Source organism: Somniosus microcephalus, unplaced genomic scaffold (genome assembly GCF_052327205.1).
Source record: "Somniosus microcephalus isolate GS21.2 unplaced genomic scaffold, FLI_Smic_1.0 unresolved_chr3, whole genome shotgun sequence".
NCBI classification, from domain to species: Eukaryota; Metazoa; Chordata; class Chondrichthyes; order Squaliformes; family Somniosidae; genus Somniosus; species Somniosus microcephalus.
The window spans coordinates 17,422,674-17,566,852 of record NW_028225181.1 but is presented as its reverse complement, the minus strand read 5'-3'; the positions used below and the strand labels follow the sequence as shown (position 1 = coordinate 17,566,852).

The following is a 144,179-nucleotide window of genomic DNA, read 5'->3' as shown; positions in this document are numbered from 1 at the left end:
GATGTGCTCCACTCAATACGGTCACTATTGTGTACCGCCACTAATGCCACACCTCATGAGCTAATGTTTGTGTTTCCCCGGAAATTCACCTCAGGCGTATCCATACCATCATGGCTCTCCACCCCAGGTCCGGAACTTTTGTGGAAGCATGTGAGGGGCCACAAGACGGACCCCCTCGTGGAGTCAGTGCACCTGCTCCACGCCAACCCACAATATGCGTATGTCCGGCATGCCGACGGACGGGAGGACACTGTGTCCATAAAAGACCTCGCCCCAGCCGGTAACAACAGCAACAACGACAACAACCACAATAACTATTACCCACCCACTCCACCCACTATCCTTTCATCACCCCCGGAAGAACACCAGCCAACGGTACCCCCACCACCTCCTCCTTCAACAACCCCGGTGGCGCCCCCGGCAGAGACCGAGGAGGTCACCTGGGACACCCAGCCGGCACCCGCAGCACCGCAACCGCTACATCGGTCACAGAGGACTATCACACCCCCGGACAGACTAAATCTGTAGAAGGGGTGAATGTGATGAAATATGTCATTCATCAGACTCTGTATTTAACGACATATATTGTATTGCCTGCTCCTGTGTTTGTATTGCCTGCTCCTGTGTTTTACCTTGTATTGTATATAGTGCACCGCCCCCTTTCTCCCCATTGGGTGTGTCGGCTCCGCCCATACCTGGCCCTACTTAAGACAAGCCCAGGCTTGTCTTGCAGCAGAACAGCAGAATGCTAGGTGAACACACAGGCATCTTTCTTTGCTAATAAAAGCCTTGTTTTATCCAGTTAACTTTGAGCCTTGAAGTTATTGAGGCGCATCAGGCCTCAACTCCACTTCCCTGCCCATTCTCCATAACCATTGACTCCCTTACCTTTCAAACATCTGTCTGACTCCAACTTAAATATATTCAATGACCCAGCCTCCACAGATCTCTGGGGAAGAGAACTCCAAAGATTCACGTCCCTCTGAGGGAACAAATTCCTCCCCATTTCCGATTTAAACATTTGCCCCCATATTCTGAAATTTTGCCCCCTATTTTCAGATTCCCCTACTAGGGGACACATCCTCTCTGTATCTACCTTGTCAAGACACTTCAGAATCTTATAAGTTTCAATAAGATCCTCTCTCATTCTTCTAAACTCCAATGAGCATAGCCCCAACCTGTTTCAACTGTCTTCAAAAGACAATCCCTTCATCTCCCGTATCAACCTCGTGAAACTTCTTTGAACTGCCTCCAATGCAAGTATATCCTTCCTTAAATAAATAGACCAAAATTGAACGCAGTACACCAGGTGTGGTCTCTCCAACGCCCTGTACATTTGTAAAATGACTTCCCTGCTTTTATACTCCAGCCCCCTTGCAATAAAGGCCAACATTCCATTTTCCTTCTGACATGAATCAGTCATTCATGAAAGAAAGCCTTATGAAATAATACTGAGCGGCCTGCGGGTGATGCTGTCCTGGGAGGGTATAAATACTTGGGCACGGGCCCAGCTTGCGCAGGACAATCTTAACAGGATGGATTGAAGGGCAGAACTAGACCTCCATGCTGTAAAACAGTTGAATGAAGCTTTGTTTAACGCTTAGACCTAGTGCCTAGTAGTTTTGTTACTTCACCTTCCTAATTATTTGCTATACCTGCATGATAACTGTTTTTGATTCAAGTACAAGGACCCCCCAGATCAGCCTGTAGCTCAGCATTTTGTAATGTATCCACATTTAAAAAATAAATTGCTTTTTTATTTTTCCTACCAATGTGGATAACCTCGCAGTACCCCACCTGCCAGATTTTTGCCCACTTACTTATCCTATCTATATACATTTGGAGAAATGTTGTGTCCTCCACGCAAATTCCTTTCCCACCTATGATTGTTTCTTTGGCAAATTTAGCCACATTACATTCAGCCCCTTCATCCAAGTCATTACTATAGATTGTAAATAGTTGATGCCCCAGCATTAATTCCTGTGGCACTACACTAGTTAACGTTTGCCAACATGAAAATGTCCAATTTACATCTACTCATTGTTATATGTTTGTTAGCCAATCCTCTATCCATGCTGATATGTTACTCCCAACCCCATGAGCTCTTATCTTGTGTAAACATAGAACCATGTTCTAATGTTTCTTTATTTCATAGAAGATAGGAGTAGGAGTAGGCCATCGGCCACTCGAGCCTGCTGTGCCATTCAGGTAGATCATGACTGATCATTCAGCTTCAGTACCCTGTCCCTGCCTTCTCCCAATATCCCTTGATCCCTTTAACCTTAAGAAATATATCTAACTCCTTCTTGAACATATTTAATGAATTGGCCTCCATTGACTTCTGTGATAGTGAATGCCACAGGTTCACCACTCTCTGAGTGAAGAAATTCCTCCTCATCTCTGTCCTAAATGGCTTACCCCTTATCCTTAGACTGTGTCCCCTGGTTCTGGACTTCCCAGCAATCAGGAGCATCCTTCCTGCATCTAGTCTGTCTAGTCCTGTGTAGTAATATTATATGTGACACCTTATTAAATGCCTTCTGGAAATCCATATGCACGATCTCTACTGGTTCCCCTTTATCCATCGTGCTCGTTACTTCCTCAAAGAACTCCAGAAAACTGGCAAACATGATTTCCATTTCATAAAACCATGCTGACTCTGCTTGGCTATATTCTAAATTTTCTAACTCTCCTGCTACCATTCCCTTAATGATGCACTCTAGCATTTTCCCAATGACAGAAGCTAGGATAACTGGTCGAAAATTCCCTGCACCCTGTCTACTTCCTTTCTTAAATAGGTGCGTTATATTTGTGGATTTCCAGTCGGCTGGGACCTCTCCAGAATACTGGGAACTTTTGTAGTTTACACACAATGCATCCACTATCTCCGCAGCCACATCTTTTAAGACACTAGGATGCAGACCATCGGGTCCAGGGAACGTGTCGACCTTTAGTCCCATTTGTTTGCCCAGTAATTTCTGTCCAGTGACAGTGATTGTTTCAAGTATCTACCCCGCACTCCAATAGCCCCTTGATTGTTCATTATTGGCATGCTTGAAAGGCCTTCTACCATGAAGACCGATACAAAATATTTGGTCAAAATGTCCGCCATATCCCTGTTTCCTGTTATTAGTTCCCCAGACTCATCCTCTAGGGGACCAACGTTTACTGTAGCTAATCTCTTTATTATTATGTACGTGTAGAAACTCTTACTCTCTGTTTTTATATTTCTGGCTAACTTAATCTCATAAGCTATCTTCTCTCCCTTTACCATTTATGTAGATGTCATTTGCTGCTTTTTAAAAAAAATTCCAATCTTCTGGCCTTTCACTATTTTTTGCAACTTTTGATAAGCTTTCTTTTCCAAATTGATACCATGCTTTACTTCCTTATTTAGCCACGGATTGCTCATCCTTCTCTTACAGTCTTTCGTTCAGACTGGAAAATATCTTTACTGAGAGTTCTGAAATGTTGCCGTAAATGATTACCACTGCTTTTCTACAGTATTACCCACTAAAATTGTTTTTTCCAATCCACTGTAACCAGATTTGCCTTCATACCTTTTTAATTACCTGTGTTAAAGTTCAGGCACTAGATTGAGAGCTAGCTTTCGCACCCTCAATCTGAATTTGAAATGCTACCATGCTTTGATCACTCTTCCCAGAGTATCATTCACTTCGAGTTCATTAATTAATCCAGCCTCGTTACACATTACCAGATCTAAAAGACTCTTCTCCCTGGCCGGGTCCATAACATATTGTTCCAAGAAACCATCCCGTTTAATCTTTAACAACACTTCGTCAAGTCTACCTTTGCCATTTTGCTTTCTCCAATCAATATGAAGGTTAAAATGTCCCATGATGATTACCGTACTTTAATTACAAACTTCTATTATTTCTTGTTGTATACTCTGCCCTACCGTGTGGCTGCTGTTTGGGGGGCTGGAGACCATTCCCACCGGTGACTTCTTACCCTTATTATTTCTTATCTCCGCCACAACTGATTCCACATCTTGATCTTGCAGGCCAATTTAATTTCTCGATACCGCACTGAAGTCATCCCTTTTTAACAGAGCTCGTTTTAATTTCTGTCTATCCTTACAAAATGGCAAAACCCCCTGAATATTCAGTTCCTAGACTTAGTCACCTTGCAAACACGTCTGTCTAATGGCTATCAGACCAAACTCATTTAGTTCTATTGGTGCTGCCAACTCATCTATCTTGTTACGAATGCTGCATGCGTTCAGATATAGAGCAATTAATTATGTCTTTTTACAATTTTTATCTACTCAGACCCCTCCTTCTAATGCACTCTTATGTGTATACGCTCTGTACTTCCCTGTCACATTCTGGCGATCATTACCCCTATCGCTACCATGCACTGATGCCTTCACTGATATGTTTATAAACATAGTGAGCTGGCACACCAGGGAAGAGCTTACAGTGTTGGGCACGGAGTGAATTATACTGAAGTGTTTATAAACAGAGTGAGCTGACACACTAGGGGAGAGCTCACAGTGCCGGACACCGAGTGAATTATACTGAAGTGTTTATAAATACAGTGAGCTGACACAGCAGGGGAGAGCTCACAGTGTTGGACACGGAGTGAATTATACTGAAGTGTTTATAAACACAGTGAGCTGACACACCAGGGGAGAGCTCACAGTGTTGGACACGGAGTGAATTACACTGAAGTGTTTATAAACACAGTGAGCTGACACAGCAGGGGAGAGCTCACAGTGCTGTGCACAGAGTGAGTTACACTGAAATGTTTATAAACACAGTGAGCTGACACACCAGGGGAGAGCTCACAGTTTTGGACTCGCACTGAGTTGCACGGAAGTGTTTATAATACACAGTGAGCTGACACACAAGGGTAGAGCTCACAGTGTTGGACACGGTGTGAATTACACTGAAGTGTTTAAAAACAGAGGGAGCTGAAACACCAGGGGAGAGCTCACAGTGTCAGACACGGAGTGAGTTACACTGAAGTGTTTATAAACACAGTGAGCTGACACACCAGGCGAGAGCTCACAGTGTTGGACACGGAGTGAGTTACACTGAAATGTTTATAAACACAATGAGCTGACACACCAGCGGAGAGCTCACAGTGTCGGACACGGAGTGAATTACACTGAAATTTTTATAAACACAGTGAGCTTACACACCAGGGGAGATCTCAGAGTGTCGGACACGGAGTGAATTACACTGAAGTGTTTATAAACACAGGGAGTTGACGCAGCAGGGGACAGCTCAGAGTGTTGGACATGGTGTGAGATACACTGAAGTGTTTATAAACAAAGTGATCTGATACACCAGGATAGAGCACACAGTGTTGGACACGGAGTGAATTACACAGAAGTGTTTATAAACACAGAGAGCTGACACACCAAGAGAGAGCTCACAATATTAGGCATGGAGTGAATTATACAGAAGTTTTTACAAACACAGTCATCTGAAACACCAGGGGATTGCTCACAATGTTCGGCATGGAATGAAATATAAAACATCATAAGAACATAAGATGCAGGAGCAGTAATGGGTCATTTGGCCACTCTATCCTGCTCCGCCATTTATTACGATCATTTCTGATCTGCTCTTGGCCTCAACTCCACTTCCCTGCACGTTCTCCATAACCTTTGACTCTCTTACCTTTCAAACATCTGTCTATCTCCAACTTATTTATATTCGATGAACCAGCCTCCAAACATCTTTGGGGAAGAGAACTCTAAAGATTCAGGTCCCTCTGAGGGAACAAATTCCTCCCCATTAACGATTTTAAAGTGTGCCCCCATATTCTGAAATTATTACCCCTAGTTTTAGATTCCCAAACGAGGGGAAGCACCCTCTCTGCATCTACCCTGTCAAGACCCTTCAGAATCGTATAAGTTTGAATAACTTCCTCTCTCATTCTTCTAAACACCAATGAGTTATGGATGCAGAGCACACAGCAGCCGCTGGAGTTGGTGACTCTCTCTCTCTCTCTCTGCAGCTTTTCCAAGTAGCTCCCCATCAGCACGAGGCAAGCAGCTCTCCCCAGACCTCTGCCTTGCAGATCTGGGTTCAGACGACGATCCCCCTGTACTGGTGACTTGCAGCCAGCCAGTTCAGGATGCAGTGCTACTAATACAAAGGGCGGCGGCCGAGTTTGGAAGCCCGGGACGGGATGCGGCAGCCATTTGCCTCCTGAGCCCTCTTTTCAGAGCTCCTGCCCTCTCCTCTTCCAGTCGCTCTCTGCAGCATTTCCCGCTCGAAAAACCCGACTCCACCCCTTCCTCCTGGGGTTTCTGCCTGGAGACTGAGCAGCCTCACTGCCTGCAACAGTTGATACTGGTGCAGAATTATGGAAAGTCTGCTCTTCGTCACATTGTGTCCTTAAAGGTTCTTGCCGTACCTTCACATGGCAACTTTAACCCAGGGATTTATAACAATGATAATACAGTGTCTAAGTTAAAGATTGATAACCATACTTAGCGTACATAACATTTCCAGTGGGAAATTACACACCCCCCTATCAAATATAGGCATGTCCCCAAGACTAATGAACTTTACACATAAGTGGTTGCATGCTTCCCAACCATGTATAAATGGAGGTAACATATCGAACCGTAGGGGCTATCATTACACTTGGCACTCCTAGTCAATTTGCATGTGAAACAGAGGAGCAACTCTTTTAGGTAAAGTCTTTCTCTGGACACAAAGTGCACAGGACTTGCAGAACTCCACAACCGCAGACTTCATATGCGGCCAATAGAATCTGTCCTTGACCATCCAATATGTCTTATCTACTCCCAGATGACCTGCGTCATCATGCAAAGACTTCATCACTATTTCCCTGTACTTTTCAGGCAGGACCAACTGTGAATGACATGGTTTAGTGGGTGGGTGAGTGATTCTACACAACACTCCCTCTTTAATTTACAAGCGGTCCCATTCTCTTAGGAGCAGACGACAGTCAGGATGTTTTGATTTGTCGATCTATGTAATATCACCCAGACGGAGAGCTGAAAACACCTCATGAATACAGCGATCCTCCTGTTGTACTTTGGATATTTCAGATGAACACAACATGGGTACGTTTGGTACGTCCAAACTGGAAAGTTTGCAAAATGCCTGGGGAACAGCATGCATTGACCCTCCCAAGTGGTCAATATCTCGGGCATGAAATGAATTCTTTGGTCCAGATACCACGGACATCTGACACATTACTTTCACATCTGCTGAAGCAACATCTTTCCACTCTGGTTTCTGGTAGTGTGGGCGACGAGACAGAGCATCTGCGTCAATGTTCTGTTGGTCATGACGTGGTGGCCCTCGGAGGCGAGGGTTGTAGCGACGGCAACGAATTCGGTCCGCGGCATATCGGCTTCCTTGAACTGGAACTCCACCTGGACCAGTGACGTTTGCTGCCTCTGCACCCTTTTCACCTTCCACTACGACAAACTCCACAGTTTCACCGTCACCAACACTGCGTAGTTACTTCCGTGGGTTATTCTTCTTTATGGCAGTCTGATGTACAAATACATCTTCCTTTGCATCATTCCTGTTGATGAATCCATAGCCATTTCGTACGTTGAATCCACTTTACTGTTCCAAGAACCTTTGTTGCGATGACTTTCTTCTCCCCTCGTCTATTATTGCACTTAACGGAACGTGTCTTAACTACAGGGACAGCAGGCCATTCCGTTACTGCGCCCCTTTTGTAGTTTCCCGACTTCTTGGTAAGTTTTATGAGACAGTCATTTACTTTTTTTAGATCTTCCTCACCTCTACATTCTCGCTTGAAATGTCCATCCTTTCCACAGTTATAACAAAAGACTCCAGGTCTATCTCCTTCATGGGGATATCCTTCAGAGGAATCATTCATTTTGCTGTTAGACTTCGCAGGGTGTTCAACCTTTCCACAGTTATAACAAAAGACTCCAGGTCTATCTCCTTCATGGGGATATCCTTGAGAGGAATCATTCATTTTGCTGTTAGACTTCGCAGGGTGTTCAACGTTTTGCACCCGTGCGTCATCCCTTTCTGTGTTGGGCTTAGACCGAAAATATGCCATCTCAGCTCTCATGACATTTATTTCCTTCTTCAGCTGTTCCATCTCAGGGTTGACATCACCCTTAGGAGTAGGAACTGTAACAGGAGTCACAAGCTTGGACATCACAGCACTCTTTGCTACATTCCGGGCCTGAAGCATATCCTCCTCCTCTCTGACTTCCCTTAGCAGCTCAGTGAAGGTAGGTGGATCTCGCAACTTATGGGTCATGCGTATGCGAAGAGCAGTCACGTCTTTGAGCAATGCACCTCGTACAACCTGTTCAATGTGGAACCGATTCATTTCAGGCAACTCAATCCCTCTTTTCCGTAACATACAATGCAGCAGTTTGTCTATTCTCAGCAGATAACTGGACAGCTTCTCTCCCTCACACTGGAATGTGCTTCTGAATCTGACCATCAAATCTGAAATGGTTTCAGTTGTTCCAAAGGCAGTTTCTAGAGCCTGAATGTAGTCAAAGGAAGTAGCAGAGGTGTTCTGCGCCTTTAAGAATCTTACAATGTCATCAGCAGGACCCTTAAGGCTTTCTACTATTCTCTGCCTCTTCACATTGTCACTGCACTGCCATTCCTCTAGCAGAGACAGGGTCTGCTCAACCCAGGCGTCGTACTCCTCTTCCCCACTGGGAGTTGGTCTCACTCCTGAGAACATACGGAGCTTACGGTATCCCTGAGCCTCGAAGGGCAGATTGGTGCATTAATCCACCAGAGAACTAATGGTACTGACCAACTGAGTGTTCATATCCAGGGCCGAAGGACCTATCAGAACTTTGACATCAGCAACAGTCTTTCCTTCTTGTCTCAATAATGACAACAACTTGGTCTGAAACCCTTCTTCTTCCTTAATAGTAATAGGGACAAACTGAACTGGCCAGGGACCAGCCTCTTCAGAAAGCTCAACTGCCTCAGGTAAACCACGACCTCTCAGGTTCTCTGTTGTCTGGATCAACACAAACTGCTTCTTGGTAGCTGTATCCAAGCAGCGCTCAACTATCCTAACCTTTCCAAAGGCTTTGACACAATTCAGAGCCCTTAGCAGGACATCATTAGTGTCATCGTTAGCAACACCATTCAGCACAATGGCATGGGTAGTAGCTATCTGCTTCCGTTTGCACCAAGCTTCAATCTCAATAACATCCATCTTTTATGCTCAAACAGCCCAGTAGAAACCACAAACCACTCTCTTAGCAATGAGCATTCAATACTGTTAGTTTACTGACATAAATAGACCACTATCCCGGACGAGCCCCCAAAATGTAACCCCTTCACGGTTCTTTAGATATATGTGAGATGTGGCCTCTGTTGTAGAGAGTATTCTATAGTCCAGTAAGGAGATCACTACTACAATGGCTTAATTCTAACTATCTTACTTTATAGTATTAACATCAGACAGTATAAGAAGATTACAGGTCAATGAACTAAATTAGACATTTGCATACATTAGAATGACTCTAGACATAATAAACATACATTCTCCATTTACATGGATTCAAAGGACTGTCCCTGTGTCCAAATTCGAGTGCACTCTTTCGTTGGCGCGCTTAAGTTGGAGCTCATGTTATGTATAATGTCTGCAAGACTTACGACTCCGAACCCTTTCGTTGAATCCTCTTCATGATCACTGAATCGCACTTTGAGTTCTGGATGCAGAGCACACAGCAGCCGCTGGAGTTGGTGACTCTCTCTCTCTCTCTCTGCAGCTTTTCCAAGTAGCTCCCCATCAGCACGAGGCAAGCAGCTCTCCCCAGACCTCTGCCTTGCAGATCTGGGTTCAGACGACGATCCCCCTGTACTGGTGACTTGCAGCCAGCCAGTTCAGGATGCAGTGCTACTAATACAAAGGGCGGCGGCCGAGTTTGGAAGCCCGGGACGGGATGCGGCAGCCATTTGCTTCCTGAGCCCTCTTTTCAGAGCTCCTGCCCTCTCCTCTTCCAGTCGCTCTCTGCAGCTTTTCCCGCTCGAAAAACCCGACTCCACTCCTTCCTCCTGGGGTTTCTGCCTGGAGACTGCGCAGCCTCACTGCCTGCAACAGTTGACACTGGTGCAGAATTATGGAAATTCTGCTCTTAGTCACATTGTGTCCTTAAAAGTTCTTGCCGTACCTTCGCATGGCAAATTTAACCCAGGGATTTATAACAATGATAATACAGTGTCTAAGTTAAAGATTGATAACCATACTTAGCGTACATAACATTTCCAGTGGGTATTACACAAGTATATCCTTCCTTAAATAAGAAGACTAAAACTGTACACAGTACTCCAGGTGTGGTCTCACCAACGCCCTGTACATTTGTAAAAGGACTTCCCTGCTTTTATATTCCAGCCCCCTTGCAATAAAGGCCAACATTCCATTTGCCTTTTGACATGAATCTGTCATTCATGAAAGAAAGTCTTATGAAATAATACTGAGCGGCCTGCGGATGGCGCTGTCCTGGGAGCGTATAAACCCTCGGGCATGGTCCCAGCTTGCGCAGGACATTCTTAACAGGATCTGGTGAAGAACACATCTAGACCTCCATGTTGTAAAACTGTTCACTGAAGCTTTGTTTAATGTTTAGACCAAGTGCCTGGTAGTGTTCTTACGCCACCTTTCTAATTATTTGTTGTACCTGCATGATAACTGTTTGTGATTACTTTTCAAGGACCCCCAGATCACTCTGTACCTCTGCATTTTGTAATCGCTCCCCATTTTTTTGCCCACTTATTAGCCTAATTATATACCTTTGGAGATACTTTGTGTCCTCCACAAAATCTGCATTCCCACCTATCTTTGTATATTCAGCAAATTTGGCCACATTACATTCAGTCCCTTCAACCAAGTCATTAATATAGATTGTAAATATTTGAGGCCCCAGCACTGATCCCTGAGGCACCACACTAGTTAAAGTTTGCCAACCTGAATATTACCGATTTTTCTCTACTCCTTTTTATCTGTTAGTTAGCCAATCCTCTATCCATACTTCTATATTACTCAGAACCCCGTGAGCTCTTATGTTGTGTAAACATAGAAACATAGAAGATAGGAGCAGAAGTAGGCCATTCGGCACCTCAAGCCTTCTCCGCCATTCAATGAGATCATGGCTGATCATACAAATTCAGTACCCTGTCACTGCCTTCTCCCCATATCCCTTGATCCCTTTAGCCTTAAGAAATATATCTAACTCCTTCTTGAATATATTTAATGAATTGGCCTCCACTGCCTTCTGTGGTAGAGAATTCCACACGTTCACCACTCTCTGAGTGAAGAAGTTCCTCCTCATCTCTGTCCTAAATGGCTTACCCCTTATCTTTAGACTGTGACCCCTGGCTCTGGACTCCCCGGACATCAGGAACATCCTTCCTGCATGTAGTCCATCTAGTCCTGTGTAGTAACATTCTGTGTGGCACCTTATCGAATGCATTCTGGAAATCCAAATTCACGATCTCTATTGTTCCTCTTTATCCACCCTGCTCGTTATATCCTCAAAGATCTCCAGCAAAATTGTCAAACATGATTTCCCTTTCAAAAACCATGGTGCCTCTGCTTATCTATATTATGATTTTCAAACTGTCCTGCTATCACTTCCTTAATGATGCACTCCAGCATTTTCCCAATGACAGAAGCTAGGCTAACTGGTAGAAAATTGCCTGCATTCTGTCGACTTACTTTCTTAAATATGGGCGTTACATTTGTGGATTTCCAGTCCGCTGGGACCTCTCCAGAATCCCGGGAACTTTTGCAGTTTACACTCAAAACATCAACTATCTCTGCAGCCGCATCCTTTAAGACACTAGGATGCAGGCCATCGGGTCCAGGGAACTTTTCCACCTTTAGTCCCATAAGTTTGCCCAGTAGTTTCTGTCCAGTGACAGTGATTGTTTCAAGTTTCCACCCCACAACTCCAATAGCTCCCTGATTATCCATTATTGGCATGCTTCAAATGTCTTCTACCATGAAGACCGATACAAAATATTTGGTCAGAATGTCCGCCATATCCCTGTTTCCTATTATTCGTTCCCCAGATGCATCCTCTAGCGGACCAACTTTTACTTTAGCTATTCTTTTCCTTTTTATATACGTGTATAAACTCTTACACTCTGTTTTTATATTTCTTGCTAACTTAATCTCATAAGCTATCTTCTCTCCCATTACCATTTTTTTAGTCGTCCTTTGCTGGTTTTGAAAAAAATTCCAATCCTCTGGCCTTTCACTGTGTTTTGCAACTTTTGATATGCTTTATTTTCAGATTGAAAACATCCTTTACTTCCATAGTTAGCCACAGATTGTTCTTCCTTCTCTTAGAGTCTTTCCTTCACACTGGAGTATATCTTTGCTGAGAGTTATGAAATGTCTCCTTATTGATTGCCAAAGCTTTTCTACAGCTTTACACTGTAACAGGTTCCTTCCAGTCTATTTAGCCAGATTTGCCTTCATACCTTTCTAATTTCCTTTGCTTAATTTCAGGCACTGGATTGAGAGCTAGCTTTCTCTCCCTCAAAGTGAATTTGAAGTACTACCATGCTATGGTCACTCTACCCAAGAGGGTTCTTCACCTCGAGATCATTAATTAATGCAGCCTCTTTACACATTACCAGATCTAAAATACTCTTCTTCCTCGTTGGATCCACAACATATTGTTCAAAGGAACCATCCCGTTTAGTCATCAAGTCTACCTACTTTCTCATAACCGCAATGAAGTCATCCCTTATTAGCGGAGCTACAAAACTTCCTTTTCCTTTCTGCCTTTCCTTACGAAATGGTAAACCCCCCTGTATATTCAGTTCCCTGCCTTGGTCACTTTCCAACCACATCTGTCTACTGGTTATCAGATCATACTCATTTATTTCTATTGGTGCTGTCAACTCATCTATCTTGTTACGAATGCTGCCTTCGTTCAGATATAGAGCTTTTAATTAAGTATTTTTACAATTTTTCCCTACACGGACCCCTCTTTCTGTAACAATCTTATGTGCATACGTTCTGTTCCTCCCTGTCACATTCTGGCTATCATTACTCCTATCGATACCATGCACTGTTACCTTCACTGAGAAGTTTATATATATAGAGAGCTGACACACCAAGGGAGAGCTGACAGTGTTGGACACGGAGTGAATTACACTGAAGTGTTTATAAACACAGTGAGCTGACACACCAGGGGAGAGCTCAAAGTGTCGGACATGGAGTGATTTACAACGAAGTGTTTATAAACACAGTGAGCTGACACACCAGGGGTGAGCTCACAGTGTTGGACACGGAGTGAATTACACTGAAGTGTTTAGAAACACTGGACCTGACACACCAGGGTAGAGCTCACAGTGTTGGACATGGAGTGAATTACAATGAAGTGTTTATAAACACAGTGAGCTGACACACCAGGGGAGAGCTCACAGTGTTGGACCCGGAGTGAATTACTCTGAAGTGTTTATAAACACAGTGAGCTGATACAGCAGTGGAGAGCTCACAGTGTTGGACACGGAGTGAATTACACTGAAGTGTTTATAAACACAGTGAGCTGACACACCAGTGGAGGGCTCACAGTGTCGGACACGGAGTGACTTACACTGAAGTGTTTATAAACAGAGAGAGCTGACACACCAGGGGAGCTCTCAAAGTGCTGGACACGGAGTGATTTACACTGAAGTGTTTATAAACAGAGTGAGCTGACACACCAGGGGAGAGCTCACAGTGTCGGACACAGAGTGAATTATACTGAAGTGTTTATAAACACAGTGAGCTGACACACCGTTGGAGACCTCACCATGTGTTATATGGAGTAACTAAGAATATTTAAGACTATATGTTCAAATCCGATCTCAGATTAATTGAATAAATCTGGCTTATTCAAAACTAGTACCATTAATGATAACCATGGAACATATTGTTGTAAAAATCCATCTCTTTCACTGATGTCCTTTAGGGGCGGTAATCTGCCGGTCTTACGCGGTCTGGCCTTTCTGTGACTCCAGACACAGAGCCATGTTTTTGACAAATAGCTTCCCTCTGAAATGGCCCATGAAGGAACTCAGTTGTATAACGCAGCTCACCACCAATTCTCAGGGGCAATGAGTGTTCGGCAATAAATCCTGGCCTTGGCAGGGATGCCCATATCCTGTTTAAATATGACCCGTGCTGGCCTTCGATTTATCAGCTCCAGTCCCTCCCTCACCCTCTGGCTCGCTGCCTCTACCCCTCTCGGAGATACTGATCGCCGTCCCAGATTCCCAGTCTTTGACAAAAGACTGCTCTTGGAAAGAGCAACGGTAAAGAAAGACAAACTCAGCGTTTCGTCATTGCTGGTGAAGCAAAATAACCGTTTTGTCTCCTCCCGCCGTCCACCTCCCTGCGGGTTAAAATTTTCAGCACTTCACTATTTTCTATGAAGTGACCCGGAACTGAAACAAGTTGAATATAAAGTTGGAGAAACACACTGGATCAGGCGGATGTTGGGGGCAGAATATTGCAAACAAACAAGCCGATCAGAGGAGTGGGTTTCCACCGTCACTGGGCCATCGTTTTTTCCTTCACTTTTCACATTACCGCCCTGTTTTGCCCCACACTGTCATCCCTTTTGTTATTTAATCACTCCAGCCTTGCACACTATCACAAACCATCCATTATCCCTTTCCTGTGAACGTTTCCCTGGTTCCACACTTGTTTAACAGCTGCGTATCACCAACATCTTCCAGTTCTAACGAAAGCTTATTGACCTGAGACGTTAACTGTAACTCTCACCACAGATGCTGCCTAACCTATTGAGTATTCCCAGCATTTCTGTTTTTTGTTTCAGAATAGCTGCTGTCCTCTGCGATCTGTGATCTTAATTGAAGTTACCATAATTTTGCCTGAACCACCAGTGCACAACAGTTCTGGAATTTCCACAGTATTTCCGCCAGGATAAAGGTTTAGAATAGGCGAAATTAAATCATAATTCAAAGTAGCACGGAATTTTATTCGTAAGGGCGTTGCACCGTTAAATACATTGAGCCTAATTATCAGCAAGCAACAGACGTTTTGTCAGACAGATCCCCACCCACAAAACGGGTTATGCCCCCATGGTCGGAAAGGCAACTTTCCACCCAATTCGCTCATTTAGGGGCATCTCAACTTGCGGTCAGATATCATAGGAGCAGGCACCAGTAGTTAATCTAATGTTAATCAGCTGACATGCAGTGACCAGCAGTCAACTGAAGCCCCGGCCGGATCTGCTGCTGCAGAATCAGCAAATGGTTTCAAAGATTGAAAAATGGTTCATTTCCTCATAACTACGCTCATCACCATGTTTGTGAGCACAGTGTGAATTGTGATTCCAGGCCGCTACACTTCAGTTTTCCCCTTTAAGAAGCTCTTGGAAACCCACATCTTTGAACAAGCTTTCTGTCATCTGCCCTATTATCTCCTTATGTATCTCGGTGTCAAAATGTGCTTGTTAATGTATATGTGCAGCGCCTTCCGAAGCTTTACTACGTTAACGGTGCTATACAAATGCAAGTTGTTGATGTATTTCGGTTACAACAGATTTGAGACTGTTAGAAATGATGGGGTGTCAAACAGTTCCGGCCCAAGTAGGACACGATATAACACCATGTGTAACACAATTGCGTAAACTCATACCAGCAATCTTCTGATAACATCAAGATGAACACCGAAGTCAAACATATTATCGATTCTGACAAATGATCTTTAACCAGAGCAGAGGCGATGGAAAACTCAGCCTGTATCTTTCTCTAGCTTACACTTTCTGCATGTTGTTCATTAATTTTTTCTCTCTCTGCTTTTAGCAACCTTGCCTTTTAGAAAACTGAAGAGTGACACACTGCTGGGTCTCTGAGCAATCTACAGTCAAAAGAAACAAGGTTGAAATCATTGATCAAAATGTTTAGCTGTCAAACCCAACCTCTTTCACACTGTGTCTGTAATATATGAGGAGACGCAATGCAATAAAAGACAAATTGGTGAATTATGATTCAACACAGAGAAACACAGAGTGGAGAGAGTGAACAGAATTCACTACCTCAGCCCGCCAGCCCGAGTGGCCTCTGCCTTTCCTATAACATTCCAACATTTTAATATTCTGCTGGCTGAGCTTCAAATTTTTCACAAGCTTTCTTGCTATCAACTCACTAAAAGCGGAGACGCATGTTAATCGGCCATAAACACAAACTCAAAGCATTGAGATAATTTGTACAGTAATAGAATACAAAGCAGAGAAGTTCTGTCAAACGTGCATCGAACAATGCTCAGACCAGACTTGGAGCAATGTGTGGAGTTATGGTCCCCATATTATAAAAGGAAATGGAGGCAATGGAGAAAATGCAAGACAGATTTACAAGGATGACACGAGAAAAGGTTTTCAGAGGAGCGGTGGGGCCGATTAGGGACCAATATGGAAATCTATTGGTGGAAGCATATGACAAGGCTGGGAAATAAAAGAATACTATGTTTCGGTGCTTAACAAGGAAGAGGACTTTGCAAAATCTACGTTAAAAGAGGAGGTTGGTGTGATACTGGATGAGATAAAAATAGATAAAGAGGAGAAATTGGAAAGGCTACCATTACTTAAAGTGCAGAAGTCACGATCTGCGGACGGGATGCAACCTATGTTGCTGAAGGAAGAAAGGGTTGAAATTATGGGTGTTCTGTTTCCCATCCCCTTTAGATACAGGGCTGGTGCCAGAGCACTGGAAGATTTCAAATGTCACACCCTTGCACAAAGAAGGGGAGAAGGTTAAACCTGGTAATTAAAGCCAGTCAGTTTACCATCGGTGGTGGAGAAGGTTTTAGAATCAATAATACGGAAGTAGTTAATAGCCACTTGGACAAGATTGGACGAATAAAGGAGAGCCAGCACGGATTTGTTAAGGGCAAATCCTGCTTCACCTATTTGGTTCAGTTTTTTGATGAGTTAGCAGAGAGGGTGGATGAGGACAGTACAGTTGTTATTGTGTGAAGGGATTTCAAAAGGCATTTGATAACTTACCACGTACTAGGCTTGTTCGCTAAATTGAAGCCCACGGGATAAAACTGGCAGCAGCAGCATGGATGCACAATCGGCTAAGAGATACAACACAGAGCGTTGTGATGTATGGCTGTTTTTCGTAATGGAGGGAAGATTGCAGTGGTTTTTTTCCAGAGTTCAGAATTAGAACCACTGCTGTTTTTGATATGCATTAATGATTTGGACTTGGGGGCAGAGGACACTATTACGAAATTTGCAGATGAGACGAAACCTCGAAATGTAGCGAACAGTGAGGAACATAGTAATAGACTTCAAGTGGATATAGATACGCATTTGGAATGACTGGGCACACGGAAGATCAAATTTAATGCAGCAAAGTGTGAATTGAGATATTATGTTTGGCGGAATGAGGAGAGACAATAGCTGTTAAATAGTACAGTGTTAAAGGGGGTGCAAGAAGAGAGACCTTGGGGTGTTTGTGTGCAATTCTTTGAAGATGGCAGGACAGATTATCACAGCAGCCAATACAGCATATGATATCCTGGGCTTTATAAATAGAGGCACAGAGAACAATGTTACACTGACCACAAATAACACAATAGCTGAAGGTTCAATAATGTGTGGGCACAGATTTAAAATGGTTGGCAAAAGAACTAGAGGCAACATGAGGGAAACCTGCTTTCCACTCCGAGCGGTTAGGATTTGGAACACACGGCCTGATATCTGGTGAAAACAGATTCAATAGTAGTTATCATATGGAAATGGCGTAAATACTTGAGGAGGGAAAATTGTCCAGATATGTGGAAAGAGCGGGGGATGGACTAATTGATTTCCTCTTCGAAAGAGCCGGCACAGACATGAGAGACCGAATAGCCTAATTCTGTGCGGTACTATTCTATGATTCTACAAATGAGGAGATATACATTCTCACCATGCTCTGGGTAAACAAATGTCCTCTTGTAGAAGGGATCAAATGTAGGGTCCATCTGTATAAGGGATTCACCAATTAATCCAATAGTTATTTCAGGGGAACATTATTTCACCCGAGATTGGTAAAAATATGGAACTCGCTACTAAAAAGATTGATGTGGAGAATAGTAGCGATGCTTTTAAGGGGAAGCTTCATAAACACATGTGGGAGAAAGGAATAGAATGTTATGCTGATAGTGTTAGATGAAGAGTGGTGGGGGGTGGAGGCTTGTGTGCACAATAAACAGCAGCATTGACCAGTTGAGCCCAATGGTCCGTTACTGTGCTGTTGATTCTATGTAATTTTATTGACACAACAAATGCTTGTTAATGTGCGTTTAATCTCAGTGGTGCATATTTCCGGACCTTAGCAATATTCATCTTGCAGTAAATTAATTAATTGGATTTTCTTTAACCAACAATGAGAGGGTAGTGTTTTGGAGGTAGCCGTTTGACTTCTGCTGGAAATTGGTGGGAAATAGGAAACAGAAAGCGGGTGAAGAGGATGTTCTCTGATTGGTGTGACGTAAAAAGTGGTGTTCTGCAGGAACATCTAAACTTTTCACAATACATATTAATGACTTCTATGATGGAATATATGTTGTGTCTCCAAGTTTAGAGATGAGGCTAAGTTAGCAGGGACAGTGAGTAGTACAGATGGGAGATGCAAAAAAGGTGTTTCCTCTGGTGCTGCGCTCAAGAACAGTGATCGGAAATTTCCTATTAGAGTGAGGCTATAGAGGAGCGAAATCAGCAAGCACTCATCCTGAAGAAGTGTACTCGAAATGATGGCGTTCTGTCCCCACAAATTTGGATTATGGGCCAAATGGAGCTTTCAGACTGAGATCGACAGATATTTGTTAGGTGAGGATGTCACGGGATATGGAGCAACGGTGGGATCATGGAGTTGAATAGCAGATTAACCATGATTTAATTGAATGACGGAGCAGGCGCAAGGGGCAGAATGACCTGCTTGTGTTCCTAATGATCCTCTATTCCTCAGTCTAATCTTCTATACTATTACATAACGATCAAAATGAAAAGGCGCAGAATAGATAGTAATGGATAGTAATAGAAAATAATAAACTGAGCAGAAACTTCTATCCCCACCGCAGCAAAGTGAATTTGTCTACCCCTTGCATTCTAGTCCTCCAGATATAAAGGCCAGACATCCATTATACTTTTTGATTAATCTCTATATATGCCCATGTTATTTGAATGATTATGTGCAAGGGACCCAAATACCTTTGGAGCTCCACGCTTTCTAGCTTCTCACCAGTTAGTAAGTACTCTGATCTATCCTCTTTAGTTCCAAATGAATGATCTCACAGTTACTTATATTGAAACCATTTGCCACGGTTTTGCTCATTCACTTAATCTATTATAAACTCTATGTAATTTTACAGCTCTCTCTACAATGTTGCCATTTTTTGTGACATCAGCAAATTTGATATGTGTCTCGCTATACATTATTCCAGTTGTAAATAAATACTCTGAGTAGATGAGTCCCCAACACAGATCCTGTGGGACACCACTAGTCGCATCCTGCCTGTTAGATTACATGCCCATTACACCGCACTCTGTCTCCTGCCACTTAGCCAGTTTTCTAATCAGGTCAATAATTTGCCTAAAATAGTGTGAGCTTCAGCTTTAACTAACATTCTCTTATGAGGAATTTTCTCGAACGCCTTCAGGAAGTGCATATAGATTAAATCTATAGACACTCCTGTTAACTATTTTGTATTATCAAGTAGCTCCTGAAAGCAATTAAAGTTGTGCTTCATGAGCAAGTATGGTTATGGTCTATGGCCACAACATTCCATTATTATCAGTTTGCAGTCAATTTGCATATTACAACGTGAATATTCGAGGCATTGTATGGTCAGTGATCCCTGAGACTGAAGGGATGGAGAGATCTATAATATAAACATTAAAGCATAGTAGTAATGATATAATAAGATGTATCTGACAATATTGGTGGTTAGATTACGTGAGTGAGGTAAATTGATTGCTAATCTCGCACCAACATATAACACTTCAAATGAGAAAGAAATGCATTTGACTGTAATCGTTTTATAATAAGATACATTTTAATGAAGTGTCACAACTATTTAAACTGTGGCTTGGTTTAATAATGCTGGGAATATCAGTCATAAATCATTGAAACACAACTCGACTTGGTGAATCAGTTAACACTTAATCAAAAAGGCCAATGGAATGTTGGCCTTTATTGCAAGGGGGTTGGAGTATTGTGGTGATTATTCCTTGTTTAGTAAAAGTATTGTGATTGGTTGTTTGTTAACTGCCTTGGGATATATGTTGTAATCTCATTGGTAGTTGATGTCACATGATGTGTGGGGGCCACCTTAAATTCAGTTCTTTTCCAGCTTTGGTTGGGACTGGATGTGGAAAGATGTGCTGCAGATTTTAAAGTTAATAAAGCCTAGCTTTGGAAGGCAAATCTATTCTTTATCTCAATTTATTAACTTTATGTTAGAATGGAGCGATATCTTCAACCAGAACGATTCAAGGCTGATCCCAATTCTGCTGGAGTGGATGATAAATGAAAGCATTGGTATTGTACATTTAAAAACTTTTTGGGCGTGTTGGATCAAGAGTCTCTAAATAAGCTGAATATGCTGATCAACTACATTGCTCCGGATGTATATAAATATATTTTGGACTGTAAAACTTATGAAGTGGCTATTTCTACATTGGAAAAGATTTTTGTTAAACCAAAGAATGAGGTATTTGCACGTCACCTTCCATCTGCCCGTAGGCAGCAGGTGGGAGAATCTTTGGATACTTATTTACAAGCACTTCGGTGCCTTAGTGTTAATTGTAATTATAAGGCCGTGATGGCTGAAGAACATAAGGAAGAATTGGTACGGGATGCTTTTATTAATGGATTACTGTCTAGATCAATTCGTCAGCGGTTGTTAGAAAATAAGACTTTGGATCTTAAAAGTGCTTTTGAGCAAGCTTCTACATTGGATGTGGCTCAGAGAAGTTCGGATTCTTATGCTCTTTTTAATCGGCCTGCGACTATGGTTTCGGCAGTTTCGGATGAAAAGGAATTATGTGGACTTAATGGGAGTGGTTTACTAGATTCTGAAACAGTTTCTACTTCGGCGGCTGTTGCCTCTAGGGTTCAGAAGTGTTATTTTTGTGGGAATATCCGGCACCCTCGTCTGAAGTGTCCTGCTTGGGAAGCCGTGTGTAGTAAATGCGGCAAGAGAGGTCATTATGCACGCGTGTGCAAATTATCAGGTTCAATTACCTCCTCCTCTCCTGGTGTGGGAGGGCCCTCCTCTACTACCTCCTCCTCTGTGACTATTCAGCCTTTAGATAGGGCGTTTATTGCATCAATTTCTGCTGCATTTGCTCATGGCCTAAACAAAGCTATAGTTACGGCTCAAGTTAATGGGTTGGAAGTGAAGGCCCTTATCGATACGGGCAGTACTGAGAGTTTTATAAGTCTTCAGTTTGCGAAGGAGAAGCATTTGAAAATTTCGCCTGTTACGTATCAGGTGTGTATGGCTCAGACGACCCTTACTTCAGAAATAGCTGGTTGTTGCTTTGTGAAAATGATTCTTCTAGGTAATACATATACTGATATACACGTATCTGTTTTGCCTAATCTCTGTGCGGATATTTTGATTGGACATGATGTGCTTCAGTTACACGAGTCTCTTAGTATTTCATTTGGAGGGACTAAGCCACCTTTATCTATTTGTGGATTAACCTCTTTATCCATTTCTCCATTATCACTTTTTTCCAATTTGATGCCGGATTGTAAGCCAATTGCTACCAAGTCAAGAAGATATAGTAGTCAGGATAGAGAATTTATTAATTCTGAAGTTCAACGTCTCTTATTGGAAGGAATCATTGAACCTAATTGTTCGCCTTGGCGAGCACAGGTAGTTGTCACGACTAACGAGAGACACAAGAAACGAATGGTGATAGACTATTCCCAAACTATTAATAGGTATACTCAGTTAGATGCATACCCTTTGCCTAAGATTGATGAGCTTATCAATAGAGTATCTCAGTATAAGGTTTTTAGCACTATTGACTTAAAGAGTGCTTATCATCAGATTCCTATTGTTAAGAAGGATCAACCATATACGGCCTTTGAGGCTGGTGGAAAGCTGTATCAGTTTTGCCGAATACCATTTGGTGTTACTAATGGTGTTGCTTGTTTTCAACGGGCAATGGATGCTTTTATAAGTGATAACTCCCTCTCTGACACCTTTTCATACTTAGATGACATCACAGTGTGTGGCAAATCAAGGGTGGAGCATGATTCTAATTTTAAAAGATTCCTTCAAGCTGCGGAAAATGTTGGTTTAACTTTTAATAAAGAGAAATGTATCTTTTCGACTACTGAGGTAAATCTATTGGGGTATATTATCTCGGGAAACAAGATTAAACCAGATCCAGAACGTCTGCGACCATTGATTGATTTACCTTGTCCCACTAATTCTAAGGCTTTGCAACGAGTTGTTGGACTGTTTTCTTATTATTCTAATTGGATTGCAAATTTTTCACGGAAGATCCGGCCTCTTATTCGGGTTATGACATATCCTCTATCATGGGAGGCCAGGACATGTTTTGAGAATTTTAAAAAGGATATTTTAGGAGCAGTTGTGCATTCTATTGACGAGCAGGTTCCTTTTGTGATCGAGACGGATGCTTCTGATTTTGCAATTGGGGCTACTCTGAACCAAAATGGAAGACCTGTGGCCTTTTTCTCACGTACTTTGAACAATAGTGAAAAAAGACATTCTTCAATAGAGAAAGAGGCATACGCTATAGTAGAAGCATTGCGCAAATGGAGACATTATTTATCGGGGCGACATTTCACGTTGGTAACTGATCAAAAATATGTGTCCTTTATGTTTGATGTTAAACATTTTGGAAAGATCAAAAATGATAAAATAATGAGATGGAGGATTGAGTTGGCATGTTCCCATTTTGACATAGTTTATCATCTGGGATAATGTTGCTGCTGATGCACTGTCGAGGGCTTATTGTTCTGTGATTCACGGAGATACGCTTATTAATCTTCACAATGCCTTATGTCATCCTGGGGTTATGAGGATGATACACTTCGTACGCAGTAAGAATTTGCCCTTTTCAGTTGAAGACGTCAAGCGGATGACTTCATCATGTTCTATCTGTGCTCAGTGTAAACCGAATTTCTTTAAGCCTCAATGAGCTCATCTTATAAAGGCTACTTCTCCTTTTGAACGTTTGAGCGTCGATTTTAAGGGGCCTCTTCCTTCAACTACTCAAAACCGATATATTTTTACTGTTGTGGATGAGTTTTCAAGGTTCCCTTTTGCTTTTCCTTGTGCAGATGTATCAGCTGCTACAGTTATCAAATGTCTGACTCAACTTTTTGTCATCTTTGGGATGCCTGCGTATATCCATTCGGATCAGGGAAGTTCTTTTATGTCTTCCCAGTTGAAGGAATACCTTCAGAGTCGGGGAATTTCTACTCGTAGAACTACCCCGTATAATCCCCAGGGTAATGGACAGTGCGAACGATACAATGGGGTGATCTGGAAGGCAGTTATGTTGGCTTTGACATCCCGGAACCTTAAGAATACACAGTGGGAAATGGTACTGCCTGATGCCCTGCATTCCATTAGATCATTGCTTTCAACGGCTACTAATGTGACCCCACATGAAAGGCTCTTTAACTATCCGCGGAGATCTACTACGGGATATTCGGTACCTTCATGGCTTACTATGCAGGGACCTGTGCTGCTTCGACGCCATGTTAGATTGTCAAAATATGATCCTTTAGTGGAGGAGGTGGAGCTGTTGGAGGCAAATTCCCAATATGCTCATATTCGATTCCAAGATGGGAAAGAAAGTACCGTTTCAATTAAAGACTTGGCTCCTTGTGGTGGCCAGCCCTCTTTTGAGGATATTAACAATAGTCATGATTTAGATAATGTGGATGCTGTTACAGGTACTACGAATGTCTCCAATCCGATTGCAGATAATTATACTTCTATTAGTCAGCCCTTGATGGATGTTTATGACCGTCTCAGTTTACCTTCTGATGGGATTTCTAATCCGGAAACCGTTGAAAATCGGGATATGGATAGCCTTCCTGCTGAAGATACTTCTGTGCCTTCTGGTGTGGGAGGGCAAGGAATTTCACCAAGGTTAAGAAGGTCGACACGAACAAGATATTCGGTCGACCGATTGAAAATGGACTTTTAAATTGATAGTAATGTTTTAAAATTGTTGAAATATTATATTATATTGTTTTCACGTTGAGAGATACTTAATACTTATGTGCAATGTTATTATTTGTTGTTGTTCACTTAGTATTGTGTCATGTAAACAGTTTTACTCTTGTTGTGCATAGTTTTAGTTGTAAATAATTAATTATAAATTGTAAAGGTTATTTAGGTTGGAGTATATTTTAAAAGGAGGGGTGAATGTGGTGATTATTCCTTGTTTAGTAAAAGTATTGTGATTGGTTGTTTGTTAACTGCCTTGGGATATATGTTGTAATCTCATTGGTAGTTGATGTCACATGATGTGTGGTGGCCACCTTAAATTCAGTTCTTTTCCAGCTTTGGTTGGGACTGGATGTGGAAAGATGTGCTGCAGATTTTTAAGTTAATAAAGCCTAGCTTTGGAAGGCAAATCTATTCTTTATCTCAAGTATAAAGCTAGGGAAGTCCTGCTACATCTGTCCAGGGTATTGGTGAGACCACGCATTACCTACTGCGTAATGTTTTGGTCTCCTTATTTAAGGAAGGACATACTTGCATTGGAGGCAGTTCAGAGACGATTATCTAGGTTAATTCCAGAGATAAGGGCGTTGACTTGAGAGGAAAGGTTAAGCAGGTTGGGCTTATAACCATTGGAATTTAGAAGAATGAGAGGTGATCTTATTGAAACATTTAAGATACTGAGGGAGCTCAACAAGGTAGATGCAGAGAGGATTTTTTCCCCTCGTGGGAAAGTCTAGAACTCGGGGGCATAGTTTCAGAATAAAGGGTCGCTCTTTTAAAACTGAGATGCAGAGGAAGTTCTTCTGTCAGAGGGTCGTCATTCTGTGGAATTCTCTGCCCCAGAGAGCCGTGGAGGTTGTGTCATTAAATTCATTTAAGCTGTAGATAGACAGAGTTTTGCAAGTTGCGGGAGTGACGGCTTATGGGGAGCCGGCAGGTAAGTGGCTTTGAGCCCAAGATCAGGCATGACCTTATTGAATGGCAGAGCAGGCTCGAGGGCCCAGGCAGCCTATTCCTGCTCCTACTTCTTATGTTCTTATGTTCTAATTACTGGCTTGATGAATATTGACAGTGGTAACTTGATTTTAGCATTTTTATAATGTTGACTAATTTAGCTAATTTAATTACTGACAGATTGTGGTAATTGCAAAATACTGGCAACATTTGGGAATAGTATCTGTTTACATTTGCGTTCATCACCGCAGACACAAAATAGTGGATGTCACTATCTAGCAGCACCATCCATCTGCCCAACCGCCCGCCTGCTCGTACGCCCGCCGGCCGGCCGCCCATCAGTCGTCTGTGCATCCGCCCACCCACTTGTGCAACTCCCGCCTGTCCATCCACCTGTCCATCTGTCCGCCCGTCTGGCCCTCCGCCCACCGGAATTTCCTGCGTTATCCTAGATGACTGAATCAAGGTCACGATTGTGACCTTGCTCTATGGTTTACTTTGGAAGTACATTTCTTCATAGGATCATAGAACAAGTACAATTGATTACTGCCGCGCACAGCTCACCATCTCCCCCTTTCACACACCCATGAACTGCAGCCTGCCCAGCCAGCGGAAAGAAAGGAATATTTTCCTTATTAAAACAGACACGGAGTCACCATTCAATAGTGACATCAGAACAATGACCCGTTTATACCTATTATATGTTCTCTGTCCATTAACCAATCATCAATGCATGCTAGTATATTAATTGCAATACCCTAAGCCCTACTTTGTTTAATAACCTCATGCATGGCACCTTATCGAATGCCTTCTGAAAATCCAAATACACCACACACACTGGTTCCCCCTTATCTATTCAACTAGTTACAACCTCAAACACGATTTCCCTTTCACAAATCCGTGCTGACTCTGCCCAGTACTATTACTATTTTCTAAGTGCTGTCTTACCACATACTTAATAATAGATTCTAGCATTTTCCCTACTACTGATGTCAGGCTAACTGGTCTGTCGTTCCCCATTTTCACTCACCCTCCTTTCTTAAATAGTGGGGTTACATTTGCTACCTTCCAATCTGCGGGAAACGTTGTAGAATCTATGAAATTTAAAAACGACAACCAAATGCATCCACTATCTCTACAGCTATCTCGTTCAAAACCCTAGGATGCAGGCCACGAGGTCCAGGGGATCTATCAGTTTCAGTCCCATTAATTTCTCCAGTACTACCTTTTTTACTAATACTAATATCTTTCAGATCCTCATTCTCGCTAGACCCTTGGTTGTCCACTCTTTCTGGGAATTTTTTACCTCTTCTTCCGTGAAGACAGACACAAAGTATTTGTTTAATTTCTCTGCCATTTCCTTATTCCCCATTATAATTTCTCCTGTCTCAGCCTGTAAGGAACCCACATTTACTTTCGCTAATGTTGTTCCTTTTATATACCGGTGAATATGTTAAAGTATGTTTTCTTGCCTCTTGCTAGTTTACTCTCATATTTTTTTTTCCCTTTCTTTATCAATTTGTTGGACCACCTTAGCTGATTTTTAATATCCTCCTTATCCTCAGTCTTACTACTCGTTTTGGCAGCATTATAAGCCTCTTCCTTTGATCAAATACTATCTTTAACTTCTCTTGTTAGCCGCGGTTGGACCACTTCTCCTGTGGGATTTTTGTGACTTAAAGGAATGTATATTTGTTGTAATTTATAAATTAATTCTTTAAATGATAACCATTGCTCATCCACTGTCATTCCTTTTAATGTAGATTCCCAATCTACCTTAGCCAACTCGCCCCACATATCTACATAGTTTGCTTTGTTTATATTTAAGACCCTAGTTTCGGATTTAACTAAGTCACTTTCAAATTCAATATAAAATTCCATCATATTATTATCACTCTTCCCTAAAGGCCCCTTTACTACAAGGTAATTAATTAACCCTTTCTCGTTGCACAATACTAGATCTAAAATAGACTGGTTCCTCAACATACTGATCTAAAATAAACATCTTGCTAACATTCCATGAAATCGTCCTCCACACTATTACCGCAAATTTGGTTTGCTCAGTTTATATGTATATTAAAGTCCCCCATGATTACTCAATTGCCCTTGTTACCTGCTCCTCTAATTTCCTGGTATATATTCTGCCTTACAATCCAACTACTTTCTCGGGTCTATAAACAACTTCCACAAATTTTTTCTGCCTTATGCTTTTTAATAGCTCCACCCAATCTGATTCTACGTCTTGATTTTCAGAGCTAAGATCCTTTATCTCTACTGTCTTTATCACATCGTTTATTATCAGGGTGTAATGAAATCTGTCTGTCTTGATCCTGTATTCGTTTTGCACTCATGTATATTACCCTCCCCCACTGTGTATAGTTTCACTTCCTCTTTCCCGACTAACCTGGGAGGTTCCAGGTCTTGGCTCTTGGCTCCGCCCCTGACTTCTCTTACATAAAGATCCCAGGATCTGTATGACTCATTCCTGTGAACCAGTCGGCGTGTTGAGATGTTAGCTCTGATCTTAGTGATTAAAAGCCAACTTGTTTAAGTCTATAACTTCTAGTTTTGTGGTTATTGAAGGCCCATCAATTGTAATCACTAAAGAATACTAGGATGGATCGACTCCTAAAACCAGAGCGTCTGGACTTGGATCCACATTCTGCTGAAGCATCAAATCAATTTGGACACTGGCTCAAATGCTTCGAACTCTTCGCAGGGGCCTCATCCACTAGCGAGGTAGATAAACTGAGTCTACTGATTACTTGTGTAAGTCATCGGATTTATTCGTTCATCCGGGATGCCACCTCTTACATGGAGGCCAACACTATCCTGAAGACCCAATACCAGAGGCCGGTAAACGAAGTGTACACCAGACATCTGCTGGCTACACGCAGGCAGCGACCAGAGGAATCAATGGACGATTTCTTACAGGGCCTAAAGGACCTGGTCCGGAACTGTAACTGCAAGGCTGTGACGGCCAATGCATACTCTGACGAATTGGTCCTCGATTCCTTCATCACGGGCCTCAAATCGAATTATATCCATCAGAGACTGCTGGAGAAGGAGGTCCTGGACTTAAAAAAGGCAGTGGCCACTGCGCAATCGCTGGACGCGGCCCAGAAAAACTCTGACTCTTATTCTTCCGGCCATGCGGCCCTCACCACCTCGTGCGCGCCGAGGGGGCCGCCATCTTGGAATCAGCCATCTTCCCCATCCAGGTCTCAGACCAGCTCTACGCCGCCGGAGTCCCCACACAGAAGTTCACCCAGGAGTCCTACTACAGCGGCAATGTCTCGAGGCCCAAAATGCTACTTCTGCGGCCAGGCCAGGCACCCCAGTCAACGATGCCCAGCGAAGGACGCTACATGCTTCAAATGTAAGAAATCGGGGCATTTTAGCAAAGTCTGCAGGGGGAATCCGATTTCCAACTCCGTCACCGCCTCGTGCGTGCCATGTGGGCCGCCATCTTGGGATCCGCCATCTTTTCCTGACTCAACGGCCGACCAGGGCCCAACAGTGGCTTCCATCACGGTGGATCAATCCAGGCCGCACCGGTTGACAAAATCCATGATGGACATACAGGTAAACGGGAATTTAACGAAATGTTTAATTGACTGTGGGAGTACCGAGACATTTATCTACCCTAGCCTGGTACGGTGGCACTCATTAACGGTAACCCCTACACAGAGCAGAATTGCTATGGCTGCTAAGCCCCACACTTTGGACATTTTGGGCTACTGTGTGGTAACACTGACTGTAAAAGGCACGGACTACAAGGATTTTAAACTCTGCGTGATGCCAGAACTCTGTGTTAATGTAATCTTGGGCCTGGACTTCCAGTGCCACCACGAAAGTGTCACGCTAGCATATGGCGGGTCCCAGCCACCACTCACAGTCTGTGGCCCATCAAACTTAAAAGTCAGCCCGCCCTCTTTATTCGCTAATCTCGCTCCGAACTGTAGGCCCATAGTGACCAAAAGTAGATGGTACAGTCTGGAAGACAGACACTTTATCAAGGCGGAAGTGGACAGACTCCTGCGGGAAGGCATTATTGAATGCAGTACCAGTCCGTGGCGTGCCCAAGTAGTCATAGTTAAAAATAGCGAAAAGAAACGGATGGTAATTGTCTACAGCCAGACTGTTAATATTTATACCCAGCTCGATGCCTAACCTTTACCCCGCATATCAGAAATGGTCAACCAGATCGCGCAATACCGAGTCTTCTCGACTATCGACCTCAAATTCGCATATCACCAGCTCCCCATTAGAATGGAGGACCGCCCATACACCGCCTTTGAGGCGAACGGACGCCTCTACCATTTTCTCAGAGTGCCCTTCGGGGTAACAAATGCGGTCTCGGTCTTCCAACGCGAGATGGACCGCATGGTTGACGAGAATAAACTACAAGCTACCTACCCCTATCTGGACAATGTCACTATCTGCGGGCACAACCAGCAAGACCACGATCTAAATCTTGCGAGATTTTTAAAAACTGCCCTAAAGCTGAATCTAACCTACAACGAAGACAAATGCGTCTTCAACACAACCCGTCTCTGTATCCTCGGCTGTGTGGTGGAAGATGGGGTAATTGCACCGGACCCTGACCGATTACGCCCCTCAAAGGAACTGCCCCTGCCACACAATCCCAAAGCTTTAAAAATGTGCCTGGGATTTTTTTCGTATTATGCCCAATGGGTGCCCAATTACTCCGATAAGGCCCGACCCCTCATTAAATCGACGTCCTTCCCACTATCAGCTGAAGCTCAGGAGGCTTTCACCAGTATCAAACAGGACACTGAAAGGGCTGCACTGTGTGCAGTGGACGAAAGCATTCCCTTTCAAGTCAAAAGCGATGCGTCAGACTTTGCTTTAGCTGCGACCCTCAATCAGGCTGGGAGACCTGTGGCCTTCTTCTCCCGAACCCTTCAGGGACCTGAAATCAGGCACTCTTCTGTCGAGAAGGAGGCACAGGCTATAGTGGAGGTAGTGCGGCACTGGAGACACTACCTAGCCGGCAAACGTTTCACCCTGCTCACCGACCAGCGGTCGGTGGCTTTCATGTTTAATAACAAACAAAGGGGCAAAATCAAGAATGACAAAATACTCAGGTGGAGGATCGAACTATCCACGTTCGACTATGATGATATGTACAGGCCGGGAGCCCTTAATGAACCCCCAGACGCCCTATCGCGGGGAATGTGTGCCAGCATTCATACGGACAAATTACAGGGTCTCCACAACGACCTCTGTCACCCAGGGGTCACCCGACTATACCATTTTATAAAGTCCCGCAATCTGCCCCACTCCATCGAGGAGGTCAGGGCAATGACCAGAGCCTGCCGCATCTGTGCGGAATGCAAGCCTCGTTTCTACAGGCCTGACCGTGCACACCTTATCAAAGCCACACGGCCATTCGAGCGCCTAAGTCTGGACTTCAAGGGACCCCTTCCCTCTGCCAACCGTAACGTATACTTCCTCAATATCATCGATGAATATTCCCGCTTCCCCTTCGCCATTCCCTACCCAGACATGACCAGTGCCACGGTCATCAAGTGTCTCGGTAATCTATTCTGCATTTTTGGCATGCCGAACTACATACACAGCGATAGGGGGACGTCATTTATGAGTGACGAACTGCGCCAGTTCTTGCTCTCAAAGGGGATAGCCACTAGCAGAACCATTAGCTACAACCCCCGGGGTAATGGGCAAGTGGAAAGGGAGAATGCTACTGTTTGGAAGGCTGTCACGTTAGCCTTAGTCAAAAGGCCTTCCGACCTCCCGCTGGCAGGAAGTCCTCCCAGACGTGCTCCACTCCATAATGTCTCGGTTATGTACAGCCACTAACGCTACCCCTCACGCAAAGATGTTAGTTTTCCCCCGGAATCTACCTCGGGCATATCTCTACCCACGTGGCTGATGTCTCCGGGGACAGTAATATTGTGGAAGCACGAGAGAGAGGCCATAAAACAGACCCCCTTGTGGAAAAGGTACAGCTCCTCCATGCAAACCCTCAGTACGCCTATATCGAATACTCTGACGGGAGAGAGGACACTGTTTCCATAAAAGACCTCGCTCCCTCGGGGAGCGGAGAGAACGATGAGAGACTACCCGAGGAAGACCTACACCAAAAAGAGACAGGACGCCCAGAGGTATCAATATCCAACTTTAACATGGAGGATACTGCGGAGGCCCGGACAGCGGAGGAACCAGAATCCACTCCCCTAGAGGCACGCCAACCGGCTTTGCGCCGATCACCGAGAACCGCAAAACCTCGTGACAGACTCACTTATACCAACTTTTAAGAAACATCACCCCGATGGACTAAATCTAAAGAAGGGGTGAATGTAATGAAATGTGTTTGGCTTGCCTGTATTCGTTTTGCACTCATGTATATTACCCTCCCCCACACGGTGTATCGTTCCACTTCCTCTTTCCTGACTAACCTGGAATGTTCCAGGTCTTGGCTCTTGGCTCCGCCCCGGACTTCTCTTACATAAAGATCCCAGGATCTGTATGACTCATTCCTGCGAGCCAGTCAGTGTGTTGAGATGTTAGCTCTGATCTTAGTGATTAAAAGCCAACTTGTTAAAGTCTAAAACTTCTAGTTTTGTGGTTATTGAAGGCACATCAACTTCCCCTTCATAAAACCATGCTGACTCTGTCCTATTAAATTATGTTTATCCAAATGCTCTGTTACAGTTTCCTTAATAATGGACTCCAACATTTTGCCAACCACAGATGTTAGGCTAACTGGTCTATAGTTTCCAGCTTTTTGGTCTACTTCCCTTCTTAAATAAGGGTGTTACATTAGCAGTTTTCCAATCTGCCAGGACCTTTCCTGAGTCCAGGGAGTTCTGGAAAATAATCACCAATGCATCCACAATCCCTACCGCCACTTCTCTCAAAACCCTAGGATGTAGGCCATCAGGTCCGGGGGATTTATCCGCCTTAAGTCCCATTATTTTACTGAGTATCATCTCCTTAGTGATTTTAATCGTGTTTAGCTCCTCTCTCCCCCCTCATGGCCCCCTGTTTGTCCAGTGTTGGGATATTTTTAGTGTCCTCCACCATAAAGACTGATACAAAATATTTGTTCAGCATCTTTGCCATCTCCATGTTCCCCACCAGTAGTGTCCCGGTCCCATCCTCTAAGGGACCAACGTTCACTTTAGCCACCCTTTTCCTTTTTAAAAAAAAAAAATATATAGCCGTAGAATCTCTTGCTATCTGTTTTTATATTTGTTGCTAGTTTACTTTCATAATCTATCTTCCCTTTTGTAATTAATCTTTTAGTTATTGTTTGCTGGCTTTTAAATGCTTCCCAATCTTCTATCCTCCCACTAGATTTGGCTACTTGATATGCCCTTGTTTTCAGTTGGATACTATCCTTTATTACTTTACTAAGCCACAGATGGCTGTCTTTTCTTTTACTCCCTTTTTCCTCAGTGGAATATATTTAGCTTGAAAGATGTGAAATATCTCCTTGAATGTAGACCACTGCTCTTGTACCGTCTTACACTTGAATCTGTTTTCCCAGTCCACTTTAGTCAATTCTACTCTCATACCTTCACAGTCTCCTTTATTTAAGCTCAGTATGCTGGTTTGAGATCCAACTCACCCTCAAACAGAATTTGGAATTCAACCATATTATGGTCACTCATTCCAAGGGAATCCTTTACGACGACATTTTTATTAATCCGGTCTCATTACACAACACCAGATCTAAGATTGCCTACCCCCTGGTTGGTTCAGTTACATACAGCTCAAGGAACCCATTGCAAATACTCTCGATGAACTCTTCCTCAAGGCTGCCATGCCCAATTTGATTAGTCCAGCCCATATGAAAGTTAAAATCCCCCATGATTATAGCTGTTCCCTTATTACAAGCCCCAACTATTTCCTGATTTATAATCCGACCCAGAGAGTTACAACTGTTAGGAGGCCTATAGACTACGCCCACTAGTGACTTTCCCCCCCCCTTCTTATTCCTCATCTCCACCCAAACTATTTCACTACCCTGATCCTTTGACCCAATATCATTTCTGACTATTGCAGTGATTCCATCCTTGATTAACATAGCAACCCCACCTCCCTTTCCTTCCTGTCTGTCCTTCCTAATTGTCAAATACCCTTGTATGTTTAGTTCCCAGTCATGATTATCTTGCAGCTATGTTTCCGTAATGGCCACCAGATCATACCCATGTGTAGTTATTTGTACCGTCAACTCAGCTCAATTTTGTTACGAATGCTGCGTGCATTCAGATAAAGAACTTTAATATCTTTTGGCAATTTATTCCTGCTTTTACTACTTTACCTTTATTATACATTCTGTCCCTTCCTGACACGCTCTGGTTTTTAATTCCCCCACTGCTACCTTGCTCTATTGCCTTCTCTGTCATTTTTCGCTCTTCAATCCTCCCCACCCCCCCTAATTAGTTTAAAGCCCGCTCTACAGCCCTAGTTATTCGATTCGCCAGCACTCTCGTCCCAGCACTGGCCAAGTGAAGTGCATCCCAACAGAACAGCTCTCTCCTGTCCCAGTACTGATGCCAGTGTCCAAGGAAGCAAAACCCATTTCTCCCACACCAGGCTTTGGAGCCACGTATTTAACTAATTTTATTTACCCTAGCCAAATTTGCATGTGGCTCAGGTAGTAATCCAGAGATTATTACCCTTGTGGTTCTGCTTTTTAATTTGACCCCTAGCTGCTCAAACTCACTCAGCAGAACCTCTCATCTGAAAAGGGCATTTGTCACCTGCTGGATGCAGCAATGTACCGCGAACTGGGAGATATTGGCAATGTCCCCAATAGCAGATTGGAAGGAGCCAGTGACATAGAAGTTGAGCCACCATCACCTTCACTGCCACCGACAGACATCCTGCTCCTCATCTGTGGCTGCAGATCTCTGCGAAGCAGGTGGCAGATCTCAGTGACCACCTCCCTTCTGCATCACAGCCTCCGAACACACTACTCCTCAGACATGTCCAGATATGAGAACTGCTGGCGGTATAGCCTGGGTAGGCAAGGCCTCCTGTGCCAACACCTGTTGGCCCTTCTGTCTGGCCACGATTGGCACTCACGGCATCGGAGTCGTTTGAATGCAATGCAGAAAGCCAACGTTTCCACCCATTGCAGCCCCTATTAGATGTGGCGACTCTAGGCTGTGGCACTGAAAGTTAAATCCAAGTACAAAGCTCTGGCCTGAAGCCAGAAGTACCTGTGCGAGCACTGAGTCAAAGCAGAAAGCTCTCCCCCAGAAGGATTGGCACAAAATGGCTGCCACTTATAATACAGGAAGAGTACCCCTTAAATAGCACCCCCCGCAGCAACTGGGAACCGTTCCCCCTACCAGTCGCTGGGGTCGCCAGGCGCACAGAGGGGGTGCCACTGAAGTTCCAGATCAGGGTGCCCCAAGGGCGTTGCACCATGAAATGACTTCAGGATCTGTGCGCGCTTCTGAGTGGGCACTGCAGTTTTGTGCTGCCGCTAAATCTTGACTGAAGTTCGAGAGGTGCAGATCGCGCCATGCCTGGGTGCTAGCTGCTTCGCGCCCCACTTCTCCGGCACTAACAACTGAATTTCTAGCCCAATGTTTCCACTGCCGCTTTAGTGAGGCCCAACCCAACCATTTATTGTAGTTTACCTGTAGAGAATGCCAGTCACATGTACCCACATCACCCCTGACCAGTGAAACAATGGGAGCCTGGAGACCTGTATCTCTGCCAGGCTCCAGTCACAGATCCAGTAATCTCCAAGCATCTGGAGTTCAAATCTAAGTGTGATGGAATACTCTCCACTTGCCTGGATGAGTACAGATCCAACACCACTTGAAGCGCTACTCCATCCAGGACAAAGCAGCCCGCTTGATTGGCACCCCATCCACCATCTTACACATTCACTGCCCCACCGGTGCACTGTGGACCATCTACAAGATGCACTGCAGCAACTCGCCAAGGCTGCTCCAGCAGCACCTCCCAAACCGGTGACCTCTTCCACCTAGAATGACAAGGGCAGCAAGTGCATGGGAACACCACCACCTACAAATCACACAACATCCTGACTTGGTAATATCGCCATTCCTTCATCACTGGGTCAAAATCCTGAAACTCCCTCCCTAACAGCACTGGGAGTGTATCTTCACCACAGACTGCAGCAGTTCAAGAAGGCACCTCACCACCACCACAAGGGCAATAAACTCTGCCGTGGCAGTGACACTCACATCCCAGGAACGAATAGAAAACTGCTCTGGAACTCAAATTTGGCTGATTTTTTTTGGGCAGGCACAATTGTTAAGGCAGCTGAGAGAAGCGGCCCAATAGATTCTCAAAACAGGCTACCAATTAACACAAGGACAGTAAAATCCAGCCAGAATTTGGAATATAACGAGATCAGGTTTCATGTATAACAGGGGTTTATTACCCAACAGACACATCTACAGTTCCATGGAGCTGCACTCGGAGCCCACCCTGCGGCGATGGTTCATTTTCCACATGGCAACAGTCCCAACCAACAGGGCCACGGAGAGCAGAGCTACCCCAACCGCGACTCCAGGAACAACACGGGAGGGGGAATCAGCAGCAGCATCTGTGGGGAGAAGGGAGGGTTAGATGGGCACCAGTTACTCCATCACTAGACAGCGGCAGGGGCCTCCTTTACCTTTCTCTTCCTGGTGGATCCCAGCAGCCAATCGCTCCTCATCTTCCAGGAAAATGATGGCTCCATCAGCAGTCACCAGGGACCCAGCCCGAACATCGGCGCTTCTTAGCCTCTCTGGGGGAGACAAGAGACAGAGACAAGAGTTCAAGGTGGGCGATTCAATGTGCAGCTGTCTGAAGCCCCAAATCAGGTGGTCAATCCGATGGCCCAATACAAAAACCCTCGGGCAGTGAGCACCGGAGTGAGATTGGACTAGTTAAATACGGTTCCCTCACTGTCAGACTAAGATTCACTCCCTATTCTCAGAAAGACCCGCTTCAACCCAGCAAAGTTTGCAGTCGTTGACGGGTCCAATGGCCAGTCTGGTCTCCTGGGGGCGGGGGAGGGAAAGAGACCCGTTTTGAAGCACTAGTTTGACTAGCGGCTACACTGGACATACACACATTGCCCAGGTCTCCCCCAGATATCGGTTCGATGCCACCCTGGAACTCCCGGTGACAGCAGGATGCTAGATCAATGTTCAAGGCCAGAGGTGGGTTCCATTCAGAACTAGTGCAAGATGTGCTCAGAGCCGCTGAGCCAGATTGCTATTCTGCAATAGACTAACTGGGATAGAGTTGAGCGGGCAGATTGAGGACACTGCTCCTGTGCCCAGTGTTGGGCCCTTGCTGAGTGAGGCCAGTGTCCAGATGCCCCACACCCACCCCTCCCCATCAGGGTTCAGTTTCTAGTCAGATCCCAGCTACTTACTGGGGCTGCAGGGAGCCGTGCAGTTCTCTCGGGTGGAAGGGAAGCAAACCTCAGCACTGCAGTGGAAGTGAACCTGAAAAGAGACAGTGCGGTCTGGTCAGTGCCACAGATCCCAGTCAGGAGATTCATGCTTCTACAGTCAAAGGGTCAACAGGGGCCTCCTCACTGTGAGCAAGACCCAGGGAACAAGTTCAACCAAGAGAAAGACTGAAGGAAACTCACCTCCCCGCTCAGAGCCCGGCCCGAAACTCGGTCCCAGAAAGCGAAAGTGCTGACTACAAACCGATTATGGTGAGTTGGGAATGGCAAATGGGAAGCGGCGTCTACCGGGAGGAGGCGGGTTTTGTAATTGTCTCCAGTAAAGGGGCACCTGGAACAGAGAAAGAGCGGGTTATATGGAGAGGGCACCTGGAACTCCCAACTACAGAGTTACAGCGGCACATCAAAGCAAAGTCCCGAGATTAGACTAGATAAAGAAACCAGTCCATTCAAGTCACCAATCGTCAACCTGGAGCTCAGATTGGTTTGATTATTGGCCGTTCCTTAAGAACATAAGAAATAGGAGCAGGAGTAGGCCAATCGGCCCCTCGAGCCTGCTCCACCATTCAATAAGATCATGGCTGATCTGATCCTAACCTCAAATCTTCTCTCACTCTGCATCCACCCGAACCCGTGTGATCTCCCGGAAGAGGCGAAAAACCAGATAAAGACCCAATGGCCAATTTGGGAGAAAAAAATCTGGGAAATTCCTCTCCGACCCATCTAGGCGATCGAAATTCTTCCAGGAGATCACTCTGTCCCTATATTTTCTACAGTACTTACCTTCTGTAAAGGCGATCTCCACCCCAGCCAGGAACAGGAATAAAACCATCTCCTGAAATCTAACACAGAATTAGAACACAGAACAAGGCTACACGGCCCCTGGGCCCACTCCGCTACCCACAGGGCCATGACCATTCCGAACCTAGACTCATGTCCAATTTCCTGCCCGCTCCCCGTAACCCTTAATTCCCTTTACTTCTAGGAAACTATCTGTTTCTGTTTTAAATTTATTTAATGATGTAGCTTCCACAGCTTTCTGGGGCAGCAAATTCCACAAACCTACCACCCTCTGAGTGAAGAAGTTTCTCCTCATCTCAGTTTTGAATGAGCAGCCCCTTATTTTAAGATTATGCCCCCTAGTTCGAGTTTCACCCACCATTGGGAACATCGTCACCGCATCCACCCGATCAAGCCCCTTCACAATCTTATATGTTTCAATAAGATCGCCTCTCATTCTTCTGAACTCCAATGAGTAGAGTCCCAATCTACTCAACCTCTCCTTATATGTCCATCCCCTCATCCCCGGGATTAACCGAGTGAACCGAGTCCATGTCGCCCCCCCTCCCCAACCTGCCCCAAGGTCCCTCACTCGCTGCCTTACCTGCCCACCAGGAGGTCCCATCGGAGCCCCGAATGCGGCTCGGGGGTGGGGGTCGCCCAGCAGTCATTGAGCACCAGCACAAGGGACGGATCGTTCCGGTTCAGGACTCGAACCTCCACAAACACGGGGTCCCGGAGCACACTCAGGATCGGGTAGTCACTGGCCACGTACCAGCTCCGGTAGCCACCATCTGCAAAGAGAAAGATGAAGGACGGCCACTATTTGGAGAGAGAGCGCCTGAAGTTGGACACTAACCATCAGCAGCACTCGCTACCTCTCGCTATTCTCAGCTCCAGAACCAGGATCCCGGCCTCAGTGGCAGGCAGTGGCGGAGAAAGGCTGTAAACTCGGGGATTCACCTGCAGTTCAGACTCCTGGCTCCCCTTGTAACTGCACTGGACATGGAGCCTGCAAGAGAACGGACACGGCTGTCCCGGGTCACCGATCCCAAAGCTCCATCCAAGATCTCAAACTGACCCAACACATCCGTTTCATAGACGGCGTTCACCCCGTCCAGCTACAAGAGACAGAAGACCATCATTACAGAGGACCAGGAGTAGACCGATTGCAGAGAAATTGAGCAAGTCTGCCATTGCCTGATCACATGTAGCGTCTTTAAGGGCCCCCATTGCCATTTAGACCCCCTCTTTCCCACCCGACTGACAGCCATTGATGGGGCTCCCAGCCCACAATACCTACCCGCTGAGTAGTGCCACACTCAGTGACTGCGAACTGAAAGAGCACAGTGTCTGCAGAGGCCACGGTCGGACTGCACTCCGCTCCGTGTCCATCCTTCAGATGGACCGTTGTCAGGTCTACAGGAGGCAGCGTCAAATCCTTGGAGATGGCGATCAGGACCCGCCCATCCTTGGTGCACACTGCAAGAGAGTCAATGAAAGGCGGTTAGTTGCTGCACGGGGAATGGCAAGGGAAAAGTTACCGGGAGGGGGAGAAACTCCGCCCAGCTCAGCACCAGCTTCTAGTTTCCTTCTCTCCCCGTCCACTCCCCAATTCTCCATCTAATGGAGACGGGTTCACCAACTCCATCCCTACTGGACTGGTTACACTCAAGACCGGCATCAAATCCACAGCCTGTCCGGTCAGTGCCAGCCAGGGACTGATCTTCACTCTGCCCTCCTATCCTGGGGCGCAATTCAACCATCAGAAGTCCCAAGTCGCATAGAGAAGGAAGGAAAGATCCTGGGTCAGGATCTCAATGATCAGACTTTCAAACTGTAGAATTGAACAGTTCGTAAACCCGCCAGCTCCCGGACTGGAGAGGTTGGAGTCTCCAGCTGATGTTTCAGGACAGGAGGAGAGAGAGGATACTGTCCAGGGAATCCCCAGTGCAGTTAGATTGCGGCTGGTCCTGGGAAGCCCTGGCCCAGAATATAGGCGAGCCGAGAATACACCCACCTGGCAGATTGTGGAGTGAATAGAAACACGGCGGCACATCCCGGCTCCCGGCATCAAAGCAGCAGCCTCTCCGCACACACTCACTGCCTTCAATTCCCCCAAAGCCGCAGTCTTGGCGGAATTTGGGAGACAGCCAACATTGATCGGCGGGGAGAAGGAGAGAGGGCGGCTGAGATGAACAGATTGTAAGAAAGAACAAGCCCAGAACCCGCAGCCCCTCCATTCTAACAAGCGAGGCTCCCAGGTAAGTGAGGCTGTAGAGCCAACTCCCCCTTTTTATCCCCTGTTTAACCCGCAGTAAATGAATGGTCTGATTGTCCCACGGGCTCCCCATGTGAACCCGCATTCCCACGGGGCACACGGAGATATTGGGGCCTTGTGTTTTCTGCTCCTTGAGTGGAGGGAACTGTGTTTTAACAAAATATAGATGTGTATTTATTTGAAGTTGTAAAGTATGATTAAATTTACATCGGTTGAACACAATGTCTGTTCTTTAAGAGTCTGTACATGTTTATTTCCTTATATTCTGTTTCAGTTCATCAATAAAGAAACGCTGAACGTGTCTCGTTCCCATAGACCCAGATTGTCCATGTTTATACCGAGTGTGAGAGGTTGCAGCCTCTCTTCCATTATTTGAAGGGGCTGATCCTCGATTTTTGGCTGCACTTCAGTCCCACTCTCCTGATCTACGGCCACCCGGTGCGGAGGGGAGCGGGCAGGTCGGGGACCTCCTTGTGGGACTGCTCCTGGGCCTGGCCAAAGTGCCCATTAACTGGTCCAGGCAGCAGGCGGTCCAGGGGTTCATTCGGCCCACCTCTCTTCCACGGCCACGTTCACCCCTGGGTGGCCCTGGAGATGGAGCACGCGGTGTCTGCCGGCACGCTCGAGGCATTCCGAGACCGGTGGGCACCGCAGGGACTGGAGTGCTGCATCACCATAAGGAACAGTGCTTTAATTTAATTTGTTCAATTTCCTTTTAATCTTTTTTAAAGTTACAGCACATGGTCATAGAATCATCGAATCATAGAATGGTTACAGCGGGGATGGAGGCCATTCGGCCCGTCGAGCCCGTGCCGGCTCTCTGCAAGAGCACTTCAGCCACTCCCACTCCCCCGCCCTTTCCCCGTAGCCCTGCACATTTCTTGCCTTCAGATACTTATCCAACTCCCTTTTCAAAGCTGTGATTGAATTTGCCTCCACCGCCCTTTCAGGGAGAACATTCCAAATCCTAACCACTCGCTGCGTAAAAAAGTCTTTCTTTCGTGGCCTTTGGTTCTTTTGCCAATCACCTTAAATCTCTGTCCTCCGGTTCTCCACCCTTCTGCCAATGGGAACAGTTTCTCTCTATCTACTCTGTCCACACCCCTCATGGATTTGAACACCTCTATCAAATCTCCTCTCAATTTTCTCTGCTCCAAGGAGAACAACACCAGCTTCTTCAGTCTTTCAACATAACTGTACTCCAGACTGGGGAATGAGGTTGGTCAGGTGGAGCAAGTTTCAATAGGTGAACATTTAGGGAACAGTAATCATAGTATCATAATGTTTTGGTTAGCTATGAAAAAGGACAGGGAGCAATCTAGAGTAAAAATGTTTAACAGGGGGAAATGCAATTTCAGTGTGATGGCCCGGGTAAACTGGAATCAAAGATTGGCAGGCAAAACTGTGATGAACAATAGGCTGCCTTTAAAGAGGAAATAGTTCAGGTGCAGTTGAGGTACTTTCCAACGAGGGGGAAAGGCAGGGCAACTAAAGTCAGGGCTCGCTGGATGATGAAAGAGATAGAGAATATGATGAAGCAGAAAAGAGCGCGTATGACAGATGTCAAGTTGCAAATGCATCTGAGAATCAGGCTACATATAGAAAGGTCAGAGGAGAAGTGAAAAATCAAATAAGACGGGCAAAGAGAGGGTATGAGAATAGAATTGCAGCCAACATAAAAGGTAATCCAAAAGTCTTCTATAGGCATATAAATAGTAAAAGGGTAGTAAGAGGAGGGGCGGGGTCGATTAGGGACCAAAAAGGAGACATATTCATGGAGGCAGAGGGTATGGCTGAGGTACTAAATGAGTATTTTGCATCAGTCTTCACCAAGGAAGAGGATGCTGCCATAGACATAGTAAAGGAGGAGGTAGTGGAGATACTTGATAGGATAAAAATTGATAAAAAGAGGTATTAGGAAGGCTGGCTGTATTTAAAGTAGATAAATCACCAGGAGCGGATGGGATGCATCCTAGGATGCTGCGGGAATTTAGGGAAGAAATCGCGGTGATACTGGCCATTATCTTCCAATCCTCCTTAGATACGGGGGTGGTGCCAGAGGACTGGAGAACTGCAAATATTATTCCCTTTTTCAAAAAAGTGTTTAAAGATAAACCCAGCAACTACAGGCCATTCAGTTTGACCTCGGTAGCGGGGAAGCTTTTAGAAACAGTAATCAGGGACAAAATTAACAGTCGCTTGGAAAGTGTGGTTTAATTAAGGAAAGCCAGCATGGATTTGTTAAAGTCAAATCGTGTTTAACTAACTTGTTTGAGTTTTTTGATGAGGTAACAGGGAGGATTGATGAGGATAATGCAGTTGACGTAGTGAACATGGATTTCAAAAAGTCGTTCGACAAAGTGCCACATAATATGCTTGCCAGCAAAGTTGAAGCCCATGGAATAAAAGGGACAGTGGACATGGATACGGAATTGGCTGAGTGACAGGAAACAGAGAGTAGTGGTGAACGGTTGTTTTTTGGACTGGAGGAAGGTATACAGTGGTGTTCCTAAGGGGTCGGTTCTAGGACCACTGCTTTTCTTGATACATATTAATGACTTGGACATGGGTGTACAGGGCACAATTTCAAAATTTGCAGATGAGACAAAACTTGGAAGTATAGTGAACAGTGAGGAGGAGAGTGACAGAAGTCAGGAAGACATAGACTGGCAGGTGAAATGGGCGGACACGTGACAGATGAAATTTAGCACGGAAAATTGTGAAGTGATAGATTTTGGTAGAAAGAATGAGGAGAGGACACATAAACTCAATGGTCCAATCCTGAAGGGGGTGCAGGAACAGAGAGACCTGGGGGTATGTGTGCACAAATCGTTGAAGGTGGAAGGACAGGTTGAGAAAGCAGTTAAAAAGGCTTACGGCATTCTGGGCTTCATAAATAGAGGTATAGTGTACAAAAGTGTGGAAATTGTAGTTGACTTTAAATTGGCAATTGCCGGTAATGAGAAGAGTCAGCTCCACAAGTGTCCCTCTTAAGGAGGCAGCACTAATAGAATTTAGACACCGAGTCTCATTAACTGGAGAAACCGATAATTCTAAATGATAATCGTGTTGTTTGTGTCAATGAGAGACTCGGTACGTTGCGGTGCAGCGAGGCAGCTTCCATCCCGTGGACGTTGGGGAACATTGATTCAGCACCACACCTAACCCCTCTCAGAGACCCCATCTCCTGGAATCAGAGTGATACAGCACCGAAGGAGGCTGTTCGGCCCATCGTGTTTGTGTCGGCCTTTGAAAGAGCTATCCAATAAATCCCAGTCCCTGCTCTTTCCCCATGGCCCTGCTAATTGCTCCTGTTCAAGCACATATCCAATTACCTTGGGAGTGGTATTTCTGAATCTGCTTCCGTCATCCTTTCAGGCAGCGCATTCCAGATCACAACAACTCGCTGTGTAAACAAATTCTCCTCATCTCCCCCCTGGTCTTTGGCAATTGTTTGAAATCAGCGTCCTCTTGTTGCTGACCCTACTGCCAGTGGGAACAGTCTCTTCATATAATCTCTATGAAAACCCCTCATAATTTTGAGCATCTATATTAAATCTTCCATTAACCTTCTCTGCTCTAAGGAGAAAAACCCTCAGTTTCTGCAGTCTCTCCACATAACGGAAGACTTTCATCCCTGGAACCATTCCAGTAAATCTCCTCTGCACCCTCTCGAAGGCCTGGACATCCTTCCTAAAGTGTGGTGCCCATTACTGGATGCAATACTACAGCTAAGGCCTAACCAGTGATTTTTGAAGCTTTACCATTACTTCCTTTACTTTGTCCCTTTATTTATAAAGCAAAGGATTTTTAAGAGCCATATGAACTTCAAAGATTCGTGTACGTACACCCCCAGATCTCTCTGTTCCTGCATTCGTTTAAAACGGTACCATTTAGTCCATATCGCCTCTGCTCATTTTTCCTCCTAAAATGAAACACTTCACAGTTCTCTGCATTAAATGTCATCTGCCATGTGTCTGCCCATTTCACCAATCTCTCTCTGTCCTCCTGATGTCTGTTACTATCCTCCTCACTGTTTACTACATTTCTGAGTTTGGTGTCATCTGCAAACTCTGAAATGGTGCCTCCTTTACCCAAGTCCAGGTCAGTAAAAGATCTCAAGAAGAGCAGTGGTCCCAATACCGCCCCCTGGGGGACACCACTGTAAACCTCCCTCCAGTCTGATAAATATCCCTTCACCACTACTCTCTGCTTTCTGTCTCATAGCCAATTTAGTTTCCAAGCTGTCACTGCCCCTTTAATCCTGCTGTCTCCTTATAACTCCAGTGTAGTGGAAGGATATCTTTTCAAACTCCCCCAGAGATCCCATCTCCTGGAATGGTCTCGGTGTGATCCCTGTAGTGGACAGATCCCTGTCCAAACTCCTCCTGTTAAAGGCTCTGAGAATCAGAGGGTGCATCACTAGTCCAAATGGAAATGACAATGTCAGCAACACCTGCCATGGTACAAGCCCTGGCCCGTGGCTGAATGGAATTCCAGCCGTGGCCAGAATCTGGTTGATGCAATGTTCATTCTGAAATGTAGGACTGAAACTTGTAGACCCCGGAAAATGTAACAGAGCACGGCGGGGCCCCTGGGTTTACTGCCACCTCCCAATAACCTATTATATGGTTTACAGTCATTTGTGTCCGTAGATTGTGAGTGATGTCCACTGTACAAGAGACATGGTTCGGATAAACTTACAGAACACAACATCCACTTTACAACAACAACTTGCATTTATATAGCGCCTTAACGCAGCAACACGTCCCAAGGCCCTTCCCAAAGTTATCACACAGCAGGCCTTTGACCGTGTGTGGCGGGAAGGTCTCTGGCATGTCTTGTGGATGTTCGGTGTTCCTGAGAAACTTGTCAGACTGTGAGAGAACATCTCCCAGAAGTCCCTGTGTGCGCTGGAGTGGACAGGGAACTAGCGGAATGGTTTGGATCAACAGTTGGGGTGAGATAAGGGTGCACATTGTCACCTGGTAGATTTAGGGGGAGAAATTCGGTGTCGCCCCGTTTGGGGCTCAATTATCGGCCGGGCCCAATGTTTAGCGCCTGGCGCTAATTATCGCCTCCGACTGGAAACTTGGTGTTTATCACCCTGGAGGTGATTGGAGCGCTAAATCAGGCGCTACACACCTGTCTTAAGGCGCAAAGGCCAAGGATCGAGGCGCTAACTCAGAGCGCGGGTGAAGCGCAGGTGATGTCAGCTAGCAATGGAACACAGACACACTGGCACCGACCAGTTCTTAAAGGAGAGGATGGATCTTGCTCTCCAGCCACACCCTGCTCATTGCAGGCTTGAATCTCGGCCTGGACAGACCTGTGCCTAAATTTTTCAGCCAAGGACTATGGAGAGGGTAAGAGAACGAGCTCAGCGCTTCAGTGACCGGGCCTTGGAGGCTCTGATTGGTGCGGTGGAGTGCAGAAGAGCTATACTGCAGCCTGAGAGTGGGAGGAGGCTATTGCCGCGTGACTACAGAAGAGTCTGGAGGGAGGAGCCTCATCACGTCTCCTCCAGGAGCATGGTGCCCAGGACCCACATCCAATGTCGCAAAAAGTTCAACGACCTCACTCGGGTGGTCAGGGTGAGTGGCTGTTGTTCAATACCTCGCCATCCCTCCATCTCAACCTCACTCTATGGCCACAGGGTCTTAAAAACCCAATGCCCAACACTTATCCAACATGAAGATTCACCAGACTGATACCTGGGATGGCAGGAATGACGTATGAAGAGCGATTGGGCTTATACTCGCTGGAGTTTAGAAGAATGAGAGGGGATCTCATTGAAACTTATAAAATTCTAACAGGTCTAGACAGACTAGCTGCAGGAAGGATGTTCTCGATGGCCGGGGAGTCCAGAACCAGGGGTCACAGTCTAAGATAAGGGGTAAGCCATTTAAGACTGAGATGAGGAGGAATTTCTTCACCCAGAGAGTGGTGAACCTGTGGAATTCTCTACCACACAAGGCAGTTGAGGCCAATTCATTAAATATAATCAAGAAGGAGTTAAATATATTTCTTAAGGCTAAAGGGATCAAGGGATATGGGGAGAAGGCAGGGACAGGGTACTGAATTTGGATGATCAGCCATGATCGCATTGAATGGTGGAACAGGCTCGAGGGGCCGAATGGCCTACTCCTGCTCCTATCTTCTATGTTTCTATCTCTGACCTTCCCTTTTGTTCTTTCCTTCCCTCATCCCTTTCCCTGCCCCGACACTTGCTTAAGCATCTCTTACATCTCTAACTTATTCCAGTTCTGACGACGGGTCATTGACCTGGAACGTTAACTCTGTTTCTCTCTCGACAGATCAAAAAAGTTCAACGACCTCACTCGGTTGTTCAGGGTGAGTGGCTGTTGTTCAATACCTCTCCATCCCTCCATCTCAACCTCACTCTATGGCCAGAGGTTCTTAACACCCCAATGTCCAACACTCAACCAAGACCTATGGCCATTTCATAAAACACACACGCACATTCCACACCTTGCACACATTGAGGGTTATTCAACTATGGGAGGCACAACAGGCAAGACCATGGCGGCACATTTACTCAGACACCGTCATTTTTCTTGCAGGCCAAGCTATGTCCTAACAGGCCACAGCAGCAACAGACAGGTGGAGGGCCACCTCAGCTGCAACCACTCAGCGATCTTGAGATGTGCGTCCACAGGATTGTGGCAATCCAGGTGATCAGTCCCATCACCCATGGAGAGGTTGACCCCGTTCGGGACAGCAATGGTAAGGTCATCAGCTTTCTCTCCTCTCTCATTCCACTTGTCCCTCACAACACCAGCCTTTGACACTTTCAATCCAACTTAGTAAATCGCTGCACTCCTTCCTCCCTTACTGCCCCCCTGTCCTGATGCTAAAGCCACTCTTGTACCTCCCTGTTTTCAGATGGTGATTCACCAGCTGAGGAGACGGGCCCTCAAGCTGCTAGTGGGAGTGAAGCCATAGGCGAGGAGGAAGAGGAATCCGGAGCCTCAGCGCCACCCTCTCCCAAGGAAGCCCATGTCCACACTGGGACCACATCTTCCCTGGAGGGGCGCAGGGTCTGATGAAGGTGAAGCTCTGGGACCCAGCAGGCTGCAGCAATGCAACGGGAGTAGGGAAGCTCGGTGTCCTTCTCCCCAGAGGGAGTGTAGGCCAGCGAGTCCTGCTGCACTGGACGCAGAGGAGGAGCGGCTCATCATTGAAATGAACCCCCAGGCGGTGGACAGGCACACTCAGCTCATGGGTGCAGTGGGAAGGGTGCCCCAAAGCATTGATGCACTGGCAAGGAGTGTGGAGCACTCCGCTACAGCACAAGCAGACACAAGTTCTGCTTAGTGCTGCAATTCAGTCACTGGCTGCCGTGATCCAATCTCGGACTGCTCTCCTGCAGTCTCAGATTGAGGCCACGCAAGCACTGACTGCTGCCATCATCGTTGGTTCGGACACATTGACCCGGGGCTCTCACGGTACCGCAGCAGGCCAGCATTCTGTGCTCCAGCAGATTGCTCCGGATGCTGAAGTGCTGCCCCGTGGGAGTGCCAGTGTGTTGGTCAAGCAGGGAGGTGCTGTCCTCGCTCAGGATGATAGCATTCCTGCTCCCACCACTGGCACTTCCCCATTGCACTTGCCACCAGCTGTAGCCCAGACTGCTGCTGCCTGTGCAGAGTTGGTGCAGTCTGCAGCCGAGCCCCCCAGGCTCAGAGCTGGTCGAGGCCGTCCTTCAAGGGCATCTGAACTCTCAGGATCTGACAAGCAGCAGCCTTCCACCAGCGTGCTGCAGCCACTGGGGCCCCATTCTGGAGGAGCAGTAGGGTGGGAAGGGGGCAAGTGGCCAAGGGAAGGAGATCACCCTCGAAGGGCAAACAGTAGGAGGTCTGACAAAATGTTAGTAATGTTTTTATTAAAGGCCGAGGTTCATGTAATTACTTTTGTTTAGTGTTTTGGCCATTACCTCCAGGTTGTGAGAACCAGTTATGTTAACTAATGATGTGTTGTGTTTCTTTCTATTAGTTTGTCATGAATAAATGACACACAGTTTGTAAAACAAAAAGTTGTTGTATTCAAAATGTACATGTTTGGCCTTTGGAATCATTGCTGCCTTGGCCAGCTATAGGGATTGCGGGTTGCTTTTGATCATGTTGTTCTCTATGCCAGAAACCATTTCCTGAGTAGGGGCCTAGTGGCGTCTTGTTATCAGCCGTTGATGGACGGCCCTTGCAGTTTCAACATTGTTGCTGATCATCCTCCTCTTTCGGTGGTGCACCAATCCCTGGTGGCATCGGCTGGGTCCTGAGGATTGCCAGGTTATGAAGAATGCAGCAAACAACTATGAAGAGGGAGGCTCGCTCAGGCGAGTACTGCAGGGCTCCTCCCGAGTTGTCCAGACAGCAGAACCGTTGCTCGAGGACGCCGATCGTCTGCTCAATGATGTTCCTGGTGGCGAGATGGCTCTCATTGTACCACAGCTCAGTACGGGTGTTGGGGTAATGGAGCGATGTCATCAGCCAGGTGCAGAGTGGATAATCCTGGTCTCCGCAGAGTCAACCACCTGGCTGTTGCACTGCCTGGAAAAGCTCTGGCACACCCCTCTGGCGCAGGATAGAAGCATCATGGCTGCTGCCAGGATAGCAGTCATTGACAGCAAGTATCAGCTGTCTGTAGTCACACACCAACTGGACATTAAGCAGTAAAACCCCTTGCGGTTTCAGAAAACCTCTGCATTCTTCCGCGGTACCCGCAGTGCTGCATGCGTGCAGTCAATGGCGCCCTGCACCGCCCACTATCCTTGCAAAGCACGTTCATGGTGTAGCACCCTACTAGTTAGTTTGCCAAATGACCCATTTATCCTGACCCTTTTCTGTTAGCCAATCCTCTATCCATGCTAAAGTATTACCCTCAACACTGTGAGCTCTTATCTTGTGCAGTAACCTTTCATGTGGCACCTTATTGAATGACTTTTGGAAATCCAAATACACTACATCTACTTGATCCCCTTGATCCAGCCTGCTCGTTACATACTCAGAATTCTTATACATTTGTCAAACACGATTTTCCTTTCTTAAAACAGAACATAATAGTAGCAGGAGCAGGCCATTTGGCCCATCGAGCCTGCTCTGCCATTCAATAAGGTCATGGCTGATCTTCTACCGCATCTCCACTTTCCGGCACCATCCCCATATCCCTTAGTCACAAATCCAGCGATCTCGGTCTTGAATACACTCACCGACTGAGCCTCTACAGCCTACTGCGGTGGAGAATGCCAAAGATTCACCGCCCTCTGAGTGAAGACATTTCTCCTCCTGTCCTAAATAGCCAACCCCTTATTCTGAGACTGTGACCACTGGTTCTAGACTCCCCAGCCAGGGGAAACCTCCTGCCTGCATCTAGCCTGTCAATCTAAGAATTTCATATGTTTCAATGAGATCACCTCATTCTTCTAAACTCTAGGGAATATAGTCCCAGTCTACTCAATCTCCTCATATGACCAACCCCCAGCCCAGGAACCAGTCCGGTGAACCTTCGTTGCACTCCCTCTATAGCAAGTATATCCTTCCTTAGGAAAGGAGACCGAAACTGTCCACAATACTCTAGCTGTGGTCTCACCAGGGCCCTATATAATTGCAGTAAGCCATCTTTACTCTTATATTCAAATCCTCTTGTAATAAAAGGCCAACATACCATTTGCTTTCCTAATTGCTTGCTGTTCCTGCATGTTAACTTTCAGTGATTTGTTTAAAAGGACAGCCAGGTCCCTCTGAACACCAACATTTCCCCAATCTCTCACCATTTATAAAATGCTCTGCTTTTCTATTTTTCCCCTACCAAAGTGGTTAACTTCACATTTCTCTACATTATATTCCATTTGCCATGTTCTCACCCATTCACTTAGCCTGTCTATATCCTCTCAACTTCAATTCCCACCGAGCTTTAGATCTGCAAACTTGGATATATTATATTTGGTCGCCTCATCCAAATCATTGATGTAGATTGTGAATGGCTGAGGCCCAAGCACTGATCCCTGCGGTACCCCACTAGTTATAGCCTGCCAGCCCAAGAATGACACATTTAGTCCTACTGTTTGATGTGCTAATACTCCCCCTACTGCTTTATTGAATTGACTGGAGTTTTGACCGATGCTGGACGGTTGTTCACAGCAGCTGTTGAAGACCAGGAGTGAGCTTGCCACTACTGGTCTTGCGAGGCCCAAAACAACCCAACTAGTGGTTTAATAAAAGCAGGAAATACTCAGGTCAGGCAGCCTCTGTGGAGAGAAACAGAGTTAATGTTTCAGGTCGATGACCCTTCATGGGAATGGGTAAAAGTTACTGATGTAACAAAGTTTAAGCAAGTACAGGGGCAGGGAAAGGTGTGTGATAGATCAAGACAGCCAGGCTGGTGCAATGGGCAGAACGATGAAATTTAACAAACGTGCAAAGTGAAACATTTAGTGGGAAGAACGAGGACAGGCAATATAAACTAAAGGGTACAATCCTAAAGTGAACAGAGAGACCTGGGAGTATGTGTGCACAAATCATTGAAGGCAGCAGGGCAGGTTGACAAAGCAATTAAAAAAGCATATGGGATACTGGGCTTTACAAGCAGTGGCATGGAGTACAAAATCAAGGAAGTTATGATGAACCTTGATAAAACATCGGTTGGCTTCAACTGGAGTATTGTCTCAATTCTGGGCACCGCTCTTTAGGAATGATGTGACGGCCCTAGGAGAGGGTGCATGGAAGAATGATTCCAGGGATGAGGGATGTCAGTTACATGGATGACTAGATAAGCTGGGGTTCTTAGAGCAGTGAAGTTTCAGAGAGCAGAGAAGGTTGAGAGCAGATTTGAGAGGTTTTCAAAAGCATGAGGTGTCGAGACAGTAGATAGAGGGGAACTGTGGCCATTGGCAGAACGGGCCAGAACCAGAGGACACAGATTGAAGGTTAGTTGTAAAAGAACCAAAGGGGACATGAAGAAAAACCATTTTGTTTTTTTACTCGGAGTGGTTAATAACTGGAATGCACTGCCCGAAAGGTTGGTGGAGGCGGATTAAATCGTGGCTTTCAAAAGGGAATTGGATAAGCAACAAATAAAAAAAATTGCAGGGCTACAGGGAAAGGGCCGAGGAGTGCGACTAGCTGAAGTGCTCTTGCAAACAGCAGGCACGGGCTCAAGGGTGACAGCACAGAAGGAGGCCATTCTCTGATTCTATGAATACAAGACCAGGGTTCATGTATAACAGGAGTTTATTGTCCAACAGACACATCTACATTTCCATGGAGCTGCACTCGGAGCCCACCCTGCGGCGATGGTCCATTTTCCACATGGCAACAGTACCGACCAACAGGGCCACGGAGAGCAGAGCTACCCCAACCGCTGCTCCAGGAAGAACACGGGAGGGGGAATCAGCAGCAGCATCTGTGGGGAGAAGGGAGGGTTAGATAGGCACCAGTTACTCCATCACTAGACAGCAGCAGGGGCCTCCTTTACCTTTCTCTTCCTGGTGGATCCCAGCACCCACTCTCTCATCTTCCAGGAAAATGATGGCTCCATCAGAGGTCACCAAGGACCCAGCCCGGTCATCGGCACTTCTTCGCCTCTCTGGGGGAGACAAGAGTTCAAGGTGGGCGATTCAATGTGCAGCTGTCTGAAGCCCTGAATCAGGTGTACAATCCGATGGCCCAATGCAAAAACCCTCGGGCACTGAGTACCGAAGAGATTGGACTGTAGTTAAACACTGTTCCCTCACTGTCAGACTAAGATTCACTCCTGACTCTCAGAAGGACCCGAATCAACGCAGCAAAGTTTGCAGTCGTTGACGGGTCCAATGGCCAGGCTTGTCTCCTGGGGAAAGACACGTTTTAAGCACTAGTTTGACGAGCAGTTACACTGGACATACACACATTGCCCAGGTCTCCCCGCCCCCAGATATCGGTTCAGTTCCACCCAGGAACTCCTGGTGACAGCAGGATGCTGGATCAATGTTAAAGACCAGAGGTGGATTCCATTCAGAACCAGTGCAAGATGTGCTCAGAGCACCTGAGCCAGATTGCTATTCTGCTGTAGACTAACTGGGATAGAGTTGAGCAGGCAGATTGAGGACACTGCTCCTGTGCCCAGTGTTGGGCCCTTGCTGAGTGAGCCCAGTGTCCAGATGCCCCACACCCACCCCATCAAGGTTCAGTTTCTAGTCAGATCCCAGCTACTTACTGGGGCTGCAGGGAGCCGTGCAGTTCTCTCGGGTGGAAGGGAAGCAAACCTCAGCACTGCAGTGGAAGTGAACCTGGAAAGAGACAGTGCGGTCTGGTCAGTGCCACAGATCCCAGTCAGGAGATTCATGCTTCTACAGTCAAAGGGTCAACAGGGGCCTCCTCACTGTGAGCAAGACCCAGGGAACAAGTTCAACCAAGAGAGCCAGAGAGAAAGACTGAAGGAAACTCACCTCCCCGCTCAGAGCCCGGCCCGAAACTCGGTCCCAGAAAGCGAAAGTGCTGACTACAAACCGATTCTGGTGAGTTGGGAACGGCGAATGGGAAGCGGCGTCTACCGGGAGGAGGCGGGTTTTGTAATTGTCTCCAGTAAAGGGGCACCTGGAACAGAGAAAGAGCGGGTTATATGGAGGGGGCACCTGGAACTCCCAACTACAGAGTTACAGCGGCACATCAAAGCAAAGTCCCGAGATTAGACTAGATAAAGAAACCAGTCCATTCAAGTCACCAATCGTCAACCTGGAGCTCAGATTGGTCTGATTATTGGCCGTTCCTTCACCCAGTCCATGTCGCCCCCCTCCCCAATCACCAGCCTGCCCCAAGGTCCCTCACTCGCTGCCTTACCTGCCCACCAGGAGGTTCCATCGGAGCCCCGAATGCGGCTCGGGGGTGGGGGTCGCCCAGCAGTCATTGAGCACCAGCACAAGGGACGCATCGTTCCGGTTCAGGACTCGAACCTCCACAAACACGGGGTCCCGGAGCACACTCAGGATCGGGTAGTCACTGGCCACGTACCAGCTCCGGTAGCCACCATCTGCAAAGAGAAAGATGAAGGACGGCCACTATTTGGAGAGAGAGAGCCTAAAGTTGGACACTAACCATCAGCAGCACTCGCTACCTCTCGCTATTCTCAGCTCCAGAACCAGGATCCCGGCCTCAGTGGCAGGCAGTGGCGGAGAAAGGCTGTAAACTCGGGGCTTCACCTGCAGTTCAGACTCCTGGCTCCCCTTGTAACTGCACTGGACATGGAGCCTGCAAGAGAACGGACACGGCTGGAGAATTCAGCTCCTCACCTTCTCTACCCGCTCCATGTGCTCCCAGTCTCACCTGAAGGGGCTGTCCCGGGTCACCGATCCCAAAGCTCCATCCAAGATCTCAAACTGACCCAACACATCCGTTTCATAGATGGCGTTCACCCCGTCCAGCTACAAGAGACAGAAGACCATCATTACAGAGGACCAGGAGTAGACCGATTACAGAGAAATTGAGCAAGTCTGCCATTGCCTTATCACATGTAGTGACTTTAAGGGCCCCCATTGCCCTTCAGACACCCTCTTTCCCACCCGACTGACAGCCATTGATGGGGCTCCCAGCCCACAATACCTACCCGCTGAGTAGTGCCACACTCAGTGACTGCGAACTGAAAGAGCACAGTGTCTGCAGAGGCCACGGTCGGACTGCACTCCGCTCCGTGTCCATCCTTCAGATGGACCGTTGTCAGGTCTACAGGAGGCAGCGTCAAATCCTTGGAGATGGCGATCAAGACCCGCCCATCTTTGGTGCACACTGCAAGAGAGTCAATGAAAGGCGGTTAGTTGCTGCACAGGGAATGGCAAGGGAACCGTTACCGGGAGGGGGAGAAACTCCGCCCAGCTCAGCACCAGCTTCTAGTTTCCTTCTCTCCCCGTCCACTCCCCAATTCTCCATCTAATGGAGACGGTTCACCAACTCCATCCCTACTGGACTGGTTACACAAGACCGGCATCAAATCCACACCCTGTCCTTTCAGTGCCAGCCAGGGACTGATCTTCACTCTGCCCTCCTATCCTGGGGCGCAATTCAACCATCAGAAGTCCCAAGTCGCATAGAGAAGGAAGGAGATCTCCTGGGTCAGGATCTCACTGATCAGACTTTCAAACTGTAGAACTGAACACAGTTCCTAAACCCGACAGCTCCCGGACTGGAGGTTGGAGACTCCAGCTGATGTTTCAGGACATGAGGAGAGAGGATACTGTCCAGGGAATCCCCAGTGCAGTTAGATTGCGGCTGGTCCTGGGAAGCCCTGGCCCAGAATATAGGCGAGCCGAGAATACACCCACCTGGCAGATTGTGGAGTGAATAGAAACACGGCGGCACATCCCGGCTCCCGGCATCAAAGCAGCAGCCTCTCCGCACACACTCACTGCCTTCAATTCCCCCAAAGCCGCAGTCTTGGCGGAATTTGGGAGACAGCCAACATTGATCGGCGGGGAGAAGGAGAGAGGGCGGCTGAGATGAACAGATTGTAAGAAAGAACAAGCCCAGAACCCGCAGCCCCTCCATTCTAACAAGCGAGGCTCCCAGGTAAGTGAGGCTGTAGAGCCGACTCCCCCTTTTTATCCCCTGTTTAACCCGCAGTAAATGAATGGTCTGATTGGCCCACGGGCTCCCCATGTGAACCCGCATTCCCACGGGGCACACGGAGATATTGGGGCCTTGTGTTTTCTGCTCCTTGAGTGGAGGGAACTGTGTTTTAACAAAATATAGATTTGTATTTATTTGAAGTTGTAAAGTATGATTAAATTTACATCGGTTGAACACAATGTCTGTTCTTTAAGAGTCTGTACATGTTTCTTTCCTTATATTCTGTTTCAGTTCATCAATAAAGAAACGCTGAACTTGTCTCGTTCCCATAGACCCAGATTGTCCATGTTTATACCGAATGTGAGAGGTTGCAGCCTCTCTTCCATTATTTGAAGGGGCTGATCCTCGATTTTTGGCTGCACTTCAGTCCCACTCTCCTGATCTACGGCCACCCGGTGCGGAGGGGAGCGGGCAGGTCGGGGACCTCCTTGTGGGACTGCTCCTGGGCCTGGCCAAAGTGCCCATTAACTGTTCCAGGCAGCGGGCGGTCCAGGGGGTCATTCGGCCCACCTCTCTTCCGCGGCCACGTTCACCCCTGGGTGGCCCTGGAGATGGAGCACGCGGTGTCTGCCGGCACGCTCGAGGCATTCCGCGACCGGTGGGCACCGCAGGGACTGGAGTGCTGCATCACCATAAGGAACAGTACTTTAATTTAATTTGTTCAATTTCCTTTTAACCTTTTTTAAAGTTACAGCACATGGTCATATAATCATGGAATCATAGAATGGTTACAGCAGGGAAAGAGGCCATTCGGCCCGTCGAGCCCGTGCCGGCTCTCTGCAAGAGCACTTCAGCCACTCCCACTCCCCCGCTCTTTCCCCGTAGCCCTGCACATTTCTTCCCTTCAGATACTTATCCAACTCCCTTTTCAAAGCTGTGATTGAATCTGCCTCCACCACCCTTTCAGGGAGAACATTCCAAATCTTAACCACTCGCTGCGTAAAAAAGTCTTTCTTTCGTGGCCTTTGGTTCTTTTGCCAATCACCTTAAATCTGTGTCCTCCGGTTCTCCACCCTTCTGCCAATGGGAACAGTTTCTCTCTATCTACTCTGTCCACACCCCTCATGGATTTGAACACCTCTATCAAATCTCCTCTCAATTCTCTCTGCTCCAAGGAGAACAACGCCAGCTTCTTCAGTCTTTCAACATAACTGTACTCCAGACCGGGGAATGAGGTTGGTCAGGTGGAGCAAGTTTCAATAGGTGAACATTTAGGGAACAGTAATCATAGTATCATAATGTTTTGGTTCGCTATGAAAAAGGACAGGGAGCAATCTAGAGTAAAAATGTTTAACAGGGGGAAATGCAATTTCAGTGTGATGGCCCGGGTAAACTGGAATCAAAGATTGGCAGGCAAAACTGTAATGAACAATAGGCTGCCTTTAAAGAGGAAATAGTTCAGGTGCAGTTGAGGTACTTTCCAACGAGGGGGAAAGGCAGGGCAACTAAAGTCAGGGCTCGCTGGATGATGAAAGAGATAGAGAATATGATGAAGCAGAAAAGAGCTCGTATGACAGATGTCAAGTTGCAAATGCATCTGAGAATCAGGCTACATATAGAAAGGTCAGAGGAGAAGTGAAAAATCAAATAAGACGGGCAAAGAGAGGGTATGAGAATAGAATTGCAGCCAACATAAAAGGTAATGCAAAAGTCTTCTTTAGGCATATAAATAGTAAAAGGGTAGTAAGAGGAGGGGCGGGGTCGATTAGGGACCAAAAAGGAGACCTATTCATGGAGGCAGAGGGTATGGCTGAGGTACTAAATGAATACGTTGCATCAGTCTTCACCAAGGAAGAGGATGCTGCCATAGACATAGTAAAGGAGGAGGTAGTGGAGATACTTGATAGGATAAAAATTTATAAAAAGAGGTATTAGGAAGGCTGGCTGTATTTAAAGTAGATAAATCACCAGGAGCGGATGGGATGCATCCTAGGATGCTGCGGGAATTTAGGGAAGAAATCGCGGTGATACTGGCCATAATCTTCCAATCCTCCTTAGATATGGGGGTGGTGCCAGAGGACTGGAGAACTGCAAATATTATTCCCTTTTTCAAAAAAGTGTGTAAAGATAAACCCAGCAACTACAGGCCATTCAGTTTGACCTCGGTAGTGGGGAAGCTTTTAGAAACAGTAATCAGGGACAAAATTAACAGTCGCTTGGAAAGTGTGGTTTAATTAAGGAAAGCCAGCATGGATTTGTTAAAGGCAAATCGTGTTTAACTAACTTGTTTGAGTTTTTTGATGAGGTAACAGGGAGGATTGATGAGGATAATGCAGTTGACGTAGTGAACATGGATTTCAAAAAGTCGTTCGACAAAGTGCCACATAATATGCTTACCAGCAAAGTTGAAGCCCATGGAATAAAAGGGACAGTGGAAATGGATACGGAATTGGCTGAGTGACAGGAAACAGAGAGTAGTGGTGAACGGTTGTTTTCTGGATGGAGGAAGGTATACAGTGGTGTTCCTAAGGGGTCGGTTCTAGGACCACTGCTTTTCTTGATACATATTAATGACTTGGACATGCGTGTACAGGGCACAATTTCAAAATATGCAGATGAGACAAAACTTGGAAGTATAGTGAACAGTGAGGAGGAAAGTGACAGAAGTCAGGAAGACATAGACTGGCAGGTGAAATGGGCGGACACGTGACAGATGAAATTTAGCACGGAAAATTGTGAAGTGATAGATTTTGGTAGAAAGAATGAGGAGAGGACACATAAACTAAATGGTACATGTGGTAGACCACTTTTATAGTTATCACTGTATATTGTTCTCACTGTTCTCACTGTTACATCACCACACGAGGTCGCCTCTTGTCGCACTGTTATACCTGGGCTGACCACCTCCGACTCCGCCCATGGCTCCACCTACCTGCCCAGGTATAAAGGTAGCTGACTGGCTAGTATTCCTCCCTGTTGGATCGGATCACCCACGAGGGTGGGCTCTGTTATTTAGTCAATAAAAACCTCCAGTTACGTTCTAAACTCGTCGCCTTTTATTGGACTAATTGATAGGCATATCAATTTTATTGACTAAATTTTAAAGATGTCTAATGATGAACAGCAACAGCAAGGAGCTCACCCAGCAGCACAGCAACAACAGCCTCCAGACAACGGGCCACACCAGCCGGCTTGGCTGCAAGCCTTGAAGCCACCATACCTGGATCTAAACCCACAGGCATCAAACTCAGCCAACGACTTCAAACACTGGCTGGACTGCTTCGAATCGTACCTGGAGGAAGCCGTCGTCCCTCAGAGATCCAAACTAAGAGTCCTGAAAGCCCAAGCGAGCCCGAGAGTATACACACTCATCCAGGACATGACTACGTACGACGACGCTATCAGCCTACTGAAACAGCAGTACCGGAGCCCGGTAAACTACATGTACACTAGGCATCTCTTAAGATCTCGCCCGCAACAGCCAGGAGAATCTATAGCTGAATTTTCACGAGCGCTGAGACAACTCGGCAGGAACTGTGACTTTAAAGCGGTGACGGCTATTGCAAACATGGAAGATAATGTCCGCGACGCCTTGGTGAGAGGCCTACGGTCCGATTACACACGGCAAAGACTGCTTGAAGCTAAGGACCTAGACCTGGACAAGGCCGAAGCCCTCGCCCTCACCCTAGAGGCCACCCAGCAAGACCAGGAAGCGTTTGCCAGGTACTATTCGCGACCCTGGGACTCGGGCCCGACCCCCACCCCACCACCCTTCGCAGCGCTGCCCCCGGGACCTACCTCAGCGTCTGCATCACGGATCCGACCAGGCCCGCTAGCCCCGGTACCGGCCCCGACATCAGGCAACCGCGATCGGGCCACTGGCTGCTTCTTTTGCGGCCAGGAGAAGCATCCGAGGTCGCGCTGCCCAGCCAAAAACTCGATCTGCAAAACCTGCCTCAAGAAAGGCCACTTCTCCAAGGCCTGCAGGAGCAAATCCTCAGAAGCCAGCAGTGCCTCATGCGAACCCTGGGGGCGGCCATCTTTGTGCGGGGCAGCCGAAGCCTGCAGAGCCTCATGGGAACAGCAGGGGCGGCCATCTTTGTGCGCGGCAGCCGAAGCCTGCAGAGCCTCATGGGTACAGCAGGGGCGGCCATCTTTGTGCGGGGCAGCCGAAGCCTGCAGAGCCTCATGGGAACAGCAGGGGCGGCCATCTTTGTGCGGGGCAAACGATTTAAACAGAGCCTCATGTGAACTACGGGGGCCGCCATCTTCGCCGCCATCTTGTCATACCTCGTGGGAGACGCCATTTTACCCACCACACCTGACTGCCACCGGGCCCCCGACCGCCTCCACCACAGATGACAACGACCCGCTCAGCTACACCCTAGCTTCCGTCACCCTGGATCAAGCCCGCCCGCACCATCTGGCCAGCTCAATGATGGACATCAAAGTCAACGGCCACGCCACGACCTGCCTGTTCGACAGCGGAAGCACGGAGAGCTTCATCCACCCAGACACGGTGAGCCACTACTCCCTCCCCGTCCTGCCAACACGCAGCCGAATCTCGATGGCATCGAGGTCGCACGCCACGGACATCAGCGGCTACTGTGTCGTGACATTGTCGGTTAAAGGGACAGAGTATAAAAATTTTAAACTCCTCGTACTCCCCCAGCTGTGCGCTGCCGTCATACTAGGGCTGGACTTCCAATCCCACCTCCAAAGTGTAACCCTAGCATACGGTGGACCCCTCCCCCCACTCACAGTCGACAACCAGCGAAAGTTAAACCGCCCACCGCGTAACACCTGCAGCCTATCCACCCTCAAGGTACCGCCACCTTCCCTGTTCGCTAACCTCACCCCCGACTGCAAACCTGTCGCTACCAAGAGCAGGCGGTACAGCGCTGGGGCAGAGCCTTCATTAGCTCTGAGGTGCAGCGACTCCTGAAAGAGGGCATTATTGAGGGGAGCAGCAGCCCCTGGCGTGCCCAGGTGGTGGTAGTCAAGACCGGCGACAAAAATCGCCTGGTTATCGACTACAGCCAGACCATAAACAGATACACCCAGCTGGACGCATACCCCCTCCCCCGCATATCTGACATGGTCAATGAGATTGCACAATACCGCGTATTCTCGACCATCGACCTTAAGTCGGCCTACCACCAACTCCCCATCAGCCCGGAGGACCGCCAGTACACCGCCTTCGAGGCGACTGGCCGCCTCTACCAATTCCTTAGGGTTCCCTTTGGTGTCACCAACGGGGTCTCGGTTTTCCAACGGGAGATGGACCGGATGGTTGACCAGAACGGACTACAGGCCACCTTCTCCTATCTAGATAACGTCACCATCTGCGGCCGCGACCGGCAGGACCATGACGTGAATCTGGAGAAATTCCTCCGTACGGCCCAATGGCTGAACCTCACCTACAATAAGGAGAAATACGTGTTTAACACCGCGCGCCTTGCCATCCTTGGCTGTGTAGTAGAGAACGGAGTCATCGGCCCCGACCCCGAAAGAATGCGCCCCCTCATGGAGCTACCCATCCCCCACTGTCCAAAAGCACTTAGGAGAACCCTGGGGCTTTTCGCCTACTATGCCCAATGGGTACCCAATTATGCGGACAAAGCCAGACCCCTCCTGAAAGCCACATCCTTCCCCCTCACGGAAGAGGCGTGCGCGGCCTTCTCCCTCATTAAGGGAGACATAGCCAAGGCCACAATGCACGCAGTGGATGAGTCAATCCCCTTCCAAGTGGAGAGCGATGCATCCGACTTCGCCCTAGCCGCTACCCTTAACCAGGAGGGTAGGCCGGTAGCCTTCTTCTCAAGGACCCTACAGGGCCCCGAGACCCGACACTCGTCAGTCGAGAAGGAAGCCCAGGCAATTGTGGAGGCAGTACGGCGCTGGAGGCACTACTTGGCAGGCAAACGATTTACCCTCCTCACCGACCAACGCTCGGTTGCCTTCATGTTTAATAACAAGCTGAGGGGCAAGATCAAGAACGACAAAATCTTGAGGTGGAGAATCGAGCTTTCCACCTACGATTATGAGATCTTGTACCGGCCCGGTAAACTGAACGACCCCCCTGATGCTCTTTCACGAATTACATGGGCCAGCGCGCAAAGTGATAGACTTCAGACCCTCCACAATGACCTCTGCCACCCCGGGGTCACCAGACTTTACCACTTCATTAAGGCCCGCAACCTGCCATACTCCATCGAGGAGGTCAGGACCATGACCAGGAACTGCCAGATCTGCGCTGAGTGCAAACCGCACTTCTATAGGCCGGACAGAGCAAGCCTGATCAAGGCCACCCGCCCCTTCGAGCGCCTGAGCATCGACTTCAAGGGCCCCCTACCGTCATCTGACCGTAATGCGTACTTCCTCAACATCGTTGATGAGTACTCCCGTTTCCCCTTTGCCTTCCCCTGCCCAGACATGACCAGTAACACGGTCATTAAATGCCTGAACAAACTCTTCGCCTTGTTCGGGTTCCCGAACTATATACATAGTGACCGGGGCGCCTCCTTCATGAGCGAGGAACTCCGTCAGTTCCTACTGGAGAGGGGTATTGCAGCAAGCAGGACCACCAGCTATAACCCCCGAGGGAACGGCCAGGTGGAAAGAGAGAACGCGACGGTATGGAAGGCCACCCTCTTAGCCTTAAAGTCTAAGGGCCTCCCAACCTCCCGCTGGCAAGAAGTCCTCCCGATTGCGCTGCACTCCATCCGGTCACTACTTTGCACTGCCATTAACACCACCCCCCATGATCGAATGTTTGTCTTCCCCAGGAAGTCGACTACGGGAACCACCCTACCAACCTGGCTGACCTCTCCGGGGCCCGTCTTGCTGCGAAAGCACGTGAGGGCCCATAAAACGGACCCCCTGGTCGAGAAGGTGAACCTCCTGCACGCCAACCCCCAGTACGCCTATGTGGCTTACCCAGACGGGCGGGAGGACACTGTCTCCTTACGAGACCTCGCACCCTCACCCCCCCTCCCAACCCCCCGAGTCCAGCCCAGGTAGACGGCATGCCGGAACCCCACGAGCCTTCGCCGACGACACAGACACCAGCTTTAACACCGGATAATGCAACACCGCCGCTGCGACGATCGGAGAGGCTAACGAGGCCTCCGGACAGACTGACATACCAGAGCTGGTAATACACTTCACCCCGCCGGACTCTAATCTAAACAAGGGGTGAATGTGGTAGACCACTTTTATAGTTATCACTGTATATTGTTCTCACTGTTCTCACTGTTACATCACCACACGAGGTCGCCTCTTGTCGCACTGTTATACCTGGGCTGACCACCTCCGACTCCGCCCATGGCTCCACCTACCTGCCCAGGTATAAAGGTAGCTGACTGGCTAGTATTCCTCCCTGTTGGATCGGATCACCCACGAGGGTGGGCTCTGTTATTTAGTCAATAAAAACCTTCAGTTACGTTCTTAACTCGTCGCCTTTTATTGGACTAATTGATAGGCATATCAGTACAATCCTGAAGGGGGTGCAGGAACAGAGAGACCTGGGGGTATGTGTGCACAAATCGTTGAAGGTGGAAGGACAGGTTGAGAAAGCAGTTAAAAAGGCTTACGGGATTCTGGGCTTCATAAATAGAGGTATAGAGTACAAAAGTGTGGAAATTGTAGTTGACTTTAAATTGGCAATTGCCGGTAATGAGAAGAGTCAGCTCCACAAGTGTCCCTCTTAAGGAGGCAGCACTAATAGAATTTAGACACCAAGTCTCATTAACTCGAGAAACCTATAATTCTAAATGATAATCGTGTTGTTTGTGTCAATGAGAGACTCGGTACCTTGCGGTGCAGCGAGGCAGCTTCCATCCCGTGGACATTGGGGAACATTGATTCAGCACCACACCTAACCCCTCTCAGAGACCCCATCTCCTGGAATCAGAGTGATACAGCACCAAAGGATGCTGTTCGGCCCATCGTGTTTGTGTCGGCCTTTGAAAGAGCTATCCAATAAATCCCAGTCCCTGCTCTTTCCCCATGGCCCTGCTAATTGCTCCTGTTCAAGCACATATCCAATTACCGTGGGAGTGGTATTTCTGAATCTGCTTCCGTCATCCTTTCAGGCAGCGCATTCCAGACCACAACAACTCGCTGTGTAAACAAATTCTCCTCATCTCCCCCCTGGTCTTTGGCAATTGTTTGAAATCAGCGTCCTCTTGTTGCTGACCCTACTGCCAGTGGGAACAGTCTCTTCATATAATCTCTATGAAAACCCCTCATAATTTTGAACATCTCTATTAAATCTTCCATTAACCTTCTCTGCTCTAAGGAGAAAAACCCTCAGTTTCTGCAGTCTCTCCACATAACGGAAGACTTTCATCCCTGGAACCATTCCAGTAAATCTCCTCTGCACCCTCTCGAAGGCCTGGACATCCTCCCTAAAGTGCGGTGCCCATTACTGGATGCAATACTACAGCTAAGGCCTAACCAGTGATTTTTGAAGCTTTACCATTACTTCCTTTACTTTGTCCCTTTATTTATAAAGCAAAGGATTTTTAAGAGCCATATGAACTTCAAAGATTCGTGATACGTACACCCCCAGATCTCTCTGTTCCTGCATTCGTTTAAAACGGTACCATTTAGTCCATATTGTCTCTGCTGATTTTTCGTCCTAAAATGAAACACTTCACACTTCTCTGCATTAAATGTCATCGGCCATGTGTGTGCCCATTTCACCAATCTCTCTCTGTCCTCCTGAAATCTGTTACTATCCTCCTCACTGTTTACTACATTTCTGAGTTTGGTGTCATCTGCAAACTCTGAAATGATGCCTCCTTTACCCAAGTCCAGGTCAGTAATAGATCTCAAGAAGAGCAGTGGTCCCAATACCGCCCCCTGGGGGACACCACTGTAAACCTCCCTCCAGTCTGAGAAATATCCCTTCACCACTACTCCAATTTTTTCCAATTTTTCCAATTTAAATGCTTTATTGGCATGAAAGTTTACAGAGAACCATATTGCCAAAGCTAACATAGTAAAAAGTTACAGTTTTCTAAATATTCTTTTGACATTTGTTGGTTACATACAATATTACTTATAAACAATATTAATTTTATACAGTCTTTGTATTACATTTGGTACTTTCAATATTAGTTTTAAACATTCTTAACTTTAAACAGTTCTCAGGTTGTGACATGTTGTTACATATTTCGCCCCCAGGTATGGTCTGTCTCCTTCTCCCAGGACTAATCTTAGTTTTGACACGTCATCCAATTCCTTGAATTCTGGGGTTGTTTGGCTTAACGTGTTGAGTAATATGTTTCTTGGTGTGGTGAATTTTTCGCATTTTAGGAGGAAATGCATTTCTGTTTCAACCTCGCCTGACAGACATTGATCGCAAATTCTATTCTCTCTAGGCTGCCAGGTTTTTTTGTATCTGCCTTTTTCAATTTCTAGTTGGTGGTCGCTTAGTCTGTACCTGGTGAGGGTCTGTCTCTGTTTTGTGTCTCTGATGGTCGAGAGGTAGTCTGCCAGTTTATATTCTCTTTTTAGGGCCCGGTAACATTCTAATCTGCTTTGGCTTTCGGTTACTTTGTTCCAATGTTCCAGGTAGGTTTCTTTGCATTTTTTAATGATTTGGTTTACTCGGATTGGTGTTTCGACGGCTGTGTTGGTCTGAGGCTGGTCAGGGTCCGGCTGAGTACTTAGTTTCAGTAGTAGCTGACTCAGGTGACTCTTTTCTGGGTTTAGCTCTTGGGTCTGAAAGGCTTTGAAATGAAGGGTGTCTGGGGAGCTAGATTTGAGGTGATTTAGGAAGTTTAGTGCTCGTTTTTGGATGTTTATTATCAGTGGGTATCTGCCTAGTTCGGCTCTGCATGCATTTGTTGGCGTTTTCCTTTGGATGCGAAGGATGCTTCGGCAGAATTCTGCATGTAGGGCTTCTATTGTGTGTTTTTCCCATTTAGTGTAGCTTTGGTGATTTAGTGGACCCCATACTTCGCTACCGTACAGTGCAATGGGCAGGATTATGCTGTCAAATATTTTGAGCCAGATTTTGATTGGGATTTGGATGTTGTAGAATTTTCTTTTTATTGCATATAGGGCTCTTCGGGCTTTTTCTTTTAGTGCATTCACTGCTATGTTGAAGCTCCCTGACGCTGTAATAGTTAGACCCAGGTAGGTGTAGCTCATAGTGTGTTCTATAGTGGTATCACTGAGAGTGAATTGGTATTTGTTTTCCTGACATCTGGGTCTTTTTTGAAAAATCATGATGTTTGTTTTCTTTAGATTTACTGTTAGAGCCCAATTTTGGCAGTATTTGTCGAGTAGGTCTAGTTGTTGCTGTAATCCCTGTTCAGTGGGAGACAGCAGAACCAGGTCGTCCGCATAGAACAGGGATTTCACTTCTCCATCCAGGAGACGGAGACCTGGTGACTCGCTTTGATCCAGCATGTCTGCTAATTCATTTATGTATATGTTGAACAGGGTCGGGCTCAAATTGCAGCCCTGCCGGACGCCTCTTCTCTGGGTGAAGAAGTCGGTGCGTTTGTCTCCAATTTTGACCCCGCATTTATTTTTAAGATACATTGATTTAATAAGGTCGTAGACCTTTCCCCCTATTCCACATTGAAGAAGTTTATAATAGAGCCCTTCGTGCCATATAGAGTCAAAGGCTTTCTTGAAGTCGATGAAACAGGCGAATATTTTCCCATTTTTCGTTTGGTGTATATGTTTTCCAATGAGGGTGTGAAGGGTATAGATATGGTCGGTGGTGCGGTGTTTTGGAAGAAAGCCTATCTGTTTTTTTCTGAGGATATTATGTTCGTTAAGAAATTCAAGTAATCTACTATTTAGTATACTGCAGAATAACTTCCCTAGACAGCTGTTGACACAGATGCCGCGGTAGTTATTTGGGTCTGATTTGATTCCACTTTTGTATATGGGAGAGATTAGTCCTTGGCACCAGATATCGGGAAAACAGCCTGAACGCAATATAGTGTTGAATAGCTTGAGTATCGCACCCTGCATCTCTATATTGCTGAACTTGAGCATTTCATTTTTGATGTTGTCTGGGCCACATGCTTTCTTTAGGTGGAGAGATTTTGTTTTGGTTGCCAGTTCTTTCCACGTGATTGGGGAGTCTAGAGGGTTTTGGTTGTCTTTAATTGTTGCTTCTAATGTGTGGAGTTTTTCTGTGACATGATGTTGACTTGGGTTTGTTTCGTTTATTGGGATGTCTTTGTAGAGGTTTTCAAAATGTGTTCTCCAGATGTCGCCATCTTGGATTGGTAGTGCTTGCGTTTGTGTTGTACTTAGGTCATTCCATATTCCCCAGAATTGTTTTGGGTTAGTGGAGTTTTCAATTTCTTCGAGTATTTTGTGGGTATAGTTTTGTGTTTTGTTCCTAATGGTGTGTTTATATCTTTTGAGGGTTTCATTGTATCTAATACGTAGGTCCGGATTGTTTGGTTGGCGATGCTTTTGGTTTGATATTTTTCTCAGGTCTTTTCTGACATTTTTGCATTCTTGGTCAAACCATTTCTTATTTTTATTTTGTCTTTTGTAACGTTTCCTCTTCTGTTTCACAAGGTCGGCTTTTACAGCTGCCTCATGGAAGATCATATTTATATCCTCTATGGCCATGTTTACACCATCTCTGGTGATGTCATATAGATTTTCTTTAAATATTGCTATTTTACTTGTGAGATCAGGTGAATTTAGTGCTGTGATGAATTTTTCTCCACTGTCTGGGGCCCATCTGTATGTCTGGTTTATTTTATGGAGCTTACTGGGTTCCTTTTTTGTGTCTGTGGTTTGGGCAGAAAGTTTAAGATACACATTTATTTGGTTATGGTCTGAGAGGGGGGATTGCTGCCTGACAGTGAATGAGTTGATATCGCAGGGGTCCAGGTCAGTGATTGTATAGTCCACCACACTGGACCCAAGAGTTGAGGAATATGTGAGTCTCCCTAAGGAGTCCCCTCTGAATCTACCGTTAACTATGTACAGGCCCAAGGCTCGGCAGAGTTGCAATACCTCCCTACCGCTTTTATTTATTTCCCAATCAAGGTTGTTCCGATTTGCGATGGCTGGTGTGATATCTAAGGGGGTCTGGCCAAACACATGGTTGTTTCCCTGTGGGTCTATGGAGTCAGGTTCACAGCCGGTCCTTGCATTTAGGTCCCCACATATTATCACCTTTCCTTGGGCCTGGAAATGGCTGATTTCGGTGTGGAGAGTATCAAATAGCTCCTCTTCGAAATATGGAGATTCTATTGGGGGTATGTATATCGCACATAAGTAAACATCTTTTTTTGCTATTCCTATATTTTTATCTAGTTTTAGCCATACGTGTGATTTTCCCTGTTTTACCGGTGAGATATGTTTGTCCAGTTCTCCTTTATACCACACCAATATTCCCCCGGAGGTTCTGCCTTTGCGTGTCTTAGTGTTCTTTACTGAGGGCACAGTGATTTCGTGGTACATTGGTGGGCAGTGGGTCGGCACGTCCTTTTGGTACCATGTTTCTGTTAACACAATTATATCAATGTCTTTTATGGCTTTTAGGAATTCAGGGTCTGTACTCTTCATCCCAAAAGTTGAGGAGCGGAGACCCTGGATATTCCAGCAGCTTATGTGGAAAGAGCGCATTTATATAGTTTAAAAACAAAATAGAATAAAATAAAATAAAATAAAATGGACCTATTTTGTGGGATGAGTGTGGAAACACTATTTTCTATAATGCTTAATTACGGTTTAGTATGAGGCATGCACATATATCTATCTAATACTATTATTGGTAATGATAAAATAACAATAATGATAATGATAACTTAGCAGTATTGATAATTTAGTGCATTCCTCTTCGGCTTTCTATCAGGATGTTCATCATCTTCATGATATTTTCCAGTTCTTGGTCAAAAGTCTGTGGTCTAGAGGGGGGTCTGGGGTCCGTAACAAAACTACGGTTCTGTTGTTGGTTTTGTATGGGGGGGTGGGCATTGGTGGTCCTGTTTGGGTTACGGCTCCCAATGGTAGGGGGGTGGGATGGTTGCGGTTTTTGGCAGTGTTTATGAGGTTTTTTGCGAAGACCCACATCCGCTGTTTGAGTAGATGTATTTTGTCATAGAGGTCCCTTGTGTTGATGTTTGGATGATGGGCCAGGTAGACGTTGGGGAATACAGAACATCTCTCGTCTATCTCCCTGTTGGTGTTGTGGATTATATGGGCTGCGGTGTCCTTTCTGGGCAGTAGTGTGGAGATCACGATCCGTGTCACGGGGAATTCCTTGCTGGCCTTTTCTGCCATCTTGCTCATTGCCATAGCAGTATCTTGCCGTAGGGTGTATAGGTCGTTCGTGCCTGTGTGGATCACAATCCATTTGGGGCTTCCAAGGGATTCTTTGTTCAGGATCTTTATTGCTTGGTCTGTGTTGGCGCACCATTTTTTCAGGACTTGATGGCCTGGGAACAGTCTCTGGGGGTCTAGGAACTTTCCGTTGGAGTCGGTCAGCACAACTGCCTGATAGGCTGGTTTTTCAGACTGGGTAACAGTAACAGTAGTCTGGGTAGGACTCGGCTGATGTCTGGTTGTTGGCTGGGATTCTGGGGTATGTAGTGTGGCAGGAGTAGGGTTTGGGGCTTTCGGTGTGTCCCCGTTTAGGGGTGTGTCTGATGTTTTTAGTGTTCCTGTGCGTGAGGACTGGGTAGCCATAGTCTTGGCATGACTCGGCTGAGGGCTGGTTGTTGGTTGGGTTTCTGGGGTATGCTGTGTGGTAGGAGCGGGGTTTGGGGCTTTCGATGTGTCCTCTTTTGGGGGTGTATCTGTCGGTTTTGGTGTTCCTGTGCGTGAGGACTGGGTAGCCGTAGTCTGGGCATGACTCGACTGGCGGCTGGTTGTTGGTTGGGTTTCTGAGGTATGCTGTGTGGCAGGGGCGGGGTTTGTGGCTTTCGATGTGTTCTTGTGTGGGGTGGTCTCCGTCGGGTTCTGTGTCCTTGTGTGTGTTGCTTTTGTGTCATCAAGTTTTTGGACCTTAAGAGTTTTGAGTTGCTTACTGAGCCTTTCCAAGGCCTCCATCGTTTGGTTCAGCCGAGTACGGAGTTCTGTGATCTCATTTCTCATCTTGTGGATGGTGGACTCGTTTTCCGTTTTCATCTGTTTGAGTTCCTCCTTCCAATTCTTGGCATGTGTTTCTCTGTATTCGGTGAACTCGAGTTCTAGTGCGGACAGATTCTCCTTCAGCATTGTGTTTGCGTTGAGAGGTGTGGGGGGGGTGGAGATGGGCAGGGAGGTGATTGCCTCTGCTTGTCTCTCTTCTTCTTCTTCCGCTTGTCTCTCCTCATCCTCTGGTCGAATCTATATTGTCTCCTGTTCATTTGTCTTCTTTGTGGCTGCCTTAGTTTTCAACTGGGGGTAATCATTTTCGAAGGAGTTCAGATTTTCTACATTCCCCTGTATCATGATCTTTCCTGTGGTGTAGTAGCTTATGGTTAACAGGGGGTCATCTTTATCTAGGTTTTTATCTTTACCTATTTTCAGTCTGCCTCCGTTGCCATTACCTTCACTGGCGACGTATGTGTAGTGTTTTTGTAAGGTCTCCTTCCATGAGGTAATGGAATCGGTGTAGAATAGGAGGTTGTTCTTCATCCTAATCCCTTTGTGTGAGGTGTAGTCAACGTAGAGGGTCTCTGGGTTATTTTTGAGTGTTTTGTCCTTGTGTTTTTCCTTTGTACTCTTTTTTTTGCATTGCTCAGGATATGTCATTTCCCAGCTCATTTTAGTCGTTTGTTTTTTTCTTAGATATATACCCTTTTTTTTTTCTCTTTTTTCCGTGTTCCACTTTATCCCACTTTTAGGTCCAAAATTGAAAGTTTTTCAGGGGTTCATCTTTGATATAGTTGCTCTTAGAAGTTTCTCTTTCTCTTTCTCTCGCAGGCTCTTGGTTCGGGTAGTTTGTCTTTTCTCTCGGGTTTCTATTCCTTTTTCTCTAACTCTCTCACTCGCTCTCAGTGTCTCGGGCTCGCTCTCTCTCCTTGTCCTGGGCTTGATTCTCTCTTCGCGCTCCTCACGTCGGTCTCAGGCCCCCGGGTTTTTTTGATCTCTCGGTCTCTGGGACTCAGTTCCCTGCTCGTGGTCTCTGGGACTCAATTCCCTGCTCACGGTCTCTGGGACTCAGTTCCCTGCTCGCGGTCTCTGGGACTCAGTTCCCTGCTCGCGGTCTCTGGGACTCAGTTCCCTGCTCGCGGTCTCTGGGACTCAGTTCCCTGCTCGCGGTCTCTGGGACTCAGTTCCCTGCTCGCGGTCCCTGGGCCTCGGTTCCCGTGGTTCCCTGCTCGCGGTCTCTGGGACTCAATTCCCTGCTCGCGGTCTCTGGGACTCAATTCCCTGCTCGCGGTCTCTGGGACTCAGTTCCCTGCTCGCGGTCTCTGGGACTCAGTTCCCTGCTCACGGTCTCTGGGACTCAATTCCCTGCTCGCGGTCTCTGGGACTCAGTTCCCTGCTCGTGGTCTCTGGGACTCAATTCCCTGCTCGCGGTCTCTGGGACTCAATTCCCTGCTCGCGGTCTCTGGGACTCAGTTCCCTGCTCGCGGTCTCTGGGACTCAGTTCCCTGCTCGCGGTCTCTGGGACTCAATTCCCTGCTCGCGGTCTCTGGGACTCAGTTCCCTGCTCGCGGTCTCTGGGCCTCGGTTCCCGTGGTTCCCTGCTCGCGGTCTCTGGGACTCAATTCCCTGCTCGCGGTCTCTGGGACTCAGTTCCCTGCTCGCGGTCCCTGGGCCTCGGTTCCCGTGGTTCCCTGCTCGCGGTCTCTGGGACTCAATTCCCTGCTCGCGGTCTCTGGGACTCAATTCCCTGCTCGCGGTCTCTGGGACTCAGTTCCCTGCTCGCGGTCTCTGGGACTCAGTTCCCTGCTCGCGGTCTCTGGGACTCAGTTCCCTGCTCGCGGTCTCTGGGACTCAGTTCCCTGCTCGCGGTCTCTGGGACTCAATTCCCTGCTCGCGGTCTCTGGGACTCAATTCCCTGCTCGCGGTCTCTGGGACTCAATTCCCTGCTCGCGGTCTCTGGGACTCAGTTCCCTGCTCGCGGTCTCTGGGCCTCGGTTCCCGTGGTTCCCTGCTCGCGGTCTCTGGGACTCAGTTCCCTGCTCGCAGTCTCTGGGACTCAGTTCACTGCTCGCGGTCTCTGGGCCTCGGTTCCCGTGGTTCCCTGCTCACGGTCTCTGGGACTCAATTCCCTGCTCGCGGTCTCTGGGACTCAGTTCCCTGCTCGCGGTCTCTGGGACTCAGTTCCCTGCTCGCGGTCTCTGGGACTCAGTTCTGTCCTGGTTCGGGCCATTCCTCCCGTTCTCCGACCTCGCAGTCTCGGATTCGCCCTCCCCAGGCCTCTTACTCGTTTTCCTGGTTCGGGCCGCTCCTCCCGTTCTCTGACCTCGCGGTCTCTGGGCCTTGCGGTCTCGGGTTCACCCTCCCCAGGCCTCTTGCTTGCTGTCCTGGTTCTAGCCGCTCCTCCCGGTCTCCGATCCCGCGGTCTCTGGGCCCCGCGTCTCGGGTTCGCCCTCCCCACGCCTCTTACTTGTTGTCCTGGTTCGGGCCGCTCCTCCCGGTATTGGTCTGGGAGCCGCGGTCTCTGGGCCTCGGTCTCGGTCAGGCTCCGTGCTGTGGCTTGCTGCTCGGGCTCTGCTTTGGTGCCTCGATGTTCCATTTTTTTCCCCGGGTTTATTTTACTCTATCTCGCTGTCTTTTCTTTTGCGCTCTTTTTGGTGGTCTTTTCCTTAGATGCTTTGGTATTTAAACTAAACTTAAACTAAACTAAACTAAACTTAAATTTAAACTCAACTAAACTGAGCTAAGTTTGACTAACGTTAAATTTAACTTTTAGAACTTGAAGTGTAGCTTTTTCTACACTTAAATGACAAAAAACCCAAAAGAATTCAGCAGCCCTTTGTCTTGCACACTCTCTGTCTGTCGCTCCCTCTTCCGCCTCCCTTCCTCCCCTCTCATCTCTGCTTTCTGTCTCATAGCCAATTTAGTTTCCAAGCTGTCACTGCCCCTTTAATCCCGCTGTCTCCTTATAACCCCAGTGTAGTGGAAGGATATCTTTTCAAACTCCCCCAGAGATCCCATCTCCTGGAATGGTCTCGGTGTGATCCCTGTAGTGGACAGATCCCTGTCCAAACTCCTCCTGTTAAAGGCTCTGAGAATCAGAGGGTGCATCACTAGTCCAAATGGAAATGACAATGTCAGCAACACCTGCCATGGTACAAGACCTGGCCCGTGGCTGAATGGAATTCCAGCCGTGGCCAGAATCTGGTTGATGCAATGTTCATTCTGAAATGTCGGACAGAAACTTGTAGACCCCGGAAAATGTAACAGAGCACGGCGGGGCCCCTGGGTTTACTGCCACCTCCCAATCACCTATTATACGGTTTACAGTCATTTGTGTCCGTAGATTGTGAGTGATGTCCACTGTACAAGAGACATGGTTCGGAGAAACTTACAGAACACAACATCCACTTTACAACAACAACTTGCACTTATATAGCGCCTTAACGCAGCAACACGTCCCAAGGCCCTTCCCAAAGTTATCACACAGCAGGCCTTTGACCGTGTGTGGCGATAAGGTCTCTGGCATGCCTTGTGGATGTTCGGTGTTCCTGAGAAACTTGTCAGACTGCGAGAGAACATCTCCCAGAAGTCCCTGTGTGCGCTGGAGTGGACAGGGAACTAGCGGAATGGTTTGGATCAACAGTTGGGGTGAGATAAGGGTGCACATTGTCACCTGGTAGATTTAGGGGGAGAAATTCGGTGTCGCCCCGTTTGGGGCTCAATTATCGGCCGGGCCCAATGTTTAGCGCCTGGCGCTAATTATCGCCTCCGACTGGAAACTTGGTGTTTATCACCCCTGGAGGTGATTGGAGCGCTAAATCAGGCGCTACACACCTGTCTTAAGGCGCAAAGGCCGAGGAGCGAGGCGCTAACTCAGAGCGCGGGTGAAGCGCAGGTGATGTCAGCTAGCAATGGAACACAGACGCACTGGCACCGTGACTACAGAAGAGTCTGGAGGGAGGAGCCTCATCACGTCTACTCCAGGAGCATGGTGCCCAGGACCCACATCCAATGTCGCAAAAAGTTCAACGACCTCACTCGGGTGGTCAGGGTGAGTGGCTGTTGTTCAATACCTCTCCATCCCTCCATCTCAACTTCACTCTATGGCCACAGGGTCTGAAAAACCCAATGCCCAACACTTATCCAACATGAAGATTCACCAGACTGATACCTGGGATGGCAGGAATGACGTATGAAGAGCGATTGGGCTTATACTCGCTGGAGTTTAGAAGAATGAGAGGGGATCTCATTGAAACTTATAAAATTCTAACAGGTCTAGGCAGACGAGCTGCAGGAAGGATGTTCTCGATGGCCCGGGAGTCCAGAACCAGGGGTCACAGTCTAAGATAAGGGGTAAGCCATTTAAGACTGAGATGAGGAGGAATTTCTTCACCCAGAGAGTGGTGAACCTGTGGAATTCTCTACCACACAAGGCAGTTGAGGCCAATTCATTAAATATAATCAAGAAGGAGTTAGATATATTTCTTAAGGCTAAAGGGATCAAGGGATATGGGGAGAAAGCAGGGACAGGGTACTGAATTTGGATGAACAGCCATGATCGCATTGAATGGTGGAACAGGCTCGAGGGGCCGAATGGCCTACTCCTGCTCCTATCTTCTATGTTTCTGTCTCTGACCTTCCCTTTTGCTCTTTCCTTCCCTCATCCCTTTCCCTGCCCCGACACTTGCTTAAGCATCTCTTACATCTCTAACTTATTCCAGTTCTGACGATGGGTCACAGTCCCTGGAACGTTAACTCTGTTTCTCTCTCTACAGATCAAAAAAGTTCAACAACCTCACTCGGGTGTTCAGGGTGAGTGGCTGTTGTTCAATACCTCTCCATCCCTCCATCTCAACCTCACTCTATGGCCAGAGGGTCTTAAAACCCCAATGTCCAACACTCAACCAAGACCTATGGCCATTTCATAAAACACACACGCACATTCCGCACCTTGCACACATTGAGGGCTATTCAACTATGGGAAGCACAACAGGCAAGACCATGGCTGCACATTTACTCAGACACCGTCATTTTTCTTGCAGGCCAAGCTATGTCCTAACAGGCCACAGCAGCATCAGACAGGTGGAGGGCCAACTAAGCTGGAACCACTCAGCGATCTTGAGGTGTGCGTCCACGGGATTGTGGCAATCCAGGTGATCAGTCCCATCACCCATGGAGAGGTCGACCCCGTTCGGGACAGCAATGGTAAGGTCATCAGCTTTCTCTCCTCTCTCATTCCACTTGTCCCTCAACACCAGCCTTTGACACTTTCAATCCAACTTAGTAAATCGCTGCACTCCTTCCTCCCTTACTGCCCCCCTATCCTGACGCTAAAGCCACTCTTGTACCTCTCTGTTTTCAGATGGTGATTCACCAGCTGAGGAGACGGGCCCTCAAGCTGCTAGTGGGAGTGAAGCCATAGGCGAGGAGGAAGAGGAAGCCGGAGCCTCAGCGCCACCCTCTCCCAAGGAAGCCCATGTCCACACTGGGACCACATCTTCCCTGGAGGGGAGCAGGGGTGAAGTGTCTGATGAAGGTGAAGCTCTGGGACCCAGCAGGCTGCAACAATGCAATGGGGGTAGGGAAGCTCCGTGTCCTTCTCCCCAGAGGGAGTGTAGGCCAGCGAGTCCTGCTGCACTGGACGCAGAGGAGGAGCAGCTCATCATTGAAATGAACCCCCAGGCGGTGGACAGGCACACTCAGCTCATGGGTGCAGTGGGAAGGGTGCCCCAAAGCATTGATGCACTAGCGAGGAGTGTGGAGCACTCCGCTACAGCACAGGCAGACACAAGTTCTGCTTAGTGCTGCAATTCAGTCACTGGCTGCCGTGATACAATCTCGGACTGCTCTCCTGCAGTCTCAGATTGAGGCCACGCAAGCACTGACTGCTGCCATCATCGCTGGTTCGGACACATTGACACGGGGCTCTCACGGTACCGCAGCAGGCCAGCATTCTGTGCTCCAGCAGATTGCTCCGGATGCTGAAGTGCTGCCCCATGGGAGTGCCAGTGTGTTGGTCAAGCAGGGAGGTGCTGTCCTCGCTCAGGATGACAGCATTCCTGCTCCCACCACTGGCACTTCCCCATTGCACTTGCCACCAGCTGTAGCCCAGACTGCTGCTGCCTATGCAGAGTTGGTGCAGTCTGCAGCCGAGCCCCCCAGGCCCAGAGCTGGTCGAGGCCGTCCTTCAAGGGCATCTGAAGTCTCAGGGTCTGACAAGCAGCAGCCTTCCACCAGCGTGCTGCAGCCACTGGGGCCCCATTCTGGAGGAGCAGTAGGGTGGGAAGGGGGCAAGTGGCCAAGGGAAGGAGATCACCCTCGAAGGGCAAACAGTAGGAGGCCTGACAAATTGTTAGTAATGTTTTTATTAAAGGCTGAGGTTCATGTAATTACTTTTGTTTAGTGTTTTGGCCATTACCTCCAGGTTGTGAGAACCAGTTATGTTAATTAATGATGTTTTGTGTTTGTTTCTATTAGTTTGTCATGAATAAATGACACAGTTTGTAAAACAAAAAGTTGTTGTATTCAAAATGTACATGTTTGGCCTTTGGAATCATTGCTGCCTTGGGCAGCTATAGGGATTGCGGGTTGCTTTTGATCATGTTGTTCTCTATGCCAGAAACCATTTCCTGAGTAGGGGCCTAGCGGCGTCTTGTTATCAGCCGTTGATGGACGGCCCTTGCAGTTTCAACATTGTTGCTGATCATCCTCCTCTTCCGGTGGTGCACCAATCCCTGGTGGCATTGGCTGGGTCCTGAGGATTGCCAGGTTATGAAGAATGCAGCAAACAACTATGAAGAGGGTGACTCGCTCAGGCGAGTACTGCAGGGCTCCTCCCGAGTTGTCCAGACAGCAGAGCCGTTGCTTGAGGACGCCGATCGTCTGCTCAATGATGTTCCTGGTGGCGAGATGGCTCTCATTGTACCACAGCTCAGTACGGGTGTTGGGGTAATGGAGCGATGTCATGAGGCAGGTGCAGAGTGGATAATCCTGGTCTCCGCAGAGCCAACCACCTTGCTGTTGCACTGCCTGGAAAAGCTCTGGCACACCACTCTGGTGCAGGATAGAAGCATCGTGGCTGCCAGGATAGCAGTCATTGACAGCAAGTATCAGCTGTCTGTAGTCACACACACCAACTGGACATTAAGCAGTAGAACCCATTGCGGTTTCAGAAAACCTCTGCATTCTTCTGCGGTGCCCGCAGTGCCACATGCGTGCAGTCAATGGCGCCCTGCACCGCCCACTATCCTTGCAAAGCACGTTCATGGTGTGGCACCCCACTAGTTAGTTTGCCAATTGGCAAATGACCCATTTATCCTGACCCTTTTCTGTTAGCCAATCCTCTATCCATACTAAAGTATTACCCTCAACACTGAGCTCTTATCTTGTGCAGTAACCTTTTATGTGGCACCTTATTGAATTACTTTTGGAAATCCAAATACACTACATCTACTGGATCCCCTTGATCCAGCCTGCTCGTTACATACTCAAAGAATTCTTATACATTTGTCAAACACGATTTTCCTTTCTTAAAACAGAACATAATAGTAGCAGGAGCAGGCCATTTGGCCCATCGAGCCTGCTCTGCCATTCAATCAGATCATGGCTGATCTTCTACCTCATCTCCACTTTCCAGCACTATCCCCATATCCCTTCGTCAAAAATCCAGCTATCTCGTTTTGAATACACTCACCGACTGAGCCTCAACAGGCCACTGTGGTGGAGAATGCCAAAGATTCACCGCCCTCTGAGTGAAGACATTTCTCCTCCTCAGTCCTAAATAGCCAACCCCTTATTCTGAGACAGTGACCACTGGTTCTAGACTCCCCAGCCAGGGGAAACATCCTCCCTGCATCTAGCCTGTCAATCTAAGAATTTCATATGTTTCAATGAGATCACCTCATTCTTCTAAACTCTAGGGAATATAGTCCCAGTCTACTCAATCTCCTCATATGACCAACCCCCAGCCCAGGAACCAGTCCGGTGAACCTTCGTTGCACTCCCTCTATAGCAAGTATATCCTTCCTTAGGAAAGGAGACCAAAACTGTACACAATACTCTAGCTGTGGTCTCACCAGGGCCCTATATAATTGCAGTAAGCCATCTTTACTCTTATATTCAAATCCTCTTGTAATAAAGGCCAACATACCATTTGCTTTCCTAATTGCTTGCTGTTCCTGCATGTTAACTTTCAGTGATTTGTTTAAAAAGGACACCCAGGTCCCTCTGAACACCAACATTTCCCCAATCTCTCACCATTTAAAAAATGCTCTGCTTTTCTATTTTTCCCCGACCAAAGTGGTTAACTTCACATTTCTCTACATTATATTCCATTTGCCATGTTCTCACCCACTCACTTAGCCTGTCTATATCCCCTCAACTTCAATTCCCACCGAGCTTTAGATCTGCAAACTTGGATATATTATATTTGGTCGCCTCATCCAAATCATTGATGTAGATTGTGAATGGCTGAGGCCCAAGCACTGATCCCTGCGGTACCCCACTAGTTATAGCCTGCCAGCCCAAGAATGACACATTTAGTCCTACTGTTTTGTGTTAACCAATCCTCAATCCATGCTAGTATACTACCCCCAATCCCAAGGACCCTAATTATGTTTAATAACCTTGTGTGGCACTTTATAAAATGTCTGCTGAAAAACCAAATGCACCACATCCACAGATTCCCCCTTAACTGTGCTGCTAGTTACAAACTCACAAATCTCCAACAGATTTGTCAAAAACGATTTCCCTTTCGCTAATCTGTTGACTCTGCACAATCCTGTTATTTTCTAAGGGGCATGTTGAGTTCAATGAAGAGGGACCAAGGACCAAGGCAGCTGAATTACATTCTAACTTTGTATTTGACACTAACAGGATTCTTGCTCGACCACATTTACTGACCCATGGAGCTGCTCTCCACTCCTTCCATGTATTGAAGATGCAATGCGTCACCTTTCCCTACATTGAACCCAATGTGCCACTGACCCATGATCCTGGACAATCCATGGCCCAGAACACACTACCCACAGTCCCAGTTTGGGGGGCTTGGATTGCAATTTTTCAATCTGCATCATTGCCGTGGGTCTTGCAGAAGCCCCACAGTCCCCACTATGGATCTACCGGCACCTGTCAGTAGGTGAAACATGGGCCCTGCCCCATTACCACTAACCATGGGCCACAGTGGCTTTGGTTCCGTAACCATCATCTTTCCCATAATTCAGGTCACATCTTGAAACTAGATCAATGAAAAGCAGAGCATTTCTTTCATCAATACTCCTGTCAGAGTTCTGTGCAGCAGCTCAAGCACCACCTGGCTTTGGGAAATCTCTGCTGACTGATCATTGTTAACTCTGGATTCTCCAAAGTCAAAGAATTCTCCAAAGTCAAACTCAAAGTATCCTGTATTGTCTAAACTAGTTTCTCAGCAACTGAAACTAGACTAGCCAATTGATAATGACCTACCTTATCCTATTTATTCCCTCAATCCCAGACTTCCTGTAGAGGTTGTCCCCACAATAAAAGTTCCTTCAGACACCAGTGATTCTGAGGAAAGCCTCTTGTGCAGGAGTTCGACTCCGCACTGTGGCCATCACACCCCACATTGAGTGGGGTGACTGGATTAGCTCTTCCTACAGTTCCAGATCAGTAAGGATAAGATAGGCCACGACGTCTCCACCCTCAATTGATGTGCTAATACTCCCCCTACTGCTTTATTGAATTGACTGGAGTTTTGATCGATACTGGAACTGGATTCCAAACCGATGCTGGAAGGTTGTTCACAGCAGCTGTTGAAGACCAGGAGTGAGCTTGCCACTACTGGTCTAGCGAGGCCCAAAACAACCCAACTAGTGGTTTAATAAAAGCAGGAAATGCTGGAAATACTCAGGTCAGGCAGCCTCTGTGGAGAGAAACAGAGTTAATGTTTCAGGTCGATGACCCTTCATGGGAATGGGTAAAAGTTAGTGATGTAACAAAGTTTAAGCAAGTACAGGGGCAGGGAAAGGTGTGTGATAGATCAAGACAGCCAGGCTGGTGCAATGGGCAGACAGATGAAATTTAACAAACGTGCAAAGTGAAACATTTAGTGGGAAGAACGAGGACAGGCAATATAAACTAAAGGGTACAATCCTAAAGTGAACAGAGAGACCTGGGAGTACGTGTGCACAAATCATTGAAGGCAGCAGGGCAGGTTGACAAAGCAATTAAAAAAGCATATGGGATACTGGGCTTTACAAGCAGTGGCATGGAGTACAAAATCAAGGAAGTTATGATGAACCTTTATAAAACATCGGTTGGCCTCAACTGGAGTATTGTGTCAATTCTGGGCACCGCTCTTTAGGAATGATGTGACGGCCCTAGGAGAGGGTGCATGGTTCCAGGGATGAGGGATGTCAGTTACATGGATGACTAGATAAGCTGGGGTTCTTAATGCAGAGAAGTTTCAGAGAGCACATTTGAGTGGTTTTCAAAAGCATGAGGTGTCTAGACAGTAGATAGAGGGGAACTGTGGCCATTGGCAGAACGGGCCAGAACCAGAGGACACAGATTGAAGGTTAGTTGTAAAAGAACCAAAAGGGGACATGAAGAAAAACCATTTTGTTTTTTTACTCGGAGTGGTTAATAACTGGAATGCACTGCCCGAAAGGTTGGTGGAGGCGGATTAAATCGTGGCTTTCAAAAGGGAACTGGATAAGCAACAAATAAAAAAAATTGCAGGGCTACAGGGAAAGGGCCGAGGAGTGGGACTAGCTGAAGTGCTCTTGCAAACAGCAGGCACGGGCTCAAGGGTGACAGCACAGGAGGCCATTCTCTGATTCTCTGAATACAAGACCAGGGTTCATGTATAACAGGAGTTTATTGTCCAACAGACACATCTACATTTCCATGGAGCTGCACTCGGAGCCCACCCTGCGGCGATGGTCCATTTTCCACATGGCAACAGTCCCAACCAACAGGGCCACGGAGAGCAGAGCTACCCCAACCGCTGCTCCAGGAAGAACACGGGAGGGGGAATCAGCAGCAGCATCTGTGGGGAGAAGGGAGGGTTAGATAGGCACCAGTTACTCCATCACTAGACAGTAGCAGGGACCTCCTTTACCTTTCTCTTCCTGGTGGATCCCAGCACCCACTCTCTCATCTTCCAGGAAAATGATGGCTCCATCAGAGGTCACCAAGGACCCAGCCCGGTCATCGGCACTTCTTCGCCTCTCTGGGGGAGACAAGAGACAAGAGTTCAAGGTAGGCAATTCAATGTGCAGCTGTCTGAAGCCCTGAATCAGGTGTACAATCCGATGGCCCAATGCAAAAACCCTCAGGCAGTGAGTACCGGAGAGATTGGACTGCTGTTAAACACTGTTCCCTCACTGTCAGACTAAGATTCACTCCTGATTCTCAGAAGGACCCGCATCAACCCAGCAAAGTTTGCAGTCGTTGACGGGTCCAATGGCCAGGCTGGTCTCCTGGGGAAAGAGACCCGTTTTAAGCACTAGTTTGACGAGCGGTTACACTGGACATACACACATTGCCCAGGTCTCCCCGCCCCCAGATATCGGTTCAGTTCCACCCTGGAACTCCTGGTGACAGCAGGATGCTGATCAATGTTCAAGGCCAGAGGTGGATTCCATTCAGAACCAGTGCAAGATGTGCTCAGAGCCTCGGTGCCAGATTGCTATTCTGCTGTAGACGAACTGGGATAGAGTTGAGCGGGCAGATTGAGGACACTGCTCCTGTGCCCAGTGTTGGGCCCTTGCTGAGTGAGCCCAGTGTCCAGATGCCCCACACCCACCCCTCCCCATCAAGGTTCAGTTTCTAGTCAGATCCCAGCTACTTACTGGGGCTGCAGGGAGCCGTGCAGTTCTCTCGGGGGGAAGGGAAGCAAACCTCAGCACTGCAGTGGAAGTGAACCTGGAAAGACAGTGCGGTCTGGTCAGTGCCACAGATCCCAGTCAGGAGATTCATGCTTCTACAGTCAAAGGGTCAACAGGGGCCTCCTCACTGTGAGCAAGACCCAGGGAACAAGTTCAACCAAGAGAAAGCCTGAAGGAAACTCACCTCCCCGCTCAGAGCCCGGCCCGAAACTCGGTCCCAGAAAGCGAAAGTGCTGACTACAAACCGATTATGGTGAGTTGGGAACGGCAAATGGGAAGCGGCGTCTACCGGGAGGAGGCGGGTTTTGTAATTGTCTCCAGTAAAGGGGCACCTGGAACAGAGAAAGAGCGGGTTATATGGAGAGGGCACCTGGAACTCCCAACTACAGAGTTACAGCGGCACATCAAAGCAAAGTCCCGAGATTAGACTAGATAAAGAAACCAGTCCATTCAAGTCACCAATCGTCAACCTGGAGCTCAGATTGGTTCCTTCACCCAGTCCATGTCGCCCCCCACCCCAATCACCAGCCTGCCCCAAGGTCCCTCACTCGCTGCCTTACCTGCCCACCAGGAGGTCCCATCGGAGCCCCGAATGCGGCTCGGGGGTGGGGGTCGCCCAGCAGTCATTGAGCACCAGCACAAGGGACGGATCGTTCCGGTTCAGGACTCGAACCTCCACAAACACGGGGTCCCGGAGCACACTCAGGATCGGGTAGTCACTGGCCACGTACCAGCTCCGGTAGCCACCATCTGCAAAGAGAAAGATGAAGGACGGCCACTATTTGGAGAGAGAGAGCCTAAAGTTGGACACTAACCATCAGCAGCACTCGCTACCTCTCGCTATTCTCAGCTCCAGAACCAGGATCCCGGCCTCAGTGGCAGGCAGTGGCGGAGAAAGGCTGTAAACTCGGGGCTTCACCTGCAGTTCAGACTCCTGGCTCCCCTTGTAACTGCACTGGACATGGAGCCTGCAAGAGAACGGACACGGCTGGAGAATTCAGCTCCTCACCTTCTCTACCCGCTCCATGTGCTCCCAGTCTCACCTGAAGGGGCTGTCCCGGGTCACCGATCCCAAAGCTCCATCCAAGATCTCAAACTGACCCAACACATCCGTTTCATAGACGGCGTTCACCCCATCCAGCTACAAGAGACAGAAGACCATCATTACAGAGGACCAGGAGTAGACTGATTACAGAGAAATTGAGCAAGTCTGCCATTGCCTTATCACATGCAGTGTCTTTCAGGGCCCCCATTGCCCTTCAGACACCCTCTTTCCCACCCGACTGACAGCCATTGATGGGGCTCCCAGCCCACAATACCTACCCGCTGAGTAGTGCCACACTCAGTGACTGCGAACTGAAAGAGCACAGTGTCTGCAGAGGCCACGGTCGGACTGCACTCCGCTCCGTGTCCATCCTTCAGATGGAGCGTTGTCAGGTCTACAGGAGGCAGCGTCAAATCCTTGGAGATGGCGATCAGGACCCGCCCATCTTTGGTGCACACTGCAAGAGAGTCAATGAAAGGCGGTTAGTTGCTGCACAGGGAATGGCAAGGGAACCGTTACCGGGAGGGGGAGAAACTCCGCCCAGCTCAGCACCAGCTTCTAGTTTCCTTCTCTCCCCGTCCACTCCCCAATTCTCCATCTAATGGAGACGGTTCACCAACTCCATCCCTACTGGACTGGTTACACAAGACCGGCATCAAATCCACACCCTGTCCTGTCAGTGCCAGCCAGGGACTGATCTTCACTCTGCCCTCCTATCCTGGGGCACAATTCAACCATCAGAAGTCCCAAGTCGCATAGAGAAGGAAGGAGATCTCCTGGGTCAGGATCTCACTGATCAGACTTTCAAACTGTAGAACTGAACACAGTTCCTAAACACGACAGCTCCCGGACTGGAGGTTGGAGACTCCAGCTGATGTTTCAGGACATGAGGAGAGAGGATACTGTCCAGGGAATCCCCAGTGCAGTTAGATTGCGGCTGGTCCTGGGAAGCCCTGGCCCAGAATATAGGCGAGCCGAGAATACACCCACCTGGCAGATTGTGGAGTGAATAGAAACACGGCGGCACATCCCGGCTCCCGGCATCAAAGCAGCAGCCTCTCCGCACACACTCACTGCCTTCAATTCCCCCAAAGCCGCAGTCTTGGCGGAATTTGGGAGACAGCCAACATTGATCGGCGGGGAGAAGGAGAGAGGGCGGCTGAGATGAACAGATTGTAAGAAAGAACAAGCCCAGAACCCGCAGCCCCTCCATTCTAACAAGCGAGGCTCCCAGGTAAGTGAGGCTGTAGAGCCGACTCCCCCTTTTTATCCCCTGTTTAACCCGCAGTAAATGAATGGTCTGATTGGCCCACGGGCTCCCCATGTGAACCCGCATTCCCACGGGGCACACGGAGATATTGGGGCCTTGTGTTTTCTGCTCCTTGAGTGGAGGGAACTGTGTTTTAACAAAATATAGATGTGTATTTATTTGAAGTTGTAAAGTATGATTAAATTTACATCGGTTGAACACAATGTCTGTTCTTTAAGAGTCTGTACATGTTTCTTTCCTTATATTCTGTGTCAGTTCATCAATAAAGAAACGCTGAACTTGTCTCGTTCCCATAGACCCAGATTGTCCATGTTTATACCGAGTGTGAGAGGTTGCAGCCTCTCTTCCATTATTTGAAGGGGCTGATCCTCGATTTTTGGCTGCACTTCAGTCCCACTCTCCTGATCTACGGCCACCCGGTGCGGAGGGGAGCGGGCAGGTCGGCGACCTCCTTGTGGGACTGCTCCTGGGCCTGGCCAAAGTGCCCATTAACTGGTCCAGGCAGCGGGCGGTCCAGGGGGTCATTCGGCCCACCTCTCTTCCGCGGCCATGTTCACCCCTGGGTGGCCCTGGAGATGGAGCACGCGGTGTCTGCCGGCATGCTCGAGGCCTTCCGAGACCGGTGGGCACCGCAGGGACTGGAGTGCTGCATCACCATAAGGAACAGTACTTTAATTTAATTTGTTCAATTTCCTTTTAACCTTTTTTAAAGTTACAGCACATGGTCATAGAATCATCGAATCATAGAATGGTTACAGCAGGGAAGGAGGCCATTCGGCCCGTCGAGCCCGTGCCGGCTCTCTGCAAGAGCACTTCAGCCAGTCCCACTCCCCCGCCCTTTCCCCGTAGCCCTGCACATTTCTTCCCTTCAGATACTTATCCAACTCCCTTTTCAAAGCTGTGATTGAATCTGCCTCCACCGCCCTTTCAGGGAGAACATTCCAAATCCTAACCACTCGCTGCGTAAAAAAGTCTTTCTTTCGTGGCCTTTGGTTCTTTTGCCAATCACCTTAAATCTCTGTCCTCCGGTTCTCCACCCTTCTGCCAATGGGAACAGTTTCTCTCTATCTACTCTGTCCACACGCCTCATGGATTTGAACACCTCTATCAAATCTCCTCTCAATTTTCTCTGCTCCAAGGAGAACAACACCAGCTTCTTCTGTCTTTCAACATAACTGTACTCCAGACTGGGGAATGAGGTTGGTCAGGTGGAGCAAGTTTCAATAGGTGAACATTTAGGGAACAGTAATCATAGTATCATAATGTTTTGGTTAGCTATGAAAAAGGACAGGGAGCAATCTAGAGTAAAAATGTTTAACAGGGGGAAATGCTATTTCAGTGTGATGGCCCGGGTAAACTGGAATCAAAGATTGGCAGGCAAAACTGTAATGAACAATAGGCTGCCTTTAAAGAGGAAATAGTTCAGGTGCAGTTGAGGTACTTTCCAACGAGGGGGAAAGGCAGGGCAACTAAAGTCAGGGCTCGCTTGGTGATGAAAGAGATAGAGAATATGATGAAGCAGAAAAAGAGCAATTATGACAGATGTCAAGTTGCAAATGCATCTGAGAATCAGGCTACATATAGAAAGGTCAGAGGAGAAGTGAAAAATCAAATAAGACGGGCAAAGAGAGGGTATGAGAATAGAATTGCAGCCAACATAAAAGGTAATCCAAAAGTCTTCTTTAGGCATATAAATAGTAAAAGGGTAGTAAGAGGAGGGATGGGGCCGATTAGGGACCAAAAAGGAGACCTATTCATGGAGGCAGAGGGTATGGCTGAGGTACTAAATGAGTATTTTGCATCAGTCTTCACCAAGGAAGAGGATGCTGCCATAGACATAGTAAAGGAGGCGGTAGTGGAGATACTTGATAGGATAAAAATTGATAAAAAGAGGTATTAGGAAGGCTGGCTGTATTTAAAGTACATAAATCACCAGGAGCGGATGGGATGCATCCTACGATGCTGCGGGAATTTAGGGAAGAAATCGCGGTGACACTGGCCATAATCTTCCAATCCTCCTTAGATACAGGGGTGGTGCCAGAGGACTGGAGAACTGCAAATATTATTCCCTTGTTCAAAAAAGTGTGTAAAGATAAACCCAGCAACTACAGGCCATTCAGTTTGACCTCGGTAGTGGGGAAGCTTTTAGAAACAGTAATCAGGGACAAAATTAACAGTCGCTTGGAAAGTGTGGTTTAATTAAGGAAAGCCAGCACGGATTTGTTAAAGGCAAATCGTGTTTAACTAACTTGTTTGAGTTTTTTGATGAGGTAACAGGGAGGATTGATGAGGATAATGCAGTTGACGTAGTGAACATGGATTTCAAAAAGGTGTTCGACAAAGTGCCACATAATATGCTTGCCAGCAAAGTTGAAGCCCATGGAATAAAAGGGACAGTGGACATGGATACGGAATTGGCTGAGTGACAGGAAACAGAGAGTAGTGGTGAACGGTTGTTTTTTGGACTGGAGCAAGGTATACAGTGGTGTTCCTAAGGGGTCGGTTCTAGGACCACTGCTTTTCTTGATACATATTAATGACTTGGACATGGGTGTACAGGGCACAATTTCAAAATTTGTAGATGAGACAAAACTTGGAAGTATAGTGAACAGTGAGGAGGAGAGTGACAGAAGTCAGGAAGACATAGACAGGCAGGTGAAATGGGCGGACACGTAACAGATGAAATTTAGCACGGAAAATTGTGAAGTGATAGGTTTTGGTAGAAAGAATGAGGAGAGGACACATAAACTAAATGGTCCAATCCTGAAGTGGGTGCAGGAACAGAGCGACCTGGGGGTATGTGTGCACAAATCATTGAAGGTGGAAGGACAGGTTGAGAAAGCAGTTAAAAAGGCTTACGGGATTCTGGGCTTCATAAATAGAAGTATAGAGTACAAAAGTGTGGAAATTGTAGTTGACTTTAAATTGACAATTGCCAGTAATAAGAAGAGTCAGCTCCACAAGTGTCCCTCTTAAGGAGGCAGCACCAATAGAATTTAGACACCAAGACCTAGAAATTCAGTATAGCCACATTTGGGGCGCTACAGCATGGCGTTCGCTAACTTTTGCGCCCGGCGCAACTTAGCACCACCTTCGCCGATATTCAGTTGCATCGCCCCAAGAGGTTACTGCTGCGCTAAAGCAGGCGATGCACGACTATCATTAGGCGCTAAGCCGGCGATCCAGGGCGCAAACACCGAGGGCGGGCGCAGCGCAGGTGCGGCGAGTTGCTCATTGAGGGCAGACAGTCAGGCGCCGGTCAGCACTTAAAGGGGGAGGGTGGACTTGCTTGGCTGCCACACCCTGCACGCTGCAGCCCTAAGGCAAGGCCTGAACACTGCTTCTGGAACAGCTCCATGCCCAGGAGAATGGAGAAGGCCAGGGAGAGAGTGCAGCTCTTCGGCGAGGGTGACCTGAGGGTGCTGGTTGGTGCAGTGGACCGCAGGCGCCATATCCTCTTCCCTGAGGGTGGCAGGAGGCCGCTGCCCGCCGAATATCGGAAAGCATGGAGGGATGTGGCAAACAAGGTCATGTCCAACAGCGTGGTTGGCAGGACACCAACCCAGTGCTGGAAAAATTTCAACGTCCTCACTCGGGTTGTCAGGGTGAGTACCCTTTCCAGTATCCTCCTCATCCCTGCATGTGCACCTCACTTTATAGCCAAACGAGTCTGAAAGCTCTAATGGCCAGCCCTCATCCAGCAGCTATGGGACTGTCATGAAAAGCACTTGCACATTCAGGACTTTAGACACTGTCAGGGCTATTCGACCATGGGAGGCAGTGCGGGCAATATCAGGGCTTGACACTGTACTTAGAGGCGGTCCTTTCTCTTGCAGTCCAAGCTGGCGCATAACAGAAGACAGCAGCGACAGACCGGGGGAGGCCGTCCTGACCTGAAACAGCTGAGCAACCTCGAGCAGAGAGTGGAGCAGATCATGGCAGGCCGGCTGAGTGGCCCCGTCGCCACTGGAGATGCTGACCCTGTTCTGGGCACCAATGGTAAGGTCATCACCTTTTTGACCTCTCCCTTTCCACTTGCGCCTCACACCAGCATCCTTTGCCACTATCGAACCAATGCAGTGCACAGCAGCACTCATGCCTCCCTCGCTGCCGCCCTGTCCTCACAATAAAGCAACTCTTGTGCCTCCCTGCTTTCAGATGGTGACTCACCAGGTGAGAAGGCGGCCCCTCAAGCTGACACTGTGTCTGAGTCAGACATAGAGGAGGAGGAAGAGGTGATTGGGCAAAAGCATGGCAGATGCAGTATAATGTGGATAAATGCGAGGTTATCCACTTTGGTGGCAAAAACAGGAAGGCAGATTATTATCTGAACGGCAATAGATTGGGAGAAGGGGAAGTGCAATGAGACCTGGGTGTCCTTGTGCACCAGTTGCTGAAGGTAAGCATGCAGGTTCAGCAGACGGTTAAGAAGGCAAATGGTATGTTGGCCTTCATAGTGAGAGGGTTCGAGTACAGGAACAAGGATGTCTTGCTGCAGTTGTACAGGGCCTTGGTGAGACCACACCTTGAGTATTGTGTGCAGTTTTGGTCGCCTTATCTGAGGGAGGATGTTCTTGCCATGGAGGGAGTGCAGTGAATATTCACCAGACTGATACCTGGGATGGCAGGAATGACATATGAGGAGAGATTGGGTCGATTGGGCTTATACTCGCTGGAGTTTAGAAGAATGAGAGGGGATCTCATTGAAACTTATAAAATGATGACACGACTAGACAGACTAGATGCAGGAAGGATGTTCCCGATGGCCGGGGAGTCCAGAACCAGGGGTCTCAGTCTAAGGATAAGGGGTAAGCCATTTAGGACAGAGATGAGGAGGAATTTCGTCACCCAGAGAGTGGTGAACCTGTGGAATTCTCTACCAGAGAAGGCAGTGGAGGCCAATTCATTAAATATATTCAAGAAGGATTTAGATATATTTCTTAAGGCTAAAGGGATCACGGGATATGGGGAGAAGGAAGGGACAGGGTCACAACCTGAGAACTGTTTAAAATTAAGAATGTTTAAAACTAATATTGAAAGTAGCAAATGTAATACAAAGACTGTATAAAATTAATATTGTTTATAAGTAATACTGTATTTAACCAACAAATATCAAAAGAATATTTAGAAAACTGTAATTTTTTACTATGTTAGCTTTGGCAATATGTTTCTCTGTAAACTCTCATGCCAATAAAGCATTTAAATTGGAAATTGGGTACTGAATTTGGATGATTAGCCATGATCTCATTGAATGGCGGAGAAGGCTCGAAGGGCCGAATGGCCTACTCCTGCTCCTATCTTCTATGTTTCGGCGACTGTCTGCGAGGGGCGCTGCTGTAGATGAGGCTGCGGTACCGGCGACTGTCTGCGAGGGGCGCTGCTGTAGATGAGGCTGCGGTACCGGCGACTGTCTGCGAGGGGCGCTGCTGTAGATGAGGCTGCGGTACCGGATACTGTCTGCGAGGGGCGCTGCTGTAGATGAGGCTGCGGTACCGGCGACTGTCTGCGAGGGGCGCTGCTGTAGATGAGGCTGCGGTACCGGCGACTGTCTGCGAGGGGCGCTGCTGTAGATGAGGCTGCAGTACCAGTGACTGTCTGCGAGGGGCGCTGCTGTAGATGAGGCTGCAGTACCAGTGACTGTCTGCGAGGGGCGCTGCTGTAGATGAGGCTGCGGTACCGGCGACTGTCTGCGAGGGGCGCTGCTGTAGAAGAGGCTGCGGTACTGGTTTATTTCTGATAGCAAAATACTGCGGATGCTGGAAATCCGAAATAACAACAGAAAATGGTGGAAAAACTCAGCAGGCCAGGCAACATCCATAGCGAGAGAAACAGAGTCAACGTTTCAGATCAAAACCCTTCGACAGGACTCAGAAAAAACACAGGAAATGAAACAAATTAAAAGGCCAGTTTGGAGGCTGGGAAATGGGGATAAAGAACAAAAGAGAAGTGAAGAGACATTAAGAGATATTTAAAACCAGACGAAATGGTGTTGGGACCAGTAAAGAGACAAAAGACGGCTCTAGATTAAGAAATGTCGGAAGCACTGGTGTGGAAGGTGGCATCGTCGGAGCAGATGCTGCGGAGACGGAGAAACTGGGAGAATGGAATAGAGTCCTTACAGGAGGCAGGGTGGGTGGAAGTGTAGTCCAGGTAGCTGTGGGAGTCAATGGGCTTATAGTGAATGTTGGTCAATAACCTATCCCCAGAGATGGAGACGGAGAAGTCGAGGAAGGGAAGGGAAGAGTCAGAGATGAACCATGTGAAGGTGAGGGAAGGGTGGAAATTGGGGACAAAGTGAATGAAATTGTCTAGTTCAGGGCGAGAGCAGGAAACGGCACCAATACAGTCATCAATGTACCGGAAAAAGAGGTGAGGGAGGGGACCCAAGTACGACTGGAACAAAGAGTGTTTCACATATCCCACGAAAAGGCAGGCATAGCTAGGACCCATGCTGGTACCCATGGCAACACCTTTGATTTGGAGGAAATGAGTGGAGTCAAAGGAGAAGTTGTTCAATGTGAGAACAAGTTCAGCCAGGCAGAGGAGGGTGGTGGTGGATGGGGACTGGTTGGGCCTCTGTTCAAGGAAGAAGCGGAGCGCCCTCAGGCCATCCTGGTGGGGGATGGAGGTGTAGAGGGATTGTACGTCCATGATGAAAAGGAAGCGGTTGGGGCCAGGAAAGTGGAAACTGTTAAAGTGGTGGAGGGTGTCAGAAGAGTCGCGGATGTAGCTGGGAAGAGACTGGACAAGGGGAGAAAAGATAGAGTCGAGATAGGAAGAGATAAGTTCCATGGGGCAAAAACAGGCTGAAACGATGGGTCTACCGGGGCAGTCCTGTTTGTGGATATTGGGAAGGAGGTAGAAGCGGGTTGTGTGGGGTTGGGGAACTATGAGGTTGGTGGCCACGGGGGGAAGATCTGAGGGAGTGCCGCACTGTCGGAGGATCAGTACTGAGGGAGTGCTGCACTGTCGGCAGGTCAGTACTGAGGGAGCGCTGCACTGTCGACGGGTCAGTACTGAGGGAGCACTGCACTGTCGGAGGGGCAGTACTGAGGGAGCGCTGCACTGTCGGCGGGTCAGTACTGAGGGAGCGCCACACTGTCGACGGGTCAGTACTGAGGGAGCGCCGCACTGTCGGAGGGGCAGTACTGAGGGAGCGCCACACTGTCGGCGGGTCAGTACTGAGGGAGCACTGCACTGTCGGCGGGTCAGTACTGAGGGAGCACTGCACTGTCGGCGGCTCAGTACTGAGGGAGCGCTGCATTGTCGGAGGGTCATTACTGAGGGAGCGCTGCACTGTTGACGGGTCATTACTGAGGGAGCGCTGCACTGTCGACGGGTCAGTACTGAGGGAGTGCTGCATTGTCAGAGGTGCTATCTCTTTGATGAGCCCGTAGCCGAAGGTTCCGTTTATGGGTCAGGTAAAGGACACTATTGGAAGGATAGGGAACATTCTGCTCTCCACTACCACCAAACAAATACAGACCAACTGGTTTTACATCCCATTGTTGTCTGTGGGATCTTGCTGTACACCAATGACTGCCATGTTTAACTGCACCAGTGTCAATACTTCAAAAGTGAGCCAGTGGTTGCGATGTTGGGCTTTGCTGGTGAAATCCTGGATCACTGCACATCTGTTCTTTCTTCTGGAATTGAGGAAGCCAATTCTAACGCTCTTTATTTGTTCATTTCAGATCTCGGGGTGCGATTTCTCAAAGGCAGCTGATTGGCTTGTGTTGGAAAGACCATTAACAGCAGCTGCATTTACTGATGCATCGCAATGATTTAGTGTAACACTGACTAACTCTAAACTAATCCAAAATAAACTTCTTGAATGTGCTGTACACAGACCAATCGTGTCCTAATAGTTTTATCATTAAGTCTATAATGGTTCAAAACCGCAAACAAAGGAACACTTTTCCCTGGTATAAGCCCATCGAGTCCCAAGTACCCCTATTGTCAGCCTTGGTTCAGTGAGTAGCTCTCTCACCCCTGAGTCAGAGTGTTGTGGGTTCAAGCCCCACTCCAGAGACTGAAGCCTATAATCCAGACTAACACTTCAGGGCAGTACTGAGGGGGTGCTGCACTGTGGGAGGGGCCATCTCTCTGATGGTGCCCTCTCAGGTGGGCATACAAGATCCCAGGGCACTGTCAACCAAAAGCAGGGGAGTTCACCCAGGTGTGCTGGCCACACATTTACCCCCTCGACCTACATTGTGAAAGCAGATTCTCTCATTGCTGTGTGTGGCAGCTTGCTGTGCACAAATTGGCAGCTGTGTTACCTACACTTCAACAGTGACAACACTTGAAAAATAAAAGTACTTCTCTTGGCTGAAAATCACTTGGGACATTGTGAAAGGTGCTACAGAAATGTAAGTCTGCCCGGGGGTCAATGAGTTTGCGCACCTAGCTTTCTCTTATGGGGCCCAGGACACTCAGCACCAGAGCTCTGAGGGAATTGGTTCCAGAATTATGCAGCAGTGAGGCTGAAGCCCCTTCACATGGGCAAACACTGAAGGTCAAATTCTCAGCTTGAACTTTTAAATTTCATACAGGCATTCTGTGCATTAACAGCATTCTCTCTGCGCTTCTCACAAGAGCACCCCCTTGCCCACGTGTAGGAGTGTGTAGCTTCTCTCCACTACTTACACAGGTCCCATGAGAAAGATCAGGGATTTTGAGCCTGTCCCAATGGGTGCAGCAAAAACCTGGTGGCACTACAATCCTCCTTTAGGGAGACCACTAGGAACGCTGGTGTGGGAAATGAAAAGGAGGGTAGATGATGCTGAAGAGGGAGCATTAAATCAGATTTCCCATCCACTGGACACGAAATGGACAGCAAGTCCAAGGTACAAAGCCGTGTGCCATACTTGACCTGGAAGAGACTGATGGGACAGTGTAGAGAGGTTATTGGGCTGAAAGTGGCGTACTGTGGCTGCAGTGTGTACCATCTACAAGATGCACTGCAGCAACTCGCCAAGGCTTCTTTGACAGCACCTCCCAAACCCACGACCTCTTCCACCTAGAAGGAGAAGGGCAGCAGGCGCATGGGAACACCACCACCTCCAAATTCCCCTCCAAGTTACACTATCCTGACTTGGAAATATATTGTCGATCCTTCATCGTCACTGGGTCAAAGTCCTGGAACTCCCTAATAGCACTGTGGGAGCACTTTCACCACACGGACTGCAGTGGTTCAAGACGGCAGCTCACCACCTCCTCAAGGGCAATTAGGGATGGGCAATAAATGCCAGCCTTGCCAGTGACACCCACATCTCAAACACATTTTTAAAAACTGACCCGAGAATGCTGGCCATCAGTGTCATTTGCCATCGTCTCTCCGGCCCGTGTTCCAGTGCACCATCAGGAACCAATTAGAAATTAGTTTGCATTCCCTTCCTGGGTCCCTCTCAAGTTAGATATTTCATCAGTTTTGCACCAAAAGAGCAAATTGTATCAGTGAGTGAACACTGAACCGAGCCCATTCGATTTATATCCCTCGTTACCAGAGTTAAACCTGAAGCTCAACCTTGGCCATTCCAATTGTCCTAACATTCGCAGCCCTGGGGGCATTGGAGGAAAGAAAGTTCAATGGCCTAGAAATTCAGTATCGCCACGTTTGGGGCGCTACAGCCGGGCGTTCGCTAAATTTAGCGTCCGGCGCAACTTAGCGCCACCTTCGCCGAAATTGAGTTGCATCGCCCCAAGAGGTTGCTGCTGCGCTAAAGCAGGCGATGCACGACTATCATAAGGCGCTAAGCCGGCGAGCCGAGGCGCTAACACCGAGGGCGGGCGCAGCGCAGGTGCGGCAAGTTGCTGATTGAAGGCAGACACGCTGGCGCCGGTCAGCTCTTAAAGGGGGAGGGTCGATTTGTTTGGCTGCCACGCCCTGCACACTGCAGCCCTGAAGCAAGGCCTGACCATTGCTGGTTCAACAGTTCAATGCCCAGGACAATGGAGATGGCTAGGAAGCGAGCGGAGCGCTTCAGCGAGGGTGCCGAGGCTACTGGTTGGTGCAGTGGAGCGCAGGCGACCTGTCCTCTTCCCTGACAGTGGGAGGAGGCTGCTTCCCAGCAAGTACTGAAAAGCCTGGAGGAAGGTGGCAAACAGGGTGACCACCAACAGCATGGTTGCCAGGACGCCAGTTTGGAGTCACATATAGGCCAGACCGGGTAAGGACAGCAGATTTCCTTCCCTAAAGGACATTAGTGAACAAGGTGGGATTTTAGCGCAATCCAATAGTTTCATGTCATCATTACTGATGGTAGCTTTTTATTCCAGATTTATTTAAGTGACTGAATTTAAATTCCCCAGCTGCCATGTGGTGGGATTTGAACTCATGTCTCACAGATTGTTTAATCTAAGTCTGTCCCTGGATTGCTAGTACTGGTAATATAACCACTGTGCTACCATTCCCAATTGCAGCTGTGAGCAAACCTGGGATAAAAGTCAACAGGGCATTAAAGAAAATGATTTTTCTCCCCATTTTCTTTCACCACTTTCATTCATTTATAAAAATATTGGAAACGGGGGAAAAAGGCGGTTGGATCCAGCAGGTCACATGATGAAAGCACCAGGAATACGTCCAATCAGAGATGGCGACCCGTGTTGTGTGACTCATGCGATTTATATACCACGACAAAATAAAATAATAGCACGCGTTGATAATTGTGGGTGGCACCAAGACACACACGTGCAGAATGTGAAACCTGTTGAATAATCACTGACCACTGAGGCACAAGTGGGTCTAAATAACACTTTAAAAAACAGAATGGCCGCACATTAATGGCACAGTAATTAACTTGTGATATAATAGGCTTTATTTTGGAAGTACTTAACTCCCAAACTCATTACCACACGGCTTGCCAAGAAACAACTGGATCTTCTTTCAATCACAGGTGTTAGAACTCACAACCAATCAGCACAGTGTTAACCCTTCGCTCCCCGGAAGTTTAAAGAACTTTCATTTTCAATTGACATTGAGAATGACTATTTTGGGAACTGCCTCCCCGGTTTAGCGCCAGGATTCTCCCCAGATAACCTGGGTTTATAACACACTGTTCACATGGTTAGTGCCCCGAGGCACTTTAGAGAGTAGAATGAGATGCCAAAATAGTAATACTAAGAAAGAAGCAATGGACACAATTCAAATCAAATCAAATCAAATCAAATCAACTTTTATTGTCATTGTTAGTGCACAAGTGCAGTACAACGAAATGTAGGCTTGCGGCTCCCGAGAGTGTACAATTTGGATTAGGACACTTAAATATTTCAACATACATTTGTACATATATCTTAGCATAAATATGACCATAATAAAGTGCATCGGCAGATGTGCAGGCTTTAGAGTTTATTTGTGGAGTTCAGTAGGATGACAGCCCTGGGAAAGAAGCTGTTCCTAAATCTGGTCGTACGGGTGCGAATGCATCTGTAGCGTCTTCCAGATGGTAGGAGGGCGAACAGACTGTGGCTGGGGTGGGTCGGGTCTTTGATGATGGACCGTGCCCTCCGTAGGCAGCGTTTCTGATATATATGTTCTATGGTCGGTAGCCGGGTGCCGGTAATGCGTTGGGCAGTTTTGACTACCCGCTGCAGGGCTTTCCGGTCATGGGAGCTACAGCTGCCGTACCATACCGTGATACAGTTTGTCAGGATGCTCTCTATAGTGCAGCGGTAGAAGTTAGAGAGGATCGGGGGTGACAGATTACATCCCTTCAGCTTCCTCAAGAAATATAGGCGCTGCTGGGCCTTCTTCACCAGAGAGGAGGTGTTGAGGGACCAGGAGAGGTCTTCCGTGATTTGGACTCCGAGGAACTTAAAGCTGGCCACCCTTTCCACCTCCGCCCCATTGATGTGGATGGGGGTGTGACTTCCGCCTTTGGACTTCCTGAAGTCCACGATTATTTCCTTTGTTTTCTTGGTGTTAAGGGCCAGGATGTTGTCGGCGCACCACTTCACGAGATGCTGGACCTCCTCCCTGTTGGCTGACTCATCGTTGTTGGTGATCTGGCCTACTACCGTGGTGTCATCTGCAAACTTGATGATGGTGTTGGAACCATTAACAGCCATACAGTCGTGGGTGAAGAGGGAGTAGAGGAGGGGGCTCAGCACACATCCTTGTGGGGCCCCTGTGTTCAGGGTCAGGGGGTGGGAGGTGTGGTTACCTAATTTGACAGACATGGGATCTGTTTGTTAGGAAGTCCAGGGTCCAGTTGCAGAGGGAAGTGTTCAGGCCAAGAGTTTGGAGTTTGGTGGCCAGCTTGTTGGGGACGATAGTGTTGAATGCTGAGCTGTAGTCTATAAACAACATTCTGATGTAGGTCTCCTTACCATCTAGGTGATTCAGTGCCGAGTGTAGAGCAGTTGTGATTGCATCCTCCGTTGATCTGTTTGCCCGATAGGCAAACTGGTGTTGGTCAAGGGAGGCAGGAACACTGGCTTTGATGTGGGCTAAGACCAGTCTCTCGAAACACTTCATTATGATGGGTGTGAGTGCGACAGGTCGATAGTCGTTCAGACATGTCACAGCCGCTTGTTTAGGCACAGGAATGATGGTGGCGGTCTTGAAGCATGTAGGGACTACTGCCTGGGCCAATGAGAGGTTGAAGATGGCGGTGAAGACATCAGCCAGCTGATCAGCACATTCCGTGAGTACCCGTCCAGTGATGCTATCCGGTCCAGTAGCCTTTCGTGTGTTCACTCTGCGTAGAGCGCCCCTTACGTCGGAGGTCGACAGAGTGAGCACCTGGTCTTCCGGGGGTGGCAAGGCTTTGGTAGCCGTCTCCTTGTTGTCCCTGTCGAAGCGAGCGTAGAAGTTGTTAAGCTCCTCCGGAAGGGAGGCGTCGTTGACCGGGGGACTGGTGTTTTTGCCCTTGTAGTCAGTGATGGACTGGATGCCTTGCCACATGCGCCGGGGGTCCGAGTTGTTGCGGAAGTGATCCTCTATCTGCAGTGTCTGTTTCCATTTGGCAGTCATGATACCCTTTTTTAGGTTGGTCCTAGCTGCTCTGTAAGCCGCCGCGTCGCCAGATTTAAATGCTGCGTCGCGTGCTTTCAACAGTGAGCGGACCTCTCCGTTCATCCAGGGTTTCAATTAACACTGCACCTTCACTGGACAGCTGCTGAAGATAACCTTCAATCCGCCCTCACAACAGATGTCAAGCCAGCTCCCTCTTCAAGGTGAGAAATGACCCTGGATGATAATCCTGATATTTATACTCCTTTTTGATTCTTATCCGGCTCCCGACATTAAATTACTTGGTTTAATTACCCCATTGTCTTCTATTTGCAAACGTGAGCTACTGGAGCTTGATAGACAAACATGCTCACCACACGTGTCGCCTAGAAACACAAACACATTGATTTTTTTAAAACAGTGAGGATATTGCACCGTGAGATCCAATCCATGTGCTGCCATCCAAAATGGGTGAATAGTTTAGGGTCTGGTCATTACAAGGACAATGTTGAAGGATAAAGGACCGACTGAAAGGTTGGTGCTGAATTTAGCAAAGACCAACTTTCCAATGTTGATACCAGGTAAACAATAGTACAAGGCAATTCTGATTTACACGCTCCAATTTCTCAGTGGTGCATCAAGAACTTGCATTGATAGACCTTTCACAACATCAGGACATCCCAAATCACTTTTCAGCCAATGAAGCACTTCCTTAAAGTGTAATCGCTGCTGCAATGTAGGAAACGCAGCAGCCAATTTGCGCACAGCAAGCTCCCACAAATAGCGATGAAATAATGACCAGATAATCTGTTTTTTTTAGTGATGTTGGTTGAGGGATAAATGTTGGCCCAGGAGAACTCCCCTACCCTTCTTCAAAATACTGGCCATGGGATCTTTTAAGTCCACCTGAGAGGATAGATGGAGCCTCGTTTTATCGTCTCATCCGAAAGACGGCACCTCCGACAGTGCCGCACTCCCTCAGTATGGCACTGAAGTGTCAGCTTAGAGTACGTGCTACCACTGGGCCATGCAGGCACCTAAATCAAACAGCTAGATGATTTTAAAAGCACGGGATAATGGAACAAGAAACCTGAATGGGTTTCAAGAAGGAACTAGACAGGTTCTTATCAACAAATGGGATTCAGGGTTATTAGAAACACACCAAGGGAATACAGTGGATAGGTGGGCTCATCAGAACATAGGAACATAAGATGTAAGAGCTGGAGTAGGTCATTTGGCCCCTCGAGCCTGCTCCACTGTTCAATATGATCATAACTGATCTGATCTTGGCCTCAACTCCACTTCCCTGCCGACTCCCCATAACGCTCGACTCCCTTATCGTTCAAAAATCTGTCTATCTCCACCTTCAATATATTCAATGACCCAGCCTCCACAGCTCTCTGGGGAAGAGAATTCCAAAGATTCACGACTCTCTGAGAGAAGAAATTCCTCCTCATTTCCGGTTTAAAAGGGTGCCCCCTTATTCTGAAATTATGCCCCCTAGTTCTAGATTCCCCCACGAGGGGAAACATCCTCTCTGCATCTACTCTGTCAAGCCCCTTCAGAATCCTATGTTTCAATAAGATCCCCTCTCATTCTTCTAAACTCCAATGAGTATAGGCCCAACCTGCTCAACCTTTCTTCATAAGATACCCCCTCCTTCATAGAAACATAGAAACATAGAAGATAGGAGGAAGAGGAGGCCATTCGGCCCCTCGAGCCTGCTCCACCATTCAATGAGATCATGGCTGATCATCCAAGTTCAGTACCCTGTCCCTGCCTTCTCCCCGTATCCCTTTAGCCTTAAGAAATATATCTAACTCATTCTTGAATATATTTAATGAATTGGCCTCAACTGCCTTCTGTGCTAGAGAATTCCACAGGTTCACCACTCTCTGGGTGAAGAAATTCCTCCTCATCTCAGTCCTAAATAGAAGCAAGGAGCAGGAGTGGACCATTCGGCCCTTCGAGCCTGCTCCACCATTCAATGAGATCATGGCTGATCATCCAAATTCAGTACCCTGTCTCTGCCTTCTCCCCATATCCCTTTAGCCTTAAGAAATATATCCAACTCTTTTTTGAATATATTTAATGAACTGGCCTCCACCGCCCTCTGTGGCAGAGAATTCCACAGGTTCACCACTCTCTGGGTGAAGAAATTCCTCCTCATTTCAGTCCTAAATGGCTTACCCCTTATCCTTAGACTATGACCCCTGGTTATGGACTCCCCGGTCATCAGAAACATCCTTTCTGCATCTAGTCTGTCCAGACCTGACAGAATTTTATAGGTTTCGATGAGATCCCCTCTCAATCTTCTAAACTCCAGTGAATATAAGCCGAATCGACACAATCTCTCCTCATACGTCATTCCTGCCATCCCAGGTATCAGCCTGGTGAATCTTCGCTGCACTCCTTCCATGGCAAGAACGTCCTTCCTCAGATAAGGCGACCAAAACTGCACAGAGTACTCAAGGTGCGGTCTCACCAAGGCCCTGTACAACTGTAGCAAGACATCCCTGTTCCTGTACTCGAACCCTCTTGCTACGAAGGCCAACATACCATTTGCCTTCTTAACCGCCTGCTGCACCTGCATGCTTACCTTCAGCGACTGGTGCACAAGAACACCCAGGTCTCTTTGCACTTCCCCTTCTCCCAATCTATTGCCATTCAAATAATAATCTGCCTTCCTGTTTTTGCCACCAAAGTGGATAACCTCACATTTATCCACATTATAGTCCATTTGCCATGTTTCTGCCCAATCACCCAATCTGTCCAAATCGTACTGGAGTTTCACGACATCCTCCTCACAGCTTACCCTCCCACCCAGCTTTGTGTCGTCTGCAAATTTGGAGATATTACATCCAATTCCCTCGTCCAGATCATTAATATATATTGTGAACAGCTGGGGTCCTAGGACCGATCCTTGTGGTACCCCACTCGTCACTGCCTGCCACTCGGAAAACGACCCGTTTATTCCAACTCTTTGCTTTCTGTCTGCCAACCAGTTCTCTATCCAAGTCAATACCTTGCCCCCAATCCCATGTGCCTTAATTTTGCACGCTAATCTCTTATGTGAGACCTTATCGAAAGCCTTCTGAAAGTCCAAATACACCACATCCACTGATTCTCCCTTATCTATTTTACCAGTTACATCCTCAAAAAATTCCAGTAGATTAGTTAAGCATGATTTACATTTTGTAAATCCATGTTGACTTTGTCCGATCCTGTCACTGCTTACCAAGTGCTCTGCTATTACATCTTTTATAATAGATTCTAGCATTTTCCGCAGTACTTATGTCAGGCTTACCGGTCTGTAATTCCCTGCTTTTTCTCTACCACCTTTTTTGAATAGTGGGGTAACATTAGCTACCCTCCAATCCATGGGTACTGTTCCAGAGTCTATCGAGTTCTGGAAGATGACCAGCAATGCATCTACTATTTCTAGGGCCACTTCCTTAAGTACCCTGGGATGTAGATTATCAGGCCCTGGGGATTTATCGGCCTTCAGTCCCATCAATTTTCCTAACACCATTTCCCTACAAATACTGATTTCTTTCAGTTCCACCCTTTCATCAGGCCCTATGTTCACCGGCATCTCTGGGAGGTTATTTGTGTCCTCCTTTGTGAAGACAGAACCAAAGTATGAATTTAGTTGGCCTGCCATTTCTTTGTTTCCCATTATAAATTCCCCTGATTCTGACTGTAAGGGACCTCTGCTTGACTTCACCAATCTTTTTCTCTTCACATATCTATAAAAGCTTTTACAGTCAGTTTTTATGTTCCCTGATAGCTTACTCTCATATTCTATTTTCCCTTTCTTAATTAATCCCTTTGTCCTCCTTTGTTGAATCCTAAACTGCTCCCAATCCTCAGGATTATTGCTTTTTCTGGCCAATTTATATGTCGTCTCCTTGGATCTTATGTTATCCATAATTTCCCTTGTTAGCCACGGTTGAGTCACCTTTTTTGTTTTATTTTTATGCCAAACTGGGATGAACAAATTCTGTAGCTCATCCATTCGGTCTTTGAATGTTTGCCATTGCCTATCCACCATCAATCCTTTGAGTGCCATTCCCCAATCAATCCTACCCAACTCGCTCCTCAGACCATCGTAGTTTCCTTTATTTAAATTGAGGACCCTAGTCATAGAGTTATAGAGTCATAGAGTTTTACAGCACAGAAAGAGGCCCTTCGGCCCATCGTGTCTGCGCCGCCCATCTATCCCTGTCCAGTCTAATCCCATTTTCCAGCATTTGGTCCATAGCCTTGTATGCGATGGCATTTCAAGTGCTCATCCAAATGCTTCTTGAATGTTGTGAGGGTTCCTGCCTCCACCACCCTTTCACGCATTGAGTTCCACATTCCAACCACCCTCTGGGTGAAAAAGTTCCTCCTCAAATCCCCTCTAAATCTCCTGCCCCTTACCCTGAATCTATGCCCCCTTGTTATTGACCCCCCCCCACTAAGGGGAAAAGTTCCTCTTTATCCACCCTATCTATGCCCCTCATTATTTTGTACACCTCAATCAGGTCCCCCCTCAGCCTTCCCTGTTCCAAGGAAAACAACTCCAGCCTGTCCAGCCTCTCTTCATAGCTGAGGCGCTCCATCCCAGGTAACATCCTGGTGAATCTTCTCTGCACCCTCTCCAAAGCAATCACATCCTTCCTATAGTGAGGCGACCAGAACTGCACACAGTACTCCAGCTGTCGCCTCACCAGCGTTTTGTACAGCTCCATCATAACCTCCCTGCTCTTATATTCTATGCCCCGGCTAATGAAGGCAAGTATCCCATATGCCTTTTTAACCACCTTATCTACCTGCTCCGCTGCCTTCAGGGATCTATGTACATGTACACCAAGGTCCCTCTGACCCTCTGTACTTCCTAGGGTCCTACAACTCATTGTGTATTCCCTTGCCTTATTTGTCCGTCCAAAATGCATCACCTCGCACTTTTCAGGGTTAAATTCCATTTGCCACTTTTCCGCCCATCTGACCAACCCGTTTATATCGTCCTGTAGCCGAAGGCTTTCCTCCTCGCAATTTACCACCCCACCAATTTTCGTGTCATCTGCGAACTTACTGATCATACCTTTTACATTCTCATCCAAATCATTTATGTAGATCACAAACAATAAGGGACCCAGAACCGATCCCTGAGGTACCCCACTGGACACAGGCTTCCAGTCACAAAAGCAACCTTCGACCATCACCCTCTGCCTCCTGCCACTCAGCCAGTTTAGGATCCAACGCGCCAAGGCACCCTGGATCCCATGGGCTCTTACCTTCTTGACCAGTCTCCTATGCGGGACCTTGTCAAAAGCTTTACTGAAGTCCAAGTAAACCACATCCACAGCATTTCCCTCATCCACCCCACTAGTCACCCCTTCGAAAAATTCGATCAGATTTGTCAGACATGATTTACCCTTGACAAAGCCATGCTGACTATCCCCGATTAATCCTTGCCTCTCCAAGTGGATATTAATTTTGTCCCTCAGAATTTTTTCCAATAATTTCCCCACCACAGATGTTAGACTCACTGGCCTGTAATTCCCTGGTTTATCCCTGCTACCCTTCTTGAATAATGGTACTACGTTAGCTGTTCTCCAGTCCTCTGGTACATCCCCTGTGGCCAGAGAGGTTCTGAAAATTAGTGTCAGAGCCCCTGCAATCTCCTCCCTTGCCTCCCACAGCAACCTGGGATACATCTCGTCCGGGCCTGGGGATTTATCCACTTTTTGGCCTGCTAAAACCGCTAGCACCTCCTCCCTCTCGATGCTAATATGTTCAAGTATGTCACAGTCCCCTTGCCCGATTTCTATGTCTGCATCGTCTTTCTCCATAGTGAACACAGATGCAAAAAATTCATTTAAAACCCCGCCTACATCCTCTGGCTCTACACACAGATTGCCACTTTGGTCCCTAATGGGCCCTACCCTTTCCCTGGTTATCCTCTTGCCCTTAATATACTTATAAAACATCTTAGGATTTTCCTTTATTTTGCTCGCCAGTGTTATTTCATGGCCCCTCCTCGCCCTCCTAATTTCTTTTTTAAGTATGCCCCTGCACTTTTTATACTCCTCTAGGGCTTCTTCTGTCTTTAGTCTTTTGTAACTGCCAAAAGCCTCCCTTTTATTTCTAATGCACTTTTGTATATCCCTTGTCAACCAAGGTTCCCTTTGCTTGTTGGTCCCACCCTTGACCTTTACAGGAACATGTTGGCGTTGTACTCTCTCTATTTCCCTTCTGAAAGTCTCCTACTGTTGTGATGTGGATTTTCCTATAAGCAGCTGCTCCCAGTCCACTTTGGCCAGATCCTGCCTTATCATATTAAAATCGGCCTTCCCCCAATTTAGAACCCTTATTTCCGGGCCGTCTTTGTCTTTTTCCATGAACACCTTAAATCTCACCGAATTATGGTCACTGTCGCCAAAATGCTCTCCTACTGATACTTCCACCACTTGCCCGGCTACATTCCCCAGAATTAGGTCCAGTACCGCCCTCTCTCTTGTAGGACTTTCTACATGTTGGCTCAAAAAGCTCTCCTGGATGCACTTTAAGAATTCTGCACCCTCTAAGCCTTTCACACTCTGACTGTCCCAATTTATGTTGGGGAAGTTGAAATCCCCCACTATTATTACCCTTTTATTTTCGCACTTCTCTGAGATTTGCCTACATATCTGTTCCTCTATCCCGCCCTGACTGTTTGGGGGCCTATAGTACACTCCCAGCAAAGTGCTTGCCCCCTTTTTGTTTTTAAGTTCTACCCATATGGCCTCATTAGAGGATCCCGCTAATATATCATCCCTCCTTACAGCAGTAATTGACTCCTTAATTAATATTGCAACACCCCCTCCCCTTTTACACCCCCCTCTGTCTCGCCTGAAGATTCTATACCCCGGAATATTGAGCTGCCAGTCCTGACCCTCCCTCAACCATGTCTCCGTGATAGCAACAATATCGTACTCCCATGTGTTCAACAACAACTTCAGTTCATCCACCTTATTTGCAAGACTCCTTGCATTAAAATAAATGCCTTCCAGCCCTGCCATATTCTCTTTTGCCTTCACATATTTGCCCTGCCTTCCCAGCTGACTTGTTTTTCCCTCTGTATTTGGCCATAAATCACCCCCTGCTATAGCTCCACTCTGTACCCCAACCCCCTGCCAAGTTAGTTTAAACCCTCCCCAACAGTGCTAGCAAACCTCCCCGCAAGGATATTGGTTCCCCTCTGGTTCAGGCGTAAACCGTCCGACTTGTACAAGTCCCACCTTTCCCAGAAGCAGACCCAGTGATCCAGGAAACTAAAGCCCTCCCCCCTGCACCATCCCTTTAGCCACGCATTCATCTGTTCTATCTTCCTATTCCTATATTTACTAGCACGTGGCACCGGGAGTAATCCAGAGATTACAACCTTTGAGGTCCTGCTCCTTAATCCTTCACCTAGCTCCCTAAATTCTTGCTGCAGGACCTCATCCCTCTTTTTACCTATGTCGTTGGTACCAATGTGGACCACGACCACTGGCTGTTCACCCTCCCCCTCCAGAATGCCCTGCAGCCGCCCCGTGACATCCTTGACCCTGGCACCAGGGAGGCAACAAACCATCCTGGATTCACGTCTACGGCCACAGAAACGCCTATCTGTTCCCCTTACGATAGAATCCCCTACCACTACTGCTCTCCCACTCTTTTCCCCCCCTTCCTGGGCAGCAGGAGCACCCCCAGTGCCAGTAAGTTGGCTGCTGCTGCCTTCCCCTGGTAAGTCATCCCCCTCAACAGTATCCAAAGCGGTATACTTGTTTGAAAGGGGGATGTCCGCAGGGGTTCCCTGCACTACCTGCCTGCCTTTGTTGCTCCGCCTGATGGTCACCCCCTGTGCTACCCTACCCTGAGGCGTGCACAACTCGCTAAACGTGTTATCCACGAGCCTTTCAGCATCGCGCATGCTCCAAAATTCATCCACCCGCAGCTCGAGCGCCACAATGCGGTCTACAAGTAGCTGCAGCTGGATGCATTTCCCGCACACATGGTCGTCAGGGACACTGGCAGCGTCCCTGATTTCCCACATAGAGCAGGAGGAGCAGAGCACGGGTCTGAACTCTCCTGCCATGACTTACCCCTTTAATTACTTTAAAAAAATTTATTCAATACCCCAGTTACAGGTATGCTCTAGGGCGCTTTATTTACCACTTATCCCCACTACACCACAGAAATTTAACACCACAGAATTTAAGCTTGTATTGAAAAAAGAGAAATACTCACCAACCAATCACCTACCTGCTCCTTGGTGACGTCACACACTGATTACTTTTTACCTCTCTCCCCGCTGCTGAGTTGGTGCCTCGCCTCTCTCCGGTTTTTATACCGGGCTCCGACTCACTGCTCCCGCTGGTCCCGACTGGTCTCGGGCCTCGCCTCTCTCCGGTTTTTATACAGGGCTCCGACTCACTGCTCCCGCTGGTCCCGACTGGTCCCGGGCCTCGCCTCTCTCTGGTTTTTATACCGGGCTCCGACTCACTGCTCCCGCTGGTCCCGACTGGTCTCGGGCCTCGCCTCTCTCCGGTTTTTATACCGGGCTCCGACTCACTGCTCCCGCTGGTCCCGACTGGTCTCGGGCCTCGCCTCTCTCCGGTTTTTATACCGGGCTCCGACTCACAGCTCCCGCTGGTCCCGACTGGTCTCGGGCCTCGCCTCTCTCCGGTTTTTATACCGGGCTCTGACTCACTGCTCCCGCTGGTCCCGACTGGTCTCGGGCCTCGCCTCTCTCCGGTTTTTATACCGGGCTCCGACTCACTGCTCCCGCTGCTCCCGACTGGTCTCGGGCCTCGCCTCTCTCCGGTTTTTATACCGGGCTCCGACTCACTGCTCCCGCTGGTCCCGACTGGTCTCAGGCCTCGCCTCTCTCCGGTTTTTATACCGTGCTCCGACTCACTGCTCCCGCTGGTCCCGACTGGTCTCTGAGTCAACTACTTCATTCTCCATCTTAATGAAGAATTCGATCGTATTATGATCGCTCAGACCCAAGGGGCCTCGTACAACAAGATTGCTAATTAATCCTTTCTCGTTACATAATACCCAGTCTAAGATGGCCTGATCTCTGGTTGGTTCCTCGACATATTGGTCCAGGATATCATCCCGTAACCACTCCAGGAATTCCTCCTCCACAGTATTGTTACTAATTTGGTTGGCCCAATCTATATGTAGATTAAAGTCACCCATGATGACTGCTGTGCGCTTATTGCACGCTTCTAAGGGCTGACCCCTTATCCTTAGACAGTGACCCCTGGTTCTGGACTCCCCCGCCATCGGGAACATCCTTCCTGCATCTAGTCTGTCTCGTCCTGTTAGAATTTTATAAGTTTCAATGAGATCCCCTCTCATTCATCTGAACTCCAGCGAGTATAAGCCCAATCGACCCAATCTCTCCTCATACGTCATTCCTGCCATCCCAGGTATCAGTCTGGTGAATCTTCGCTGCACTCCCTCCATGGCCAGAACATCCTTCCTCAGATAAGGCAACCAAAACTACACACAATACTCAAGGTGTGGTCTCACCAAGGCCCTGTACAACTGCAGCAAGACATCCTTGTTCCTGTACTCGAACCCTCTCGCTACGAAGGCCAACATACCATTTGCCTTCTTAACCACCTGCTGCACCTGCATGCTTACCTTCAGCGACTGGTGCACAAGGACACCCAGGTCTTGTTGCACTTCCCCTTCTCCCAATCTATTGCCGTTCAGATAGTAATCTGCCTTCCTGTTTTTGCCACCAATAACTTTGCATTTATCCACATTATACTGCATCTGCCATGCTCTGCCCAATCACCCAACCTGTCCAAATCAGACTGGAGTTTCTCAGCATCCTCCTCACAGCACACACGCCCACCCAGATTTTTGTCATCTGCAAACTTGGAGATATTACATCTAGTTCCCTCGTCTAGATCATTAATATATATTGTGAATAGCTGGGGTCCAAGAACAGATCCCTGCGGCATCCCACTAGTCACTGCCTGCTACTCGGAAAAAGACCCGTTTATTCCAACTCTTTGCTTCCTGCCTGCCAACCAGTTCTCTATCCAAGTCGGTACCTTGCCCCTAATCCCATGTGCCTTAATTTTACACGCTAATCTCTTATGCGGGACCTTATCGAAAGCCTTCTGAAAGTCCAAATACACCACATCCACTGGTTCTCCCTTATCTATTTTACCAGTTACATCCTCAAAAAATTCCAGTAGATTAGTCAAGCACTTGGAAAACAGTGACAGGATCGGACAAAGTCAACATGGATTTACCCTGGCGGCTAGCCTCCTCCATGGCCGTAGCCCTCCTCTCCTCTACCGTAGCCCTCCTCTCCTCTACCGTAGCCATCCTTTCCTCTATGGTAGCCAGCCTTACCACGGAGGCAGCAATCATTTCCACGTAGGTAGCCATCCTTTCCCTGTTGATGCGTTCATGCGCCACTGACTCCACAAAGGCTCTGCTCATGGTCGCTATGGACTCATCCATTCGCTCCACACTCGCAGCGACCTTGGAGACAAAACCAGCCAGTGAATCCTGCATCTGTGCATGGAGTTCCATCACCTCTGATCTTATGGATGGACCCAGAGGCAGAGGGTCGACATGCAGCTGAGCCGAGCTGGCAGAGTCCTGCACCCTCCGACGAGGACTCTCCACTGCTGTCCCTGTCTCCACAATCTGCTGATGCTCACTTGTGAGCTGTGATACACCAGGTGACAACAATACTCTATGTCCCGAAGGTCCCCCCGAGGTTTGAGTGTATGCATTGGTGCTGGGTGCGCTTATTTCTGCTGGCAATGCGCCCTCAGAGGTTGCAGATTCCTCTGAGGAGTCTGGAATCTCAGGCTCTTCCTCCTGCACAGTGGGGACGGGGGCTCTCGATGGTCCTGTGGGGGAGTAATGGAAAGAGTTAGAGATGTGATGCCAAGGTTACATGCACATTGCATTTTGCAGATGATCATAAGTCCATATGATGTAGCTTCACAGTCATTATCAGCGACTCATGCAATGTCAATGAGAGAGATGGAAAACTATTCTGTCACCAGCTTGCGGGGATGCACCTGTCTGTCCTTCCCCAACATCCACCTCTGTATCATCCCCGACAATCTCCAGGACCGCTTCCTCCCAGGGGGTGAGCTGGGCTAATGTGGGTGGCCCTCCTCCTGTCCTGGCTCGCTCTCTCCTGTTGTGAGTTCTCTTTTCCTGCAATGAGGGAGACAAGTGGAGGTTGAGTGAGAATGAGGGAGTGAGTGTAGAGATTGCATAGCATTGATACTTAAAAGGAGACAAAGATGGAGTGAGGTTGCAAGACCAAGGGCCCTCCCTGTGTGTTGTCAGTTGTGTTCAAAGCATCAGAGTGAGAGGGAGTGTGAGGGCTGAATAGTTATGTGAATGTGAGCATAGAGAGAGAGGGAATGGCTAAGGGTGCATGGATGTGAGTGTCAAGTGGGATGTGGAGGAAGAGATTGCTAAAGCTGAGTGCTGGTGAGGAAAGGCAATGGGGATCAGATTGAGGGTGATGGAAATTTCATACTTACTTACTTTTCCAGTGCGATGAAGGTCATGGAATCTTCTCCTGCACTGCATCCAGGTGCGCCGTGTGAGCCCCAAGGAGTTGACTTCCCCAGCCACCTGTAGCCACACAGCTTTTGTCTGACTGGGAGGCCTCTTCCTCCCTGAAGAAGGGAACAGGACCTCCCTGTGGGCCCTAGCCCCATCCAACAATGCCTGCAGTGATGCCTCATCAAATTTAGGAGGTGATCTTGGCCTCCCGCTGGCCATTGTTCCTGCAGTTTCCTGTGCCATCAAATGCCAAAAGGTTGGCAGCCTGCAGAAGAAGCAAGGCTTGTTGCAGACCTTAAATGCAGCAGCAATGATGACATCATATTATGCGACTTTCTGACTGGAAATACTCATTTGCCAAGAGTTCCCACATGTTGGAAATCAATTGGCCAATTGAGTTAAAATTGCATCAATCTCACACACCCATTTAGATTCGTGTGGGAAACACAAAATTCGGGGAACCCGACAATTCCCCGCACCTGAGTTAAAATCGACCCCTTATTATCCAAGCAGAATGTGGCCCCATACTTCCTACCAAAATGCCCCACCTCACACTTATCTATATTGAAATCCATTTGCCAATTACATTCTGCAAGTTTATTAGTGTCTTCTTGCATTTTGTTGCAATACTAACAGTTCGGCACTCACCGCTAGTGGGTTCGACAAAGCAGTACTTAGTCTATTTGCCATTTCCTCACTCTCCACTACAAACATGTCCATTTCTTAGCAGCCTTATCCGAACTGCAGCTGCTACATTTTATTGCCCATTTTGTTATTTTTCCCTCATACTTACATCTTGGGCTATCTAATTCCCTTCTTGCAGCTTTCCTATATTCATCTTTGTCCTTGGCTTACTTTACCTGCCCAGTATCGCTAAACACTTCAGTTTAAAATTTGATCTAAATTCCACCTCCATATGCTTTCTCAGCACCCTCAACTTTTCCTTCTCAGTCACTGTAACTCATTATCCTTAGCCTTCATTTAACATTTCCCCTAATTCACCTTTCTGGGCTAACTTCGACATTCTTCTCACACTAGTGTTAAGAGTTCAAAATGTCGGGGATAAGGAGAACCTATTGTGTCTGTCCCAGCTTCCTGATGGAAATCAGTGCTCTGCCTCTCAAAAGCAACAATCTTCCCATGCCTGCAAACTTAGCTCCCATTTAGTGCTGTATTAGCACAGGCTGCTCTGCCACTTACAACTTTGGAAGGCTTAACAATTTACCTTGTATCTGTTACTTTTTATTTTATTTTCCACAACTGAGTGATTGTACAGAACAGTAATAAAGGCTGCACTATTATCCACTAGCAGCAAAAGGCTGCTTATACGGTGTTAGGATACAGGTGGGGCCAGTCTGCTGGGTACCCTGCTTGGTACACATTCTTCATCTGTGATGAGGGGGAATCACAGCTCAGCCGGATTTTGTTCTGCCTCATCCCCTACGGTTATGCAATTTTCAGCAAGAGTCACTGAGCCAATGGTAAATTGGCCTTTATTGGCAGAGAGCGGGGCACTTCTGCCCAATAATCCCCTTACATTGGAGGGTTAAGCTGTTGAACATCATCTGATCCACATTAAGGACAATGAACTGTAAAATTAGCATTGAGCCATAGTGTTGCGTTCAAATCCCTCCATGGCCTCGCTCTCCTCACATCTGTCACCTCCTCCAGCCCTACAACCTTTCAAAATCTCTGAGCTCCTCCAATTCTGGCCCCTTGCGCATCCCCGATTTTCATTGGTCCACCATTGGCGGCCGTGCCTTCAGCTGCCTAGACCCGAAGCTCTGGAACTCCCTCCCTAAACATCTCCGCCTCTCTGCTTCTCTCTCCCCCTTTAAGCCGCTCCTTAAAACCTCCCTCACCTGTTCTAGTATCTCTTTATGTGGCTCGGTGTCAAATGTTGTCTTAAAACGTTCCTGTGAAGTGCCTTGGAATGTTTTTAGTATGTTAAAACAAGTTGTTGCTGTAGACAGCAGGAAGATCTCAGGTTCAATCCCCAGTCTGTGCTAGGTTAGCTAATCTCAGAGCAGCTGTGGAGCACTACAGTGACATTAGTGTCCCTGAAACAAATCAGGCAAGAGTCTCCCTCCTGATCAGTATCCGGCTGGAAAGTGCTTCGAAGTGACTGTCAGGTGAGGTTACCATCAGGGTCAGCTGTGATTCCCTCTCGTTCCCCGTAGGCAAATAACCTGCCAGCACCTGCCTGTTTCGCAGATGAACTTAGCAGAGGACTGGCACCACCTGTGGACCTCTACCTCAACATCACTGCCTTCAGGAGGGAAAAGCAAATATTGACAGACCATTCTTTCAACCTAAGAACAGTAGCATACTGACATTCAGGAGGGGGTCTGATCTGGGATGGTTTCAGCATTTGGGATTGGGGGGGTCGCTGCAATCGGGGGGGAGGGTCCCAGCATTTGGGGGGGGGTGATGTCTCAATATTCGGGGGGGGGTCTCCACATTCGGAGGGGGGGTCTCAGCATTTGATGGGGAATCTCTGAAATCGGCAGTGGAGGGGGGAAGAGAAGAGATGGGGAATGGCGTCTCGGAGAGTGAAGGAGATAGGGACGAGAAGGGGACTAGGAGTTGGGAGATTGCGGCTCAAGCCGGGGTGGGGGTGGGCACCATCATTCTCTGCAGAGCCAGGAGCAACAGCAACAACATGGTGTCGGAGCAGCACTGAGAGAGGACACGGAGAGCACGCAGAGTAAAGTGGAAGAACCCAGGGGAAAGAGAGGAGGAAGGTTCTTAAACTGAGGGCGATTAGACCGTGGGATCCTCCACCGCATGTTTCTAATTTAAAACGGTATTAAGTGCAGTGTGTGGAAGTGGCTGCGCAGGAGGGAAGTTCCAGTTAGACTGTGAGCAACGGGCATGACACGCAAGCCGAGCACCGAAAACCCAACCGAAAACGCGCGAGTGGCTGGAGAAAGCAGGAAAAAGTAAAGCTGCAATTGGAGGATCACATCTCACTTCACCAGTCCGTCAGGTACTGATGAGCTGCTAACAGCCCCCTATCCACCCCCTAGCACGTCAAACATTAGCAGCTGCAGCAGAGAGAGAGAGGAGGTCCCGGACAGGGATCGGCAGGACATTAATCCACCCCCTCAACATGGCTGGGATCTCCCAGACACTCCGGTCCTACAGCAGCCACCTCGCCCTGTGCAGGCCGCCAATGTAACAGACCCCAGGATCAGGAAATCCCTCCCTCAATGGAAAAGGACCCCAGGATGGCAATGAACTGGGAAACCCAACGAACAGAAAATGAACTGACTTCGCATCCTGCTGGCAGGGCTCCAGAATTAGGCACGATCACAGGTGAGAGAGATCAAAAAGGAACGCTGCAGGAGGTGCAGCTAATCCCGGGATATTTGGCTCTTCCAGTTTACTGTACATACAATGGCCATTTTGAAAAAAGAGCCCCTGCAAATAAAGGACACCTGATGCAAGTCCCTTAGGTGTCCCTAATTTACAGGTTTCACTCTATTCCACAATTCTTCAATCTGATTGGTTAAGGAGATACACTTGTCCTGTTCACTCAGGTCCCAGATGCTCTGTTTCCCTCACTGCGCCGTTATCAGCTCGCACTTTCAGCAACTTGGCACTCAAAAAATTTAAAAACCTAAACCTGCAAGGGCAAGTCTACATCACGGCAGATGCCGCTAGATGTCCTGCTGTCACAAAATCTGGACCCATGTCGATTATTCTGCTTATATGTCCCATATGGGACTGTCTCTGCCTTTGACCTATCCTGCCTATAAAACTAAACTCTGATGATTCATGATTAGGTGCCACACCCTCCCTTATTACTCCCTGGTATATGTTTCGTTGCCATTTACATGGTTTCGGTCACTGATTCTGAGTCTTCAACCATATTTCTCCTGGTTTACACCCTAAAGGGCATTCAGGTAAATAAAAGCTGGTCTTATCTTTACATCCAACATTGAAATCTTAAATTTTCTGGTGTTCCTTTGACACTCACAAAGTTGTGTTAGCAGTCGATCATTCCTGACTCCTTCCTGCCCTATTCTAACAATTTTTTATTTCCCTAACTTCTGTGCTCTGATTTCTTCCAACCTGAATGTTTTCATTTTTAGATCAAAGAGCTACAGGTTTTTACCACCAAAATCTGAACATATTCATCCAGCCTCCTGGATTGATGCAGTATCCTCACAAATAGTCATTCAAATTAACAGTCTAGTGCAGTCGACTTTTCTGATGAAATTCTCATCCTAAAGCCCCCTCATGTGGCTATGATGTACTATTTCAGTCAGATTTGCAGGTTACATACTGTACCATTGTCGAAATTCCTGCTCCAATATTAATTTTTTTATTTATTCATTCATGGGGATGTGGGCATCGCTGGCCAGGCCAGCATTTATTGTCCATCCCTAATTGCCTTTTAGAAGGTTGAGGTGAGCCACCTTCTTGAACCGCTGCAGTCCGTGTGGTGAAGATATTCACCAATTTCTAACTGTTTGCAACCATCCTCCTCCTACCTAATTATTTTGCTAGATTGACTTTGCCTCTTAATTTTCTGTACTTCACAACTGATACTGATTGAAATCCAGTTACTGACCCTTCGAAGCAGTTACTGTGACGACACTTCAGAAGTATTTCGTTGGCTGTGGAGCACTTTGGGACATCCTTAGGTCGTGAAAGGTGCTATATAAATGCAAGTTTGTTTGTTCGTTCTCTTTCTTTCTTTCTCTCTTTTTCTCTCTCTCTTTCTCTTTTGCTGTCTCTCTCTCTCCCCCTCTCTTTTTCTTTCTTTTGCTCTCTCTCTCTTCCTGGCTCTCTCTTACTCTCTTTCACTTTTTTTCACTCTCTCTTTCTTTTTATCTTCCTCTCTCTTTCTTTCTTAATCCTTGTAGCTTTGTTATCATTAAACGGAGTGAACACACGAAAGGCTGCTGGACCGGATAGCATCCCTGGACGGGTACTCAAGGAATGTGCTGATCAGCTGGCTGATGTCTTCACCACCATCTTCAATCTGTCATTGGCCCAGGCAGTAGTCCCTACATGCTTCAACCTGTGCCAAAACAAACGGCTGTGACGTGCCTGAACGACTATCGACCTGTCGCACTCACACCCATCATAATAAAGTGTTTCGAGAGACTGGTCTTAGCCCACATCAAAGCCAGTGTTCCTGTCTCCCTTTACCAACACCAGTTTGCCTATCGTGCAAACAGATCAACGGAGGATGCAATCACAACTGCTCTACACTCGGCACTGAATCACCTAGATGGTAAGGAGACCTACATCAGAATGCTGTTTATAGACTACAGCTCAGCATTCAACACTATCGTCCCCAACAAGCTGGCCATCAAACTCCAAACTCTTGGCCTGAACACTTTCCTCTGCAACTGGACCCTGGACTTCCTAACAAACAGACCCCAGTCTGTCAAATTAGGTAACCACACCTCCCCCCCGCCTGACCCTGAACACGGGGGCCCCACAAGGATGTGTGCTGAGCCCCCTCCTCTACTCCCTCTTCACCCACGACTGTGTGGCTGTTCATGGTTCCTACACCATCATCAAGTTTGCGGATGACACCACGGTAGTAGGCCAGATCACCAACAACGATGAGTCAGCCTACAGGGAGGAGATCCAGCATCTCGTGAAGTGGTGCGCCGATAACAACCTGGCCCTTAACACCAAGAAAACAAAAGAAATCATTGTGGACTTCAGGAAGTCTAAAGGCGGAAGTCAAACCCCATTCACATCGATGGGGCTGTGGTGGAAAGGGGGGACAGCTTTAAGTTCCTCGGCGTCCACATCACGGAAGACCTCTCCTGGTCCCTCAACACCTCCTCTCTGGTGAAGAAGGCCCAGCAGCGCCTATATTTCTTAAGGAGGCTGAAGTGATGTAATCTGTCACCCCTGATCCTCTCTAACTTTTACCGCTGCATTATAGAGAGCATCCTGACAAACTGTATCACAGTATGGTATGGCAGCTGTAGCTACTATGACCGGAAAGCCCTGCAGCGGGTAGTCAAAACTGCCCAACGCATTACCGGCACCCGGCTACCGACCATAGAGCACATATACCAGAAACGCTGTCTACGGAGGTCACGGTCCATCATCAAAGACCCTACCCACCCCAGCCACAGTCTGTTCGCCCTCCTGCCATCTGGGAGACGCTACAGATGCATTTGCACCCGTACGACCAGATTTAGGAACAGCTTCTTTCCCAGGGCTTTCATCCTACTGAACTCCACAAATAAACTCTAAAGCCTGCACATCTGCCAATGCACTATATTATGGTCATATTTATGTTAATATACTACAAGCCAAATGTCTGTTGAATGTTTAAATGTCTTAATCCAAATGTACACTCTCGGGAGCTGCAAGCCTACATTTCGTTGTACTACACTTGTGCACTAACAATGACAATAAAAGATGATTTGATTTTGATTTGATTTGATGGTCATCATACCCAACAAACTAAACAATGACATGCTTTAAAAGGATCCATGGATTCCAGTAATCTTATACTTAGTCCTAAATTTAATGCTAATTCCATTTTCAAAGAGGAGAGCATTGGTGTAGTTAAGACTGGTGGTGACAAAGGCATGAATGAGGCTTTCCTCCTAAGAAGGACTGAGTAGGGGTGGAGGTGGCCAAGATGATGGAGATGCAGGTCGGTGGTCTTTGTAATGGGGAGAATAGCTGGACGGAAACTCAACCAGGATTCCAAGGTTGCAAACAGTGTTTATAAGACGGAGACAATGCCTGACACAGTGGGCGGATTGAAAGGTGGTGGCGAGCGAAGCAAAATAGTATTGGCCGTGATCTGGTGGTCTTGAGGCTTCCATCACTTCAACACTACTTTGTTTGCAGAACAAGTTGGTTCCTAACAGGAGGCAGCAAATATGGATGGGAGGAGGACACTCAAGTTTTAATGCCTGCTAATGCACAAGGAGGCCATGCTGGATATAATTGGCACCAAGAGAATAGCGGGAATGGGGGGATGGTGAAGCCAGCTGCCTATCCTCATATAGTGGATGACAGAACCTCAATATTATGGGAACAGGATCTCCTCCAAGTCAACCATCCTGATTTGGACTCCCAACCTCCCACAGAAACCCTGGACAAATGGTGTAAATGACCAATTTCCACTGTTTGCATTGTTTCTCTGGGGGTTCTGTTGGAGAATCCCCCACAGATGTCCCAGGTAACTGTCTTCCTCTCTTGTGGGGAGGGTGTCCTCGAGTACCTCTTTCAGCAATCGCTCCAGTTCTTCTTCCAAAAACGAGGTAGGTTTTGATTTCCACGGCTCTACCACAGCTCCAGTTTGTACAAGGCATCATCCTTGGCTCAGTGGTAGCACTCTTGCCTCTGAGTTAGAAGGTCATAGATTTAAGCCCCACTCTAGTGACTTCAGCACACAATCCAGGCTGACACCTTTCAGAGATGCCGTCTTTCAATTGAGATGTTAAACCGAGGCCCCCTTTGCCCTCTCAGGTGGACATAAAAGGCACTATGTGAAGAAGAACAGGGGAATTGTCCAGGCCAACATTTATCCCTTAACCACAACTGAAAACAGATAATCTGGTCATTTATCTCATTGCTGTTTGTGGGACCTTGCTGTGCACAAATTGACAGCCGTGTTTCCTACATCACAACAGTGGCTACATTTAAAAGTACTTCATTGGCTGTAAAGTGTTTTGGGATGTTGTGAATGGAGTGCTGTAAATGCAAGTCCTTTCTTCATTCCCTTTAATACTGCAGCAAGTGAAAATCCGAGTGCAGCCCTTTAAACACCTGAGCAGGAAATCCTACTTCTCTCCAACTGCCCAGAATTTCAGCAGTAGGTTCGAATCAGACTGGGAACTCACTCACTGCAACATGTTAATTTAAGCATTGCACAGATCACACATATCTGGAAGAGAAAAGGCTGTTTAATCATCAGGGTTGTTGTGTTTTGAGTTTTGCTTCAATGAAGTTTGTCCCAGTTCCCGGGTGTTACCTGAAGGGGGTGCTGGGGGGGCTCGGTTTTACTTTGTCTTTCACTTTCAGTTTCGGGTTCTGCCATGCAGACAATGTGCTGTAATGTCCACCCACTTACTCAGTAAATAGTAAAAGGTTCATTCCGTCTCCTCTATTCATTACTGTTCGGTCAAGATGCAATACTGGCGACGAGGCGGCTGTTGTGTTGAACTCTCTAGAAGGACGGAGATAGACATGCGAACCTACAGCCGTGATATTGGAAATTGCGACGAGCGGGCCATTCAGCTAGCAACATCAACGGCATTTTGATAGTTGGCTAGCTGCGACGTAGACGGCGGACAGAGTATTGTGCGGGCCAGGCAACTACCGTGCGTGTAGCTACCGTAACTCTGGCCGGAGGAGAAAAAGAATTTTAAAAAAAGAAAAAAGTCATTGGATCTTAAAGGGACAGTGCACATTAAAACTATGATGACCTTGGGACGTATTGAAGAGTTCTCTGGGGATAAGGACAGTTCATGGGAGGAATACGCAGAAAGACTGGGGTGTTTCTTTGAGGCCAATAATATTGACAAAGAAGAGAAGAAGCACTCAGTGTTGCTAAGTGTATGCGGCGCTGCTACTTACTCCGTCCTGCATTCATTGGTGGCTCCTCGTAAACCTAGTGAGGTGGATTATGCTGATTTGATTGAGAAGCTGCAGAAACATTTTAACCCAAAACCCTCAGAGATTGTGCAGCGTTTCCATTTTCACAATTGTAAACAACAGCCTGGACAATCTATTTCAAGTTACATTGCTGAGTTGAGGAAACGCTCATTACATTGTAATTTTGGTGACATTTAGACAATATGCTCCGTGATCGGATTGTGTGTGGAGTGCTGGACTCGGCATTGCAGAGACAGCTGTTAGCGGAGAAGGCCCTGACGTTCCGACTGGCCGAGGAGAAGGCTTTAGCAGCAGAGCCTGCATCGATGAACACACGTATGCTCCGTACAGAGGCAGCACCATCTCAGGCTGCCGAGGAGGTGCACAAGACCACACACGCAGCTGCTGCTGCGAGAGACATGGAGGCAACTAAAGAGACAGGAAGAAAATGTTTCCGCTGTGGGGCTCTCCATGGTTCCACTACATGCAAATTTGTGTCAGCGGTATGTCATTTCTGTAAGAAAAGTGGACACATAGCTCGTGTCTGCATGAAGAAAGCTCAGGCTGCTGCAGCAGAGCCAACACAAGCATCGCAGACACACACCCTGACACTGGAGGACAACGATGAGTACACAGTGTATACCACGGAAGCTGAGCAGCTACCCCACAGACGGTGGGGATACATGGCAAATGTGATCATGAATGGGGCACCACTCTGCATGGAGGTGGATTCAGGCTCAGCGTGTTCGTTGATAAGTGAAGAGACTTACAATAGGCTGTGGCCAAGTGAACCCCCGGCGATGGCTCAGGTCAGTGGCGTGCTACGGCAGTGGTCCCAAGCTCAACTCCAAGTGCTGGGTATGATTCATGTGGATGTTAAGTATCAGGCAGTCAAGGACACACTTCCACTTTACGTGGTGGTGGGGCAGGGCACAAGCCTGCTGGGCAGAGATTGGTTTGAGCCCCTCGGTATTGAAGTGACAGGAGTACACACAGTACAGCGACAGCCCATAATGCCTATGTTGGAGAACTATGAAGAGGTTTTTGGTGAGTTCAGGGCCTGTCAGGGACCGCCAGTCTCAATCGAAGTGGACCCAGGGGTAGCGCCTAAGTTCTTCAAGGCGCGACCAGTTCCTTTTGCATTGCGCAAGAAGGTGGATGAGGCACTGGATAAGCTGGTGAACCAAGGGGTTCTCTTGCCAGTGAAGAACTCCCGTTGGGCCACCCCTATTGTGCCCATTGCAAAGAAGGATGGGGGCCTGCGAATCTGTGGAGATTACAGATGTACGGTTAATACTGCTGTGTTTCCAGATGTGTATTCCTTACCAACAGTTACAGAGCTGTTTTCAACACTGACTGGAGGCACTCTGTTCACCAAGCTGGATCTCAAGCAAGCATACCAGCAATTGGTCCTGGATGAAGAGTCAGCCGAGCTGTTGACAATCAACACCCACAGAGGACTTTTCCGAGCCACAAGGCTGCAGTTTGGGGTGTCTACGGCTGTGGCAATCTTTCAGAGGTTCATGGACACCCTGTTGGCTGGTGTTCCGGGAGTTCAGCCTTACTTGGATGACATACTGATTACAGGCAAGACACAGGAAGCCCATGATGAGCGGCTGCAGGAAGTACTACGCTGGATGGCTGAGGTAGGACTACGCCTTCAGAAGGAGAAATGTGTGTTCGCTGCCAATGGGGTGGAGTTCTTGGGATTCCGAGTGGACAAAGACGGTGTGCATCCGACTACGGAGAAGGTGGAGGTTATCAGAAGCGCTCCCACCCCCAAGAACAAGACCGAACTGCAGGCATTCCTCAGACTGTCAAACTTCTACAGTTGTTTTCTCAAGGGCAAAGCCACAATCTTAGAGCCACTGCACAGGCTGTTAGACCAAGCAACAGTGTGGAACTGGACCTCAGCTCATGAAACAGCCTACAGACAGGCAAAGGAACTGCTACAAGCAGATAAGGTTCTGGCATACTATGATGAAAACAAGCCATTGGTGTTGGTGTGTGATGCCTCACCATACGGGCTGGGAGCTCTGTTGGGTCACATAGAGCCAGATGGCCGGGAAGCGCCTATCAGTTTTGCCTCAAGAACGTAATTACGCCCAGATTGACAAGGAGGCCCTAGCCATCATATTTGGGGTAAAGAAGTTCAGCCAGTGCCTGTTAGGGAGACAGTTCATCATCTACACAGACCACAAGCCACTCTTGGGGCTCCTGCATCACTCCAAGCCCATGCCCCAGATCATCACATCCAAGGGGCTGTGGTGGAAAGGGTGGGCAGCTTTAAGTTCCTCAGAGTCCACATCACGGAAGACCTCTCCTGGTCCCTCAATACCTCCTCTTTGGTGAAGAAGGCCCAGCAGCGCCTATATTTCCTAAGGAGGCTGAAGGGATGCAACCTGTCACCCCGGATCCTCTCTAACTTTTACCGCTGCACAATAGAGAGCATCCTGACGAACTGTATCACAGTGTGGTATAGCAGCTGTCCCTCCTATGACCGGAAAGCCCTGCAGCGGGTAATCAAAACAGCCCAACGCATTACTGGCACCCGGCTACCGACCATTGAGAACATCTACCAGAAACGCTGTCTACGGAGGTCATTGACCATCATCAAAGACCCTACCCACCCCAGCCACAGTTTGTTCGCCCCCCTGCCATCTGGGAGACGCTACAGATGCATTCGCACCCGCACGACCAGATTTAGGAACAGCTTCTTTCCCAGGGCTGTCATCCTACTGAACTCCACAAATAAACTCTAAAGCCTGCACATCTGTCAATGCACTTTATTATGTTTATGTTTATGTTACAAGCCAAATGTATGTTAAATGTCTTAACCAAAATGTACACTCTCGGGAGCCGCAAGCTTACATTTCATTGTACTGCACTTGTGCAGTAACAATGACAATAAAGTTGATTATTATTATTATTATTATTATATCACCGCGTATGCTTCGGTGGAGTCTGATGTTGGGGGCCTACAGTTATGAACTTTGCTACAGGCCTCAGAAGATGCTGGCTAATGCTGATGCTCTGAGTCGCTTGCCTTTGAACCGGCCGATGGCTGAGACGCCACCACCCCTGGAGGTGCTGCTACTGGAGGAGGTTCCGGAGGCCCCACTCCATGCCCAGCGGATTGGCAGCCTCACACAGAAAGATCCAGTCTTATCACGGGTGCTACACTGGCTGCTGCATGGCTGGCCCTCCAAGGTCCAGGAGGAGCATTTCAAGCCCTTCGTTCAGAGGCGCCATGAAATGTCTGCACACAAGAACTGCGTGCTCTGGGGAAGCCGTGTGATGGTTCCTGTCGCCGCAAGAGAGGAGGTGCTGAAAATGCTGCATGACTCACACCCTGGGATTGTGCACATGAAGGTGTTGGCGAGAAGCTACGTCTGGTGGCGGGGGTTGGACGGAGACGTGGAGGAGGTGGTAAAGAGCTGTGAGACATGTCAGCTGACTCACCATAGCCCATCCAAGGCTCCCCTTCACCCCTGGGAGTGGACCACTCGTAAATGGTCAAGACTCCACATTGACTTTGCAGGGTCATTTCAGGGGAAGGTCTTTTTGATAGTGGTGGATTCTCATTCGAAATGGCTGGAGGTTGCTATCATGAGCTCCATGACATCCAGTGCAGTGATCAACGCGTTGCGTTTGCTGTTTGTCACACATGGGGTCCCCGACGTGCTGGTTTCGGACAATGGAGCAGCCTTCACGTCAGCGGAGTTCAAGGCTTTAGCAGGCAGAAACTGGATCCGCCACATGACCACAGCGCCCTATCACCCCTCCTCTACCGGGCAGGCAGAGAGGATGGTGCAAACCACAAAAGAGGCACTGGTGAGGATATCGGTGGGGGACTGGCAAACCAGATTGGCCAGGTTCCTGTTATCACAGCATACCACACCAAACTCAGCAACGGGGAAGAGTCCTGCCGAGATGCTGATGGGTCGCCGGCTGGCGACTGCACTGGACCGGCTACACCCGGACTACAGGGATGAGATGCACACAAAGCAAGAGGAGCTGGCTAAGAAGCACCAGGGCACCGCCAGGCAGTTCGAGCCGTCAGAGACTGTGTTTGCCCGTTGCTATGCAGGAGGAGACAAATGGATGCCTGCCGTGGTGGAGCAGGCCACGGGTCCCCTGTCGTACACCGTCCGTACACCTGATGGCCAGCTACACAGACGCCACGTAGACCAGCTACGGGGTCGTACTCCGGTGAGAGTAATAGAGACGTCACAGGCTAAGCCATTGTCTCCGCCACCTCTGCCAGGCAGTGACGGCCTGCTTCCTGCAACAACGACGGAAGCCACATCGACAGAAGCTGTCACGGAGTCATCAGCCACGGAGGAAGGTTTTCCTGCGGCTAGCAGTGGCACCCCAACTATGCCTGTCCAGCGGCGCTCAAGTCGGGTTAGATTCCGTCCCAGACGCCTGGAGGACTAAGGGGTTTTATCTGGGGGAAATGAGTGTTGTGTTTTGAGTTTTGCTTCAATGAAGTTTGTCCCAGTTCCCGGGTGTTACCTGAAGGGGGTGCTGGGGGGCTCGGTTTTACTTTGTCTTTCACTTTCAGTTTCGGGTTCTGCCATGCAGACAATGTGCTGTAATGTCCACCCACTTATTCAGTAAATAGTAAAAGGTTCATTCCGTCTCCTCTATTCATTACTGTTCGGTCAAGATGCAATAAGGGTTACACCCAGCATTAACTAGTCTGTCTCTTAAAGATGCCAATCAACCTGCTCTGCACTCTCACCGTTTCCTGCTTTTATTCGAGAAGGTTGTATACTTGTGTCGCAGTCAGGGTCGTCACTCTATTTATCTGTGACCTCGGGAGTGTTAAAATGAGTCTGTGCTGTGATGCCTCACCCTGTGACAAGCAAGAATGCTTTTATTGTTAGCGCCTTGCAGTGCTTTGAGTACAAGTTCAATTCAGTTTGCTAATGATTTAAAACAACTCCCTTTTGATACTGTACCATGACATACCGTCAGGGCTACGCTGATATATAAATTAGCTGAGGGTGTTTCCCTCTTGGATGATGCCTCCTGGATTCAGACATGCCAGTTTTACTGGTTTCTCACTTTCCTTCTTGGGCATTTGACATATTTAGCAAAGAAGCAAATTGAAACCAAAGAAATTAAAGGTATAACATTCAGATTATTTATGCATCCTCAAAGACCTTGTCCACTGATACTTTATTTTATTTTGGATTGTTTTTCTAGCCACAGTACCGAAAGTACTTTCTCTCTTAAATTTAAATCTATCTGTAATATTAAAATGCCGGTCTGTAAATCTGACTTTGTACCTCATTGTGAGACCTTCTGGTTTGTGTAGTTTTTATTTCTTTAGCCAGCCTTTCCTCGATGAAACATCATCTCAGTCTGTTAGTAGACTTTGCCTTGTGAGCACACCCGGTTGGGAGCTGGCAGGGAGTGGCTAGAGATTATGGTGGTGGTAACTCCCAACGCGGCATTAATACCATCCCAGCTTCTGCCATTGTGTCATTTTCATTCCAAAGTTCTACTGATGTGGGAACCAGAATACCAAGCGTGGTCTACACGTCACGGAATTGTATTAGTTCTGCAGAGTGCAGACATGGTCTGAACAACTAATAAAACAATACTTTAGCATTTATTAATGGATATTAGTAGAGTGATATATGTTGGCAATAGAAACATAGAAACATAGAAGATAGGAGCAGGAGTAGGCCATTCGGCCCCTCGAGCCTGCTCCGCCATTCAATGAGATCATGGCTGATCATCTAAATTCAGTACCCTGTCCCTGCCTTCTCCCCATATCCCTTGATCCCTTTAGCCTTAAGAAATATATCCAACTCCTTCTTGAATATATATAATGAATTGGCCTCTGCTCCCTTCTGTGCTAGAGAATTCCACAGGTTCACCACTCTCTGGGTGAAGAAATTCCTCCTCATAATAATCATAATCAACTTTATTGTCATTGTTAGTGCACAAGTGCAGTACAACGAAATGTAGGCTTGCGGCTCCCGAGAACGTACATTTAGATTAAGACATTTAAACATTCAACATTCATTTGGCTTTTAATACATTAACATAAACATAACCATAATAAAGTGCATTGGCAGATGTGCAGGCTTTAGAGTTTATTTGTGGAGTTCAGTAGGATGACAGCCCTGGGAAAGAACCTGTTCCTCAATCTGGTCGTTCGGGTGCGAATGCATCTGTAGCGTCTCCCAGATGGCAGGAGGGTGAACAGACTGTGGCTGGGGTGGGTAGGGTCTTTGATGATGGTCCGTGACCTCCGTAAACAGCGTTTGTGGTATATGTGCTCTATGGTCGGTAGCCGGGTGCCGGTAATGCGTTGGGCAGTTTTGACTACCCGCTGCAGGGCTTTCCGGTCATAGTAGCTACAGCTGCCATACCATACTGTGATACAGTTCATCAGGATGCTCTCTATTGTGCAGCGGTAAAAGTTAGAGAGGATCAGGGGTGACAGGTTACATCCCTTCAGCCTCCTTAGGAAATATAGGCGCTGCTGGGCCTTCTTCACAGAGAGGAGGTATTGAGGGACCAGGAGAGGTCTTCCGTCATGTGGGCTCCGAGGAACTTAAAGCTGTCCACCCTTTCCACCACAGCCCCATCGATGTGGATGGGGGTGTGACTTCCGCCTTTAGACTTCCTGAAGTCCACAATGATTTCTTTGGTTTTCTTGATGTTAAGGGCCAGGTTGTTATCGGCGCACCACTTCACGAGATGCCGGACCTCCTCCCTGTAGGCTGACTCATCGTTGTTGGTGATATGGCCTACTACCGTGTTATCATCCACAAACTTGATGATGGTGTTGGAACCATGAACAGCCACACAGTCGTGGGTGAAGAGGGAGTAGAGGAGGGGGCTCAGCACACATCCTTGTGGGGCCCCCGTGTTCAGGGTCAGAGGAGGGGGGAGGTGTGGTTCCCTAATTTGACAGGAATTGTTTGTTAGGAAGTCCAGGGTCCAGTTGCAGAGGGAAGTGTTCAGGCCAAGAGTGTGGAGTTTGGTGGCCAGCTTGTTGGGGACGATAGTGTTGAATGCTGAGCTGTAGTCTATGAACAGCAATCTGATGTAGGTCTCTTTACCATCTAAGTGATTCAGTGCAGAGTGTAGAGCAGTTGTGATTGCATCCTCCATTGATCTGTTTGCACGATAGGCAAACTGGTGTTGGTCAAGAGAGGCGGGAACACTGGCTTTGATGTGAGCCAGGACCAGTCTGTCGAAACACTTCATTATAATGGGTGTGAGTGCGACAGGTCGATAGTCGTTCAGGCACGTCACAGCCGTTTGCTTTGGCACAGGAATAATGGTAGCGGTCTTGAAGCATGTAGGGACTACTGCCTGGGCCAAAAGACAGATTGAAGATGGCGGTGAAGACATCAGCCAGCTGATCAGCACATTCCTTGAGTACCCGTCCAGGGATGCTATCCGGTCCAGCAGCCTTTCGTGTGTTCACTCTGCTTAGAACACCCCTTACGTCGGAGGTCGACAGAGTGAGCACCTGGTCTTCCGGGGGTGGCAAGGCTTTGGTAGCCGGCTCCCTGTTGTCCCTGTTGAAGCGAGCATAGAAGTTGTTAAGCTCCTCCGGAAGGGAGGCATCGCTAACCGTGGGGCTGGTGTTTTTGCTCTTGTAGTCAGTGATGGACAGGATGCCTTGCCACATGCGCCGGGGGTCCGAGTTGTTGTGGAAATGATCCTCTATCCACAGTGTCTGTTTCCTTTTGGCAGTCCTGATACCCTTTTTTAGGTTGGTCCTAGCTGCACTGTAAGCCACCGCGTCGCCAGATTTAAATGCTGCGTCGCGTGCTTTCAACAGCGAGCGGACCTCTCCGTTCATCCAGGGTTTCTGGTTGGGGTATGTCCTGATATTTTTATGGGTCGTGACGACCTCGACGCAACTGTTAATGTAGAATAGCACTGTGGATGTTTATTCCTCGATGTCCTAAATGGTTTACCCCATATCCTTAGACTGTGACCCTTGGTTCTGGACTCCCCGACCATCGGGAACATCCTTCCTGCATCTAGTCTGTCTAGTCCTGTTAGAATTTTATAAGTTTCAAAGAGATACCCTCTCATTCTTCTAAACTCCAGCGAGTACAAGCCCAATCGACCCAATCTCTCCTCATACGTCATTCCTGCCATCCCAGGTATCAGCCTGGTGAATCTTCGCTGCACTCCTTCCATGGCAAGAACATCCTTCCTCAGATAAGGCGACCAAAACTGCACACAATACTCAAGATGTGGTCTCACCAAGGCCCTGTACAACTGCAGCAAGACATCCTTGTTCCTGTACTCGAACCCTCTCGCTACGAAGGCCAACATACCATTTGCCTTCTTAACCGCCTGCTGCACCTGCATGCTTACCTTCAGCAACTGGTGCACAAGGACGCCCAGGTCTCGTTGCACTTCCCCTTCTCCCAATCTATTGCCATTCAGATAATAATCTGCCTTCTTGTTTTTGACACCAAAGTGGATAACCTTGCATTTATCCACGTTATAGTGCATCTGCCATGCTTCTGCCCAATCACCCAACCTGTCCAAATCATACTGGAGTTTCTCAGCATCCTCCTCACAGCACACACGCCCACCCAGCTTTGTGTCGTCTGCAAACTTGGAGATATTACATCTAGTTCCCTCGTCCAGATCATGAACATATATTGTGAATAGCTGGGGTCCAAGGACCGATCCCTGCAGTACCCCACTAGTCACTGCCTGCCACTCGGAAAAAGGGCCGTTTATTCCAACTCTTTGCTTTCTGTCTGCCAACCAGTTCTCTATCCAAGTCAGTACCTTGCCCCCAATCCCATGTGCCTTAACTTTACACGCTAATCTCTTATGCGGGACCTTATCGAAAGCCTTTTGAAAGTCCAAATACACCACATCCACTGGTTGTCCCTTATCTATTTTACCAGTTACATCCTCAAAAAATTCCAGTAGATTAGTCAAGCACGATTTACCTTTTGTAAATCCATGTTGACTTTGTCCGATCCGGTCACTGTTTTTCAAGTGCTCTGCTATTACATCTTTTATAATGGACTCTAGCATTTTCCCCACTACCGATGTCAGGCTTACCGGTCTGTAATTCCCCGTTTTCTCTCTACCACCTTTTTTGAACAGTGGGGTAACATTAGTTACCCGCCAATCCATGGGTACTGTTCCAGAGTCTATCGAGTTCTGGAAGATGACCAGCAATGCATCTACTATTTCTAGGGCCACTTCCTTAAGTACCCTAGGATGTATATTATCAGGCCCTGGGGATTTATCGGCCTTCAATCCCGTCAATTTCTCTAACACCATTTCCCTACAATTACTGATTTCTATCAGTTCCTCCCTTTCATTAGACCCTATGTTCCCCGACATCTCTGGGAGGTTATTTGTGTCCTCCTTTGTGAAGACAGAACCAAAGTATGTATTTAATTGGTCTGCCATTTCTTTGTTCCCCATTATAATGACATGATCTAACTGGGTTTGATGGATTTATAGTATACAGGTTGATTTATGGTGGCCATTTATTTAGTGTGGATTTTCATGAATGGTCAATTGGGTAAATGAATCACCAGGTGTAGTGTTCAACCATGCAGATAAGGAAAAGCTCAGGTTCAATACCTGGTCTGTGCCAAGCTAGGTAATATTAGCACCCCTGGCCAGGGCAGGAATGAATCAGCAAAGATCCTTTCTGGAAAGCGTGTGGTCATTGAGCAAGAAGAGGATCAGATTTGTTAAGGAGATGCTCACTGTAGTTGAACAGCCTGTCAGCATGGATTGCCTATGTTTACACACCTGAAGAATGAGTGAGTTAGTGGAGGGCAAAAGCCATCCATGGAACTACCCCCAAGCATTTGTCACCTATATATCTTAGTCGGTGCCAGCAAGTTATCTGATCATAGGGGTTGGTGTCACAGTCAAACCCAAGCTTCACTCAATGTTCACTCACCTGGATTACAAAACATATACAGCACAGAAACAGGGCATTCGGGTCAACAGGTCCATGCCGGTGTTTATGCTCCACATGAACTTCCTCCCAACCTCTAGGAATATATGGGTCTTTTTTGGGGTGGCAGGCGGTGACTAGTGGGGTACCGCAGGGATCAGTGCTTGAGCCCCAGCTATTTACAATATATATCAATGATTTGGATGAGGGAACCAAATGTAATATTTCCAAGTTTGCTGACGACATGAAACTAGGTAGGATTGTAAGCTGTGAGGAGGATGCAAAGAGGCTTCAAGGTGATTTAGACAAGTTGAGTGAGTGGGCAAATACATTGCAGATGCAGTATAACGTGAATAAATGTGAAGTTATCCACTTCGGTAGGAAAAACAGATAGGCAGAGTATTATTTAAATGGTGATAGATTGGGAAATGTTGATGTACAGAGGGGCCTGGGTGTCCTTGTCCACCAGTCACTGAAAGCAAACATGCAGGTGCAGCAAGCAGTTAGGAAGGCAAATGGTATGTTGGCCTTCATTGCAAGAGGATTTGAGTACAGGAGCAAGGATGTCTTACTACAGTTATACAGGGCCTTGGAGAGACCACACCTGGAGTACTGTGGGCAGTTTTGGGCTCCTTACCTAAGAAAGGATATACTTGCTATAGAGGGAGTGCAGTGAAGGTCCACCAGACTGATTCCTGGGATGGCAGGACGGTCATATGAGGAGAGATTGGGTCGACTAGGCCTGTATTCACTAGAGTTTAGAAGAATGAGAGGGGATCTCATAAAACTCTAACAGGGCTAGACAGACTGGATGCAGGGAGGATGTTTCCCCTGGCTGGGGGGTCTAGAACGAGGGGTCACAGTCTCAGGATCCGGGGTAGGAGATTTAGGACTGAGATGAGGAGAAATTTCTTCACTAAGAGGGTGGTGAAGCTGTGGAATTCTCTACCACAGAAGGCTGTGGAGGCCAAGTCACTGAATATATTTAAGAAGGAGATAGATTTCCAGACACAAAAGGCAACAAGGGGTATGGGGAGAGAGTGGGAATATGGTATTGAGATAGAGGATCAGCCATGATCATATTGAATGGCGGAGCAGGCTCGAAGGTAGAATGGCCTACTCCTGCTCCTATTTTTATATGTTTCTATGTTTCATCTAAGCCCATTAACATATCTTGATTCTTCCATCCCTGTGCCGGGGCACTGAAGTCAATTGTACTGCTGCCCCAGTTAAAAACAGTTAATTCATCATAGACCAGAGATCAAACCTTGACCTTTCCCAGTCTGTATGGTTCAGTTCCAGCATGAGCAACTGCACCATCATATAACTTGACTGTTAACATCTAGAAATTGAGTACAGATCAAGCAAATTATAGAAACATAGGGCAGGATTTTCATTCAGGTGCGGGTTGGTGTCGTGTAATCCGCATTTCATGTTATCCACACAAATCTAATTCGATGTGGGAGATTGATGCTATTTTAACTAAATTGCCCAATTGAGTTCCAGTGTGTGAGAACCCATGGCAAATGAGTTTCTCCAGTCTGAAAGTCGCCTCCGATGACGTCATCATTGCTGCTGTATTTAAGGTCTGCTAGAAGCCTTGCTTCTTCTGCAGACTGCCAATCTTTTGGCATTTGCTGATACACTGAGCTGGAAGCAGAATGGCCAGAGAAAGACCAAGGTCTGCACACCGTTTTGACGACGTTGCCCTGCAGGCTTTAGTGGAGGGAGCAAGAGCTCACAAGGAGGTGCTCTTCCCTTCATCAGGGAGGAAGAAGCCTCCCCAGCAGACAAAGGCTGTGTGGCTGCAAGTGGCAGAGGAGGTCAACTCCTTATCAGCTACCCTCAGAACCTGGGTACAGTGCAGGAAGAGATTTCATTACCTTCAGCGCACTGGAAAAGTGAGTATGAATTTCCCATCACTCTCAATCTGATCCCCATTGCCTTTCCTCACCAGCACTCAGATTTAGCAATCTCTTCCTCCACATCCCACTTGACACTGACATCCATGCATCCTTACCCATTCCCTCTCTCTCTATGGTCACATTCACCTAACTATTCGACTATGCAACCCTCACACTCCCTATCACTCTGATGCTATGAAAACAACTGACAACACACAGGGAGTGCCCTTGGTCTTGCCAACTCACTCCATCTTTGTCTCCTTCTAAGCATCTATGCTATGGATTCTCTACACTCACTCCTTCATTCTCACTCAACCTCCACTTGTCTCCCTCATTGCAGGAAAAGAGAGCTCACAATAAAAGAGAACGAGCGAGGACAGGAGGAGGGCCACCCTCAGTAGCCCACCTCACCCCCTGGGAGGAGGCGGTACTGGAGATCGTAGGAGTGGAGGACGATGCGCATGTGGGAGACGGACAGACGGGTGCATCACAGCAAGCTGGTGACAGAATAGTTTTCCATCTCTCTCACTGACATTGCATGAGTCGCTGATAATATTTCGGAAGCTCTAACAGATGGACTAATGATCATCTGCAATATGCAATGTGCATGTAACCTTGGCATCACATCTCTGACTCTTTCCTTTACTCCCCCACAGGACCATCGCAAGCACCCATCCCCAATAGCCAGGAGGAACAGGCTGAGCATCCAGACTCCTTAGAGGAAGCTGAAACCTCTGAGGGCGCAGCGTCAGCAGAATTCAGCGCACTCAGCACCAGCGGAGACACTCACACCTCGGTGGGACCTTCGGGACATAGAGCAGTGTTGTCACCTGGTGTATCACAGCTCACAAGTGAGCATCAGCGGATTGTGGAGACAGGGACAGCAGTGGAGAGTGCTAGTCGGAGGGCGCAGGACTCTGCCAGCTCGCCTCAGCTGCATGTCGACCCTCTGCCTCTGGGTCCATCCACAGTATCAGCGGTGATGGCACTCCAGGAAAAGATGCAGGAGTTTCTGGCAGGTTTTGTCTCCAGGGTCACTTGAGTGTGGAGCGAATGCAGGAGTCCCTTGCTAACATGAGCAGAGCCTTTGTGGAGTCATTGGCGCATGAATGCATCACCATGGAGGTGCTAAGTCGCCAGAGCGTTGAAAACATGGTGAGTGTTCAGAATTGACTGACATCTCTGGTGGAGCGATGGTCATCTATTGAACAGAGAAACCAGACCTTCATGGCAGTCCCTCTGAGTAGGAATGCCAGTGCAGATACAGGTCCCCATGGCACCCCTGATGTACAGCAAGGTGCTCTCAAGCCACTTGCAAGCGCTGAGGGTGACCTGACCCATGAGAGGGAAGATACACATACTTGGGCTTAAAAATCAGTTCTACGGGAAACTTCAAACTGGCTGTGAATGAACTGAAAGAGAAAGCAAGAAGGGCTTTCTATGCCATCAAAAAATCAATCCAAATAGAAATCCCAATTAGCATTTGGCTCAAAATTTTCAAATCAGTGATTGAACCAATTGCACTCTATGGCAGTGAGGTCTGGGGACCACTAACACAACAAGATTTTGCAAAATGGGACAAACACCCAATTGAGATCCTACATGCGGAATTCTGTAAAAGTATCCTCCGGACTCAAAGGAAAACAGTAAACAATGCATGCAGGGCGGAACTAGGCCAATACCCATTAATAATCACCATCCAAAAAAGAGCCACCAAATTTTGGAATCACCTACAAATGAGCAACCCCCAATGCTATCACTGCGACGCCCTGAAATGCCAAGAGCTGACCATAAAGAAGAATACCCTCAGTCAACTAGTCCTGGGACTCAGTGAAGTAACTACTAACAATAGTATCCCAGGCTGCTGTGGGAGGCAAAGGAGGAGATTGCAGGGGCTCTGACACAAATTTTCAGAACCTCTCTGGCCACAGGGGATGTACCAGAGGACTGGAGAACAGCTAACGTAGTACCATTATTCAAGAAGGGTAGCAGGGATAAACCAGGGAATTACAGGCCAGTGAGTCTAACATCTGTGGTAGGGAAATTATTGGAAAAAATTCTGAGGGACAAAATTAGTCTCCACTTGGAGAGGCAAGGATTAATCGGGGATATTCAGCATGGCTTTGTCAAGGGTAAATCATGTCTGACAAATCTGATTGAATTTTTCGAGGGGGTGACTAGGGGGGTGGATGAGGGAAATGCTGTGGATGTGGTTTACATGGACTTCAGTAAAGCTTTTGACAAAGTCCCGCATAGGAGACTGGTCAAGAAGGTAAGAGCCCATGGGATCCAGGGTGCCTTGGCGCATTGGATCCTAAACTGGCTGAGTGGCAGGAGGCAGAGGGTGATGGTCGAAGGTTGCTTTTGTGACTGGAAGCCTGTGTCCAGTGGGGTACCTCAGGGATCGGTGCTGGGTCCCTTGTTGTTTGTGATCTACATAAATGATTTGGACGAGAATGTAAAAGGTATGATCAGTAAGTTCGCAGATGACACGAAAATTGGTGGGGTGGTAAATTGTGAGGAGGAAAGCCTCAGGCTACAGGACGATATAAACGGGTTGGTCAGATGGGCGGAAAAGTGGCAAATGGAATTTAACCCTGGAAAGTGCGAGGTGATGCATTTTGGACGGACAAATAAGGCAAGGGAATACACAATGAGTGGTAGGACCCTAGGAAGTACAGAGGGTCAGAGGGACCTTGGTGTACATGTACATAGATCCCTGAAGGCAGCGGAACAGGTAGATAAGGTGGTTAAAAAGGCATATGGGATACTTGCCTTCATTAGCCGAGGCATAGAATATAAGAGCAGGGAGGTTATGATGGAGCTGTACAAAACGCTGGTGAGGCCACAGCTGGAGTACTGTGTGTAGTTCTGGTCGCCTCACTATAGGAAGGATGTGATTGCTTTGGAGAGGGTGCAGAGAAGATTCACCAGGATGTTACCTGGGATGGAGCGCCTCAGCTATGAAGAGAGGCTGGACAGGCTGGGGTTGTTTTCCTTGGAGCAAAGAAGGCTGAGGGGGGACCTGATTGAGGTGTACAAAATGATGAAGGGCATAGATAGGGTAGATAAAGAGGAACTTTTCCCCTTAGTAGGGGGGTCAATAACAAGGGGGCATAGATTCAGGGTAAGGGGCAGGAGATTTAGAGGGGATTTGAGGAGGAACTTTTTCACCCAGAGGGTGGTTGGAATGTGGAACGCACTGCCTGAAAGGGTGGTAGAGGCAGGAACCCTCACAACATTCAAGAAGCATTTGGATGAGCACTTGAAATGCCATTGCATACCAGGCTATGGACCAAATGCTGGAAAATGGGATTAGACTGGACAGGGATGGATGGGCGGCGCAGACACGATGGGCCGAAGGGCCTCTTTCTGTGCTGTAAAACTCTATGACTCTATGACTATGAATACTAACAATAACCAGTCCCAGGACAGTGACAGGGTAACACAAAGAATTCGACCCAACACAATCGTCGCTAAGCAAAAGGAAAAATATCTGTCATACTGGGCAGAAACAACAAAAACCCAAAGCAAACTCAATTGCTACTTGGCCCTAAACAGACAATACAACATTGCTGATTACCTGACCATGATAAAGGATAACAAACTGAGAAGAACCTTGACAAGGTACAGACTTAGCGAACATAGCCTAGCGATCGAAAAAGGCAGACACAGGCAGACCAGGCTGCCAAGAGAAGACAGGATATGCTCTCACTGCAGTCAGGGAGTAGTTGAGACAGAGATGCACTTCCTCACAGCCTGTGAAAAATATCAGGGCATCAGGGAGAATTTCTATCAAAAATTCTCACAATTATGCCCTGATTTCAGAAATCTGAATGACAACCAAAAACTCCCATTCCTACTGGGGGAGGAGAGAAGCTGTGTAACACTGGCAGCACACTATGTTACAGCTTGCCATGAACAGAGGGACAACCAGTAAACTAAGAAAAGAATATGTATAAACAATGCGAATGTTTATTTATACACTCAGGGATATACCTGTTTATACACTGTATGAATAGAACTGCGTTTATGTGTTCAACCATAAATGTATTTTGATGCTTTGGCAACATAAGATGTACTTTATCATGCCAATAAAGCGATTTGAACTGAACTGAACTGAACTGGTGGCAGACATCAAGGAAGTGGGGGCTCCTCTCCAAGCGCTCACACTTCCATGCCACTGCAGAGCCCTCGGTCAGAGCCCCACCAGAGTCCACACCGAACTGAGATCGGCGTCTCAACCCCTGCACAGCCGCAGGAGCAGCTGACTGTTGATGAGCCCTCACAGGTTCGTCCCCAGAGGACGCCTGCCAAAGGTGTTGAGACAGGAGCAGCAAGAAACTGAGCAAGGGGCCTCCACATCTGCTGAAGGCACAGGGGAAGCAGCACGTAGGAGCATGCGTAAGAGAAAGATACTGCACAAATAGTCACAAGGGTAGTCACTTGTTGAAATTTGATGTTTTATGTGTAAAAGCCATCATATGAATCATGTACATAAAAAATCTGATGGCTACTGCTGTAGTTGTGGTGTGTGTCATTTCGCGAATGGGACTTCCCTTTTGAGGGCTTAGGATTACTTGCAATTATCAGTATGGTGCTCAAGTTGCTAGGAATCAGTTGGTTCGTGGCCATTGTCGATGCTCAGGTAAGAAGATGAGAGGCAAAAGTGCTTGAGTGGCTAGGCTAAGCAAATCTGGCCAAGATGAGTGCGTTCCTTGCATCCCGGGTAGCTATGTTCTCGCGTACTGCTGCCGCTGGTTGATGGGCCTCTGCAGGATGTTCATTTTCACTCTCCTCCTCTTCCTCCTCCTCCTCCCCCTCCTCATCTGAAGAGGATATGTGAGGAGCCACTTGGTCCTCAGGAATCTGCAAGCCACGACACTGTGCCATGTTGTGAAGTGCACATCAAACCACAACGATTCTGGAGACCCTGGCTGCTGAGTACTGCAGGGCTCCACCTGAGCTATCCAGGTATCTGAAGTGCATCTTCAGCAAACCGATGGTTTGCTCGATTATGGCTCTGGTGGACATGTGGCTGGAGTTGTAGCTCTCCTCAGCTTCATTGGATGGTCTCCTCAATGGCGTCATTAGCCACGTCCTCAGGAGATAGCCCTTGTCTCCAAGTAGCCATCCGTTAAGTTGGTCTGATGGACTGAATCGTGGAGGCACACTAGACTGGCGCAGTATGAAGGAGTCATGGCAACTGCCAGGGTACTTAACACAAACATGCAAAATCTCCTTCTTGTGGTCACACACCAGCTGAACGTTAAGGGAGTGCAAGCCCTTGCGATTGACAAAAATACCTGGATTGTGATGGGGTGCCTTAAGGGCCACATGTGTGCAGTCAACAACGCCCTGCACCCTTGGAGAGCCTGCCAGATGAGCTAATCCAACCACATGCGCCGTGACACTTGCTTGATCCTTGGTGAAATGGATGTGATTGCGTGTGAGGGCAAAGAGGGCATTGGTTACCTGCGTGATGCAAGTGTGTGCGGCCACCTGGGAGATGCCGTTGATGTCTGCTGCTGATCCCTGGAATGAGCCTGAGGCAAAAACGTTGAGTGCGGTGGTGACTTTGACGGCCACTGGTAAGAGTTGTCCACCTTGTCCTCTGGCCTGCAGGTCTTGTTGCAGCATTGCGCAGATGTCACCCACTACCTCTCGCGAAAGTCAGAGCCGCCTTTGGCACTGCTGCTCAGACATGTTGAGATAGCTGACCCTGTGTCTGTAGACCCTGTTTGGGGGGTATCTCCTGCGCCGACGGGCTTCCATGCGCTGGCCCCTTCTGGCCTGTGCATCTTCAGGTGGGTGAGCAGCAGCTTAGCGCGCCTGTTGTTGCTGCTGCTGTTGGGGCTGCTGTTGTTGTTGCTGCTGCTGTTGGGGCTGCTGTTGTTCGGCCTCATCTAATATCCAGAAGGGAAGGAAATAAATGGCTCCCATGCTTCTGGTAGATGCTCAGTTGAGGAAGCGCTCAGTGAAGGTGGCGAGAGGGGTTTCCCAGGAGGTCCCACTGGAGATGGGTGTCAGGCTCCAAACTTCCACAGCTGTGGTTATGCCTTCTAAAAGTTCCCCCAGACCTGAGACTACAAAGTACTGCCACCTGCAAATGATGGCTGATTAAATCTCCTCTTTAATGGTTGACCTGCAGTTGATAGTCAGCAGTCCAATTGTGCTCCCACCAGGTTTCACCGTCGTGTTTCAGAACAGGCGTGTTTCACGTGGGAAAAGGGTTAAAATTGCAATGGCCATTCAAAATGGCATTATAGAGGCAATTTAGTGCTTGTTAAGGTCCTTAACGGCCTATCTCGCCTCTTGGAGGCAGGACCATCAGACACGAATTTTTGAAAATTGCGTGGAGGCGGGATGGAGGTGGGTCCGTCTGCCCGCCAGGTTTTGCAATTTTAACCACCCGCACGCCTCCAATCCCGCCTCCACGGCCCAATGAAAATCCTGCCCATAGAATGGTACAGCACAGGAGGATGCCCTTCGGTCTATTGGGAATTGTTCCCCTTCGAGTATTTATCCAATTCCCTTTTGAAAGTTATTATTGAATCTGCTTCCACCACCCTTTCAGGCAGCGCGTTCCAGATCATAACAACTCACTGCTAAAATAATTCTCCTCATCTCGCCTCTGGTTCTTTTGCCAATTACCTTAAATTTGTGTCCTCTGGTTACCGACCCTTCTGCCACTGAAAACAGTTTCTCCGTATTTACTCTATCAAAACCATTCATGATTTTGAAAACCTCTATTAAATCTCCCCATAAGCTCCTCTGCTCTAAAAAGAACAAACCCAGCTTCTCTAGTCTCTCGACATAACTGAAGTCCCGCATCCCTGGTACCATTCTAGCAAATCTCCTCTGCACCCTCTCTAAGGCTTTGACATCCTTCCTAAAGTGTGATGCTCAGAATTGGACACATTACTCCATCTGGGGCCGAACCAGTGTTTTATAATGGTTTACCATAACTTCCTTGCTTTTGTACTCGATGCCTCTATTTATAAAGCCAAAGATCCTCTTTTAACAGCCTTCTCAACTTGTCCTGCCTCCTTCAAAGATTTGTCTACATACATTCCCAGGTCACCCTGTTCCTGCACCCCGTTTAAAATTGTACCATTTAGTTTATATTAACTCTCCTCGTTCTTCCTAACAAAATGTATCACTTCACGCTTCTCTGCTTTAAATGTGTCTTCCCATTTCACCAGGCTATGTCCTCCTGAAGTCTGCTATTTTCCTCCTTACTGTTTGCTACATTTCCGAGTTTCGTGCCATCTGCAAACTTTGAAATTATGCCCTGTATACCCGTCCATGTCATTAATATATATCAAAAAAGAGCAGTGATCCTAATACCAACTACTGGGGGATACCACTACATAAAAAAGAATGACTTGCATTTATATAGCGCCTTTCACGACCACTGGACGTCTCAAAGTGCTTTACAGCCAATGAGTTACTTTTTGAAGCACTGTTGTACTGTAGGAAACACGGCAGCCAATTTGCACACAGCAAGCTCCCACAAACGTGATAACGAGCAGATAATCTGTTTTAGTGATGTAGATTGAGTGATAAATATTGGCCAGGACACTGGGGATAACTCCCCTGCTCTTCTTCGAAATAGTGCCGTGGGATCTTTTACATCCACCTGAGAGAGCAGACAGGGCCTCGATTTAACATCTCATCTGAAAGACGGCACCTCCGACAGTGCAGCACACCCTCAGCACTGCACTGGAGCGTCAGCCTAGCTTTAATGTGCTCAAGTGCCTGGAGTGGGACTTGAACCCACAGCCTTCTGACTCGGAGGCGAGTGAGCTACCAAGTGAGCCACAGCTGACACTTCCCCCCAGTATGAAAAACAACCATTCACCACTACTCTCTGCTTTCTGTCTCTTCGTCAATTTTTTTTCGATGCCATTGCCCCTTTAATCCCATGGGCTTCAATGTTGCTGACAACTCTATTATGTGGTACTTTATCAAACACTTTTAGAAAGTCCATATACACATTAACCACACTACCCTCATCAACCCTCTCCGTTACTTCATCAAAGAACTCAATCAAGTTAATCAAACATGATTTGCCTTTAACAAATCCATGCTGACTTTCATTTATTAACCCATATTTTTCCAAATGACAATTAATTTTGTCCTGCATTCTTATCTCTGAAAGTTTCCCCACCACAGACATTAGGCTGACTAGCCTGTAGTTGCCGGGTTTATCACTCTCCACTTCTTTTAAACAAGGGTGTAACATTTGCAATCCTCCAATCCTCTGGCACCATGCCGATATCTAAGGAGGGTTGGAAGTAGGTGGCCAGTTACTCTGCTATCTCCACCCTTATTTCCCTCAGCAACCTCGGATGCTTATCCAGACGGGGTGACTTTTCTACTTTGAGCACTGACAATCTTTTCAGTAACTCCTCTTTATCTATTTGTATCCTTTCCAATTTCTCTACAACCTCCTCCTTTACTGTAACATTGGTAGCTTCCTCTTCTTCAGTGAATACAGATGCAAAAGTCTTTTAGTATCTCAGCCATGACCGCTGCCTCCACAAGAAGATCTCCTTTTTGGTCCCTAATTGGCCCCACCCTTCCTTTGACAATTCTTTTACTATTACTATTTATCTATATATATAAAGCGGCTCTTCTGTCTGTCTGTCTGTCTGTCTGTCTGTCTGTCTGTCCGCCTGTTCTCTAGGCGTTTGGAAGTTACACAGCGTACCGACGCGCGCGGCGCCTCAAAAGAAAGCTTGCGATTCCGGACCGGTCATAGGCCTATTTACGTTTCGGCCGGACAAAAATCCCGCCCGCGGTATCCCAAAAACGTTCAGCGTTCCGCTCATCCAGCATCTCATTAGCATTGAGTGACTGTGATGTCGAAGAGCTGCTATGATGTCAGAGCAGTGTTTGTGCTGTCATAAAGAAATCAATGCTTTCACTGTGCCCAGCCTACTCAGCTGGGGTGACTCTCTTCTCTCTCTCCCCGTCTCTCTCTCTCTCCCCCCTCAGTCTCTCTCTCTCCCTCTCTCTATCTCCCAGTCTCTCTCTCTCCCCCAGTCTCTCTCTCTCCTCCAGACTCTCCCTCCTCCAGTCTCGCCCTCTCTCCCCAGTCTCTCTCTCTCTCTCCCCCCTCAGTCCAATTCCAATTCCAATTCAAATGCTTTATTGGCATGAAAGTTTACAGAGAACCATATTGCCAAAGCTTACATAGCAAAAAGGTACAGTTTTCCAACATTCTGTCGGTGTGAATCGATTTGACATTTGTTGGGTACATACAATATTACTTTTAAACAATATTAATTTTAAACAGTCTTTGTACTTCATTTGGTACGTTCAATATTAATTTTAAACATTCTTAATTTTAAACAGTCCTCAGGTTGTGACATGTTGTTACATATTTGGCCCCAAGGTATGGTCTGTCTCCTTCTCCCAGGACTAATCTCAATTTTGACAGGTCTCTCTCTCTCTCTCTCTCCCAGTCTCTCTCTCTCTCTCCCAGTCTCTATCTCCCCCAGTCTCTCTCTCTCTCTCCCCCAGTCTCTCTCTCTCCTCCAGTCTCTCTCTCGCCCCAGTTTCTCTCTCTCTGTCCCCTCCAGTCTCTCTCTCCCCCAGTCTCTCCTTCCCCCCAGTCTCTCTCTCTCTCATAGTAACATAGTAACATAGAGATAGGAACAGGAGTAGGCCATTCGGCCCTTCGAGCCTGCTCCGCCATTCAATGAGATCATGGCTGATCCTCGTCTGAGATCATAGCTGATCTTACCAGTTCTCTCCCCCCACTCTCTCCCTCTCCCCCCAGTCTCTCTCCCCCACTCTCTCCCTCTACTCTCTTTCTCTCCCCATCTCGCTCTCTCTCCCCTCAGTCTCTCTCTCTCTCCCTCTCTATCTCCCCAGTCTCTCTCTCTCTCCCCCTCAGTCTCTCTCTCTCTCTATCTATCTCCCCAGTCTCTCTCTCTCTCCCCAGTCTCTCTCTCTCTCTATCTCTCTCTATCTTCCCGTCTCTCTCTATCTCTCGCCCCAGTCTCTCTACTCTTTCTCTCTCCCCGTCTCTCTCTCTCCCCCCAGTCTCTCTCTCTCCTTCCCTCTCTCTCTCTCTCTCTCTCCTTCCATTTCTCTCTCTCTCTCTCTCTCTCTCTCCTTCCCTTTCTCTCTCTCTCTCTCTCTCTCTCTCCTTCCCTCTCTCTCTCTCTCTCTCCTTCCCTCTCTCTCTCTCTCTCCTTCCCTTTCTCTCCTTCCCTCTCTCTCTCGTCTCCCCCCAGTCTTTCTCTCTCTCTTGCATCACGGGGGACGTTTCATTCCATGTGTGGGCGGGCCTAATACTGCAGCCTCCCGAAACGTCGCGGCCATTTTTTTTATACCGACAGCGACAGCACCATCACAACAAACCCCCACAGTGCTGCTCCGGCACAGTATCCCGCTCCCGGACTGCCGGAGCGGGAGGTGAGTTGGGGTCACTTGGGCCGGGCCTCACAACCGCTCGGCCCGAGACACAGAGCGGGGGAGCGGCAGCGGCCGGCCATAAACCGCGCGGCCCTGTAAACTGCTGTTTTACAAAAAAGCCTGTCTGTCTGTTCTCTATACACGCAAAAGTTAGAGCGTACCGACGCGCGCGTCGCCTCAAAAGAAAGCTTGCGATTCCGGACCGGTCATAGGCGTATTTACGTTTCGGCCGCACAAAAATCCTGCCCGCGGTATCCGAAAAACGTTCAGCCTTCCGCTCATTAGCATCTCATTAGCGACCGTGTGACGTCGATGTCGACCAATTGGACGGCGGCTTCCTTCCTACAGTTGAGTGTCGAGTCACTCGACGATTGACCAATCCTACGCTTCGGTGACCTGACCGGTCGACCAATCGGTGCGTGTGTGGGCGGGCCTTATCCTTCTGAACCGAGGTGAGTGGCCGCCATCTTGATTTTTCACAATTTTTTCCCCACACTTTCAGTGTGTTAGGGAAGTAAGGTAAATATTTGAATTATGTGTTATGGAATTAATTAACAATTTATTTGAGTTTTATATTGTGTTTAGCAACCCCCCCCCCCGCTCCTCACCCTCGCGCAGGGGGGACTCGGGGCCTGAAGCTCAAAAGATTTCTCTCTCTCTCTCTCTTTCTTCCCTCTCGCTCTCTCCTTCTCCTCTTCCCTCTCTCTCCTTCTCCTCTTCCCTCTCTCCTCTGCCCTCTCTCTCTTTCTCCTCTTCCCTGTCTCTCTCTACTTCCCCCTCTCAGGTTTCACGGTGTCGGGGCCGTAGCGCGGGCGGGCCGCCCGAAGTGTCCCGCTCGCTAACGGCCGCCAGGCCGCCTCACGCCGCCCGCACTGACCGCGCATGCGCCGCCCGCACTGACCGCGCATGCGCCGCCCGCGAGAGCCCGCTCCCGGCACCGGCCGCCACTCAGCATTCCCGCTATCGCAACGGCACCGGACCGCAGGCGCTAGGCAGGGGGAGGGGCCGGAGAGAGGGACAGAGGGGAGCGGGGGAGTGGGGGGGGGAGACAGGGGAGGGAGAGGAGGGGAGGGAGGGATAGGACAGGGAGAGGACATGACAGGGAGAGGGGGGACACACAGGGGCAGGGAGACCAAGCGCCCCAAAATTGCCCTCGCAACGCGGGGCTCCCCAGCTAGTATGTTTATAAAAGACTTTTGAATTCCTTTTTATGTTACTGTACCTGCTAATCTATTCTCATACACTCTATTTGCCCTTCTTATTCGGAGTGACTATTTGCACGGCGTTTTTTGACTCTCTCTGTGCATGTGCGCCTGTTTGGTACTGTGCATGCGCATTCGTTCCTGTCGCACATGCGCAGTACGACATACGAGGAAGCCGGAAGTGGGGCCTACTGAACCACATTGCTGAGCCTGGAGCCTGCTATTGGGGATTTTGGGTTATCTTTCGAAAATCAATGACTAGACTAAAGGAGCCTCCAGAACTTTTGTCTAGAATATCGCTGTGATTATCTACACGAACATTTTTGCAGCCTTCAGAGAGAGTGAGGGAATCGGAGGGGAGAGAGAGAGAGAGAGGAGGGGGAGACACAGAGGTAATCAGAGGGGAGAGAGAGAGAGGAGGGGGGAGAGAGAGGATCGAAGGGGGAGAAAGAGAGATGATCGGAGGGGGGAGAGTGAGGGGACAGAGGGGATCTGAGGGGGAGAGAGGGGGGATCGGAGGGGGGAGAGAGAGAGGAGGGGGAGAGAGAGGTAATCAGAGGGGAGAGAGAGAGAGGATTGGAGGGAGAGAGAGAGGGGGAGAGAGAGAGGGGATGGGGAGAGAGAGAGGGGGAAAGAGGGAATCAGAGGGGGGAGTGAGAGGAGAGGGGGAGAGAGACAGAGAGGAGGAGGAGTGAGAGGGAGGAGGGGCGGGGAGAGGAAGTCAGGAACTCGGGGAGAGAAGGCCAGGAACTCGGGGGTGGGGGGGTAAAGAGCACGGAGGGCACAGTGGGGATGGGGGAAGAACGTGATCCAGGTCTAAAGGGGGGGATGAGAGCGAGAACGTGATCCAGGTGGTAAGACGGATCACGTTCATCCAATCCCACCCCCTTTACACCCACATCACGTTCTCCCTCTCCTCCCACTAGACTAGACACTAGTCATCGGAAAGCTGTCCCTATTCACTTCATATCCAAGAAACCTGTTAACAATCCGTGACCCACGCACAATGCCCCATCTATGGGGAGGTGGGGGAGGGTCAGGAACCCGGGGATGGGAGGAATTTGGGCAGGGGAAAGAAGGTCAGGAATCTGGGATGGTGGGGGAGGGGGGGGGGTGAAGGTCAGGAACTTGGGCGGGGGAGAAGGTCAGGAACTCGGGGGTGGGGTGGGGAGGGAGGTCAGAAACTTGGGGTGGGGGGCGGTCAGAAAGTCAAGCTTTCCACTTGCCTCTTGGCGCAAAAGAAGCGGGGAATGTCCCGATCTGGGGCGATGTGCTCAGCAGTGCCACGCGTGGCCACACGAGGCGCTGCCGCGTTGCAGGGGCTCTTCCCTCAATTAAAGGGTAGGGCTCCCCGCTGCAAGCTGCGCATTTTGTTTAGCATCTGCTGGAGAACCGGGGTGCGGGAGTGTCGCGCGAGCAGTGCCGGGCTGACCAATCGTGGCACTCAGCCTGCGTCCGGTGCACTGCATTTTGTTTTTAATTTCACCGATTTTGTTCATGTCGGCCAGCCACCAAGCCTTTAATAGCGCTCCGCGAGCGGCCGGCCTCACCGTTCGCGACACCCTGCAGCAGTCGGTAACATCGCCCGGCGCTGCAGCGGGGCGCGAGGGGGAATTTTTCTCCCGGGGCGCTGCGCTCGGAGATGATGTCATGGTCTCCGGGCGCAGAAGATCAGGCCAATACCCAGCAGTGCCGCCGCTAACTCCTGCGGAATTTCACGGGAGGCGCGGTTATCGCCTCGGGTGGGGGCGAAAAACCATTTGCGCCCCATTAGCACCTCATACCGGAGGCAAAAACGAGGGGAATTTCGCCCCCATAGAAACTTGCTTACAACACAATGCTTACAATAGCAAATACCTGCAGTGAATGTAAGGCTGTGGTTCTATTTTATAATTCTGCTGACAGTCATAGATGGCATGGAGTTTGGAGTTTATTACGTTGCTAGAACCTACTGATTAAACTACAGCCTGTAACTCACTGCCAGATATCTGTTATCATGTATTTGGTTTATGGGCTCCTGACATAATGGGGCAGATTTTGCTGTCAAAATAACCATGAGGCTAATGGCGCACGCCGTTATTTATGCATAAATGGTACAGCAACATCAGGTGAGGGGCAGATGCGCAGTTAAATGCAAATATCCAAAAGTTTCTGTCCGAGTTGTGCGGCACTGCCATTAGCTTCGCAAAAACAGCATTTCGCTATCTGCTTCACCATTGATATGCATTGAATGTTGTGAAGTTGCAGCATGTAATGTTTTATCACATGGTTTGTCACATGGTTTAGTATGAGCATGCTTAGTTTGCTCTGGTCTAATAAATAAGCACTTTGACTAACAAGTCATCATGTCTCTGCCCTTCATTTGTTCTACCCACATATATTACATTTTTGGCAACGAGAATGGGACCCCGAAGCCATTTTTAGGGATCAGGGAAGGCCAGTGTTCAACCTTCGAGTGGAAAAGTTTAAAGTGAATTTGTGACACCTAAACTGAATTTTTTACTATGTTTTACTGTTAATGCTGATGCAGAATTGTCTGTGCTTCAACTTCACATGTATGTATACACAGCAACAGCAGCGTTGATTCTCACAGGTACATAGGTAGTGTGCTGAGTCATTGTTCAACGGGATCGGGACAATCATGGCTGTGTCTACGGGATTCATCAGAAGCCTCGGCATGTATGACCGAGCTCACGAACCATTCAGTTCTTACATTGAGCGGGTGGAGATTTTTTTAGGGTCAATAACATTATTGAGACTGAAGGTGCAGATGAGAATGTTCAAGCTCAAAATAAAGTAATTAGTGAATGGAAGAAAGCAATTTTTCTAGAGATCGGGCCAGATGTCTACAGAACGTTGACAAACCTGCTTGCGCCAGGGATAGTGAAGGATGTGTCGTTTGAAGACATTGTCGAGAAACTCGAGGACCATTTTGACCCAAATCCATTAGAAATAGCAACGAGCTATAAGTTTGGTACCAGAAACCAAAAACAAAGTGAAACCATCAGAGTACATTGTAGCGCTTAAAAACCTGTCTTTGCATTGTAACTTTGGCACATTTTGAATCATGCGTTGCGAGATAAGTTTGTGTGTGAACTGGTGGATGAGCGCACACTGTCCAAATTACTGAACACTCCAAACCTAGGCCTAGAAATTCAGTGGGTAGCGCCAGTCGTTAACGCCAAAAAAGGGCTATATTTCCGGCACAAAGCCTTAGCGCCAGAATGCAGACCGATCTGTGCCGACGCCCAAATTCATTTGAGAATTCGCGCCGGCGCAAAGTGTTTGCGCCCGCTCGGGTGCGCGCGCAGATTATGATGTCATATCCGCGCGCAATGCTGTTTTTGCGCCCCAAACCGGAAATTGAGTGGCGCCCGCCCAATGTGGGCATGGCGCTATTAGGAACTGTAAAATGGAACGTTGCAGAGGCCCTGTGGGCCTCGGGGAGTGCAAATTAAAGGGCACCTCCACTGACCTATAAAGCCCAGCCATTTTGCAGCAATGACTTCACTGCTTTGGATTTCTACACAGAGACCAAGGGACAGAGATTCCAGATTTGGGACAAGAGAGGAGAGGTATTTTTGGCTTCTGGCCAGTGCTTTGACATTTGACTCTTGCTGATTACACTGTTGCGACCTTGAATATGGGGGCTGCATGGGGGGCCAACATTGAGTTGCAGCATTATGTGCGGGGGGCTGGCAGACGCTGTGAGAGACGGGCAGCCATGCGTAGACACAGAAGGGCCATCAGGCGTCGCCAACGTAGGCGTTACGCACCCAGGCAATACCGGCAGCAGGTGTCCGATCTCACCATGTCTGCGGCACTTTGTGTAAAGAGGCTGCGCTTCAGAAGGGAGGTGGTTGGAGAGATCTGCCAGCTGCTTCACGCAGATTTGCAGCCACAGCTCATGTCCAGGACGTCTCTCTCAGTGGAAGTGAAGGTCACGGTGGCTCTCAGCTTTTATGCAAGTGGCTCCTTCCAAGCCGCTGCTGCGGACATCGCGAACATCTCCCAGTTCACCGCACATCGCTGCATCCGGCAGGTCACCGATGCACTGTTCGCGAGGAGACACCAGTTCATCTCCTTCCCCATGACCCAACAGAGGCAGCGGCAGCATGCAGTGGGATTTGACAGGATCGCGGGCTTCCCCATGGTGCAGGGTGCCATTGACTGCACGCATGTGGCTATGCGGGCACCTATAGACAATCCCGAGGTTTACCGCAACCGCAAGGGCTACCATTCCCTCAATGTGCAGCTGGTGTGTGACCACATGCAGCGCATCCTAGCTGTAAATGCCCGCTTCCCAGGAAGCAGCCATGATGCATTTATCGTGCGCCAGACTACTGTGGCTGACATGTTCCAGGCACAGCCTCCACCAAGGGGATGGCTTATCGGGGACAAGGGCTACCCTTTGTGCACATGGCTCATGACCCCGCTCCGCGCGCCCAGGACCCCCGCGGAGGAGTCATACAATGAAAGCCATCAAGCAACAAGGAACGTCATAGAGCAAACCATAGGCATCCTCAAGCAACGCTTCCGCTGCCTGGATCACTCCGGCGGCTCTCTACAGTATTCGTCGGATAGAGTGTCCCAGTTCGCCGTCGTGTGCTGCATGCTGCACAACCTGGCTATCCGCCGGACTCAGGCACTGCCACCTGACATTGGCCCACCACCTGAGGAGGACGAGCAGGAGGACCATCAGGAGGAGGAGGGGGAGGAGGTGGAGGAGGAGCAGGCCAGGAGGGGGCCACAAGGGCCAAGGGCCGTAGGCCGGGGGCTTATTGCTCGACACTTCTAGGCCCGCTGTGAGGGAATGGCCTGTGGGAATGTTGCCACCTGAAGGCAGGCGCTCCGGAAGCCGTGAGCCGGTGAACGCAGCAACCACTTGAAACATGACACCTGGACAAGCTGAATAAATGAAAACCTTTATTTGACAAACTGAGGCCCCTTCCCACATGAATCACAAAAACAGAGAACACCCCCAAAAAACAGTCAGAAACATATGTCACTCCCAAAACCTGGGGAGGACTAACAAAACTTGACCATCCACATGGCCTTCAACATTGGCCGTAACAAAAAAAGGCCCCC

General features: G+C 48.0%; 1 protein-coding gene and 1 pseudogene across 2 annotated transcripts; both read right to left on the bottom strand.

Annotated features, from left to right (window-relative positions):
- Positions 1–35,609: 35,609 nt before the first annotated feature.
- LOC147091250 (zona pellucida sperm-binding protein 4-like) lies at positions 35,610–39,649 on the bottom strand (annotated as a pseudogene). The gene is made up of 8 exons (XR_015075136.1): positions 39,423–39,649; positions 38,706–38,884; positions 38,281–38,523; positions 38,007–38,196; positions 36,806–36,953; positions 36,584–36,656; positions 35,834–35,947; positions 35,610–35,761 (listed from the first exon to the last, which is right to left on the bottom strand). The product of XR_015075136.1 is annotated as a zona pellucida sperm-binding protein 4-like (transcript).
- Positions 39,650–44,212: 4,563 nt separating this feature from the next.
- Positions 44,213–132,093, bottom strand: LOC147091249 (uncharacterized). Its single transcript, XM_085976490.1, has 16 exons — positions 132,039–132,093; positions 81,502–81,680; positions 81,222–81,319; positions 81,013–81,146; positions 80,739–80,928; positions 80,363–80,510; positions 80,143–80,215; positions 79,410–79,520; positions 53,280–53,458; positions 53,000–53,097; positions 52,791–52,924; positions 52,517–52,706; positions 52,126–52,273; positions 51,894–51,966; positions 51,174–51,284; positions 44,213–44,355 (listed from the first exon to the last, which is right to left on the bottom strand). The coding sequence occupies exons 1-16, from the start codon at positions 132,091–132,093 to the stop codon at positions 44,213–44,215; spliced, it is 2,064 nt and encodes a 687-aa protein (XP_085832616.1).
- Positions 132,094–144,179: the final 12,086 nt, after the last annotated feature.

Bases quoted from the DNA above. Each gene is read 5' to 3' on its own strand.
- LOC147091249 (XM_085976490.1), bottom strand. From the start codon at position 132,093: ATGGCCACGAACCAACTGATTCCTAGCAACTTGAGCACCATACTGATA. The intron at 80,929-81,012 runs GTAGCGAGTGCT...TTCTCTTTGCAG, and splicing joins GGAGCTGAGAATAGCGAGAG to ATGGTGGCTACCGGAGCTGG. The intron at 44,356-51,173 runs GTAAAGGAGGCC...TCTCTTGTACAG, and splicing joins GATCCACCAGGAAGAGAAAG to TGGACATCACTCACAATCTA.